General features: G+C 60.2%; 13 protein-coding genes across 13 annotated transcripts in view; all 13 read right to left on the bottom strand.

Moving 5' to 3' along the window:
* Positions 1-37,334: 37,334 nt before the first annotated feature.
* Positions 37,335-43,643, bottom strand: LOC147413264 (uncharacterized). Its single transcript, XM_086480079.1, has 14 exons — positions 43,574-43,643; positions 43,049-43,110; positions 42,738-42,891; positions 42,093-42,349; positions 41,700-41,785; positions 41,133-41,227; positions 40,921-41,026; positions 40,550-40,661; positions 40,261-40,398; positions 39,721-39,896; positions 39,400-39,467; positions 38,958-39,030; positions 37,559-37,691; positions 37,335-37,484 (listed from the first exon to the last, which is right to left on the bottom strand). Exons 1-14 carry the CDS (start codon positions 43,641-43,643, stop codon positions 37,335-37,337), a joined length of 1,680 nt encoding a protein of 559 aa, XP_086336205.1.
* Positions 43,644-44,388: 745 nt separating this feature from the next.
* On the bottom strand, positions 44,389-48,950 carry LOC147413263 (uncharacterized). Its single transcript, XM_086480078.1, has 12 exons — positions 48,881-48,950; positions 48,356-48,417; positions 48,045-48,198; positions 47,400-47,656; positions 47,007-47,092; positions 46,440-46,534; positions 46,228-46,333; positions 45,857-45,968; positions 45,568-45,705; positions 45,028-45,203; positions 44,682-44,778; positions 44,389-44,622 (listed from the first exon to the last, which is right to left on the bottom strand). Exons 1-12 carry the CDS (start codon positions 48,948-48,950, stop codon positions 44,389-44,391), a joined length of 1,587 nt encoding a protein of 528 aa, XP_086336204.1.
* Positions 48,951-49,692: 742 nt separating this feature from the next.
* Positions 49,693-54,254, bottom strand: LOC147413262 (uncharacterized). Its single transcript, XM_086480077.1, has 12 exons — positions 54,185-54,254; positions 53,660-53,721; positions 53,349-53,502; positions 52,704-52,960; positions 52,311-52,396; positions 51,744-51,838; positions 51,532-51,637; positions 51,161-51,272; positions 50,872-51,009; positions 50,332-50,507; positions 49,986-50,082; positions 49,693-49,926 (listed from the first exon to the last, which is right to left on the bottom strand). Exons 1-12 carry the CDS (start codon positions 54,252-54,254, stop codon positions 49,693-49,695), a joined length of 1,587 nt encoding a protein of 528 aa, XP_086336203.1.
* A 742-nt stretch (positions 54,255-54,996) lies between these two features.
* On the bottom strand, positions 54,997-59,558 carry LOC147413261 (uncharacterized). The gene is made up of 12 exons (XM_086480076.1): positions 59,489-59,558; positions 58,964-59,025; positions 58,653-58,806; positions 58,008-58,264; positions 57,615-57,700; positions 57,048-57,142; positions 56,836-56,941; positions 56,465-56,576; positions 56,176-56,313; positions 55,636-55,811; positions 55,290-55,386; positions 54,997-55,230 (listed from the first exon to the last, which is right to left on the bottom strand). Exons 1-12 carry the CDS (start codon positions 59,556-59,558, stop codon positions 54,997-54,999), a joined length of 1,587 nt encoding a protein of 528 aa, XP_086336202.1.
* Positions 59,559-60,300: 742 nt separating this feature from the next.
* Positions 60,301-64,862, bottom strand: LOC147413260 (uncharacterized). The gene is made up of 12 exons (XM_086480075.1): positions 64,793-64,862; positions 64,268-64,329; positions 63,957-64,110; positions 63,312-63,568; positions 62,919-63,004; positions 62,352-62,446; positions 62,140-62,245; positions 61,769-61,880; positions 61,480-61,617; positions 60,940-61,115; positions 60,594-60,690; positions 60,301-60,534 (listed from the first exon to the last, which is right to left on the bottom strand). The coding sequence occupies exons 1-12, from the start codon at positions 64,860-64,862 to the stop codon at positions 60,301-60,303; spliced, it is 1,587 nt and encodes a 528-aa protein (XP_086336201.1).
* A 742-nt stretch (positions 64,863-65,604) lies between these two features.
* LOC147413259 (uncharacterized) lies at positions 65,605-70,166 on the bottom strand. The gene is made up of 12 exons (XM_086480074.1): positions 70,097-70,166; positions 69,572-69,633; positions 69,261-69,414; positions 68,616-68,872; positions 68,223-68,308; positions 67,656-67,750; positions 67,444-67,549; positions 67,073-67,184; positions 66,784-66,921; positions 66,244-66,419; positions 65,898-65,994; positions 65,605-65,838 (listed from the first exon to the last, which is right to left on the bottom strand). Exons 1-12 carry the CDS (start codon positions 70,164-70,166, stop codon positions 65,605-65,607), a joined length of 1,587 nt encoding a protein of 528 aa, XP_086336200.1.
* A 742-nt stretch (positions 70,167-70,908) lies between these two features.
* On the bottom strand, positions 70,909-75,470 carry LOC147413258 (uncharacterized). The gene is made up of 12 exons (XM_086480073.1): positions 75,401-75,470; positions 74,876-74,937; positions 74,565-74,718; positions 73,920-74,176; positions 73,527-73,612; positions 72,960-73,054; positions 72,748-72,853; positions 72,377-72,488; positions 72,088-72,225; positions 71,548-71,723; positions 71,202-71,298; positions 70,909-71,142 (listed from the first exon to the last, which is right to left on the bottom strand). The coding sequence occupies exons 1-12, from the start codon at positions 75,468-75,470 to the stop codon at positions 70,909-70,911; spliced, it is 1,587 nt and encodes a 528-aa protein (XP_086336199.1).
* An 8,284-nt stretch (positions 75,471-83,754) lies between these two features.
* On the bottom strand, positions 83,755-90,066 carry LOC147413257 (uncharacterized). Its single transcript, XM_086480072.1, has 15 exons — positions 89,997-90,066; positions 89,472-89,533; positions 89,161-89,314; positions 88,516-88,772; positions 88,123-88,208; positions 87,556-87,650; positions 87,344-87,449; positions 86,970-87,081; positions 86,681-86,818; positions 86,141-86,316; positions 85,795-85,891; positions 85,585-85,735; positions 85,378-85,450; positions 83,979-84,111; positions 83,755-83,904 (listed from the first exon to the last, which is right to left on the bottom strand). Exons 1-15 carry the CDS (start codon positions 90,064-90,066, stop codon positions 83,755-83,757), a joined length of 1,860 nt encoding a protein of 619 aa, XP_086336198.1.
* Positions 90,067-90,811: 745 nt separating this feature from the next.
* On the bottom strand, positions 90,812-95,373 carry LOC147413256 (uncharacterized). Its single transcript, XM_086480070.1, has 12 exons — positions 95,304-95,373; positions 94,779-94,840; positions 94,468-94,621; positions 93,823-94,079; positions 93,430-93,515; positions 92,863-92,957; positions 92,651-92,756; positions 92,280-92,391; positions 91,991-92,128; positions 91,451-91,626; positions 91,105-91,201; positions 90,812-91,045 (listed from the first exon to the last, which is right to left on the bottom strand). The coding sequence occupies exons 1-12, from the start codon at positions 95,371-95,373 to the stop codon at positions 90,812-90,814; spliced, it is 1,587 nt and encodes a 528-aa protein (XP_086336196.1).
* A 15,967-nt stretch (positions 95,374-111,340) lies between these two features.
* LOC147413255 (uncharacterized) lies at positions 111,341-115,261 on the bottom strand. The gene is made up of 10 exons (XM_086480069.1): positions 115,192-115,261; positions 114,673-114,734; positions 114,365-114,518; positions 113,720-113,976; positions 113,327-113,412; positions 112,760-112,854; positions 112,548-112,653; positions 112,174-112,285; positions 111,885-112,022; positions 111,341-111,520 (listed from the first exon to the last, which is right to left on the bottom strand). Exons 1-10 carry the CDS (start codon positions 115,259-115,261, stop codon positions 111,341-111,343), a joined length of 1,260 nt encoding a protein of 419 aa, XP_086336195.1.
* A 745-nt stretch (positions 115,262-116,006) lies between these two features.
* On the bottom strand, positions 116,007-120,568 carry LOC147413254 (uncharacterized). Its single transcript, XM_086480068.1, has 12 exons — positions 120,499-120,568; positions 119,974-120,035; positions 119,666-119,819; positions 119,021-119,277; positions 118,628-118,713; positions 118,061-118,155; positions 117,849-117,954; positions 117,475-117,586; positions 117,186-117,323; positions 116,646-116,821; positions 116,300-116,396; positions 116,007-116,240 (listed from the first exon to the last, which is right to left on the bottom strand). The coding sequence occupies exons 1-12, from the start codon at positions 120,566-120,568 to the stop codon at positions 116,007-116,009; spliced, it is 1,587 nt and encodes a 528-aa protein (XP_086336194.1).
* A 745-nt stretch (positions 120,569-121,313) lies between these two features.
* Positions 121,314-125,875, bottom strand: LOC147413253 (uncharacterized). Its single transcript, XM_086480067.1, has 12 exons — positions 125,806-125,875; positions 125,281-125,342; positions 124,973-125,126; positions 124,328-124,584; positions 123,935-124,020; positions 123,368-123,462; positions 123,156-123,261; positions 122,782-122,893; positions 122,493-122,630; positions 121,953-122,128; positions 121,607-121,703; positions 121,314-121,547 (listed from the first exon to the last, which is right to left on the bottom strand). Exons 1-12 carry the CDS (start codon positions 125,873-125,875, stop codon positions 121,314-121,316), a joined length of 1,587 nt encoding a protein of 528 aa, XP_086336193.1.
* Positions 125,876-126,620: 745 nt separating this feature from the next.
* LOC147413252 (uncharacterized) overlaps positions 126,621-130,286 on the bottom strand; it is a 4,552-nt gene continuing 886 nt past the window's right edge. Inside the window, exons 3-12 of the mRNA XM_086480066.1 lie at positions 130,280-130,286; positions 129,635-129,891; positions 129,242-129,327; positions 128,675-128,769; positions 128,463-128,568; positions 128,089-128,200; positions 127,800-127,937; positions 127,260-127,435; positions 126,914-127,010; positions 126,621-126,854 (exon numbers count right to left, since the gene is read on the bottom strand). The exon at positions 130,280-130,286 is cut by the window's right edge and continues 147 nt beyond it. Coding sequence (XP_086336192.1) covers positions 126,621-126,854; positions 126,914-127,010; positions 127,260-127,435; positions 127,800-127,937; positions 128,089-128,200; positions 128,463-128,568; positions 128,675-128,769; positions 129,242-129,327; positions 129,635-129,891; positions 130,280-130,286 — 1,308 coding nt within the window. The remainder of the gene's footprint in view (positions 126,855-126,913; positions 127,011-127,259; positions 127,436-127,799; positions 127,938-128,088; positions 128,201-128,462; positions 128,569-128,674; positions 128,770-129,241; positions 129,328-129,634; positions 129,892-130,279) is intronic.

Genomic DNA, 130,286 nt, shown 5'->3' with positions numbered 1-130,286 from the left:
GTTTCAGTTCTACTTTTACCAGTTCTGCTGACTTTGCTCTCCCAGGCTTGTCAGTCGCCCAGACGAAATGAATCACGGCATCCGTAATCTCGGGGGCAGCATCTGCCGGTTCTTCACCACTCTCATTGTCGCCCTCCACCAGCTCCCGGGGGGGAACTCCTGCCCCCCCACCTGGCCACCTCCAGCAGCTCTGCAGAATCCGATGTGGAGGACCAGCATAGCACAGCACATTGGAGGCCGCCCTCCGTGGGGGGTCCCGGCCGCCCTGCATCTGCACCCGTCCATGCAGAGCAGGAGCAGCCCCAGGAGGAGCCGTTGGCAGCAGGTCCCTCTGCCCAGGCCTGCAGCTGCAGCCCCTCCGCTCCCGGCCGGGGCAGACTGCTCTTGCACAGGGCCTCGGCACCCCCCAAAGAGGAGGGCCCGCAGCCCCCACGACTCTCCCCTGTCCTGCAAGAGGCCGTCCCTCTGGTGGCACTAGCGGGGCTCCATCAACTCTTTGTTGGAGAAAAGGAGATAAATTCCGATTTGCCTGACAAAGTCTCTGGGGCTGCTGCTTTCTCCCCCTTCTCCTGGTGCCTTTCCCTGACCCTGCGCCCTGCCGTCGGCCAAGGGACTCCAGAGCCCCAGGGCCATGTTGGCATTGCCTCCTCCTGCAGGAAAGCCTGCAGCAGCCCCGGTAATGGAAAAGGTTCTGAGAAAGCACCAGGGTGATGCTGAGAGAGGAGTAATGAGTGAAGGTTGACCGGGCATTCCTCAAACAAGAAGAGGAGAACTCTGCTAGTGCCTAACGGATGCGTTGGCTCAGATCAGCGGAGCACCTGAAGGGTACCAAGACCAGTGCAAAGTGTGCGTGTGGTGGGGGGAGGGGGAGAGAAGGAGAAGAGCCTCCTCCTTTTTTTTCAGCTGGTAGCTTGGCTCCAGCGTTACTACTCTTCTCCGTAAATGTCATCTCAAACACGCCACTTGCTAGATTTGGTTGTAACGGCAGCATCTGCAACTGTTGGGAAGCAGCAAGGCTGCAGTATCTGTTGTGAAGACAGAATTACCAGCTGTAATGCGATACAGCATACGCTTTGTTGTAGCACCACTTCAAAACAAATGGGGTTTGCAGATTCTTCCTCTGGGGAATTTACTGCCTGTGCTTTTTTGAGTATTCCTCCTATACTGGCTCTTAAAGTGGAGCAAAAAGTAGGTATTTCTACAGAGGGAACCTCCCCAGTTTCCATTGTACCATCCTGCGTCTATAAACAAAGCAGAGGGCAAACCTCAAGCAATAATTTTAACGATGTGTTCCGGTACCATTACTTCTCTGCATATATGGTTAATTAAACTTTCGGCACAGGACCTTCAGAGAACGAAAACAGGGTAGTGGAAGGCGAATGGAGTGCACGAGTGAAGGAGCACAATGCGGTGCTAAGGTGGATTGGGAAGGAGGAAGAAAGGACTATGGCGTGGTGCCTCAGAGCCCAGTGTGAAGGTGTCCAGTTCCTAAACAGTGTTCATATATGCGAAGGGAAATTCCACCTTTGCAGAGGGAAACAACAGCCGTTTGGCTGTGCAGCTGCCTTCCTCTGTACTTCTTCAGGGCAGTGGTAGGGAGACTTGTCGCTGCCAGCAGGAACAGAAAAGATCCAGCACCAAGACCTTTCTAGGACTCGCCAGCCTGAGGGCAGCGCAGGGAGACTGGGCAGTCACACCAAGTGGCCACGATGCAGGCTTTCTGATTCATTAGACTGCTTGCCTGCCAGATGTTTTGTGGGCCAGGCAGTAATTCACCGACTTTGTTACTGCCCGCAGCTCTGAGTTGGACTGAGGCTACCAAAACTGTGTTAACTGCGTGGGTTTGACAAGGGGTGGAAGAAAAGAGTAAAGCCAGTCAGAGGCGGCAATAAAGTTGTAGTACTTTCGCCCTTCTCTAATGCCTCGGCGATCAAGCAAACGTTGTTTCCTAAGACAATAGCTTGTTTCAGAGAAGTAGAGTCAAAAATGAAATTTGCTCTGGGGATGTGCTGCTAATGATGAGGTTAGCTGCCAGTCAAGGCTCGGCTTTTCCAGCAAAGGCCTCTAGTAAGAGGAGGTATGAAGAGGTGCGGAGAATTTCTCCAGTAGAATCAGGGGAAGAAACTGTTGCAGGCATTTGTTTCAAATACAGCCTTTTCAGAAACCAAGGGGTTGCCAGGTGCCCAGAACTCTTAAGAAGCCCTCCACCTTACCTAGGTATATTTTGGTGAAATCAGAGTAAGGAGTTATGCAAATGTAGTGTCAGTTGGCGCTGAGAATGGGCATCCAGTTTATAAGCACAGAACTGCTTTGAGCATTGCTAGGCAGGATTTGGATTTTGTGGAAGGAATATCAACGTGGAAGCTGGACAAAATAAACCAACGGGCCCAAAACCAGCAATGCACTTAAACCGGTACATCACCTGAAGTGAAATGGGAGTAGCTGCAATACCTAAACCCGTCCTTCAAGATAATCCATCTCTACCTGGCAATGTGGTACGGCCTCTGGGTCCCAATTAAAGTGAAAACCATGCAGGTGGCTAGCGCTTTCACGCTTTCTTTCGTCTGTCACCTCAGCCCTGACCCGGTCTAGTTCTAAAGCAGATTATAAAGCAGGGATGACTGAGTCCTCGTTCATCATATTCTTTTCAACTTCTACATAGGTCTCCTCAGTAGCAGGTGAAAAAAGATGACTTGGCTTGCTCTTTAAAGTGCATTTTAACTCCTAAAACTGCAAAGCCACAAACTCAGTTTTCCATTGCTCTTGCATGTCTCTCATTTTGCCTCTCGCAAAGGCAGTCACAAAGAATCTGCAGCTGGCACTTTGCTGCCGAATCCGTGAGCGATGCGTGAGCAAGGCCAGGATCCGGCTCACGTTGCTGTCGGTGCGCTGGCGCTGCGGAGTCGCTTGTGATTTATTTCACTCAGCAAAGACGGCACATACGAAACTGCACGAGCACAGGAATGGATGGCTTGAATCAAAGCGGGGAGCAGCGTGGTCACTCTGGCTGGGCACAGGCACCAGCAGCCTTTATTTGGCGGGTTCCCGTCTGCAGAGGCACTCCTCAGCCCTGCCACCCGCTGCTGACGGCTCTCCCGTTGAGAAGGGCGTCTGCTGTGATGCCTAAGGCCCCTGCCGCTGGGCTCTCCGGGGCTGCTTGCAGCTTCCTCGTGCGGCTGGCGGTCGCTGGGCCTTCCCAGGGCGCTCCAACAGCCTCATCTTCTCCCCCTTGCTAAAGGACACAGAAGAAAGGGCCTCAGCTCCGTGGCCAAGGAGAAGGGCCCACGGCACCCCAAAGCCTGGCTCGGGCCAGTACTTCTCGCAGGTGCTGCTGAGCCCAGGCCGCTGCTCTGGGCCGTGTCTCGTGGGCCGTTGCGCCCCAGCCTGTCTGCAGTGAAGAGTGCAGATCAGCCGGGCGTGAAGCCGGGCCGGGCTGAGCCTCCGACACATCAGGCATCAGAGCTGAGGGCCGGGCACCCGGGAGTCACGGCGTGGGGAGGGCAAGCACCGCCTGCCTGCTTTGGGAAGGCAGAACCCAGCCGGCTGAGCCAGCCTTCCGTCTTCAGCCCAGACACCTCCAGTGGTGGGAGCCGCCCAAGGCTTTGCCCGGCCTCTGCAGGAGCCAGCACACACTTACACTTCCAGTGCGGTCCCCAGGTGGTGCAGCTCTGCCCGCCCCTCTGTGTCTCTCTGCCTTGCAGTGCTTTGGCATGTCTCCTTCTCCTTTAGCCTCTCCCTCAGCTGCTCGGCATAGGCCTTTCTCAGGAGGTGGGGAGGGCGATCGGGGTCCTCAAACAGGTAGCGGCAACGGCTCTGCAAAGGCAGAAGAGCCTCTCCTAAAGCAGTGCCACCAGTGGCTGGGGCTGCTCGCAAGGCTTCAGCCGAGGCGAGCGGCTTGCGCAGGCTTGGCTTAGTCTTCAAGGCAGCGGTGCTGACCCCCCCAAAGAGAGGTCTGGGCACGAAACAGACCGCTCATGCCACCGCCAACTGCACGCTTTGGCCTGGGGCCCTAGGAACAGCTCCTCCTGCAGGGCAATGTGCAGGGCAGCAGGCAGACGGAAGACCCCTGCCTGGCCAGTTGGCCACAGCGCTGCCGGGAGACCTTCCCTGCAGCCCTCCCAGGGGATGGGGAAGGGGAAACACCCTTTTCCAGGGGGCTGTGAAGTGCATGCCGTACCTGGCCTAGCTCCACCTTCTGCCCAGTTCTGCTTGCATGGTACTGGCGCCACACTTCTGCTTCCACCTCTTGGCGCTTGAATGCCATGTGCAGCCGGAGCTGGTTTTCTTCCCTCTCAGTGTGGAGGGAGCTCGTTCTCTGGAGGCCACACACACACCACACGCAGCGTTAGTCTCCTTGGGCTTGGGCAGGGCAGGGGGGCTGGGACGATGGGCAGGTCCTGCTGCCCCTTGTGCCCCGGCCCAGAGCCCAAAATGTGACACGGGGCTGGCAGATCCCTAGGGCGTACCGTTCCTGAGGGCTGCGGAACACACGCAGGGAGCCGCAAGTGCGGCCGAGCTGGAGGTTTGCTGAGCTCTGTCGGCTTCTCCTGGGACTTCTGCTGGATTACTGGCAGGAATCTAAAGAGGCAACACAGGCTGAGCTTGTGGGAGCCCAGTCTGAGCCTGTTGCTCCAGGACGGGCATGCAGCCTTCCCCCCGGCTCCGGCACCACCAGCCGGTTCGGCAGGAGGAGCACATGTCCGGCAGCACAAGGTCTCCGGGGCCTTTTGGCATCAGCACAGACACCCCGGCCAATGGACGCCTCTCGCGCATACTACAACAAGGGCACCGGGTGCCCCTGCGCCCCCCCACCACACTGCTCCGCCAGCAGGCTCACCTGGCTCGGCCAGCTTCCTTGGCTTTAGCCCGCTCGCCTTCCTTTGCCAGCTGTCTGAATGCAGAAACCCTCCTCTGAGCCAGGGACACCGGATCCAGCACACTCACTGCAAGCAGGAGACAAGAGGAGGGCACAACAGTGTCTTTGGGAGCCTGTGGGCCAGAGAGGAGCGCCCACAGCCCCCTGCCAGCACTCCTCAGCTGGGACATTACCTCTGCGGGCACCCCTGCCCCCAGGCGCCAACTCTGTCCTGGGCTTCACAGAAATGCCAGGGCCCGATGCTGAGTTGGGGGTCTCAAGTGCAAACCTGGAAACAAGAAGGCACCAGCTAGGCAAAAGGGCACCGCGCTTCCCTGGCAGGTGATGCTCATAAGCTTCTGGCAGGCATCTTTGGGAGCCACTGCCAAGTTCTTGGAGGACACAGCTCCCTGAGGGACCGGAGGGGCCCCACGGCCTCCCTCAGCTTCTGACGGTGCTTGCCTGGCCTTCCTGCCAGAAAGCTGATGATGGCAGCACACGCCCTCCTTGCTGCCCCTGCAAACCCTCCTGCCTCTCTCACTCTCTCAGGGCCCATCAGGAGCAGACTGGCTGCTTCACCTGCACTCTCCAAGCTGGGCAGGAACGAGCAGCGGGCAGACAGGGAAGCTCTCCGGGGAAGGAGATGCACTTGCCTAAGCCCAGCAGGAGAGGGGCCTCGGCAAGAGGGTACCTCCACAGCAGGGGCTGAGCAGCTGCTGCTGCCTCGACCAGCCAGGGGCTGCAGAAGCCACCCTGCTCACCTTGGCAGCATGATGATCCCGTCTTGACTGATCCGGCTAAAATTGTCTTTACCCGCAAAGGCCACAATACTCATCATCTTGCGGTCCTGCAAGGGGACAGGGACACATCAGCAGATGCCCAGGGCACGTAGAAAGGCAGTAAATCTTGCTGCTCAAAGACGCAAAGGCTGCCTCTCAGAAAGCCGCACGCCGCCTTCTCCCTTGATGTCATTAGCCCCTGCCTCAAAGAGGGTGAGGTGCTACCAAGCCTTGGCCTAGCTCATGGAGCAGGTGTCTAGGCCAGGGGCCGCGGCAGGTGACGACGGCAGGCAAGAGAAAGGGGCTGGGGAGAGCTTTGACAGCATTGCCATGGAGCCAAGAGGAGCAGCCCCGGAGAAATGACAAGCTCACCCCAAGAAGAGCTGCCAGCATGTTCCCTGTCGTATCCAGCTCCAGGAGGCAGTCATCAAAGAAGGTCATGCTGACCACTTTTCTTCGCACAGCAAGGATGCCAATGCCCTTGAAGGAGAATTCCACCTCCTTGTTGTCTCGGAGGGCCCCAGCGAAGAAAAGCAGGGTCTCATGTATGCACTGCTCCACGATTTTTTGTTGGAAGTGGATGTCTGCAGCAATCTCCTCAAAGTCGAGCTGAACAAGTGGTGTCTCGTCTAGGAAACAAGCGCAAAGCAACCAAGTCACTGCCACCGCAGTTCAGCCGACTCCCAGACTAGGTGCCGTCAGTGGCCAGCACTCAGGCAACGCTCTGCCAGAGGCCATTTTGGCTTCAGCCGCGTGTCCAGAAAGGACCTGATGGTCAGGAGGAGGCAAAGAGAAGCTTTGCCTCCTGCTGCCAGCAACCAGCCGGAGCATAGGGTGAGCTGGGGAGATGAGGCTGGCTCCCCAGGGAGGGTCAAGGTGCTGGGTGGACGACCATGTGCCCCCGCTCCCCCGCTCATCGCTCTCCAGGTCGGAAGAGCCTTTGCTCGGCCATGTCACAGAGATGTCGGCACCAAGGCAAATGCAAGGGCTGTGCAGGGGATGCACCTGTCGTCTTACCAGGAATTTCGGTCTTGGTACACTTGAGCTTGTAAAAGTCCTTCAGAAACCTGCACGGCTGGAACACGGGTCTCTCAACAGGCAAAACCTGGTCCTCTCCCACCGTGGCGCAGGCTGGCACAAGGGCAAATGTCCCAATTTCGATGTCCACCGCCTGAAAATGCAAGCAGGAGGAGGGAGCGTTGTCAGGGCTGCGCAGAGGCGGGAAGGCTGCCAGATGACTGGCATGGCCCCGGGGATGGCGCTCTGTGACCCGCTCCGGATGCCTCAGGAGGCAGGATGGAGCACGGGCAGGAGGTGAGGCTCACCCTCTTCTGCAAGAGCTGTCTCCAGATGTACAGAGACGTGGTAGCCCAGACTCTGCAGATTTCTGGAAAGCAAAGGAAAGGCATGCCGTGCTCTGAGTTGGCAATGGCCAGCCGCCCGGCACCCCCCTCCCCTCCCCACAGAGGCGACAGTGGAGTGCACTCAAGCGCCCCCTTGCCCTGAGCAAACACTCGCACCGCCGGGGCTGCCCAGCTGCGTCCTGGACCGCCCCCAGCCTCCACAAAGCCCATCCTGTGCCCAGGACAAGCCTGGGAAGGAAAGGCAGGCATCAGGAGTGTTTTGGGGAAGGGGATCCCGCCCTTTGACACGGGCAGCGGTTAAGAGGCCTGGGCTACCAAAGCCGCCCTCGAGCCCCAGGGCACCATCAGGCAGGGCTCTTCTTGCAGCCGCCAGTCCCCTCCAGAAGACCACCACCACAGCCCCAGCCTCAGGTTTTCCACAGCTCGTCTCCACTTCATCTTGGCTCCGACAGAGCTCCTGCAAGGGCCCTCCCTCCAGGGCCTTACCGCTGGTGGTGAGCTCCTTGAGGGTTGGGAGGTCGTTGGGCCCCAGGGGGTTAAAGAGCAGGTACGTCATCCTCTTCCTCTCCCTGCACTGCAGCCGCTGGGAAAGAAGTGCTTGTCCTAAAACCCCTCTGCTCCTCTCCTCCTCCTCCTTGCCACTTCCGCAAGCGTGCCGGCCTCCAGCGCTCTCCCGCGGCCTCCCCTCGCCTCCTGGCAGCAGGGCAGCTCCTGCGGAGCAGAGCGCTGGCGAGAGCAGCCCCCCGGTGTTGCCCGGGCGTTGCCGGGAGTGTGGCCGGGGGCACGGTGGGGAGAGAGAGTTGTTGCTGTGGTGCGGGTGTCCCACTGTGACGTCACAGGCCACCTCGCGGCCCCACCCACCTTTGTCCCCAGGGGGGAAGAAAGTAATTAGGGCTGTTTAGTTTGGTGGGAGGCTGGAGAAAGTGAAGTGCAAGGAAATGTCCTCACATAGATGTTGAAGGGAAGACATGGCCAAGACTTGGTGACTGGTATGAAACACTGGAAGTTGAAAGTGGTGCTGCGCTAGCCCCAGACGTGTGTGCGGAGGTGTGAGCGCCACGGGGGTGGACAGCCCGTTGTGACATCACACATCACAGGCAGTCACAAAGAATCTGCAGCTGGCACTTTGCTGCCGAATCCGTGAGTGACGCGTGAGCAAGGCCAGGATCCGGCTCACGTTGCTGTCGGTGCGCTGGCGCTGCAGAGTCGCTTGTGATTTATTTCACTCAGCAAAGACGGCACATACGAACCTGCACGTGCACAGGAATGGACGGCTTGAATCAGAGCAGGCCATTTTGTTCAAAGACAATTTTCAACATAAAACTACATTCTGTGAGCTCCTAGGAGGGGAAGAGAAAAATGCTCTAATGCTTCTATTGTTGTATAAATCAAGTGCATGGCTCCAATTTGAATGCGATGGTCTGGCTTTCAAACTTAACCTTGGAAAAAAAGATGAAGGAGACACTGAATTCAGCTGACAGAGAGGCAAATACAAAATTAGCGTCATGGAAACAAGTTTTTAAAAAAGTAGGAAAGACGACGTGACTTAAGTGTTTAGATTCTAATAAGCACCTAGTCTGCAGACCTAGTGTCACTCTCTTTTGCTATAAAATTGCAAAGATCTTCTGCTTCTTCGAAAATGTCTTTTATTCTTTTTTTTATTCCCGTGTGGAGAGAAGGAAATGAGAAATGTTGACAATTTTGATAGCATGAGGAAATCTATGTGCATTTAATTGTTATCTTACGTTTGGTTTTATGAATGACATATCTGAACTATCCATTTTACTATGAAATCCTTGGGGGTTTTTGCTGAGCGCTCCGTATGCCAAAATTTCTCTACTTGTAACACATTGCATACTGCCCTGCGGACCTATTTCTGTTGGCACGGACAGGGGAAACGTGGGTTGCTCAGCACCCAACCAGCACATGAGTGGACATGGATCGGAAATGGCTGCCACGTACAGTCAATGACAGTGAGACTGATTTAAAGTGTGATACAGTCCTTGTCTCCCTTGCGTCCGAGGAGCTGCAGAAAGCACCAACAGACACAATAAAGAGGGTCAAATTGATTAGCTACTGACAAAGGGGAATGCGTATGCAGAATCCCAATTTCTTGACTACTCAAAAATGAATGCAACTGGAACCGTCCCCAGAATTGCCACGAGCCAGGCAGCCAGTCCAGTTGCCTAATTCAGTGTCTTGCCTTAAACAGCAGCCTGTGTTCATCCGTGGATGTAGGATGTCCATTCTATCAGAAGTTACCCTAATACCGTAGCAGCTGGACGTTGCTCTATGCCTGCAAGCGGAAAAATTACATCCCTTCTAAACCGTTTCGGATTTTGTGGTGTAACTTTGGATGTTCTCATTATCTACCCCGTATTAGGTGAAGAAGAGCTAAGTCAGAAGGGATATTAAGTATATAGGCTGAGAAAAAAGGTAGACATTATTTCTGTATTTCAGGAGTAGGAGAGATTCTAGTGCTGCAGTTTTGAAGTTAGCTGTGAAATCTGTAGCTTCTTGCAGACTAATAGCATATTGGTACGTTTATTCGTAAGGAGACTGAAAAGAAAGTCGCCGTTTGTGCTTTTAATCCTACAGCCCTCATAAGATCCTGGATATTTCCTATTGGTTGAAAGCTTGTTGAAATGGTGGGGAATTGGGACGTGTTGTGCTGAAAACTGCATTTCCGCACGCTGAAAACACTGGAGGGGGGGGGGGGGGGGGAGGGCCGGGTGCGCAGGGAAAGAACAAAAACGATGTTTGACTTTATTTCTCAGTGAAAAGCCATTGGACTTCGGGGTAAATAGTTCTGTACTTTGCCTTATCGTTCATAAAGCTCTTTTCTGATGTTCAAAGGGGGTAGTAACAGGGAGAGTTTTCACACTGGGTTTGGGGGACTCGTTTAACTCAGCAATAATCTGTGACACTCTGCTTTTAGAAATTCTTACCTATGCTTTTGTTTGGGATTATTTTGTTTGTTTTGAGGCAATTTTGGAGCAATGGTTCAGGTACCTTTGGAAATAGCAGAAACTAAGTACTAAGGCACCAGAATGTCTTTACGTGGTGATGACAGAGAAAGAGGAGAGGTGAACATGATAATGGTAATTCTGAAAATAATAATGACAATCAGAGTAAAACCCGGTTATTCTGCTTTTTCATTGATACAATAGGAAGAGAGTAATTTTTGATTGGTATGTTTCTCAAGCCCAGTTGGGAACATTGGCTAACTTCCTAATAAAAGCTTCTACCTGATTGAATGGCGCTATGCTCCTGCTTTCTCTTCTGTATCTTACATGGAAAATGCTTTCCAGGGCACCTTGCGTTCTATAAAAGCAAAGTGAGTTAAATTAAGGCATTTTAAGTTTCATGAAGGACACACCTAAAAGAAGGATGGCCTTTTTAAACTCTCTTTTTTTGCCTTCTCTTGAGATTGTGTGAATATTTGATACTGCTGAGCAGCAGGACCATGGTTCAGACAGACACTTGACAACATGCCTCATTTGAAGCTATGGCTTCACCAACTAAAGAGCCAGCGAGGACTTGTGGGACCCTCATTCAGTTTTTAACCTGATGCAGTCATTTAAGGCAAAAGGTCTGTCGATACTAGTAGCACTTCCCAAATGTTTTCCAAATGTTTAGGACATCTCACAAGTTGAGGCAATGTCTGGCAGGGGTGCTGCGTTGCACAGCTTCATGTCTGTGTAGCCTTCCATGCAAGTACCTTTGCCATCTCTGGTACTATGAAACTCTGTCAGCGGAAGTCAGAGCGAGAAGTACAAAAAAATAAAAGCCTGGGAAAAACGGGCTAACCCACTTCTGATTCCCAGTGGTGATTTCAGTTAAGCAAGTACCTGAGTGTTTCCAGGATTGCTCCTATTTACCCCTTTTCTTTTTCGTGTCAGTTATGCTGTGATCAGTATAAGCGTGTAACAGACATGAAATGTGTCTAGACTGTTCCTACATTCAGGAGCATGTCTCCCTCAGCTTGCCTGCATGTGAGGATGTGCTTATTGGGGTTTTCTCTTTCCCTGGTCTCTTTGGTTTCCATTAAGCAAATCGGAAAGATAGAATCATTAGGTTGGAATAGACCTCGCAGATCATCAAGTCCAACCGGTGACCTAACACCACCATGCCCACTAAACCGTGTCCCAAAGTCCTACATCAGCACCTGGTCTGAACACCTCCAGGGATGGCGACTCCACCGCTTCCCTGGGCAGCCTCTTCCAATGTTTGACCACTCTTTCAGTGAAGAAATTGTTCCTACTGTCCAATCTGAACTTCCCCTGGCACAACTTGAGGCCATTCCCTCTTGTCCTGTTGCTTGTTACTTGGGAGAAGAGACTGACCCCCACCTCACTACAACCTCCTTTCAGGTAGTTGTAGAGAGCGATAAGGTCTCCCCTGAGCCGCCTCTTCCCACAACTAAACAACCCCAGTTCCCTCAGCTGCTCCTTGTAAGACCTGTTCTCCAGACCCTTCACCACCTCCATTGCCCTTCTCTGGACACACTCCAGCACCTCAGTGGTCCTTCTTGCAGTGAGGGGCCCAAAACTGCACACAGGATTCGAGGTGCAGCCTCACCAGTGCTAAGTCCAGAGGCACAATCACTTCCCTACTGCTGCTGGCCACACTCTTTCTGATACAGGCCAGGGTGCTCTTGGCCTTCTTGGCCACCTGGGCACACTGCCGGCTCATGTTCCGCCGGCTGTCAACCAGCACCCCCAGGCCCTTCTCCACCGGGCAGCTTTCCAGCCACTCACCCCCAAGCCTGTAGCACTGCGTGGGATTGTTGTGACCCAAGTGCAGGACACAGCACCTGGCCTTGTTGAACCTCATACAACTGACCTCAGCCCATCGATCCAGCCTGTCCAAGTCCCTCTGCAGAGCCTTCCTACCCGCGAGCACTTCGACACTCCCGCTTAATATCGTGTCATCTGCAGACTTACTGACGTTGCGCTCGATCCCCTCATCCAGGTCGTTGATGAAGATAGTAAACGTATTAAACGTGTACCGAACTTGTACCCATTCAAGCAATCAAACAACACCCAGGGCGTTCCCCTCCCTGCTGGTGAGGGGCTATCAGGTGAAAGAGCAACTGTTAAGAGTTTAGCCCCAGGTACAGGCTAAACACAGACACAGCCGCTGAGCTAACCTGGCCCCACCTGGTGTTAGAGCAGGGGTCCAGTCGGGGGAGCGGGGAAACAGCTTTTGGGCAAACACCTCTTTGGGACAGTGCTGTGCCGCCTGGACGTCGCTGGGAGCAAACTGACAGATCAGCTCTTTTCTTTCTTGTCTGAGCCAGGCCGCCAATGAAGATATTAAACAAGACCAGCCCCAAAACTGGGCCCTGGGGAACACCACTTGTGACCAATCGCAACTGGGTTTAACTCCATTTACCAGGACTCGCTGGGCTCGGCCAGTTTCTAAGCCAGTGAAGAGTACACCTGTCTAAGCCGTGAGCCAACACCTTGTCCAATAGGATACTGTGGGAGACCGTGTCAAACACCTTACTGAAGTCCGGGTAGACAACGTCCACAGCTTTTCCCTCATCCACTAGGCACGTACTCCCAAAGCCTGATGTCCTCTCTCACGTCCATACAGCTCAAAAGGTTTTGTCAGTTTGCTAGGCCTAAAGCCGGAGGTCCCATCAGAGCAAATTTTATTTCATCGAATCCTTTACGACATTCTGGAGCCCGTTCCAATCATTCTGCTGGCCCTTTAATAAATTCATAGAAAGCTTTGGCCGTGAGTCCAAAATCAGGTATCCACAGGCGACACCACCCAGCCATTCCTAAGAAGGGTCTAAGCTCTCTCTTGGATGGAGGGGGCGGGGGGAGCAATCTGACAGATTGCCTCTTTCCTTTCTTGTCCGAGCCTCTGTTTTCTTTGAGATATTTCAGATCCCAGAAAGGTGACGCTTCTGTCCACAATTTGTACTTTCTTTCTTGACAGTATCTAGGTAATCGCAGGAGGTTCAATAATCTGACAGTTGCATCTTTACATTCTTCAATTGTACCTGCTCCTGTTAAAATATCATCTACATATTGTATCGGTCTTCTCACTTTCCCATTGTTCCAGTTCTTCTGCAAGTACATTACCAAAGACTGTGGGGCTGTTCTTGAACCCTTGAGGAAGCACTGTCCAACATAACTGCGTCTTTCGTCCTGTCGTGGGGCTCTCCCATTTGAAAGCAAATAACTTCTGGCTTTGCTCATCCAGGGGAGCACAGAAGAAAGCGTCCTTTGAATCCAATACTGTAAAATAAACGTTAGAGTCTATTATCACGGTCAAAAGAGTAGAAGGGTTAGGTACCCCAGGATGGACGTCGATCACTATCTGGTTAACTGCTCTTAAATCCCGCACTGGTTGATATTCTTGAGAGTGTGGCTTTTTAGCAGGCAAAATTGGAGGGTTGTATTCTGACTGACACTCTCGCACCAATCCGTATTTAAGAAAATTCTTTTATAAGGGGTTCCCACTCAACACAAGATTCCAGCTTCATAGGACGCTGGTTTCATTTTACCGATTTAACTCCAGGTTTCAGTTCTACTTTTACCAGTTCTGCTGACTTCGCTCTCCCAGGCTTGTCAGTCACCCAGACGAAATGAATCACGGCATCCGTAATCTCGGGGGCAGCATCTGCCGGTTCTTCACCACTCTCATTGTCGCCCTCCACCAGCTCCCGGGGGGGAACTCCTGCCCCCCCACCTGGCCACCTCCAGCAGCTCTGCAGAATCCGATGTGGAGGACCAGCACAGCACAGCACATTGGAGGCCGCCCTCCGTGGGGGGTCCCGGCCGCCCTGCATCTGCACCCGTCCATGCAGAGCAGGAGCAGCCCCAGGAGGAGCCGTTGGCAGCAGGTCCCTCTGCCCAGGCCTGCAGCTGCAGCCCCTCCGCTCCCGGCCGGGGCAGACTGCTCTTGCACAGGGCCTCGGCACCCCCCAAAGAGGAGGGCCCGCAGCCCCCACGACTCTCCCCTGTCCTGCAAGAGGCCGTCCCTCTGGTGGCACTAGCGGGGCTCCATCAACTCTTTGTTGGAGAAAAGGAGATAAATTCCGATTTGCCTGACAAAGTCTCTGGGGCTGCTGCTTTCTCCCCCTTCTCCTGGTGCCTTTCCCTGACCCTGCGCCCTGCCGTCGGCCAAGGGACTCCAGAGCCCCAGGGCCATGTTGGCATTGCCTCCTCCTGCAGGAAAGCATGCAGCAGCCCCGGTAATGGAAAAGGTTCTGAGAAAGCACCAGGGTGATGCTGAGAGAGGAGTAATGAGTGAAGGTTGACCGGGCATTCCTCAAACAAGAAGAGGAGAACTCTGCTAGTGCCTAACGGATGCGTTGGCTCAGATCAGCGGAGCACCTGAAGGGTACCAAGACCAGTGCAAAGTGTGCGTGTGGTGGGGGGAGGGGGAGAGAAGGAGAAGAGCCTCCTCCTTTTTTTTCAGCTGGTAGCTTGGCTCCAGCGTTACTACTCTTCTCCGTAAATGTCATCTCAAACACGCCACTTGCTAGATTTGGTTGTAATGGCAGCATCTGCAACTGTTGGGAAGCAGCAAGGCTGCAGTATCTGTTGTGAAGACAGAATTACCAGCTGTAATGCGATACAGCATACGCTTTGTTGTAGCACCACTTCAAAACAAATGGGGTTTGCAGATTCTTCCTCTGGGGAATTTACTGCCTGTGCTTTTTTGAGTATTCCTCCTATACTGGCTCTTAAAGTGGAGCAAAAAGTAGGTATTTCTACAGAGGGAACCTCCCCAGTTTCCATTGTACCATCCTGCGTCTATAAACAAAGCAGAGGGCAAACCTCAAGCAATAATTTTAACGATGTGTTCCGGTACCATTACTTCTCTGCATATATGGTTAATTAAACTTTCGGCACAGGACCTTCAGAGAACGAAAACAGGGTAGTGGAAGGCGAATGGAGTGCACGAGTGAAGGAGCACAATGCGGTGCTAAGGTGGATTGGGAAGGAGGAAGAAAGGACTATGGCGTGGTGCCTCAGAGCCCAGTGTGAAGGTGTCCAGTTCCTAAACAGTGTTCATATATGCGAAGGGAAATTCCACCTTTGCAGAGGGAAACAACAGCCGTTTGGCTGTGCAGCTGCCTTCCTCTGTACTTCTTCAGGGCAGTGGTAGGGAGACTTGTCGCTGCCAGCAGGAACAGAAAAGATCCAGCACCAAGACCTTTCTAGGACTCGCCAGCCTGAGGGCAGCGCAGGGAGACTGGGCAGTCACACCAAGTGGCCACGATGCAGGCTTTCTGATTCATTAGACTGCTTGCCTGCCAGATGTTTTGTGGGCCAGGCAGTAATTCACCGACTTTGTTACTGCCCGCAGCTCTGAGTTGGACTGAGGCTACCAAAACTGTGTTAACTGCGTGGGTTTGACAAGGGGTGGAAGAAAAGAGTAAAGCCAGTCAGAGGCGGCAATAAAGTTGTAGTACTTTCCCCCTTCTCTAATGCCTCGGCGATCAAGCAAACGTTGTTTCCTAAGACAATAGCTTGTTTCAGAGAAGTAGAGTCAAAAATGAAATTTGCTCTGGGGATGTGCTGCTAATGATGAGGTTAGCTGCCAGTCAAGGCTCGGCTTTTCCAGCAAAGGCCTCTAGTAAGAGGAGGTATGAAGAGGTGCGGAGAATTTCTCCAGTAGAATCAGGGGAAGAAACTGTTGCAGGCATTTGTTTCAAATACAGCCTTTTCAGAAACCAAGGGGTTGCCAGGTGCCCAGAACTCTTAAGAAGCCCTCCACCTTACCTAGGTATATTTTGGTGAAATCAGAGTAAGGAGTTATGCAAATGTAGTGTCAGTTGGCGCTGAGAATGGGCATCCAGTTTATAAGCACAGAACTGCTTTGAGCATTGCTAGGCAGGATTTGGATTTTGTGGAAGGAATATCAACGTGGAAGTTGGACAAAATAAACCAACGGGCCCAAAACCAGCAATGCACTTAAACCGGTACATCACCTGAAGTGAAATGGGAGTAGCTGCAATACCTAAACCCGTCCTTCAAGATAATCCATCTCTACCTGGCAATGTGGTACGGCCTCTGGGTCCCAATTAAAGTGAAAACCATGCAGGTGGCTAGCGCTTTCACGCTTTCTTTCGTCTGTCACCTCAGCCCTGACCCGGTCTAGTTCTAAAGCAGATTATAAAGCAGGGATGACTGAGTCCTGGTTCATCATATTCTTTTCAACTTCTACATAGGTCTCCTCAGTAGCAGGTGAAAAAAGATGACTTGGCTTGCTCTTTAAAGTGCATTTTAACTCCTAAAACTGCAAAGCCACAAACTCAGTTTTCCATTGCTCTTGCATGTCTCTCATTTTGCCTCTCGCAAAGGCAGTCACAAAGAATCTGCAGCTGGCACTTTGCTGCCGAATCCGTGAGGGACGCGTGAGCAAGGCCAGGATCCGGCTCACGTTGCTGTCGGTGCGCTGGCGCTGCGGAGTCGCTTGTGATATATTTCACTCAGCAAAGACGGCACATACGAACCTGCACGTGCACAGGAATGGATGGCTTGAATCAAAGCGGGGAGCAGCGTGGTCACTCTGGCTGGGCACAGGCACCAGCAGCCTTTATTTGGCGGGTTCCCGTCTGCAGAGGCACTCCTCGGCCCTGCCACCCGCTGCTGACGGCTCTCCCGTTGAGAAGGGCGTCTGCTGTGATGCCTAAGGCCCCTGCCGCTGGGCTCTCCGGGGCTGCTTGCAGCTTCCTCGTGCGGCTGGCGGTCGCTGGGCCTTCCCAGGGCGCTCCAACAGCCTCATCTTCTCCCCCTTGCTAAAGGACACAGAAGAAAGGGCCTCAGCTCCGTAGCCAAGGAGAAGGGCCCATGGCACCCCAAAGCCTGGCTCGGGCCAGTACTTCTCGCAGGTGCTGCTGAGCCCAGGCCGCTGCTCTGGGCCGTGTCTCGTGGGCCGTTGCGCCCCAGCCTGTCTGCAGTGAAGAGTGCAGATCAGCCGGGCGTGAAGCCGGGCCGGGCTGAGCCTCCGACACATCAGGCATCAGAGCTGAGGGCCGGGCACCCGGGAGTCACGGCGTGGGGAGGGCAAGCACCGCCTGCCTGCTTTGCGAAGGCAGAACCCAGCCGGCTGAGCCAGCCTTCCGTCTTCAGCCCAGACACCTCCAGTGGTGGGAGCCGCCCAAGGCTTTGCCCGGCCTCTGCAGGAGCCAGCACACACTTACACTTCCAGTGCGGTCTCCAGGTGGTGCAGCTCTGCCCGCCCCTCTGTGTCTCTCTGCCTTGCAGTGCTTTGGCATGTCTCCTTCTCCTTTAGCCTCTCCCTCAGCTGCTCGGCATAGGCCTTTCTCAGGAGGTGGGGAGGGCGATCGGGGTCCTCAAACAGGTAGCGGCAACGGCTCTGCAAAGGCAGAAGAGCCTCTCCTAAAGCAGTGCCACCAGTGGCTGGGGCTGCTCGCAAGGCTTCAGCCGAGGCGAGCGGCTTGCGCAGGCTTGGCTTAGTCTTCAAGGCAGCGGTGCTGACCCCCCCAGAGAGAGGTCTGGGCACGAAACTGACCGCTCATGCCACCGCCAACTGCACGCTTTGGCCTGGGGCCCTAGGAACAGCTCCTCCTGCAGGGCAATGTGCAGGGCAGCAGGCAGACGGAAGACCCCTGCCTGGCCAGTTGGCCACAGCGCTGCCGGGAGACCTTCCCTGCAGCCCTCCCAGGGGATGGGGAAGGAGAAACACCCTTTTCCAGGGGGCTGTGAAGTGCATGCCGTACCTGGCCTAGCTCCACCTTCTGCCCAGTTCTGCTGGCATGGTACTGGCGCCACACTTCTGCTTCCACCTCTTGGCGCTTGAATGCCATGTGCAGCCGGAGCTGGTTTTCTTCCCTCTCAGTGTGGAGGGAGCTCGTTCTCTGGAGGCCACACACACACCACACGCAGCGTTAGTCTCCTTGGGCTTGGGCAGGGCAGGGGGGCTGGGACGATGGGCAGGTCCTGCTGCCCCTTGTGCCCCGGCCCAGAGCCCAAAATGTGACACGGGGCTGGCAAATCCCTAGGGCGTACCGTTCCTGAGGGCTGCGGAACACTCGCAGGGAGCCGCAAGTGCGGCCGAGCTGGAGGTTTGCTGAGCTCTGTCGGCTTCTCCTGGGACTTCTGCTGGATTACTGGCTTCTTCTTTAAAATGACTAGGTTGAAACTAGTAAGACCAGTCAGGAGAAGGAGAATGAACATGATGGAAGGAGAACAAAAATGAGCCGGCAGTGTGCCCAAGTGGCTAAGAAGTCCAACAGCACCCTGGCCTGTATCAGAAAGAGGGTGGCCAGCAGCAGTAGGGAAGTGATTGTGCCTCTGGACTTAGCGCTGGTGAGGCCACACCCCGAATCCTGTGTGCAGTTTTGGGCCCCTCACTGCAAGAAGGACGTTGAGGGGCTGGAGCGTGTCCAGAGAAGGGCAACGAAGCTGGTGAGGGGCCTGGAGAACAGGTCTTATGAGGAGAGGCTGAGGGAACCGGGGCTGTTTAGCCTGGAGAAGAGGAGGCTGAGGGGAGACCTTATCGCTCTCTCCACTCCTGAAAGGAGGCTGTAGTGAGGTGGGAGCCGTCTTTTCTCCCAAGTAACAAGTGATAGGACAAGAGGAAATGGCCTCAAGTTGTGCCAGGGGAAGTTTAGGTTGGACACCCGGAAAAATTCCTTCCCCGAAAGGGTTGTCAAGCATTGGGACAGGCTGCACAGGGAAGTGGGGGAGTCACCATCCCTGGAAGTCTCTAAAAGACATGCAGGTGTGTCACTCGGGGACAGGGTGTGGCGGTGGACTCGGCAGCCTTAGGTCAACGGTTGGCCTGGGCGCCTTTAAAGGTCTTGTCCACCTGAATGATGGTGTTCTGAGCGCTGTGCGAGCACCGGGCCCTGCGCCTCAGCCCGCGAGCGCCATCTTGTGGGCAGCCGGCCGTTAGCCGCCAGGAGCTGTTCCCGCTTCGCTTCACCGCGAGAGGTGTCCGGCGCGCCGGAGCCAATCAGGACGGCCGACGCGAGCTGCACGCGTGCCCCGCACCGGTCGGAGCAGCGGGCGGTTGCGGGGCCCCTCAGATCGATCGGGCCCGTCAGGCCCCTCAGGCCCCGCAAAGCACTCAGATCCGTCAGGCCCCGTCAGTACTTCTTCAGGGCAGTGGTAGGGAGACTTGTCGCTGCCAGCAGGAACAGAAAAGATCCAGCACCAAGACCTTTCTAGGACTCGCCAGCCTGAGGGCAGCGCAGGGAGACTGGGCAGTCACACCAAGTGGCCACGATGCAGGCTTTCTGATTCATTAGACTGCTTGCCTGCCAGATGTTTTGTGGGCCAGGCAGTAATTCACCGACTTTGTTACTGCCCGCAGCTCTGAGTTGGACTGAGGCTACCAAAACTGTGTTAACTGCGTGGGTTTGACAAGGGGTGGAAGAAAAGAGTAAAGCCAGTCAGAGGCGGCAATAAAGTTGTAGTACTTTCCCCCTTCTCTAATGCCTCGGCGATCAAGCAAACGTTGTTTCCTAAGACAATAGCTTGTTTCAGAGAAGTAGAGTCAAAAATGAAATTTGCTCTGGGGATGTGCTGCTAATGATGAGGTTAGCTGCCAGTCAAGGCTCGGCTTTTCCAGCAAAGGCCTCTAGTAAGAGGAGGTATGAAGAGGTGCGGAGAATTTCTCCAGTAGAATCAGGGGAAGAAACTGTTGCAGGCATTTGTTTCAAATACAGCCTTTTCAGAAACCAAGGGGTTGCCAGGTGCCCAGAACTCTTAAGAAGCCCTCCACCTTACCTAGGTATATTTTGGTGAAATCAGAGTAAGGAGTTATGCAAATGTAGTGTCAGTTGGCGCTGAGAATGGGCATCCAGTTTATAAGCACAGAACTGCTTTGAGCATTGCTAGGCAGGATTTGGATTTTGTGGAAGGAATATCAACGTGGAAGTTGGACAAAATAAACCAACGGGCCCAAAACCAGCAATGCACTTAAACCGGTACATCACCTGAAGTGAAATGGGAGTAGCTGCAATACCTAAACCCGTCCTTCAAGATAATCCATCTCTACCTGGCAATGTGGTACGGCCTCTGGGTCCCAATTAAAGTGAAAACCATGCAGGTGGCTAGCGCTTTCACGCTTTCTTTCGTCTGTCACCTCAGCCCTGACCCGGTCTAGTTCTAAAGCAGATTATAAAGCAGGGATGACTGAGTCCTGGTTCATCATATTCTTTTCAACTTCTACATAGGTCTCCTCAGTAGCAGGTGAAAAAAGATGACTTGGCTTGCTCTTTAAAGTGCATTTTAACTCCTAAAACTGCAAAGCCACAAACTCAGTTTTCCATTGCTCTTGCATGTCTCTCATTTTGCCTCTCGCAAAGGCAGTCACAAAGAATCTGCAGCTGGCACTTTGCTGCCGAATCCGTGAGGGACGCGTGAGCAAGGCCAGGATCCGGCTCACGTTGCTGTCGGTGCGCTGGCGCTGCGGAGTCGCTTGTGATATATTTCACTCAGCAAAGACGGCACATACGAACCTGCACGTGCACAGGAATGGATGGCTTGAATCAAAGCGGGGAGCAGCGTGGTCACTCTGGCTGGGCACAGGCACCAGCAGCCTTTATTTGGCGGGTTCCCGTCTGCAGAGGCACTCCTCGGCCCTGCCACCCGCTGCTGACGGCTCTCCCGTTGAGAAGGGCGTCTGCTGTGATGCCTAAGGCCCCTGCCGCTGGGCTCTCCGGGGCTGCTTGCAGCTTCCTCGTGCGGCTGGCGGTCGCTGGGCCTTCCCAGGGCGCTCCAACAGCCTCATCTTCTCCCCCTTGCTAAAGGACACAGAAGAAAGGGCCTCAGCTCCGTAGCCAAGGAGAAGGGCCCATGGCACCCCAAAGCCTGGCTCGGGCCAGTACTTCTCGCAGGTGCTGCTGAGCCCAGGCCGCTGCTCTGGGCCGTGTCTCGTGGGCCGTTGCGCCCCAGCCTGTCTGCAGTGAAGAGTGCAGATCAGCCGGGCGTGAAGCCGGGCCGGGCTGAGCCTCCGACACATCAGGCATCAGAGCTGAGGGCCGGGCACCCGGGAGTCACGGCGTGGGGAGGGCAAGCACCGCCTGCCTGCTTTGGGAAGGCAGAACCCAGCCGGCTGAGCCAGCCTTCCGTCTTCAGCCCAGACACCTCCAGTGGTGGGAGCCGCCCAAGGCTTTGCCCGGCCTCTGCAGGAGCCAGCACACACTTACACTTCCAGTGCGGTCTCCAGGTGGTGCAGCTCTGCCCGCCCCTCTGTGTCTCTCTGCCTTGCAGTGCTTTGGCATGTCTCCTTCTCCTTTAGCCTCTCCCTCAGCTGCTCGGCATAGGCCTTTCTCAGGAGGTGGGGAGGGCGATCGGGGTCCTCAAACAGGTAGCGGCAACGGCTCTGCAAAGGCAGAAGAGCCTCTCCTAAAGCAGTGCCACCAGTGGCTGGGGCTGCTCGCAAGGCTTCAGCCGAGGCGAGCGGCTTGCGCAGGCTTGGCTTAGTCTTCAAGGCAGCGGTGCTGACCCCCCCAGAGAGAGGTCTGGGCACGAAACAGACCGCTCATGCCACCGCCAACTGCACGCTTTGGCCTGGGGCCCTAGGAACAGCTCCTCCTGCAGGGCAATGTGCAGGGCAGCAAGCAGACGGAAGACCCCTGCCTGGCCAGTTGGCCACAGCGCTGCCGGGAGACCTTCCCTGCAGCCCTCCCAGGGGATGGGGAAGGGGAAACACCCTTTTCCAGGGGGCTGTGAAGTGCATGCCGTACCTGGCCTAGCTCCACCTTCTGCCCAGTTCTGCTGGCATGGTACTGGCGCCACACTTCTGCTTCCACCTCTTGGCGCTTGAATGCCATGTACAGCCGGAGCTGGTTTTCTTCCCTCTCAGTGTGGAGGGAGCTCGTTCTCTGGAGGCCACACACACACCACACGCAGCGTTAGTCTCCTTGGGCTTGGGCAGGGCAGGGGGGCTGGGACGATGGGCAGGTCCTGCTGCCCCTTGTGCCCCGGCCCAGAGCCCAAAATGTGACACGGGGCTGGCAAATCCCTAGGGCGTACCGTTCCTGAGGGCTGCGGAACACACGCAGGGAGCCGCAAGTGCGGCCGAGCTGGAGGTTTGCTGAGCTCCGTCGGCTTCTCCTGGGACTTCTGCTGGATTACTGGCAGGAATCTAAAGAGGCAACACAGGCTGAGCTTGTGGGAGCCCAGTCTGAGCCTGTTGCTCCAGGATGGGCATGCAGCCTTCCCCCCCCCAGCTCCGGCACCACCAGCCGGTTCGGCAGGAGGAGCACATGTCCGGCAGCACAAGGTCTCCGGGGCCTTTCGGCATCAGCACAGACACCTCGGCCAATGGACGCCCCTCGCGCATACTACAACAAGGGCACCGGGTGCCCCTGCGCCCCCCCACCACACTGCTCCGCCAGCAGGCTCACCTGGCTCGGCCAGCTTCCTTGGCTTTAGCCCGCTCGCCTTCCTTTGCCAGCTGTCTGAATGCAGAAACCCTCCTCTGAGCCAGGGACACCGGATCCAGCACACTCACTGCAAGCAGGAGACAAGAGGAGGGCACAACAGTGTCTTTGGGAGCCTGTGGGCCAGAGAGGAGCGCCCACAGCCCCCTGCCAGCACTCCTCAGCTGGGACATTACCTCTGCGGGCACCCCTGCCCCCAGGCGCCAACTCTGTCCTGGGCTTCACAGAAATGCCAGGGCCCGATGCTGAGTTGGGGATCTCAAGTGCAAACCTGGAAACAAGAAGGCACCAGCTAGGCAAAAGGGCACCGCGCCTCCCTGGGAGGTGATGCTCATAAGCTTCTGGCAGGCATCTTTGGGAGCCACTGCCAAGTTCTTGGAGGACACAGCTCTCTGTGGGACCGGAGGGGCCCCACGGCCTCCCTCAGCTTCTGACGGTGCTTGCCTGGCCTTCCTGCCAGAAAGCTGATGAGGGCAGCACACGCCCTCCTTGCTGCCCCTGCAAACCCTCCTGCCTCTCTCACTCTCTCAGGGCCCATCAGGAGCAGACTGGCTGCTTCACCTGCACTCTCCAAGCTGGGCAGGAACAAGCAGCGGGCAGACAGGGAAGCTCTCCGGGGAAGGAGATGCACTTGCCTAAGCCCAGCAGGAGAGGGGCCTCGGCAGGAGGGTACTTCCACAGCAGGGGCTGAGCAGCTGCTGCTGCCTCGACCAGCCAGGGGCTGCAGAAGCCACCCTGCTCACCTTGGCAGCGTGATGACCCCGTCTTGACTGATCCGGCTAAAATTGTCTTTGCCCGCGAAGGCCACAATACTCATCATCTTGCGGTCCTGCAAGGGGACAGGGACACATCAGCAGATGCCCAGGGCACGTAGAAAGGCGGTAAACCCTCTTGCTGCTCAAAGACGCAAAGGCTGCCTCTCAGAAAGCCGCACGCCGCCTTCTCCCTTGATGTCATTAGCCCCTGCCTCAAAGGGGCTGAGGTGCTACCGAGCCTTGGCCTAGCTCATGGAGCAGGTGTCTAGGCCAGGGGCCGCGGCAGGTGACGACGGCAGGCAAGAGAAAGGGACTGGGGAGAGCTTTGACAGCATTGCCATGGAGCCAAGAGGAGCAGCCCCGGAGAAATGACAAGCTCACCCCGAGAAGAGCTGCCAGCATGTTCCCTGTCGTATCCAGCTCCAGGAGGCAGTCATCAAAGAAGGTCATGCTGACCACTTTTCTTCGCACAGCAAGGATGCCAAAGCCATTGAAGGAGAATTCCACCTCCTTGTTGTCTCGGAGGGCCCCAGCGAAGAAAAGCAGGGTCTCATGTATGCACCGCTCCACGATTTTTTGTTGGAAGTGGATGTCTGCAGCAATCTCCTCAAAGTCGAGCTGAACAAGTGGTGTCTCGTCTAGGAAACAAGCACAAAGCAACCAAGTCACTGCCACCGCAGTTCAGCTGACTCCCAGACTAGGTGCCGTCAGTGGCCAGCACTCAGGCAACGCTCTGCCAGAGGCCATTTTGGCTTCAGCCGCGTGTCCAGAAAGGACCTGATGGTCAGGAGGAGGCAAAGAGAAGCTTTGCCTCCTGCTGCCAGCAACCAGCTGGAGCATAGGGTGAGCTGGGGAGATGAGGCTGGCTCCCCAGGGAGGGTCAAGGTGCTGGGTGGACGACCATGTGCCCCCGCTCCCCCGCTCATCGCTCTCCAGGTCACAAGAGCCTTCGCTCGGCCATGTCACAGAGATGTCGGCACCAAGGCAAATGCAAGGCCTGTGCAGGGGATGCACCTGTTGTCTTACCAGGAATTTCGGTCTTGGTACACTTGAGCTTGTAAAAGTTCTTCAGAAACCTGCACGGCTGGAACACGGGTCTCTCAACAGGCAAAACCTGGTCCTCTCCCACCGTGGCGCAGGCTGGCACAAGGGCAAATGTCCCAATTCCGATGTCCACCGCCTGAAAATGCAAGCAGGAGGAGGGAGCGTTGTCAGGGCTGCGCAGAGGCGGGAAGGCTGCCAGATGACTGGCATGGCCCCGGGGATGGCGCTTTGTGACCCGCTCCGGATGCCCCAGGGGGCAGGATGGAGCACGGGCAGGAGGCGAGGCTCACCCTCTTCTGCAAGAGCTGTCTACAGATGTACCTAGACGCGGTAGCCCAGACTCTGCAGATTTCTGGAAAGCAAAGGAAAGGCATGCCGTGCTCTGAGTTGGCAATGGCCAGCCGCCCGGCACCCCCCTCCCCTCCCCACAGAGGCGACAGTGGAGTGCACTCAAGCGCCCCCTTGCCCTGAGCAAACACTCGCACCGCCGGGGCTGCCCAGCTGCGTTCTGGACCGCCCCCAGCCTCCACAAAGCCCATCCTGTGCCCAGGACAAGCCTGGGAAGGAAAGGCAGGCATCAGGAGTGTTTTGGGGAAGGGGATCCCGCCCTTTGACACGGGCAGCGGTTAAGAGGCCTGGGCTACCAAAGCCGCCCTCGAGCCCCAGGGCACCATCAGGCAGGGCTCTTCTTGCAGCCGCCAGTCCCCTCCAGAAGACCACCACCACAGCCCCAGCCTCAGGTTTTCCACAGCTCGTCTCCACTTCATCTTGGCTCCGACAGAGCTCCTGCAAGGGCCCTCCCTCCAGGGCCTTACCGCTGGTGGTGAGCTCCTTGAGGGTTGGGAGGTCGTTGGGCCCCAAGGGGTTAAAGAGCAGGTACTTCATCCTCTTCCTCTCCCTGCACTGCAGCCGCTGGGAAAGAAGTGCTTGTCCTAAAACCCCTCTGCTCCTCTCCTCCTCCTCCTTGCCACTTCCGCAAGCGTGCCGGCCTCCAGCGCTCTCCCGCGGCCTCCCCTCGCCTCCTGGCAGCAGGGCAGCTCCTGCGGAGCAGAGCGCTGGCGAGAGCAGCCCCGTGGCGTTGCCCGGGCGTTGCTGGGAGTGTGGTCGGGGGCACGGTGGGGAGAGAGAGTTGTTGCTGTGGTGCGGGTGTCCCACTGTGACGTCACAGGCCACCTCGCGGCCCCACCCACCTTTGTCCCCAGGGGGGAAGAAAGTAGTTAGGGCTGTTTAGTTTGGTGGGAGGCTGGAGAAAGTGAAGTGCAAGGAAATGTCCTCACATAGATGTTGAAGGGAGGACACGGCCAAGACTTGGTGACTGGTATGAAACACTGGAAGTTGAAAGTGGTGCTGCGCTAGCCCCAGACGTGTGTGCGGAGGTGCGAGCGCCACGGGGGTGGACAGCCCGTTGTGACATCACACATCACAGGCAGTCACAAAGAATCTGCAATTGGCACTTTGCTGCCGAATCCGTGAGTGACGCGTGAGCAAGGCCAGGATCCGGCTCACGTTGCTGTCGGTGCGCTGGAGCTGCCGAGTCGTTTGTGATTTATTTCACTCAGCAAAGACGGCACATACGAACCTGCACGTGCACAGGAATGGATGGCTTGAATCAAAGCGGGGAGCAGCGTGGTCACTCTGGCTGGGTACAGGCACCAGCAGCCTTTATTTGGCGGGTTCCCGTCTGCAGAGGCACTCCTCGGCCCTGCCACCCGCTGCTGACGGCTCTCCCGTTGAGAAGGGCGTCTGCTGTGATGCCTAAGGCCCCTGCCGCTGGGCTCTCCGGGGCTGCTTGCAGCTTCCTCGTGCGGCTGGCGGTCGCTGGGCCTTCCCAGGGCGCTCCAACAGCCTCATCTTCTCCCCCTTGCTAAAGGACACAGAAGAAAGGGCCTCAGCTCCGTGGCCAAGGAGAAGGGCCCACGGCACCCCAAAGCCTGGCTCGGGCCAGTACTTCTCGCAGGTGCTGCTGAGCCCAGGCCGCTGCTCTGGGCCGTGTCTCGTGGGCCGTTGCGCCCCAGCCTGTCTGCAGTGAAGAGTGCAGATCAGCCGGGCGTGAAGCCGGGCCGGGCTGAGCCTCCGACACATCAGGCATCAGAGCTGAGGGCCGGGCACCCGGGAGTCACGGCGTGGGGAGGGCAAGCACCGCCTGCCTGCTTTGGGAAGGCAGAACCCAGCCGGCTGAGCCAGCCTTCCGTCTTCAGCCCAGACACCTCCAGTGGTGGGAGCCGCCCAAGGCTTTGCCCGGCCTCTGCAGGAGCCAGCACACACTTACACTTCCAGTGCGGTCCCCAGGTGGTGCAGCTCTGCCCGCCCCTCTGTGTCTCTCTGCCTTGCAGTGCTTTGGCATGTCTCCTTCTCCTTTAGCCTCTCCCTCAGCTGCTCGGCATAGGCCTTTCTCAGGAGGTGGGGAGGGCGATCGGGGTCCTCAAACAGGTAGCGGCAACGGCTCTGCAAAGGCAGAAGAGCCTCTCCTAAAGCAGTGCCACCAGTGGCTGGGGCTGCTCGCAAGGCTTCAGCCGAGGCGAGCGGCTTGCGCAGGCTTGGCTTAGTCTTCAAGGCAGCGGTGCTGACCCCCCCAGAGAGAGGTCTGGGCACGAAACTGACCGCTCATGCCACCGCCAACTGCACGCTTTGGCCTGGGGCCCTAGGAACAGCTCCTCCTGCAGGGCAATGTGCAGGGCAGCAGGCAGACGGAAGACCCCTGCCTGGCCAGTTGGCCACAGCGCTGCCGGGAGACCTTCCCTGCAGCCCTCCCAGGGGATGGGGAAGGAGAAACACCCTTTTCCAGGGGGCTGTGAAGTGCATGCCGTACCTGGCCTAGCTCCACCTTCTGCCCAGTTCTGCTGGCATGGTACTGGCGCCACACTTCTGCTTCCACCTCTTGGCGCTTGAATGCCATGTACAGCCGGAGCTGGTTTTCTTCCCTCTCAGTGTGGAGGGAGCTCGTTCTCTGGAGGCCACACACACACCACACGCAGCGTTAGTCTCCTTGGGCTTGGGCAGGGCAGGGGGGCTGGGACGATGGGCAGGTCCTGCTGCCCCTTGTGCCCCGGCCCAGAGCCCAAAATGTGACACGGGGCTGGCAAATCCCTAGGGCGTACCGTTCCTGAGGGCTGCGGAACACTCGCAGGGAGCCGCAAGTGCGGCCGAGCTGGAGGTTTGCTGAGCTCTGTCGGCTTCTCCTGGGACTTCTGCTGGATTACTGGCTTCTTCTTTAAAATGACTAGGTTGAAACTAGTAAGACCAGTCAGGAGAAGGAGAATGAACATGATGGAAGGAGAACAAAAATGAGCCGGCAGTGTGCCCAAGTGGCTAAGAAGTCCAACAGCACCCTGGCCTGTATCAGAAAGAGGGTGGCCAGCAGCAGTAGGGAAGTGATTGTGCCTCTGGACTTAGCGCTGGTGAGGCCACACCCCGAATCCTGTGTGCAGTTTTGGGCCCCTCACTGCAAGAAGGACGTTGAGGGGCTGGAGCGTGTCCAGAGAAGGGCAACGAAGCTGGTGAGGGGCCTGGAGAACAGGTCTTATGAGGAGAGGCTGAGGGAACCGGGGCTGTTTAGCCTGGAGAAGAGGAGGCTGAGGGGAGACCTTATCGCTCTCTCCACTCCTGAAAGGAGGCTGTAGTGAGGTGGGAGCCGTCTTTTCTCCCAAGTAACAAGTGATAGGACAAGAGGAAATGGCCTCAAGTTGTGCCAGGGGAAGTTTAGGTTGGACACCCGGAAAAATTCCTTCCCCGAAAGGGTTGTCAAGCATTGGGACAGGCTGCACAGGGAAGTGGGGGAGTCACCATCCCTGGAAGTCTCTAAAAGACATGCAGGTGTGTCACTCGGGGACAGGGTGTGGCGGTGGACTCGGCAGCCTTAGGTCAACGGTTGGCCTGGGCGCCTTTAAAGGTCTTGTCCACCTGAATGATGGTGTTCTGAGCGCTGTGCGAGCACCGGGCCCTGCGCCTCAGCCCGCGAGCGCCATCTTGTGGGCAGCCGGCCGTTAGCCGCCAGGAGCTGTTCCCGCTTCGCTTCACCGCGAGAGGTGTCCGGCGCGCCGGAGCCAATCAGGACGGCCGACGCGAGCTGCACGCGTGCCCCGCACCGGTCGGAGCAGCGGGCGGTTGCGGGGCCCCTCAGATCGATCGGGCCCGTCAGGCCCCTCAGGCCCCGCAAAGCACTCAGATCCGTCAGGCCCCGTCAGTACTTCTTCAGGGCAGTGGTAGGGAGACTTGTCGCTGCCAGCAGGAACAGAAAAGATCCAGCACCAAGACCTTTCTAGGACTCGCCAGCCTGAGGGCAGCGCAGGGAGACTGGGCAGTCACACCAAGTGGCCACGATGCAGGCTTTCTGATTCATTAGACTGCTTGCCTGCCAGATGTTTTGTGGGCCAGGCAGTAATTCACCGACTTTGTTACTGCCCGCAGCTCTGAGTTGGACTGAGGCTACCAAAACTGTGTTAACTGCGTGGGTTTGACAAGGGGTGGAAGAAAAGAGTAAAGCCAGTCAGAGGCGGCAATAAAGTTGTAGTACTTTCCCCCTTCTCTAATGCCTCGGCGATCAAGCAAACGTTGTTTCCTAAGACAATAGCTTGTTTCAGAGAAGTAGAGTCAAAAATGAAATTTGCTCTGGGGATGTGCTGCTAATGATGAGGTTAGCTGCCAGTCAAGGCTCGGCTTTTCCAGCAAAGGCCTCTAGTAAGAGGAGGTATGAAGAGGTGCGGAGAATTTCTCCAGTAGAATCAGGGGAAGAAACTGTTCCAGGCATTTGTTTCAAATACAGCCTTTTCAGAAACCAAGGGGTTGCCAGGTGCCCAGAACTCTTAAGAAGCCCTCCACCTTACCTAGGTATATTTTGGTGAAATCAGAGTAAGGAGTTATGCAAATGTAGTGTCAGTTGGCGCTGAGAATGGGCATCCAGTTTATAAGCACAGAACTGCTTTGAGCATTGCTAGGCAGGATTTGGATTTTGTGGAAGGAATATCAACGTGGAAGCTGGACAAAATAAACCAACGGGCCCAAAACCAGCAATGCACTTAAACCGGTACATCACCTGAAGTGAAATGGGAGTAGCTGCAATACCTAAACCCGTCCTTCAAGATAATCCATCTCTACCTGGCAATGTGGTACGGCCTCTGGGTCCCAATTAAAGTGAAAACCATGCAGGTGGCTAGCGCTTTCACGCTTTCTTTCGTCTGTCACCTCAGCCCTGACCCGGTCTAGTTCTAAAGCAGATTATAAAGCAGGGATGACTGAGTCCTGGTTCATCATATTCTTTTCAACTTCTACATAGGTCTCCTCAGTAGCAGGTGAAAAAAGATGACTTGGCTTGCTCTTTAAAGTGCATTTTAACTCCTAAAACTGCAAAGCCACAAACTCAGTTTTCCATTGCTCTTGCATGTCTCTCATTTTGCCTCTCGCAAAGGCAGTCACAAAGAATCTGCAGCTGGCACTTTGCTGCCGAATCCGTGAGGGACGCGTGAGCAAGGCCAGGATCCGGCTCACGTTGCTGTCGGTGCGCTGGCGCTGCGGAGTCGCTTGTGATATATTTCACTCAGCAAAGACGGCACATACGAACCTGCACGTGCACAGGAATGGATGGCTTGAATCAAAGCGGGGAGCAGCGTGGTCACTCTGGCTGGGCACAGGCACCAGCAGCCTTTATTTGGCGGGTTCCCGTCTGCAGAGGCACTCCTCGGCCCTGCCACCCGCTGCTGACGGCTCTCCCGTTGAGAAGGGCGTCTGCTGTGATGCCTAAGGCCCCTGCCGCTGGGCTCTCCGGGGCTGCTTGCAGCTTCCTCGTGCGGCTGGCGGTCGCTGGGCCTTCCCAGGGCGCTCCAACAGCCTCATCTTCTCCCCCTTGCTAAAGGACACAGAAGAAAGGGCCTCAGCTCCGTAGCCAAGGAGAAGGGCCCATGGCACCCCAAAGCCTGGCTCGGGCCAGTACTTCTCGCAGGTGCTGCTGAGCCCAGGCCGCTGCTCTGGGCCGTGTCTCGTGGGCCGTTGCGCCCCAGCCTGTCTGCAGTGAAGAGTGCAGATCAGCCGGGCGTGAAGCCGGGCCGGGCTGAGCCTCCGACACATCAGGCATCAGAGCTGAGGGCCGGGCACCCGGGAGTCACGGCGTGGGGAGGGCAAGCACCGCCTGCCTGCTTTGCGAAGGCAGAACCCAGCCGGCTGAGCCAGCCTTCCGTCTTCAGCCCAGACACCTCCAGTGGTGGGAGCCGCCCAAGGCTTTGCCCGGCCTCTGCAGGAGCCAGCACACACTTACACTTCCAGTGCGGTCTCCAGGTGGTGCAGCTCTGCCCGCCCCTCTGTGTCTCTCTGCCTTGCAGTGCTTTGGCATGTCTCCTTCTCCTTTAGCCTCTCCCTCAGCTGCTCGGCATAGGCCTTTCTCAGGAGGTGGGGAGGGCGATCGGGGTCCTCAAACAGGTAGCGGCAACGGCTCTGCAAAGGCAGAAGAGCCTCTCCTAAAGCAGTGCCACCAGTGGCTGGGGCTGCTCGCAAGGCTTCAGCCGAGGCGAGCGGCTTGCGCAGGCTTGGCTTAGTCTTCAAGGCAGCGGTGCTGACCCCCCCAGAGAGAGGTCTGGGCACGAAACTGACCGCTCATGCCACCGCCAACTGCACGCTTTGGCCTGGGGCCCTAGGAACAGCTCCTCCTGCAGGGCAATGTGCAGGGCAGCAGGCAGACGGAAGACCCCTGCCTGGCCAGTTGGCCACAGCGCTGCCGGGAGACCTTCCCTGCAGCCCTCCCAGGGGATGGGGAAGGGGAAACACCCTTTTCCAGGGGGCTGTGAAGTGCATGCCGTACCTGGCCTAGCTCCACCTTCTGCCCAGTTCTGCTGGCCTGGTACTGGCGCCACACTTCTGCTTCCACCTCTTGGCGCTTGAATGCCATGTACAGCCGGAGCTGGTTTTCTTCCCTCTCAGTGTGGAGGGAGCTCGTCCTCTAGAGGCCACACACACACCACACGCAGCGTTAGTCTCCTTGGGCTTGGGCAAGGCAGGGGGGCTGGGACGGTGGGCAGGTCCTGCTGCCCCTTGTGCCCCGGCCCAGAGCCCAAAATGTGACACGGGGCTGGCAAATCCCTAGGGCGTACCGTTCCTGAGGGCTGCGGAACACACGCAGGGAGCCGCAAGTGCGGCCGAGCTGGAGGTTTGCTGAGCTCCGTCGGCTTCTCCTGGGACTTCTGCTGGATTACTGGCAGGAATCTAAAGAGGCAACACAGGCTGAGCTTGTGGGAGCCCAGTCTGAGCCTGTTGCTCCAGGATGGGCATGCAGCCTTCCCCCCCCCAGCTCCGGCACCACCAGCCGGTTCGGCAGGAGGAGCACATGTCCGGCAGCACAAGGTCTCCGGGGCCTTTCGGCATCAGCACAGACACCTCGGCCAATGGACGCCCCTCGCGCATACTACAACAAGGGCACCGGGTGCCCCTGCGCGCCCCCACCACACTGCTCCGCCAGCAGGCTCACCTGGCTCGGCCAGCTTCCTTGGCTTTAGCCCGCTCGCCTTCCTTTGCCAGCTGTCTGAATGCAGAAACCCTCCTCTGAGCCAGGGACACCGGATCCAGCACACTCACTGCAAGCAGGAGACAAGAGGAGGGCACAACAGTGTCTTTGGGAGCCTGTGGGCCAGAGAGGAGCGCCCACAGCCCCCTGCCAGCACTCCTCAGCTGGGACATTACCTCTGCGGGCACCCCTGCCCCCAGGCGCCAACTCTGTCCTGGGCTTCACAGAAATGCCAGGGCCCGATGCTGAGTTGGGGATCTCAAGTGCAAACCTGGAAACAAGAAGGCACCAGCTAGGCAAAAGGGCACCGCGCCTCCCTGGGAGGTGATGCTCATAAGCTTCTGGCAGGCATCTTTGGGAGCCACTGCCAAGTTCTTGGAGGACACAGCTCTCTGTGGGACCGGAGGGGCCCCACGGCCTCCCTCAGCTTCTGACGGTGCTTGCCTGGCCTTCCTGCCAGAAAGCTGATGAGGGCAGCACACGCCCTCCTTGCTGCCCCTGCAAACCCTCCTGCCTCTCTCACTCTCTCAGGGCCCATCAGGAGCAGACTGGCTGCTTCACCTGCACTCTCCAAGCTGGGCAGGAACAAGCAGCGGGCAGACAGGGAAGCTCTCCGGGGAAGGAGATGCACTTGCCTAAGCCCAGCAGGAGAGGGGCCTCGGCAGGAGGGTACTTCCACAGCAGGGGCTGAGCAGCTGCTGCTGCCTCGACCAGCCAGGGGCTGCAGAAGCCACCCTGCTCACCTTGGCAGCGTGATGACCCCGTCTTGACTGATCCGGCTAAAATTGTCTTTGCCCGCGAAGGCCACAATACTCATCATCTTGCAGTCCTGCAAGGGGACAGGGACACATCAGCAGATGCCCAGGGCACGTAGAAAGGCGGTAAACCCTCTTGCTGCTCAAAGACGCAAAGGCTGCCTCTCAGAAAGCCGCACGCCGCCTTCTCCCTTGATGTCATTAGCCCCTGCCTCAAAGGGGCTGAGGTGCTACCGAGCCTTGGCCTAGCTCATGGAGCAGGTGTCTAGGCCAGGGGCCGCGGCAGGTGACGACGGCAGGCAAGAGAAAGGGACTGGGGAGAGCTTTGACAGCATTGCCATGGAGCCAAGAGGAGCAGCCCCGGAGAAATGACAAGCTCACCCCGAGAAGAGCTGCCAGCATGTTCCCTGTCGTATCCAGCTCCAGGAGGCAGTCATCAAAGAAGGTCATGCTGACCACTTTTCTTCGCACAGCAAGGATGCCAAAGCCATTGAAGGAGAATTCCACCTCCTTGTTGTCTCGGAGGGCCCCAGCGAAGAAAAGCAGGGTCTCATGTATGCACCGCTCCACGATTTTTTGTTGGAAGTGGATGTCTGCAGCAATCTCCTCAAAGTCGAGCTGAACAAGTGGTGTCTCGTCTAGGAAACAAGCACAAAGCAACCAAGTCACTGCCACCGCAGTTCAGCTGACTCCCAGACTAGGTGCCGTCAGTGGCCAGCACTCAGGCAACGCTCTGCCAGAGGCCATTTTGGCTTCAGCCGCGTGTCCAGAAAGGACCTGATGGTCAGGAGGAGGCAAAGAGAAGCTTTGCCTCCTGCTGCCAGCAACCAGCTGGAGCATAGGGTGAGCTGGGGAGATGAGGCTGGCTCCCCAGGGAGGGTCAAGGTGCTGGGTGGACGACCATGTGCCCCCGCTCCCCCGCTCATCGCTCTCCAGGTCACAAGAGCCTTCGCTCGGCCATGTCACAGAGATGTCGGCACCAAGGCAAATGCAAGGCCTGTGCAGGGGATGCACCTGTTGTCTTACCAGGAATTTCGGTCTTGGTACACTTGAGCTTGTAAAAGTTCTTCAGAAACCTGCACGGCTGGAACACGGGTCTCTCAACAGGCAAAACCTGGTCCTCTCCCACCGTGGCGCAGGCTGGCACAAGGGCAAATGTCCCAATTCCGATGTCCACCGCCTGAAAATGCAAGCAGGAGGAGGGAGCGTTGTCAGGGCTGCGCAGAGGCGGGAAGGCTGCCAGATGACTGGCATGGCCCCGGGGATGGCGCTTTGTGACCCGCTCCGGATGCCCCAGGGGGCAGGATGGAGCACGGGCAGGAGGCGAGGCTCACCCTCTTCTGCAAGAGCTGTCTACAGATGTACCTAGACGCGGTAGCCCAGACTCTGCAGATTTCTGGAAAGCAAAGGAAAGGCATGCCGTGCTCTGAGTTGGCAATGGCCAGCCGCCCGGCACCCCCCTCCCCTCCCCACAGAGGCGACAGTGGAGTGCACTCAAGCGCCCCCTTGCCCTGAGCAAACACTCGCACCGCCGGGGCTGCCCAGCTGCGTTCTGGACCGCCCCCAGCCTCCACAAAGCCCATCCTGTGCCCAGGACAAGCCTGGGAAGGAAAGGCAGGCATCAGGAGTGTTTTGGGGAAGGGGATCCCGCCCTTTGACACGGGCAGCGGTTAAGAGGCCTGGGCTACCAAAGCCGCCCTCGAGCCCCAGGGCACCATCAGGCAGGGCTCTTCTTGCAGCCGCCAGTCCCCTCCAGAAGACCACCACCACAGCCCCAGCCTCAGGTTTTCCACAGCTTGTCTCCACTTCATCTTGGCTCCGACAGAGCTCCTGCAAGGGCCCTCCCTCCAGGGCCTTACCGCTGGTGGTGAGCTCCTTGAGGGTTGGGAGGTCGTTGGGCCCCAAGGGGTTAAAGAGCAGGTACTTCATCCTCTTCCTCTCCCTGCACTGCAGCCGCTGGGAAAGAAGTGCTTGTCCTAAAACCCCTCTGCTCCTCTCCTCCTCCTCCTTGCCACTTCCGCAAGCGTGCCGGCCTCCAGCGCTCTCCCGCGGCCTCCCCTCGCCTCCTGGCAGCAGGGCAGCTCCTGCGGAGCAGAGCGATGGTGAGAGCAGCCCCGTGGCGTTGCCCGGGCCTCGCTGGGAGTGTGGTCGGGGGCACGGTGGGGAGAGAGAGTTGTTGCTGTGGTGCGGGTGTCCCACTGTGACGTCACAGGCCACCTCGCGGCCCCACCCACCTTTGTCCCCAGGGGGGAAGAAAGTAGTTAGGGCTGTTTAGTTTGGTGGGAGGCTGGAGAAAGTGAAGTGCAAGGAAATGTCCTCACATAGATGTTGAAGGGAGGACACGGCCAAGACTTGGTGACTGGTATGAAACACTGGAAGTTGAAAGTGGTGCTGCGCTAGCCCCAGACGTGTGTGCGGAGGTGCGAGCGCCACGGGGGTGGACAGCCCGTTGTGACATCACACATCACAGGCAGTCACAAAGAATCTGCAGCTGGCACTTTGCTGCCGAATCCGTGAGTGACGCGTGAGCAAGGCCAGGATCCGGCTCACGTTGCTGTCGGTGCGCTGGCGCTGCGGAGTCGCTTGTGATTTATTTCACTCAGCAAAGACGGCACATACGAACCTGCACGTGCACAGGAATGGATGGCTTGAATCAAAGCGGGGAGCAGCGTGGTCACTCTGGCTGGGCACAGGCACCAGCAGCCTTTATTTGGCAGGTTCCCGTCTGCAGAGGCACTCCTCGGCCCTGCCACCCGCTGCTGACGGCTCTCCCGTTGAGAAGGGCGTCTGCTGTGATACCTAAGGCCCCTGCCGCTGGGCTCTCCGGGGCTGCTTGCAGCTTCCTCGTGCGGCTGGCGGTCGCTGGGCCTTCCCAGGGCGCTCCAACAGCCTCATCTTCTCCCCCTTGCTAAAGGACACAGAAGAAAGGGCCTCGGCGCCGTGGCCAAGGAGAAGGGCCCACGGCACCCCAAAGCCTGGCTCGGGCCAGTACTTCTCGCAGGTGCTGCTGAGCCCAGGCCGCTGCTCTGGGCCGTGTCTCGTGGGCCGTTGCGCCCCAGCCTGTCTGCAGTGAAGAGTGCAGATCAGCCGGGCGTGAAGCCGGGCCGGGCTGAGCCTCCGACACATCAGGCATCAGAGCTGAGGGCCGGGCACCCGGGAGTCACGGCGTGGGGAGGGCAAGCACCACCTGCCTGCTTTGCGAAGGCAGAACCCAGCTGGCTGAGCCAGCCTTCCGTCTTCAGCCCAGACACCTCCAGTGGTGGGAGCCGCCCAAGGCTTTGCCCGGCCTCTGCAGGAGCCAGCACACACTTACATTTCCAGTGCGGTCTCCAGGTGGTGCAGCTCTGCCCGCCCCTCTGTGTCTCTCTGCCTTGCAGTGCTTTGGCATGTCTCCTTCTCCTTTAGCCTCTCCCTCAGCTGCTCGGCATAGGCCTTTCTCAGGAGGTGGGGAGGGCGATCGGGGTCCTCAAACAGGTAGCAGCAACGGCTCTGCAAAGGCAGAAGAGCCTCTCCTAAAGCAGTGCCACCAGTGGCTGGGGCTGCTCGCAAGGCTTCAGCCGAGGCGAGAGGCTTGCGCAGGCTTGGCTTAGTCTTCAAGGCAGCGGTGCTGACCCCCCCAGAGAGAGGTCTGGGCACGAAACTGACCACTCATGCCACCGCCAACTGCACGCTTTGGCCTGGGGCCCTAGGAACAGCTCCTCCTGCAGGGCAATCTGCAAGGCAGCAGGCAGACGGAAGACCCCTGCCTGGCCAGTTGGCCACAGCGCTGCCGGGAGACCTTCCCTGCAGCCCTCCCAGGGGATGGGGAAGGAGAAACACCCTTTTCCAGGGGGCTGTGAAGTGCATGCTGTACCTGGCCTAGCTCCACCTTCTGCCCAGTTCTGCTGGCCTGGTACTGGCGCCACACTTCTGCTTCCACCTCTTGGCGCTTGAATGCCATGTGCAGCCGGAGCTGGTTTTCTTCCCTCTCAGTGTGGAGGGAGCTCGTTCTCTGGAGGCCACACACACACCACACGCAGCGTTAGTCTCCTTGGGCTTGGGCAGGGCAGGGGGGCTGGGACGATGGGCAGGTCCTGCTGCCCCTTGTGCCCCGGCCCAGAGCCCAAAATGTGACACGGGGCTGGCAAATCCCTAGGGCGTACCGTTCCTGAGGGCTGCGGAACACTCGCAGGGAGCCGCAAGTGCGGCCGAGCTGGAGGTTTGCTGAGCTCTGTCGGCTTCTCCTGGGACTTCTGCTGGATTACTGGCTTCTTCTTTAAAATGACTAGGTTGAAACTAGTAAGACTAGTCAGGAGAAAGAGAATGAACATGATGGAAGGAGAACAAAAATGAGCCGGCAGTGTGCCCAAGTGGCTAAGAAGTCCAACAGCACCCTGGCCTGTATCAGAAAGAGGGTGGCCAGCAGCAGTAGGGAAGTGATTGTGCCTCTGGACTTAGCGCTGGTGAGGCCACACCCCGAATCCTGTGTGCAGTTTTGGGCCCCTCACTGCAAGAAGGACGTTGAGGGGCTGGAGCGTGTCCAGAGAAGGGCAACGAAGCTGGTGAGGGGCCTGGAGAACAGGTCTTATGAGGAGAGGCTGAGGGAACCGAGGCTGTTTAGCCTGGAGAAGAGGAGGCTGAGGGGAGACCTTATCGCTCTCTCCACTCCTGAAAGGAGGCTGTAGTGAGGTGGGAGCCGTCTTTTCTCCCAAGTAACAAGTGATAGGACAAGAGGAAATGGCCTCAAGTTGTGCCAGGGGAAGTTTAGGTTGGACACCCGGAAAAATTCCTTCCCCGAAAGGGTTGTCAAGCATTGGGACAGGCTGCACAGGGAAGTGGGGGAGTCACCATCCCTGGAAGTCTCTAAAAGACATGCAGGTGTGTCTCTCGGGGACAGGGTGTGGCGGTGGACTCGGCAGCCTTAGGTCAACGGTTGGCCTGGGCGCCTTTAAAGGTCTTGTCCACCTGAATGATGGTGTTCTGAGCGCTGTGCGAGCACCGGGCCCTGCGCCTCAGCCCGCGAGCGCCATCTTGTGGGCAGCCGGCCGTTAGCCGCCAGGAGCTGTTCCCGCTTCGCTTCACCGCGAGAGGTGTCCGGCGCGCCGGAGCCAATCAGGACGGCCGACGCGAGCTGCACGCGTGCCCCGCACCGGTCGGAGCAGCGGGCGGTTGCGGGGCCCCTCAGATCGATCGGGCCCGTCAGGCCCCTCAGGCCCCGCAAAGCACTCAGATCCGTCAGGCCCCGTCAGTACTTCTTCAGGGCAGTGGTAGGGAGACTTGTCGCTGCCAGCAGGAACAGAAAAGATCCAGCACCAAGACCTTTCTAGGACTCGCCAGCCTGAGGGCAGCGCAGGGAGACTGGGCAGTCACACCAAGTGGCCACGATGCAGGCTTTCTGATTCATTAGACTGCTTGCCTGCCAGATGTTTTGTGGGCCAGGCAGTAATTCACCGACTTTGTTACTGCCCGCAGCTCTGAGTTGGACTGAGGCTACCAAAACTGTGTTAACTGCGTGGGTTTGACAAGGGGTGGAAGAAAAGAGTAAAGCCAGTCAGAGGCGGCAATAAAGTTGTAGTACTTTCCCCCTTCTCTAATGCCTCGGCGATCAAGCAAACGTTGTTTCCTAAGACAATAGCTTGTTTCAGAGAAGTAGAGTCAAAAATGAAATTTGCTCTGGGGATGTGCTGCTAATGATGAGGTTAGCTGCCAGTCAAGGCTCGGCTTTTCCAGCAAAGGCCTCTAGTAAGAGGAGGTATGAAGAGGTGCGGAGAATTTCTCCAGTAGAATCAGGGGAAGAAACTGTTCCAGGCATTTGTTTCAAATACAGCCTTTTCAGAAACCAAGGGGTTGCCAGGTGCCCAGAACTCTTAAGAAGCCCTCCACCTTACCTAGGTATATTTTGGTGAAATCAGAGTAAGGAGTTATGCAAATGTAGTGTCAGTTGGCGCTGAGAATGGGCATCCAGTTTATAAGCACAGAACTGCTTTGAGCATTGCTAGGCAGGATTTGGATTTTGTGGAAGGAATATCAACGTGGAAGCTGGACAAAATAAACCAACGGGCCCAAAACCAGCAATGCACTTAAACCGGTACATCACCTGAAGTGAAATGGGAGTAGCTGCAATACCTAAACCCGTCCTTCAAGATAATCCATCTCTACCTGGCAATGTGGTACGGCCTCTGGGTCCCAATTAAAGTGAAAACCATGCAGGTGGCTAGCGCTTTCACGCTTTCTTTCGTCTGTCACCTCAGCCCTGACCCGGTCTAGTTCTAAAGCAGATTATAAAGCAGGGATGACTGAGTCCTGGTTCATCATATTCTTTTCAACTTCTACATAGGTCTCCTCAGTAGCAGGTGAAAAAAGATGACTTGGCTTGCTCTTTAAAGTGCATTTTAACTCCTAAAACTGCAAAGCCACAAACTCAGTTTTCCATTGCTCTTGCATGTCTCTCATTTTGCCTCTCGCAAAGGCAGTCACAAAGAATCTGCAGCTGGCACTTTGCTGCCGAATCCGTGAGGGACGCGTGAGCAAGGCCAGGATCCGGCTCACGTTGCTGTCGGTGCGCTGGCGCTGCGGAGTCGCTTGTGATATATTTCACTCAGCAAAGACGGCACATACGAACCTGCACGTGCACAGGAATGGATGGCTTGAATCAAAGCGGGGAGCAGCGTGGTCACTCTGGCTGGGCACAGGCACCAGCAGCCTTTATTTGGCGGGTTCCCGTCTGCAGAGGCACTCCTCGGCCCTGCCACCCGCTGCTGACGGCTCTCCCGTTGAGAAGGGCGTCTGCTGTGATGCCTAAGGCCCCTGCCGCTGGGCTCTCCGGGGCTGCTTGCAGCTTCCTCGTGCGGCTGGCGGTCGCTGGGCCTTCCCAGGGCGCTCCAACAGCCTCATCTTCTCCCCCTTGCTAAAGGACACAGAAGAAAGGGCCTCAGCTCCGTGGCCAAGGAGAAGGGCCCACGGCACCCCAAAGCCTGGCTCGGGCCAGTACTTCTCGCAGGTGCTGCTGAGCCCAGGCCGCTGCTCTGGGCCGTGTCTCGTGGGCCGTTGCGCCCCAGCCTGTCTGCAGTGAAGAGTGCAGATCAGCCGGGCGTGAAGCCGGGCCGGGCTGAGCCTCCGACACATCAGGCATCAGAGCTGAGGGCCGGGCACCCGGGAGTCACGGCGTGGGGAGGGCAAGCACCGCCTGCCTGCTTTGCGAAGGCAGAACCCAGCCGGCTGAGCCAGCCTTCCGTCTTCAGCCCAGACACCTCCAGTGGTGGGAGCCGCCCAAGGCTTTGCCCGGCCTCTGCAGGAGCCAGCACACACTTACACTTCCAGTGCGGTCTCCAGGTGGTGCAGCTCTGCCCGCCCCTCTGTGTCTCTCTGCCTTGCAGTGCTTTGGCATGTCTCCTTCTCCTTTAGCCTCTCCCTCAGCTGCTCGGCATAGGCCTTTCTCAGGAGGTGGGGAGGGCGATCGGGGTCCTCAAACAGGTAGCGGCAACGGCTCTGCAAAGGCAGAAGAGCCTCTCCTAAAGCAGTGCCACCAGTGGCTGGGGCTGCTCGCAAGGCTTCAGCCGAGGCGAGCGGCTTGCGCAGGCTTGGCTTAGTCTTCAAGGCAGCGGTGCTGACCCCCCCAAAGAGAGGTCTGGGCACGAAACAGACCGCTCATGCCACCGCCAACTGCACGCTTTGGCCTGGGGCCCTAGGAACAGCTCCTCCTGCAGGGCAGTGTGCAGGGCAGCAGGCAGACGGAAGACCCCTGCCTGGCCAGTTGGCCACAGCGCTGCCGGGAGACCTTCCCTGCAGCCCTCCCAGGGGATGGGGAAGGAGAAACACCCTTTTCCAGGGGGCTGTGAAGTGCATGCCGTACCTGGCCTAGCTCCACCTTCTGCCCAGTTCTGCTGGCCTGGTACTGGCGCCACACTTCTGCTTCCACCTCTTGGCGCTTGAATGCCATGTGCAGCCGGAGCTGGTTTTCTTCCCTCTCAGTGTGGAGGGAGCTCGTTCTCTGGAGGCCACACACACACCACACGCAGCGTTAGTCTCCTTGGGCTTGGGCAGGGCAGGGGGGCTGGGACGATGGGCAGGTCCTGCTGCCCCTTGTGCCCCGGCCCAGAGCCCAAAATGTGACACGGGGCTGGCAAATCCCTAGGGCGTACCGTTCCTGAGGGCTGCGGAACAGACGCAGGGAGCCGCAAGTGCGGCCGAGCTGGAGGTTTGCTGAGCTCTGTCGGCTTCTCCTGGGACTTCTGCTGGATTACTGGCAGGAATCTAAAGAGGCAACACAGGCTGAGCTTGTGGGAGCCCAGTCTGAGCCTGTTGCTCCAGGACGGGCATGCAGCCTTCCCCCCGGCTCCGGCACCACCAGCCGGTTCGGCAGGAGGAGCACATGTCCGGCAGCACAAGGTCTCCGGGGCCTTTCGGCATCAGCACAGAAACCCCGGCCAATGGACACCGCTCGCGCATACTACAACAAGGGCACCGGGTGCCCCTGCGCCCCCCCACCACACTGCTCCGCCAGCAGGCTCACCTGGCTCGGCCAGCTTCCTTGGCTTTAGCCCGCTCGCCTTCCTTTGCCAGCTGTCTGAATGCAGAAACCCTCCTCTGAGCCAGGGACACCGGATCCAGCACACTCACTGCGAGCAGGAGACAAGAGGAGGGCACAACAGTGTCTTTGGGAGCCTGTGGGCCAGAGAGGAGCGCCCACAGCCCCCTGCCAGCACTCCTCAGCTGGGACATTACCTCTGTGGGCACCCCTGCCCCCAGGCGCCAACTCTGTCCTGGGCTTCACAGAAATGCCAGGGCCCGATGCTGAGTTGGGGGTCTCAAGTGCAAACCTGGAAACAAGAAGGCACCAGCTAGGCAAAAGGGCACCGCGCTTCCCTGGCAGGTGATGCTCATAAGCTTCTGGCAGGCATCTTTGGGAGCCACTGCCAAGTTCTTGGAGGACACAGCTCTCTGTGGGACCGGAGGGGCCCCACGGCCTCCCTCAGCTTCTGACGGTGCTTGCCTGGCCTTCCTGCCAGAAAGCTGATGACGGCAGCACACGCCCTCCTTGCTGCCCCTGCAAACCCTCCTGCCTCTCTCACTCTCTCAGGGCCCATCAGGAGCAGACTGGCTGCTTCACCTGCACTCTCCAAGCTGGGCAGGAACGAGCAGCAGGCAGACAGGGAAGCTCTCCGGGGAAGGAGATGCACTTGCCTAAGCCCAGCAGGAGAGGGGCCTTGGCAAGAGGGTACCTCCACAGCAGGGGCTGAGCAGCTGCTGCTGCCTCGACCAGCCAGGGGCTGCAGAAGCCACCCTGCTCACCTTGGCAGCGTGATGACCCCGTCTTGACTGATCCGGCTAAAATTGTCTTTGCCCGCGAAGGCCACAATACTCATCATCTTGCGGTCCTGCAAGGGGACAGGGACACATCAGCAGATGCCCAGGGCACGTAGAAAGGCGGTAAACCCTCTTGCTGCTCAAAGACGCAAAGGCTGCCTCTCAGAAAGCCGCACGCCGCCTTCTCCCTTGACGTCATTAGCCCCTGCCTCAAAGGGGCTGAGGTGCTACCGAGCCTTGGCCTAGCTCATGGAGCAGGTGTCTAGGCCAGGGGCCGCGGCAGGTGACGACGGCAGGCAAGAGAAAGGGGCTGGGGAGAGCTTTGACAGCATTGCCATGGAGCCAAGAGGAGCAGCCCCGGAGAAATGACAAGCTCACCCCGAGAAGAGCTGCCAGCATGTTCCCTGTCGTATCCAGCTCCAGGAGGCAGTCATCAAAGAAGGTCATGCTGACCACTTTTCTTCGCACAGCAAGGATGCCAATGCCCTTGAAGGAAAATTCCACCTCCTTGTTGTCTCGGAGGGCCCCAGCGAAGAAAAGCAGGGTCTCATGTATGCACCGCTCCACGATTTTTTGTTGGAAGTGGATGTCTGCAGCAATCTCCTCAAAGTCGAGCTGAACAAGTGGTGTCACGTCTAGGAAACAAGCGCAAAGCAACCAAGTCACTGCCACCGCAGTTCAGCCGACTCCCAGACTAGGTGCCGTCAGTGGCCAGCACTCAGGCAGCGCTCTGCCAGAGGCCATTTTGGCTTCAGCCGCGTGTCCAGAAAGGACCTGATGGTCAGGAGGAGGCAAAGAGAAGCTTTGCCTCCTGCTGCCAGCAACCAGCTGGAGCATAGGGTGAGCTGGGGAGATGAGGCTGGCTCCCCAGGGAGGGTCAAGGTGCTGGGTGGACGACCATGTGCCCCCGCTCCCCCGCTCATCGCTCTCCAGGTCGCAAGAGCCTTTGCTCGGCCATGTCACAGAGATGTCGGCACCAAGGCAAATGCAAGGGCTGTGCAGGGGATGCACCTGTCGTCTTACCAGGAATTTCGGTCTTGGTACACTTGAGCTTGTAAAAGTTCTTCAGAAACCTGCACGGCTGGAACACGGGTCTCTCAACAGGCAAAACCTGGTCCTCTCCCACCGTGGCGCAGGCTGGCACAAGGGCAAATGTCCCAATTCCGATGTCCACCGCCTGAAAATGCAAGCAGGAGGAGGGAGCGTTGTCAGGGCTGCGCAGAGGCGGGAAGGCTGCCAGATGACTGGCATGGCCCCGGGGATGGCGCTTTGTGACCCGCTCCGGATGCCCCAGGGGGCAGGATGGAGCACGGGCAGGAGGTTCGTTTGCTCACCCTCTTCTGCAAGAGCTGTCTCCAGATGTACAGAGACGTGGTAGCCCAGACTCTGCAGATTTCTGGAAAGCAAAGGAAAGGCATGCCGTGCTCTGAGTCGGCAATGGCCAGCCGCCCGGCACCCCCCTCCCCTCCCCACAGAGGCGACAGTGGAGTGCACTCAAGCGCCCCCTTGCCCTGAGCAAACACTCGCACCGCCGGGGCTGCCCAGCTGCGTTCTGGACCGCCCCCAGCCTCCACAAAGCCCATCCTGTGCCCAGGACAAGCCTGGGAAGGAAAGGCAGGCATCAGGAGTGTTTTGGGGAAGGGGATCCCGCCCTTTGACACGGGCAGCGGTTAAGAGGCCTGGGCTACCAAAGCCGCCCTCGAGCCCCAGGGCACCATCAGGCAGGGCTCTTCTTGCAGCCGCCAGTCCCCTCCAGAAGACCACCACCACAGCCCCAGCCTCAGGTTTTCCACAGCTCATCTCCACTTCATCTTGGCTCCGACAGAGCTCCTGCAAGGGCCCTCCCTCCAGGGCCTTACCACTGGTGGTGAGCTCCTTGAGGGTTGGGAGGTCGTTGGGCCCCAGGGGGTTAAAGAGCAGGTACGTCATCCTCTTCCTCTCCCTGCACTGCAGCCGCTGGGAAAGAAGTGCTTGTCCTAAAACCCCTCTGCTCCTCTCCTCCTCCTCCTTGCCACTTCCGCAAGCGTGCCGGCCTCCAGCGCTCTCCCGCGGCCTCCCCTCGCCTCCTGGCAGCAGGGCAGCTCCTGCGGAGCAGAGCGCTGGCGAGAGCAGCCCCCCGGTGTTGCCCGGGCGTTGCCGGGAGTGTGGCCGGGGGCACGGTGGGGAGAGAGAGTTGTTGCTGTGGTGCGGGTGTCCCACTGTGACGTCACAGGCCACCTCGCGGCCCCACCCACCTTTGTCCCCAGGGGGGAAGAAAGTAATTAGGGCTGTTTAGTTTGGTGGGAGGCTGGAGAAAGTGAAGTGCAAGGAAATGTCCTCACATAGATGTTGAAGGGAGGACACGGCCAAGACTTGGTGACTGGTATGAAACACTGGAAGTTGAAAGTGGTGCTGCGCTAGCCCCAGACGTGTGTGCGGAGGTGTGAGCGCCACGGGGGTGGACAGCCCGTTGTGACATCACACATCACAGGCAGTCACAAAGAATCTGCAATTGGCACTTTGCTGCCGAATCCGTGAGTGACGCGTGAGCAAGGCCAGGATCCGGCTCACGTTGCTGTCGGTGCGCTGGAGCTGCCGAGTCGTTTGTGATTTATTTCACTCAGCAAAGACGGCACATACAAACCTGCACGTGCACAGGAATGGATGGCTTGAATCAAAGCGGGGAGCAGCGTGGTCACTCTGGCTGGGCACAGGCACCAGCAGCCTTTATTTGGCGGGTTCCCGTCTGCAGAGGCACTCCTCGGCCCTGCCACCCGCTGCTGACGGCTCTCCCGTTGAGAAGGGCATCTGCTGTGATGCCTAAGGCCCCTGCCGCTGGGCTCTCCGGGGCTGCTTGCAGCTTCCTCGTGCGGCTGGCGGTCGCTGGGCCTTCCCAGGGCGCTCCAACAGCCTCATCTTCTCCCCCTTGCTAAAGGACACAGAAGAAAGGGCCTCAGCTCCGTGGCCAAGGAGAAGGGCCCACGGCACCCCAAAGCCTGGCTCGGGCCAGTACTTCTCGCAGGTGCTGCTGAGCCCAGGCCGCTGCTCTGGGCCGTGTCTCGTGGGCCGTTGCGCCCCAGCCTGTCTGCAGTGAAGAGTGCAGATCAGCCGGGCGTGAAGCCGGGCCGGGCTGAGCCTCCGACACATCAGGCATCAGAGCTGAGGGCCGGGCACCCGGGAGTCACGGCGTGGGGAGGGCAAGCACCGCCTGCCTGCTTTGGGAAGGCAGAACCCAGCCGGCTGAGCCAGCCTTCCGTCTTCAGCCCAGACACCTCCAGTGGTGGGAGCCGCCCAAGGCTTTGCCCGGCCTCTGCAGGAGCCAGCACACACTTACACTTCCAGTGCGGTCTCCAGGTGGTGCAGCTCTGCCCGCCCCTCTGTGTCTCTCTGCCTTGCAGTGCTTTGGCATGTCTCCTTCTCCTTTAGCCTCTCCCTCAGCTGCTCGGCATAGGCCTTTCTCAGGAGGTGGGGAGGGCGATCGGGGTCCTCAAACAGGTAGCGGCAACGGCTCTGCAAAGGCAGAAGAGCCTCTCCTAAAGCAGTGCCACCAGTGGCTGGGGCTGCTCGCAAGGCTTCAGCCGAGGCGAGCGGCTTGCGCAGGCTTGGCTTAGTCTTCAAGGCAGCGGTGCTGACCCCCCCAAAGAGAGGTCTGGGCACGAAACAGACCGCTCATGCCACCGCCAACTGCACGCTTTGGCCTGGGGCCCTAGGAACAGCTCCTCCTGCAGGGCAATGTGCAGGGCAGCAGGCAGACGGAAGACCCCTGCCTGGCCAGTTGGCCACAGCGCTGCCGGGAGACCTTCCCTGCAGCCCTCCCAGGGGATGGGGAAGGAGAAACACCCTTTTCCAGGGGGCTGTGAAGTGCATGCCGTACCTGGCCTAGCTCCACCTTCTGCCCAGTTCTGCTGGCCTGGTACTGGCGCCACACTTCTGCTTCCACCTCTTGGCGCTTGAATGCCATGTGCAGCCGGAGCTGGTTTTCTTCCCTCTCAGTGTGGAGGGAGCTCGTTCTCTGGAGGCCACACACACACCACACGCAGCGTTAGTCTCCTTGGGCTTGGGCAGGGCAGGGGGGCTGGGACGATGGGCAGGTCCTGCTGCCCCTTGTGCCCCGGCCCAGAGCCCAAAATGTGACACGGGGCTGGCAAATCCCTAGGGCGTACCGTTCCTGAGGGCTGCAGAACAGACGCAGGGAGCCGCAAGTGCGGCCGAGCTGGAGGTTTGCTGAGCTCTGTCGGCTTCTCCTGGGACTTCTGCTGGATTACTGGCAGGAATCTAAAGAGGCAACACAGGCTGAGCTTGTGGGAGCCCAGTCTGAGCCTGTTGCTCCAGGACGGGCATGCAGCCTTCCCCCCGGCTCCGGCACCACCAGCCGGTTCGGCAGGAGGAGCACATGTCCGGCAGCACAAGGTCTCCGGGGCCTTTCGGCATCAGCACAGAAACCCCGGCCAATGGACGCCGCTCGCGCATACTACAACAAGGGCACCGGGTGCCCCTGCGCCCCCCCACCACACTGCTCCGCCAGCAGGCTCACCTGGCTCGGCCAGCTTCCTTGGCTTTAGCCCGCTCGCCTTCCTTTGCCAGCTGTCTGAATGCAGAAACCCTCCTCTGAGCCAGGGACACCGGATCCAGCACACTCACTGCAAGCAGGAGACAAGAGGAGGGCACAACAGTGTCTTTGGGAGCCTGTGGGCCAGAGAGGAGCGCCCACAGCCCCCTGCCAGCACTCCTCAGCTGGGACATTACCTCTGTGGGCACCCCTGCCCCCAGGCGCCAACTCTGTCCTGGGCTTCACAGAAATGCCAGGGCCCGATGCTGAGTTGGGGGTCTCAAGTGCAAACCTGGAAACAAGAAGGCACCAGCTAGGCAAAAGGGCACCGCGCTTCCCTGGCAGGTGATGCTCATAAGCTTCTGGCAGGCATCTTTGGGAGCCACTGCCAAGTTCTTGGAGGACACAGCTCTCTGTGGGACCGGAGGGGCCCCACGGCCTCCCTCAGCTTCTGACGGTGCTTGCCTGGCCTTCCTGCCAGAAAGCTGATGACGGCAGCACACGCCCTCCTTGCTGCCCCTGCAAACCCTCCTGCCTCTCTCACTCTCTCAGGGCCCATCAGGAGCAGACTGGCTGCTTCACCTGCACTCTCCAAGCTGGGCAGGAACGAGCAGCGGGCAGACAGGGAAGCTCTCCGGGGAAGGAGATGCGCTTGCCTAAGCCCAGCAGGAGAGGGGCCTTGGCAAGAGGGTACCTCCACAGCAGGGGCTGAGCAGCTGCTGCTGCCTCGACCAGCCAGGGGCTGCAGAAGCCACCCTGCTCACCTTGGCAGCATGATGACCCCGTCTTGACTGATCCGGCTAAAATTGTCTTTGCCCGCGAAGGCCACAATACTCATCATCTTGCGGTCCTGCAAGGGGACAGGGACACATCAGCAGATGCCCAGGGCACGTAGAAAGGCGGTAAACCCTCTTGCTGCTCAAAGACGCAAAGGCTGCCTCTCAGAAAGCCGCACGCCGCCTTCTCCCTTGACGTCATTAGCCCCTGCCTCAAAGGGGCTGAGGTGCTACCGAGCCTTGGCCTAGCTCATGGAGCAGGTGTCTAGGCCAGGGGCCGCGGCAGGTGACGACGGCAGGCAAGAGAAAGGGGCTGGGGAGAGCTTTGACAGCATTGCCATGGAGCCAAGAGGAGCAGCCCCGGAGAAATGACAAGCTCACCCCGAGAAGAGCTGCCAGCATGTTCCCTGTCGTATCCAGCTCCAGGAGGCAGTCATCAAAGAAGGTCATGCTGACCACTTTTCTTCGCACAGCAAGGATGCCAATGCCCTTGAAGGAAAATTCCACCTCCTTGTTGTCTCGGAGGGCCCCAGCGAAGAAAAGCAGGGTCTCATGTATGCACCGCTCCACGATTTTTTGTTGGAAGTGGATGTCTGCAGCAATCTCCTCAAAGTCGAGCTGAACAAGTGGTGTCACGTCTAGGAAACAAGCGCAAAGCAACCAAGTCACTGCCACCGCAGTTCAGCCGACTCCCAGACTAGGTGCCGTCAGTGGCCAGCACTCAGGCAGCGCTCTGCCAGAGGCCATTTTGGCTTCAGCCGCGTGTCCAGAAAGGACCTGATGGTCAGGAGGAGGCAAAGAGAAGCTTTGCCTCCTGCTGCCAGCAACCAGCTGGAGCATAGGGTGAGCTGGGGAGATGAGGCTGGCTCCCCAGGGAGGGTCAAGGTGCTGGGTGGACGACCATGTGCCCCCGCTCCCCCGCTCATCGCTCTCCAGGTCGCAAGAGCCTTTGCTCGGCCATGTCACAGAGATGTCGGCACCAAGGCAAATGCAAGGGCTGTGCAGGGGATGCACCTGTCGTCTTACCAGGAATTTCGGTCTTGGTACACTTGAGCTTGTAAAAGTTCTTCAGAAACCTGCACGGCTGGAACACGGGTCTCTCAACAGGCAAAACCTGGTCCTCTCCCACCGTGGCGCAGGCTGGCACAAGGGCAAATGTCCCAATTCCGATGTCCACCGCCTGAAAATGCAAGCAGGAGGAGGGAGCGTTGTCAGGGCTGCGCAGAGGCGGGAAGGCTGCCAGATGACTGGCATGGCCCCGGGGATGGCGCTTTGTGACCCGCTCCGGATGCCCCAGGGGGCAGGATGGAGCACGGGCAGGAGGTTCGTTTGCTCACCCTCTTCTGCAAGAGCTGTCTCCAGATGTACAGAGACGTGGTAGCCCAGACTCTGCAGATTTCTGGAAAGCAAAGGAAAGGCATGCCGTGCTCTGAGTCGGCAATGGCCAGCCGCCCGGCACCCCCCTCCCCTCCCCACAGAGGCGACAGTGGAGTGCACTCAAGCGCCCCCTTGCCCTGAGCAAACACTCGCACCGCCGGGGCTGCCCAGCTGCGTTCTGGACCGCCCCCAGCCTCCACAAAGCCCATCCTGTGCCCAGGACAAGCCTGGGAAGGAAAGGCAGGCATCAGGAGTGTTTTGGGGAAGGGGATCCCGCCCTTTGACACGGGCAGCGGTTAAGAGGCCTGGGCTACCAAAGCCGCCCTCGAGCCCCAGGGCACCATCAGGCAGGGCTCTTCTTGCAGCCGCCAGTCCCCTCCAGAAGACCACCACCACAGCCCCAGCCTCAGGTTTTCCACAGCTCGTCTCCACTTCATCTTGGCTCTGACAGAGCTCCTGCAAGGGCCCTCCCTCCAGGGCCTTACCGCTGGTGGTGAGCTCCTTGAGGGTTGGGAGGTCGTTGGGCCCCAGGGGGTTAAAGAGCAGGTACGTCATCCTCTTCCTCTCCCTGCACTGCAGCCGCTGGGAAAGAAGTGCTTGTCCTAAAACCCCTCTGCTCCTCTCCTCCTCCTCCTTGCCACTTCCGCAAGCGTGCCGGCCTCCAGCGCTCTCCCGCGGCCTCCCCTCGCCTCCTGGCAGCAGGGCAGCTCCTGCGGAGCAGAGCGCTGGCGAGAGCAGCCCCCCGGTGTTGCCCGGGCGTTGCCGGGAGTGTGGCCGGGGGCACGGTGGGGAGAGAGAGTTGTTGCTGTGGTGCGGGTGTCCCACTGTGACGTCACAGGCCACCTCGCGGCCCCACCCACCTTTGTCCCCAGGGGGGAAGAAAGTAATTAGGGCTGTTTAGTTTGGTGGGAGGCTGGAGAAAGTGAAGTGCAAGGAAATGTCCTCACATAGATGTTGAAGGGAAGACACGGCCAAGACTTGGTGACTGGTAAACACTGGAAGTTGAAAGTGGTGCTGCGCTAGCCCCAGACGTGTGTGCGGAGGTGTGAGCGCCACGGGGGTGGACAGCCCGTTGTGACATCACACATCACAGGCAGTCACAAAGAATCTGCAATTGGCACTTTGCTGCCGAATCCGTGAGTGACGCGTGAGCAAGGCCAGGATCCGGCTCACGTTGCTGTCGGTGCGCTGGAGCTGCCGAGTCGTTTGTGATTTATTTCACTCAGCAAAGACGGCACATACAAACCTGCACGTGCACAGGAATGGATGGCTTGAATCAAAGCGGGGAGCAGCGTGGTCACTCTGGCTGGGCACAGGCACCAGCAGCCTTTATTTGGCGGGTTCCCGTCTGCAGAGGCACTCCTCGGCCCTGCCACCCGCTGCTGACGGCTCTCCCGTTGAGAAGGGCGTCTGCTGTGATGCCTAAGGCCCCTGCCGCTGGGCTCTCCGGGGCTGCTTGCAGCTTCCTCGTGCGGCTGGCGGTCGCTGGGCCTTCCCAGGGCGCTCCAACAGCCTCATCTTCTCCCCCTTGCTAAAGGACACAGAAGAAAGGGCCTCAGCTCCGTGGCCAAGGAGAAGGGCCCACGGCACCCCAAAGCCTGGCTCGGGCCAGTACTTCTCGCAGGTGCTGCTGAGCCCAGGCCGCTGCTCTGGGCCGTGTCTCGTGGGCCGTTGCGCCCCAGCCTGTCTGCAGTGAAGAGTGCAGATCAGCCGGGCGTGAAGCCGGGCCGGGCTGAGCCTCCGACACATCAGGCATCAGAGCTGAGGGCCGGGCACCCGGGAGTCACGGCGTGGGGAGGGCAAGCACCGCCTGCCTGCTTTGGGAAGGCAGAACCCAGCCGGCTGAGCCAGCCTTCCGTCTTCAGCCCAGACACCTCCAGTGGTGGGAGCCGCCCAAGGCTTTGCCCGGCCTCTGCAGGAGCCAGCACACACTTACACTTCCAGTGCGGTCTCCAGGTGGTGCAGCTCTGCCCGCCCCTCTGTGTCTCTCTGCCTTGCAGTGCTTTGGCATGTCTCCTTCTCCTTTAGCCTCTCCCTCAGCTGCTCGGCATAGGCCTTTCTCAGGAGGTGGGGAGGGCGATCGGGGTCCTCAAACAGGTAGCGGCAACGGCTCTGCAAAGGCAGAAGAGCCTCTCCTAAAGCAGTGCCACCAGTGGCTGGGGCTGCTCGCAAGGCTTCAGCCGAGGCGAGCGGCTTGCGCAGGCTTGGCTTAGTCTTCAAGGCAGCGGTGCTGACCCCCCCAAAGAGAGGTCTGGGCACGAAACAGACCGCTCATGCCACCGCCAACTGCACGCTTTGGCCTGGGGCCCTAGGAACAGCTCCTCCTGCAGGGCAATGTGCAGGGCAGCAGGCAGACGGAAGACCCCTGCCTGGCCAGTTGGCCACAGCGCTGCCGGGAGACCTTCCCTGCAGCCCTCCCAGGGGATGGGGAAGGAGAAACACCCTTTTCCAGGGGGCTGTGAAGTGCATGCCGTACCTGGCCTAGCTCCACCTTCTGCCCAGTTCTGCTGGCCTGGTACTGGCGCCACACTTCTGCTTCCACCTCTTGGCGCTTGAATGCCATGTGCAGCCGGAGCTGGTTTTCTTCCCTCTCAGTGTGGAGGGAGCTCGTTCTCTGGAGGCCACACACACACCACACGCAGCGTTAGTCTCCTTGGGCTTGGGCAGGGCAGGGGGGCTGGGACGATGGGCAGGTCCTGCTGCCCCTTGTGCCCCGGCCCAGAGCCCAAAATGTGACACGGGGCTGGCAAATCCCTAGGGCGTACCGTTCCTGAGGGCTGCAGAACAGACGCAGGGAGCCGCAAGTGCGGCCGAGCTGGAGGTTTGCTGAGCTCTGTCGGCTTCTCCTGGGACTTCTGCTGGATTACTGGCAGGAATCTAAAGAGGCAACACAGGCTGAGCTTGTGGGAGCCCAGTCTGAGCCTGTTGCTCCAGGACGGGCATGCAGCCTTCCCCCCGGCTCCGGCACCACCAGCCGGTTCGGCAGGAGGAGCACATGTCCGGCAGCACAAGGTCTCCGGGGCCTTTCGGCATCAGCACAGAAACCCCGGCCAATGGACGCCGCTCGCGCATACTACAACAAGGGCACCGGGTGCCCCTGCGCCCCCCCACCACACTGCTCCGCCAGCAGGCTCACCTGGCTCGGCCAGCTTCCTTGGCTTTAGCCCGCTCGCCTTCCTTTGCCAGCTGTCTGAATGCAGAAACCCTCCTCTGAGCCAGGGACACCGGATCCAGCACACTCACTGCAAGCAGGAGACAAGAGGAGGGCACAACAGTGTCTTTGGGAGCCTGTGGGCCAGAGAGGAGCGCCCACAGCCCCCTGCCAGCACTCCTCAGCTGGGACATTACCTCTGTGGGCACCCCTGCCCCCAGGCGCCAACTCTGTCCTGGGCTTCACAGAAATGCCAGGGCCCGATGCTGAGTTGGGGGTCTCAAGTGCAAACCTGGAAACAAGAAGGCACCAGCTAGGCAAAAGGGCACCGCGCTTCCCTGGCAGGTGATGCTCATAAGCTTCTGGCAGGCATCTTTGGGAGCCACTGCCAAGTTCTTGGAGGACACAGCTCTCTGTGGGACCGGAGGGGCCCCACGGCCTCCCTCAGCTTCTGACGGTGCTTGCCTGGCCTTCCTGCCAGAAAGCTGATGATGGCAGCACACGCCCTCCTTGCTGCCCCTGCAAACCCTCCTGCCTCTCTCACTCTCTCAGGGCCCATCAGGAGCAGACTGGCTGCTTCACCTGCACTCTCCAAGCTGGGCAGGAACGAGCAGCGGGCAGACAGGGAAGCTCTCCGGGGAAGGAGATGCGCTTGCCTAAGCCCAGCAGGAGAGGGGCCTTGGCAAGAGGGTACCTCCACAGCAGGGGCTGAGCAGCTGCTGCTGCCTCGACCAGCCAGGGGCTGCAGAAGCCACCCTGCTCACCTTGGCAGCGTGATGACCCCGTCTTGACTGATCCGGCTAAAATTGTCTTTGCCCGCGAAGGCCACAATACTCATCATCTTGCGGTCCTGCAAGGGGACAGGGACACATCAGCAGATGCCCAGGGCACGTAGAAAGGCGGTAAACCCTCTTGCTGCTCAAAGACGCAAAGGCTGCCTCTCAGAAAGCCGCACGCCGCCTTCTCCCTTGACGTCATTAGCCCCTGCCTCAAAGGGGCTGAGGTGCTACCGAGCCTTGGCCTAGCTCATGGAGCAGGTGTCTAGGCCAGGGGCCGCGGCAGGTGACGACGGCAGGCAAGAGAAAGGGGCTGGGGAGAGCTTTGACAGCATTGCCATGGAGCCAAGAGGAGCAGCCCCGGAGAAATGACAAGCTCACCCCGAGAAGAGCTGCCAGCATGTTCCCTGTCGTATCCAGCTCCAGGAGGCAGTCATCAAAGAAGGTCATGCTGACCACTTTTCTTCGCACAGCAAGGATGCCAATGCCCTTGAAGGAAAATTCCACCTCCTTGTTGTCTCGGAGGGCCCCAGCGAAGAAAAGCAGGGTCTCATGTATGCACCGCTCCACGATTTTTTGTTGGAAGTGGATGTCTGCAGCAATCTCCTCAAAGTCGAGCTGAACAAGTGGTGTCACGTCTAGGAAACAAGCGCAAAGCAACCAAGTCACTGCCACCGCAGTTCAGCCGACTCCCAGACTAGGTGCCGTCAGTGGCCAGCACTCAGGCAGCGCTCTGCCAGAGGCCATTTTGGCTTCAGCCGCGTGTCCAGAAAGGACCTGATGGTCAGGAGGAGGCAAAGAGAAGCTTTGCCTCCTGCTGCCAGCAACCAGCTGGAGCATAGGGTGAGCTGGGGAGATGAGGCTGGCTCCCCAGGGAGGGTCAAGGTGCTGGGTGGACGACCATGTGCCCCCGCTCCCCCGCTCATCGCTCTCCAGGTCGCAAGAGCCTTTGCTCGGCCATGTCACAGAGATGTCGGCACCAAGGCAAATGCAAGGGCTGTGCAGGGGATGCACCTGTCGTCTTACCAGGAATTTCGGTCTTGGTACACTTGAGCTTGTAAAAGTTCTTCAGAAACCTGCACGGCTGGAACACGGGTCTCTCAACAGGCAAAACCTGGTCCTCTCCCACCGTGGCGCAGGCTGGCACAAGGGCAAATGTCCCAATTCCGATGTCCACCGCCTGAAAATGCAAGCAGGAGGAGGGAGCGTTGTCAGGGCTGCGCAGAGGCGGGAAGGCTGCCAGATGACTGGCATGGCCCCGGGGATGGCGCTTTGTGACCCGCTCCGGATGCCCCAGGGGGCAGGATGGAGCACGGGCAGGAGGTTCGTTTGCTCACCCTCTTCTGCAAGAGCTGTCTCCAGATGTACAGAGACGTGGTAGCCCAGACTCTGCAGATTTCTGGAAAGCAAAGGAAAGGCATGCCGTGCTCTGAGTCGGCAATGGCCAGCCGCCCGGCACCCCCCTCCCCTCCCCACAGAGGCGACAGTGGAGTGCACTCAAGCGCCCCCTTGCCCTGAGCAAACACTCGCACCGCCGGGGCTGCCCAGCTGCGTTCTGGACCGCCCCCAGCCTCCACAAAGCCCATCCTGTGCCCAGGACAAGCCTGGGAAGGAAAGGCAGGCATCAGGAGTGTTTTGGGGAAGGGGATCCCGCCCTTTGACACGGGCAGCGGTTAAGAGGCCTGGGCTACCAAAGCCGCCCTCGAGCCCCAGGGCACCATCAGGCAGGGCTCTTCTTGCAGCCGCCAGTCCCCTCCAGAAGACCACCACCACAGCCCCAGCCTCAGGTTTTCCACAGCTCGTCTCCACTTCATCTTGGCTCTGACAGAGCTCCTGCAAGGGCCCTCCCTCCAGGGCCTTACCGCTGGTGGTGAGCTCCTTGAGGGTTGGGAGGTCGTTGGGCCCCAGGGGGTTAAAGAGCAGGTACGTCATCCTCTTCCTCTCCCTGCACTGCAGCCGCTGGGAAAGAAGTGCTTGTCCTAAAACCCCTCTGCTCCTCTCCTCCTCCTCCTTGCCACTTCCGCAAGCGTGCCGGCCTCCAGCGCTCTCCCGCGGCCTCCCCTCGCCTCCTGGCAGCAGGGCAGCTCCTGCGGAGCAGAGCGCTGGCGAGAGCAGCCCCCCGGTGTTGCCCGGGCGTTGCCGGGAGTGTGGCCGGGGGCACGGTGGGGAGAGAGAGTTGTTGCTGTGGTGCGGGTGTCCCACTGTGACGTCACAGGCCACCTCGCGGCCCCACCCACCTTTGTCCCCAGGGGGGAAGAAAGTAATTAGGGCTGTTTAGTTTGGTGGGAGGCTGGAGAAAGTGAAGTGCAAGGAAATGTCCTCACATAGATGTTGAAGGGAAGACACGGCCAAGACTTGGTGACTGGTAAACACTGGAAGTTGAAAGTGGTGCTGCGCTAGCCCCAGACGTGTGTGCGGAGGTGTGAGCGCCACGGGGGTGGACAGCCCGTTGTGACATCACACATCACAGGCAGTCACAAAGAATCTGCAATTGGCACTTTGCTGCCGAATCCGTGAGTGACGCGTGAGCAAGGCCAGGATCCGGCTCACGTTGCTGTCGGTGCGCTGGAGCTGCCGAGTCGTTTGTGATTTATTTCACTCAGCAAAGACGGCACATACAAACCTGCACGTGCACAGGAATGGATGGCTTGAATCAAAGCGGGGAGCAGCGTGGTCACTCTGGCTGGGCACAGGCACCAGCAGCCTTTATTTGGCGGGTTCCCGTCTGCAGAGGCACTCCTCGGCCCTGCCACCCGCTGCTGACGGCTCTCCCGTTGAGAAGGGCGTCTGCTGTGATGCCTAAGGCCCCTGCCGCTGGGCTCTCCGGGGCTGCTTGCAGCTTCCTCGTGCGGCTGGCGGTCGCTGGGCCTTCCCAGGGCGCTCCAACAGCCTCATCTTCTCCCCCTTGCTAAAGGACACAGAAGAAAGGGCCTCAGCTCCGTGGCCAAGGAGAAGGGCCCACGGCACCCCAAAGCCTGGCTCGGGCCAGTACTTCTCGCAGGTGCTGCTGAGCCCAGGCCGCTGCTCTGGGCCGTGTCTCGTGGGCCGTTGCGCCCCAGCCTGTCTGCAGTGAAGAGTGCAGATCAGCCGGGCGTGAAGCCGGGCCGGGCTGAGCCTCCGACACATCAGGCATCAGAGCTGAGGGCCGGGCACCCGGGAGTCACGGCGTGGGGAGGGCAAGCACCGCCTGCCTGCTTTGGGAAGGCAGAACCCAGCCGGCTGAGCCAGCCTTCCGTCTTCAGCCCAGACACCTCCAGTGGTGGGAGCCGCCCAAGGCTTTGCCCGGCCTCTGCAGGAGCCAGCACACACTTACACTTCCAGTGCGGTCTCCAGGTGGTGCAGCTCTGCCCGCCCCTCTGTGTCTCTCTGCCTTGCAGTGCTTTGGCATGTCTCCTTCTCCTTTAGCCTCTCCCTCAGCTGCTCGGCATAGGCCTTTCTCAGGAGGTGGGGAGGGCGATCGGGGTCCTCAAACAGGTAGCGGCAACGGCTCTGCAAAGGCAGAAGAGCCTCTCCTAAAGCAGTGCCACCAGTGGCTGGGGCTGCTCGCAAGGCTTCAGCCGAGGCGAGCGGCTTGCGCAGGCTTGGCTTAGTCTTCAAGGCAGCGGTGCTGACCCCCCCAGAGAGAGGTCTGGGCACGAAACAGACCGCTCATGCCACCGCCAACTGCACGCTTTGGCCTGGGGCCCTAGGAACAGCTCCTCCTGCAGGGCAATGTGCAGGGCAGCAGGCAGACGGAAGACCCCTGCCTGGCCAGTTGGCCACAGCGCTGCCGGGAGACCTTCCCTGCAGCCCTCCCAGGGGATGGGGAAGGAGAAACACCCTTTTCCAGGGGGCTGTGAAGTGCATGCCGTACCTGGCCTAGCTCCACCTTCTGCCCAGTTCTGCTGGCCTGGTACTGGCGCCACACTTCTGCTTCCACCTCTTGGCGCTTGAATGCCATGTGCAGCCGGAGCTGGTTTTCTTCCCTCTCAGTGTGGAGGGAGCTCGTTCTCTGGAGGCCACACACACACCACACGCAGCGTTAGTCTCCTTGGGCTTGGGCAGGGCAGGGGGGCTGGGACGATGGGCAGGTCCTGCTGCCCCTTGTGCCCCGGCCCAGAGCCCAAAATGTGACACGGGGCTGGCAAATCCCTAGGGCGTACCGTTCCTGAGGGCTGCAGAACAGACGCAGGGAGCCGCAAGTGCGGCCGAGCTGGAGGTTTGCTGAGCTCTGTCGGCTTCTCCTGGGACTTCTGCTGGATTACTGGCAGGAATCTAAAGAGGCAACACAGGCTGAGCTTGTGGGAGCCCAGTCTGAGCCTGTTGCTCCAGGACGGGCATGCAGCCTTCCCCCCGGCTCCGGCACCACCAGCCGGTTTGGCAGGAGGAGCACATGTCCGGCAGCACAAGGTCTCCGGGGCCTTTCGGCATCAGCACAGAAACCCCGGCCAATGGACGCCGCTCGCGCATACTACAACAAGGGCACCGGGTGCCCCTGCGCCCCCCCACCACACTGCTCCGCCAGCAGGCTCACCTGGCTCGGCCAGCTTCCTTGGCTTTAGCCCGCTCGCCTTCCTTTGCCAGCTGTCTGAATGCAGAAACCCTCCTCTGAGCCAGGGACACCGGATCCAGCACACTCACTGCAAGCAGGAGACAAGAGGAGGGCACAACAGTGTCTTTGGGAGCCTGTGGGCCAGAGAGGAGCGCCCACAGCCCCCTGCCAGCACTCCTCAGCTGGGACATTACCTCTGTGGGCACCCCTGCCCCCAGGCGCCAACTCTGTCCTGGGCTTCACAGAAATGCCAGGGCCCGATGCTGAGTTGGGGGTCTCAAGTGCAAACCTGGAAACAAGAAGGCACCAGCTAGGCAAAAGGGCACCGCGCTTCCCTGGCAGGTGATGCTCATAAGCTTCTGGCAGGCATCTTTGGGAGCCACTGCCAAGTTCTTGGAGGACACAGCTCTCTGTGGGACCGGAGGGGCCCCACGGCCTCCCTCAGCTTCTGACGGTGCTTGCCTGGCCTTCCTGCCAGAAAGCTGATGACGGCAGCACACGCCCTCCTTGCTGCCCCTGCAAACCCTCCTGCCTCTCTCACTCTCTCAGGGCCCATCAGGAGCAGACTGGCTGCTTCACCTGCACTCTCCAAGCTGGGCAGGAACGAGCAGCGGGCAGACAGGGAAGCTCTCCGGGGAAGGAGATGCGCTTGCCTAAGCCCAGCAGGAGAGGGGCCTTGGCAAGAGGGTACCTCCACAGCAGGGGCTGAGCAGCTGCTGCTGCCTCGACCAGCCAGGGGCTGCAGAAGCCACCCTGCTCACCTTGGCAGCGTGATGACCCCGTCTTGACTGATCCGGCTAAAATTGTCTTTGCCCGCGAAGGCCACAATACTCATCATCTTGCGGTCCTGCAAGGGGACAGGGACACATCAGCAGATGCCCAGGGCACGTAGAAAGGCGGTAAACCCTCTTGCTGCTCAAAGACGCAAAGGCTGCCTCTCAGAAAGCCGCACGCCGCCTTCTCCCTTGACGTCATTAGCCCCTGCCTCAAAGGGGCTGAGGTGCTACCGAGCCTTGGCCTAGCTCATGGAGCAGGTGTCTAGGCCAGGGGCCGCGGCAGGTGACGACGGCAGGCAAGAGAAAGGGGCTGGGGAGAGCTTTGACAGCATTGCCATGGAGCCAAGAGGAGCAGCCCCGGAGAAATGACAAGCTCACCCCGAGAAGAGCTGCCAGCATGTTCCCTGTCGTATCCAGCTCCAGGAGGCAGTCATCAAAGAAGGTCATGCTGACCACTTTTCTTCGCACAGCAAGGATGCCAATGCCCTTGAAGGAAAATTCCACCTCCTTGTTGTCTCGGAGGGCCCCAGCGAAGAAAAGCAGGGTCTCATGTATGCACCGCTCCACGATTTTTTGTTGGAAGTGGATGTCTGCAGCAATCTCCTCAAAGTCGAGCTGAACAAGTGGTGTCACGTCTAGGAAACAAGCGCAAAGCAACCAAGTCACTGCCACCGCAGTTCAGCCGACTCCCAGACTAGGTGCCGTCAGTGGCCAGCACTCAGGCAGCGCTCTGCCAGAGGCCATTTTGGCTTCAGCCGCGTGTCCAGAAAGGACCTGATGGTCAGGAGGAGGCAAAGAGAAGCTTTGCCTCCTGCTGCCAGCAACCAGCTGGAGCATAGGGTGAGCTGGGGAGATGAGGCTGGCTCCCCAGGGAGGGTCAAGGTGCTGGGTGGACGACCATGTGCCCCCGCTCCCCCGCTCATCGCTCTCCAGGTCGCAAGAGCCTTTGCTCGGCCATGTCACAGAGATGTCGGCACCAAGGCAAATGCAAGGGCTGTGCAGGGGATGCACCTGTCGTCTTACCAGGAATTTCGGTCTTGGTACACTTGAGCTTGTAAAAGTTCTTCAGAAACCTGCACGGCTGGAACACGGGTCTCTCAACAGGCAAAACCTGGTCCTCTCCCACCGTGGCGCAGGCTGGCACAAGGGCAAATGTCCCAATTCCGATGTCCACCGCCTGAAAATGCAAGCAGGAGGAGGGAGCGTTGTCAGGGCTGCGCAGAGGCGGGAAGGCTGCCAGATGACTGGCATGGCCCCGGGGATGGCGCTTTGTGACCCGCTCCGGATGCCCCAGGGGGCAGGATGGAGCACGGGCAGGAGGTTCGTTTGCTCACCCTCTTCTGCAAGAGCTGTCTCCAGATGTACAGAGACGTGGTAGCCCAGACTCTGCAGATTTCTGGAAAGCAAAGGAAAGGCATGCCGTGCTCTGAGTCGGCAATGGCCAGCCGCCCGGCACCCCCCTCCCCTCCCCACAGAGGCGACAGTGGAGTGCACTCAAGCGCCCCCTTGCCCTGAGCAAACACTCGCACCGCCGGGGCTGCCCAGCTGCGTTCTGGACCGCCCCCAGCCTCCACAAAGCCCATCCTGTGCCCAGGACAAGCCTGGGAAGGAAAGGCAGGCATCAGGAGTGTTTTGGGGAAGGGGATCCCGCCCTTTGACACGGGCAGCGGTTAAGAGGCCTGGGCTACCAAAGCCGCCCTCGAGCCCCAGGGCACCATCAGGCAGGGCTCTTCTTGCAGCCGCCAGTCCCCTCCAGAAGACCACCACCACAGCCCCAGCCTCAGGTTTTCCACAGCTCGTCTCCACTTCATCTTGGCTCTGACAGAGCTCCTGCAAGGGCCCTCCCTCCAGGGCCTTACCGCTGGTGGTGAGCTCCTTGAGGGTTGGGAGGTCGTTGGGCCCCAGGGGGTTAAAGAGCAGGTACGTCATCCTCTTCCTCTCCCTGCACTGCAGCCGCTGGGAAAGAAGTGCTTGTCCTAAAACCCCTCTGCTCCTCTCCTCCTCCTCCTTGCCACTTCCGCAAGCGTGCCGGCCTCCAGCGCTCTCCCGCGGCCTCCCCTCGCCTCCTGGCAGCAGGGCAGCTCCTGCGGAGCAGAGCGCTGGCGAGAGCAGCCCCCCGGTGTTGCCCGGGCGTTGCCGGGAGTGTGGCCGGGGGCACGGTGGGGAGAGAGAGTTGTTGCTGTGGTGCGGGTGTCCCACTGTGACGTCACAGGCCACCTCGCGGCCCCACCCACCTTTGTCCCCAGGGGGGAAGAAAGTAATTAGGGCTGTTTAGTTTGGTGGGAGGCTGGAGAAAGTGAAGTGCAAGGAAATGTCCTCACATAGATGTTGAAGGGAAGACACGGCCAAGACTTGGTGACTGGTAAACACTGGAAGTTGAAAGTGGTGCTGCGCTAGCCCCAGACGTGTGTGCGGAGGTGTGAGCGCCACGGGGGTGGACAGCCCGTTGTGACATCACACATCACAGGCAGTCACAAAGAATCTGCAATTGGCACTTTGCTGCCGAATCCGTGAGTGACGCGTGAGCAAGGCCAGGATCCGGCTCACGTTGCTGTCGGTGCGCTGGAGCTGCCGAGTCGTTTGTGATTTATTTCACTCAGCAAAGACGGCACATACAAACCTGCACGTGCACAGGAATGGATGGCTTGAATCAAAGCGGGGAGCAGCGTGGTCACTCTGGCTGGGCACAGGCACCAGCAGCCTTTATTTGGCGGGTTCCCGTCTGCAGAGGCACTCCTCGGCCCTGCCACCCGCTGCTGACGGCTCTCCCGTTGAGAAGGGCGTCTGCTGTGATGCCTAAGGCCCCTGCCGCTGGGCTCTCCGGGGCTGCTTGCAGCTTCCTCGTGCGGCTGGCGGTCGCTGGGCCTTCCCAGGGCGCTCCAACAGCCTCATCTTCTCCCCCTTGCTAAAGGACACAGAAGAAAGGGCCTCAGCTCCGTGGCCAAGGAGAAGGGCCCACGGCACCCCAAAGCCTGGCTCGGGCCAGTACTTCTCGCAGGTGCTGCTGAGCCCAGGCCGCTGCTCTGGGCCGTGTCTCGTGGGCCGTTGCGCCCCAGCCTGTCTGCAGTGAAGAGTGCAGATCAGCCGGGCGTGAAGCCGGGCCGGGCTGAGCCTCCGACACATCAGGCATCAGAGCTGAGGGCCGGGCACCCGGGAGTCACGGCGTGGGGAGGGCAAGCACCGCCTGCCTGCTTTGGGAAGGCAGAACCCAGCCGGCTGAGCCAGCCTTCCGTCTTCAGCCCAGACACCTCCAGTGGTGGGAGCCGCCCAAGGCTTTGCCCGGCCTCTGCAGGAGCCAGCACACACTTACACTTCCAGTGCGGTCTCCAGGTGGTGCAGCTCTGCCCGCCCCTCTGTGTCTCTCTGCCTTGCAGTGCTTTGGCATGTCTCCTTCTCCTTTAGCCTCTCCCTCAGCTGCTCGGCATAGGCCTTTCTCAGGAGGTGGGGAGGGCGATCGGGGTCCTCAAACAGGTAGCGGCAACGGCTCTGCAAAGGCAGAAGAGCCTCTCCTAAAGCAGTGCCACCAGTGGCTGGGGCTGCTCGCAAGGCTTCAGCCGAGGCGAGCGGCTTGCGCAGGCTTGGCTTAGTCTTCAAGGCAGCGGTGCTGACCCCCCCAAAGAGAGGTCTGGGCACGAAACAGACCGCTCATGCCACCGCCAACTGCACGCTTTGGCCTGGGGCCCTAGGAACAGCTCCTCCTGCAGGGCAATGTGCAGGGCAGCAGGCAGACGGAAGACCCCTGCCTGGCCAGTTGGCCACAGCGCTGCCGGGAGACCTTCCCTGCAGCCCTCCCAGGGGATGGGGAAGGAGAAACACCCTTTTCCAGGGGGCTGTGAAGTGCATGCCGTACCTGGCCTAGCTCCACCTTCTGCCCAGTTCTGCTGGCCTGGTACTGGCGCCACACTTCTGCTTCCACCTCTTGGCGCTTGAATGCCATGTGCAGCCGGAGCTGGTTTTCTTCCCTCTCAGTGTGGAGGGAGCTCGTTCTCTGGAGGCCACACACACACCACACGCAGCGTTAGTCTCCTTGGGCTTGGGCAGGGCAGGGGGGCTGGGACGATGGGCAGGTCCTGCTGCCCCTTGTGCCCCGGCCCAGAGCCCAAAATGTGACACGGGGCTGGCAAATCCCTAGGGCGTACCGTTCCTGAGGGCTGCAGAACAGACGCAGGGAGCCGCAAGTGCGGCCGAGCTGGAGGTTTGCTGAGCTCTGTCGGCTTCTCCTGGGACTTCTGCTGGATTACTGGCAGGAATCTAAAGAGGCAACACAGGCTGAGCTTGTGGGAGCCCAGTCTGAGCCTGTTGCTCCAGGACGGGCATGCAGCCTTCCCCCCGGCTCCGGCACCACCAGCCGGTTCGGCAGGAGGAGCACATGTCCGGCAGCACAAGGTCTCCGGGGCCTTTCGGCATCAGCACAGAAACCCCGGCCAATGGACGCCGCTCGCGCATACTACAACAAGGGCACCGGGTGCCCCTGCGCCCCCCCACCACACTGCTCCGCCAGCAGGCTCACCTGGCTCGGCCAGCTTCCTTGGCTTTAGCCCGCTCGCCTTCCTTTGCCAGCTGTCTGAATGCAGAAACCCTCCTCTGAGCCAGGGACACCGGATCCAGCACACTCACTGCAAGCAGGAGACAAGAGGAGGGCACAACAGTGTCTTTGGGAGCCTGTGGGCCAGAGAGGAGCGCCCACAGCCCCCTGCCAGCACTCCTCAGCTGGGACATTACCTCTGTGGGCACCCCTGCCCCCAGGCGCCAACTCTGTCCTGGGCTTCACAGAAATGCCAGGGCCCGATGCTGAGTTGGGGGTCTCAAGTGCAAACCTGGAAACAAGAAGGCACCAGCTAGGCAAAAGGGCACCGCGCTTCCCTGGCAGGTGATGCTCATAAGCTTCTGGCAGGCATCTTTGGGAGCCACTGCCAAGTTCTTGGAGGACACAGCTCTCTGTGGGACCGGAGGGGCCCCACGGCCTCCCTCAGCTTCTGACGGTGCTTGCCTGGCCTTCCTGCCAGAAAGCTGATGATGGCAGCACACGCCCTCCTTGCTGCCCCTGCAAACCCTCCTGCCTCTCTCACTCTCTCAGGGCCCATCAGGAGCAGACTGGCTGCTTCACCTGCACTCTCCAAGCTGGGCAGGAACGAGCAGCGGGCAGACAGGGAAGCTCTCCGGGGAAGGAGATGCGCTTGCCTAAGCCCAGCAGGAGAGGGGCCTTGGCAAGAGGGTACCTCCACAGCAGGGGCTGAGCAGCTGCTGCTGCCTCGACCAGCCAGGGGCTGCAGAAGCCACCCTGCTCACCTTGGCAGCGTGATGACCCCGTCTTGACTGATCCGGCTAAAATTGTCTTTGCCCGCGAAGGCCACAATACTCATCATCTTGCGGTCCTGCAAGGGGACAGGGACACATCAGCAGATGCCCAGGGCACGTAGAAAGGCGGTAAACCCTCTTGCTGCTCAAAGACGCAAAGGCTGCCTCTCAGAAAGCCGCACGCCGCCTTCTCCCTTGACGTCATTAGCCCCTGCCTCAAAGGGGCTGAGGTGCTACCGAGCCTTGGCCTAGCTCATGGAGCAGGTGTCTAGGCCAGGGGCCGCGGCAGGTGACGACGGCAGGCAAGAGAAAGGGGCTGGGGAGAGCTTTGACAGCATTGCCATGGAGCCAAGAGGAGCAGCCCCGGAGAAATGACAAGCTCACCCCGAGAAGAGCTGCCAGCATGTTCCCTGTCGTATCCAGCTCCAGGAGGCAGTCATCAAAGAAGGTCATGCTGACCACTTTTCTTCGCACAGCAAGGATGCCAATGCCCTTGAAGGAAAATTCCACCTCCTTGTTGTCTCGGAGGGCCCCAGCGAAGAAAAGCAGGGTCTCATGTATGCACCGCTCCACGATTTTTTGTTGGAAGTGGATGTCTGCAGCAATCTCCTCAAAGTCGAGCTGAACAAGTGGTGTCACGTCTAGGAAACAAGCGCAAAGCAACCAAGTCACTGCCACCGCAGTTCAGCCGACTCCCAGACTAGGTGCCGTCAGTGGCCAGCACTCAGGCAGCGCTCTGCCAGAGGCCATTTTGGCTTCAGCCGCGTGTCCAGAAAGGACCTGATGGTCAGGAGGAGGCAAAGAGAAGCTTTGCCTCCTGCTGCCAGCAACCAGCTGGAGCATAGGGTGAGCTGGGGAGATGAGGCTGGCTCCCCAGGGAGGGTCAAGGTGCTGGGTGGACGACCATGTGCCCCCGCTCCCCCGCTCATCGCTCTCCAGGTCGCAAGAGCCTTTGCTCGGCCATGTCACAGAGATGTCGGCACCAAGGCAAATGCAAGGGCTGTGCAGGGGATGCACCTGTCGTCTTACCAGGAATTTCGGTCTTGGTACACTTGAGCTTGTAAAAGTTCTTCAGAAACCTGCACGGCTGGAACACGGGTCTCTCAACAGGCAAAACCTGGTCCTCTCCCACCGTGGCGCAGGCTGGCACAAGGGCAAATGTCCCAATTCCGATGTCCACCGCCTGAAAATGCAAGCAGGAGGAGGGAGCGTTGTCAGGGCTGCGCAGAGGCGGGAAGGCTGCCAGATGACTGGCATGGCCCCGGGGATGGCGCTTTGTGACCCGCTCCGGATGCCCCAGGGGGCAGGATGGAGCACGGGCAGGAGGTTCGTTTGCTCACCCTCTTCTGCAAGAGCTGTCTCCAGATGTACAGAGACGTGGTAGCCCAGACTCTGCAGATTTCTGGAAAGCAAAGGAAAGGCATGCCGTGCTCTGAGTCGGCAATGGCCAGCCGCCCGGCACCCCCCTCCCCTCCCCACAGAGGCGACAGTGGAGTGCACTCAAGCGCCCCCTTGCCCTGAGCAAACACTCGCACCGCCGGGGCTGCCCAGCTGCGTTCTGGACCGCCCCCAGCCTCCACAAAGCCCATCCTGTGCCCAGGACAAGCCTGGGAAGGAAAGGCAGGCATCAGGAGTGTTTTGGGGAAGGGGATCCCGCCCTTTGACACGGGCAGCGGTTAAGAGGCCTGGGCTACCAAAGCCGCCCTCGAGCCCCAGGGCACCATCAGGCAGGGCTCTTCTTGCAGCCGCCAGTCCCCTCCAGAAGACCACCACCACAGCCCCAGCCTCAGGTTTTCCACAGCTCGTCTCCACTTCATCTTGGCTCTGACAGAGCTCCTGCAAGGGCCCTCCCTCCAGGGCCTTACCGCTGGTGGTGAGCTCCTTGAGGGTTGGGAGGTCGTTGGGCCCCAGGGGGTTAAAGAGCAGGTACGTCATCCTCTTCCTCTCCCTGCACTGCAGCCGCTGGGAAAGAAGTGCTTGTCCTAAAACCCCTCTGCTCCTCTCCTCCTCCTCCTTGCCACTTCCGCAAGCGTGCCGGCCTCCAGCGCTCTCCCGCGGCCTCCCCTCGCCTCCTGGCAGCAGGGCAGCTCCTGCGGAGCAGAGCGCTGGCGAGAGCAGCCCCCCGGTGTTGCCCGGGCGTTGCCGGGAGTGTGGCCGGGGGCACGGTGGGGAGAGAGAGTTGTTGCTGTGGTGCGGGTGTCCCACTGTGACGTCACAGGCCACCTCGCGGCCCCACCCACCTTTGTCCCCAGGGGGGAAGAAAGTAATTAGGGCTGTTTAGTTTGGTGGGAGGCTGGAGAAAGTGAAGTGCAAGGAAATGTCCTCACATAGATGTTGAAGGGAAGACACGGCCAAGACTTGGTGACTGGTAAACACTGGAAGTTGAAAGTGGTGCTGCGCTAGCCCCAGACGTGTGTGCGGAGGTGTGAGCGCCACGGGGGTGGACAGCCCGTTGTGACATCACACATCACAGGCAGTCACAAAGAATCTGCAATTGGCACTTTGCTGCCGAATCCGTGAGTGACGCGTGAGCAAGGCCAGGATCCGGCTCACGTTGCTGTCGGTGCGCTGGAGCTGCCGAGTCGTTTGTGATTTATTTCACTCAGCAAAGACGGCACATACAAACCTGCACGTGCACAGGAATGGATGGCTTGAATCAAAGCGGGGAGCAGCGTGGTCACTCTGGCTGGGCACAGGCACCAGCAGCCTTTATTTGGCGGGTTCCCGTCTGCAGAGGCACTCCTCGGCCCTGCCACCCGCTGCTGACGGCTCTCCCGTTGAGAAGGGCGTCTGCTGTGATGCCTAAGGCCCCTGCCGCTGGGCTCTCCGGGGCTGCTTGCAGCTTCCTCGTGCGGCTGGCGGTCGCTGGGCCTTCCCAGGGCGCTCCAACAGCCTCATCTTCTCCCCCTTGCTAAAGGACACAGAAGAAAGGGCCTCAGCTCCGTGGCCAAGGAGAAGGGCCCACGGCACCCCAAAGCCTGGCTCGGGCCAGTACTTCTCGCAGGTGCTGCTGAGCCCAGGCCGCTGCTCTGGGCCGTGTCTCGTGGGCCGTTGCGCCCCAGCCTGTCTGCAGTGAAGAGTGCAGATCAGCCGGGCGTGAAGCCGGGCCGGGCTGAGCCTCCGACACATCAGGCATCAGAGCTGAGGGCCGGGCACCCGGGAGTCACGGCGTGGGGAGGGCAAGCACCGCCTGCCTGCTTTGGGAAGGCAGAACCCAGCCGGCTGAGCCAGCCTTCCGTCTTCAGCCCAGACACCTCCAGTGGTGGGAGCCGCCCAAGGCTTTGCCCGGCCTCTGCAGGAGCCAGCACACACTTACACTTCCAGTGCGGTCTCCAGGTGGTGCAGCTCTGCCCGCCCCTCTGTGTCTCTCTGCCTTGCAGTGCTTTGGCATGTCTCCTTCTCCTTTAGCCTCTCCCTCAGCTGCTCGGCATAGGCCTTTCTCAGGAGGTGGGGAGGGCGATCGGGGTCCTCAAACAGGTAGCGGCAACGGCTCTGCAAAGGCAGAAGAGCCTCTCCTAAAGCAGTGCCACCAGTGGCTGGGGCTGCTCGCAAGGCTTCAGCCGAGGCGAGCGGCTTGCGCAGGCTTGGCTTAGTCTTCAAGGCAGCGGTGCTGACCCCCCCAGAGAGAGGTCTGGGCACGAAACAGACCGCTCATGCCACCGCCAACTGCACGCTTTGGCCTGGGGCCCTAGGAACAGCTCCTCCTGCAGGGCAATGTGCAGGGCAGCAGGCAGACGGAAGACCCCTGCCTGGCCAGTTGGCCACAGCGCTGCCGGGAGACCTTCCCTGCAGCCCTCCCAGGGGATGGGGAAGGAGAAACACCCTTTTCCAGGGGGCTGTGAAGTGCATGCCGTACCTGGCCTAGCTCCACCTTCTGCCCAGTTCTGCTGGCCTGGTACTGGCGCCACACTTCTGCTTCCACCTCTTGGCGCTTGAATGCCATGTGCAGCCGGAGCTGGTTTTCTTCCCTCTCAGTGTGGAGGGAGCTCGTTCTCTGGAGGCCACACACACACCACACGCAGCGTTAGTCTCCTTGGGCTTGGGCAGGGCAGGGGGGCTGGGACGATGGGCAGGTCCTGCTGCCCCTTGTGCCCCGGCCCAGAGCCCAAAATGTGACACGGGGCTGGCAAATCCCTAGGGCGTACCGTTCCTGAGGGCTGCAGAACAGACGCAGGGAGCCGCAAGTGCGGCCGAGCTGGAGGTTTGCTGAGCTCTGTCGGCTTCTCCTGGGACTTCTGCTGGATTACTGGCAGGAATCTAAAGAGGCAACACAGGCTGAGCTTGTGGGAGCCCAGTCTGAGCCTGTTGCTCCAGGACGGGCATGCAGCCTTCCCCCCGGCTCCGGCACCACCAGCCGGTTCGGCAGGAGGAGCACATGTCCGGCAGCACAAGGTCTCCGGGGCCTTTCGGCATCAGCACAGAAACCCCGGCCAATGGACGCCGCTCGCGCATACTACAACAAGGGCACCGGGTGCCCCTGCGCCCCCCCACCACACTGCTCCGCCAGCAGGCTCACCTGGCTCGGCCAGCTTCCTTGGCTTTAGCCCGCTCGCCTTCCTTTGCCAGCTGTCTGAATGCAGAAACCCTCCTCTGAGCCAGGGACACCGGATCCAGCACACTCACTGCAAGCAGGAGACAAGAGGAGGGCACAACAGTGTCTTTGGGAGCCTGTGGGCCAGAGAGGAGCGCCCACAGCCCCCTGCCAGCACTCCTCAGCTGGGACATTACCTCTGTGGGCACCCCTGCCCCCAGGCGCCAACTCTGTCCTGGGCTTCACAGAAATGCCAGGGCCCGATGCTGAGTTGGGGGTCTCAAGTGCAAACCTGGAAACAAGAAGGCACCAGCTAGGCAAAAGGGCACCGCGCTTCCCTGGCAGGTGATGCTCATAAGCTTCTGGCAGGCATCTTTGGGAGCCACTGCCAAGTTCTTGGAGGACACAGCTCTCTGTGGGACCGGAGGGGCCCCACGGCCTCCCTCAGCTTCTGACGGTGCTTGCCTGGCCTTCCTGCCAGAAAGCTGATGATGGCAGCACACGCCCTCCTTGCTGCCCCTGCAAACCCTCCTGCCTCTCTCACTCTCTCAGGGCCCATCAGGAGCAGACTGGCTGCTTCACCTGCACTCTCCAAGCTGGGCAGGAACGAGCAGCGGGCAGACAGGGAAGCTCTCCGGGGAAGGAGATGCGCTTGCCTAAGCCCAGCAGGAGAGGGGCCTTGGCAAGAGGGTACCTCCACAGCAGGGGCTGAGCAGCTGCTGCTGCCTCGACCAGCCAGGGGCTGCAGAAGCCACCCTGCTCACCTTGGCAGCGTGATGACCCCGTCTTGACTGATCCGGCTAAAATTGTCTTTGCCCGCGAAGGCCACAATACTCATCATCTTGCGGTCCTGCAAGGGGACAGGGACACATCAGCAGATGCCCAGGGCACGTAGAAAGGCGGTAAACCCTCTTGCTGCTCAAAGACGCAAAGGCTGCCTCTCAGAAAGCCGCACGCCGCCTTCTCCCTTGACGTCATTAGCCCCTGCCTCAAAGGGGCTGAGGTGCTACCGAGCCTTGGCCTAGCTCATGGAGCAGGTGTCTAGGCCAGGGGCCGCGGCAGGTGACGACGGCAGGCAAGAGAAAGGGGCTGGGGAGAGCTTTGACAGCATTGCCATGGAGCCAAGAGGAGCAGCCCCGGAGAAATGACAAGCTCACCCCGAGAAGAGCTGCCAGCATGTTCCCTGTCGTATCCAGCTCCAGGAGGCAGTCATCAAAGAAGGTCATGCTGACCACTTTTCTTCGCACAGCAAGGATGCCAATGCCCTTGAAGGAAAATTCCACCTCCTTGTTGTCTCGGAGGGCCCCAGCGAAGAAAAGCAGGGTCTCATGTATGCACCGCTCCACGATTTTTTGTTGGAAGTGGATGTCTGCAGCAATCTCCTCAAAGTCGAGCTGAACAAGTGGTGTCACGTCTAGGAAACAAGCGCAAAGCAACCAAGTCACTGCCACCGCAGTTCAGCCGACTCCCAGACTAGGTGCCGTCAGTGGCCAGCACTCAGGCAGCGCTCTGCCAGAGGCCATTTTGGCTTCAGCCGCGTGTCCAGAAAGGACCTGATGGTCAGGAGGAGGCAAAGAGAAGCTTTGCCTCCTGCTGCCAGCAACCAGCTGGAGCATAGGGTGAGCTGGGGAGATGAGGCTGGCTCCCCAGGGAGGGTCAAGGTGCTGGGTGGACGACCATGTGCCCCCGCTCCCCCGCTCATCGCTCTCCAGGTCGCAAGAGCCTTTGCTCGGCCATGTCACAGAGATGTCGGCACCAAGGCAAATGCAAGGGCTGTGCAGGGGATGCACCTGTCGTCTTACCAGGAATTTCGGTCTTGGTACACTTGAGCTTGTAAAAGTTCTTCAGAAACCTGCACGGCTGGAACACGGGTCTCTCAACAGGCAAAACCTGGTCCTCTCCCACCGTGGCGCAGGCTGGCACAAGGGCAAATGTCCCAATTCCGATGTCCACCGCCTGAAAATGCAAGCAGGAGGAGGGAGCGTTGTCAGGGCTGCGCAGAGGCGGGAAGGCTGCCAGATGACTGGCATGGCCCCGGGGATGGCGCTTTGTGACCCGCTCCGGATGCCCCAGGGGGCAGGATGGAGCACGGGCAGGAGGTTCGTTTGCTCACCCTCTTCTGCAAGAGCTGTCTCCAGATGTACAGAGACGTGGTAGCCCAGACTCTGCAGATTTCTGGAAAGCAAAGGAAAGGCATGCCGTGCTCTGAGTCGGCAATGGCCAGCCGCCCGGCACCCCCCTCCCCTCCCCACAGAGGCGACAGTGGAGTGCACTCAAGCGCCCCCTTGCCCTGAGCAAACACTCGCACCGCCGGGGCTGCCCAGCTGCGTTCTGGACCGCCCCCAGCCTCCACAAAGCCCATCCTGTGCCCAGGACAAGCCTGGGAAGGAAAGGCAGGCATCAGGAGTGTTTTGGGGAAGGGGATCCCGCCCTTTGACACGGGCAGCGGTTAAGAGGCCTGGGCTACCAAAGCCGCCCTCGAGCCCCAGGGCACCATCAGGCAGGGCTCTTCTTGCAGCCGCCAGTCCCCTCCAGAAGACCACCACCACAGCCCCAGCCTCAGGTTTTCCACAGCTCGTCTCCACTTCATCTTGGCTCTGACAGAGCTCCTGCAAGGGCCCTCCCTCCAGGGCCTTACCGCTGGTGGTGAGCTCCTTGAGGGTTGGGAGGTCGTTGGGCCCCAGGGGGTTAAAGAGCAGGTACGTCATCCTCTTCCTCTCCCTGCACTGCAGCCGCTGGGAAAGAAGTGCTTGTCCTAAAACCCCTCTGCTCCTCTCCTCCTCCTCCTTGCCACTTCCGCAAGCGTGCCGGCCTCCAGCGCTCTCCCGCGGCCTCCCCTCGCCTCCTGGCAGCAGGGCAGCTCCTGCGGAGCAGAGCGCTGGCGAGAGCAGCCCCCCGGTGTTGCCCGGGCGTTGCCGGGAGTGTGGCCGGGGGCACGGTGGGGAGAGAGAGTTGTTGCTGTGGTGCGGGTGTCCCACTGTGACGTCACAGGCCACCTCGCGGCCCCACCCACCTTTGTCCCCAGGGGGGAAGAAAGTAATTAGGGCTGTTTAGTTTGGTGGGAGGCTGGAGAAAGTGAAGTGCAAGGAAATGTCCTCACATAGATGTTGAAGGGAAGACACGGCCAAGACTTGGTGACTGGTAAACACTGGAAGTTGAAAGTGGTGCTGCGCTAGCCCCAGACGTGTGTGCGGAGGTGTGAGCGCCACGGGGGTGGACAGCCCGTTGTGACATCACACATCACAGGCAGTCACAAAGAATCTGCAATTGGCACTTTGCTGCCGAATCCGTGAGTGACGCGTGAGCAAGGCCAGGATCCGGCTCACGTTGCTGTCGGTGCGCTGGAGCTGCCGAGTCGTTTGTGATTTATTTCACTCAGCAAAGACGGCACATACAAACCTGCACGTGCACAGGAATGGATGGCTTGAATCAAAGCGGGGAGCAGCGTGGTCACTCTGGCTGGGCACAGGCACCAGCAGCCTTTATTTGGCGGGTTCCCGTCTGCAGAGGCACTCCTCGGCCCTGCCACCCGCTGCTGACGGCTCTCCCGTTGAGAAGGGCGTCTGCTGTGATGCCTAAGGCCCCTGCCGCTGGGCTCTCCGGGGCTGCTTGCAGCTTCCTCGTGCGGCTGGCGGTCGCTGGGCCTTCCCAGGGCGCTCCAACAGCCTCATCTTCTCCCCCTTGCTAAAGGACACAGAAGAAAGGGCCTCAGCTCCGTGGCCAAGGAGAAGGGCCCACGGCACCCCAAAGCCTGGCTCGGGCCAGTACTTCTCGCAGGTGCTGCTGAGCCCAGGCCGCTGCTCTGGGCCGTGTCTCGTGGGCCGTTGCGCCCCAGCCTGTCTGCAGTGAAGAGTGCAGATCAGCCGGGCGTGAAGCCGGGCCGGGCTGAGCCTCCGACACATCAGGCATCAGAGCTGAGGGCCGGGCACCCGGGAGTCACGGCGTGGGGAGGGCAAGCACCGCCTGCCTGCTTTGGGAAGGCAGAACCCAGCCGGCTGAGCCAGCCTTCCGTCTTCAGCCCAGACACCTCCAGTGGTGGGAGCCGCCCAAGGCTTTGCCCGGCCTCTGCAGGAGCCAGCACACACTTACACTTCCAGTGCGGTCTCCAGGTGGTGCAGCTCTGCCCGCCCCTCTGTGTCTCTCTGCCTTGCAGTGCTTTGGCATGTCTCCTTCTCCTTTAGCCTCTCCCTCAGCTGCTCGGCATAGGCCTTTCTCAGGAGGTGGGGAGGGCGATCGGGGTCCTCAAACAGGTAGCGGCAACGGCTCTGCAAAGGCAGAAGAGCCTCTCCTAAAGCAGTGCCACCAGTGGCTGGGGCTGCTCGCAAGGCTTCAGCCGAGGCGAGCGGCTTGCGCAGGCTTGGCTTAGTCTTCAAGGCAGCGGTGCTGACCCCCCCAGAGAGAGGTCTGGGCACGAAACAGACCGCTCATGCCACCGCCAACTGCACGCTTTGGCCTGGGGCCCTAGGAACAGCTCCTCCTGCAGGGCAATGTGCAGGGCAGCAGGCAGACGGAAGACCCCTGCCTGGCCAGTTGGCCACAGCGCTGCCGGGAGACCTTCCCTGCAGCCCTCCCAGGGGATGGGGAAGGAGAAACACCCTTTTCCAGGGGGCTGTGAAGTGCATGCCGTACCTGGCCTAGCTCCACCTTCTGCCCAGTTCTGCTGGCCTGGTACTGGCGCCACACTTCTGCTTCCACCTCTTGGCGCTTGAATGCCATGTGCAGCCGGAGCTGGTTTTCTTCCCTCTCAGTGTGGAGGGAGCTCGTTCTCTGGAGGCCACACACACACCACACGCAGCGTTAGTCTCCTTGGGCTTGGGCAGGGCAGGGGGGCTGGGACGATGGGCAGGTCCTGCTGCCCCTTGTGCCCCGGCCCAGAGCCCAAAATGTGACACGGGGCTGGCAAATCCCTAGGGCGTACCGTTCCTGAGGGCTGCAGAACAGACGCAGGGAGCCGCAAGTGCGGCCGAGCTGGAGGTTTGCTGAGCTCTGTCGGCTTCTCCTGGGACTTCTGCTGGATTACTGGCAGGAATCTAAAGAGGCAACACAGGCTGAGCTTGTGGGAGCCCAGTCTGAGCCTGTTGCTCCAGGACGGGCATGCAGCCTTCCCCCCGGCTCCGGCACCACCAGCCGGTTCGGCAGGAGGAGCACATGTCCGGCAGCACAAGGTCTCCGGGGCCTTTCGGCATCAGCACAGAAACCCCGGCCAATGGACGCCGCTCGCGCATACTACAACAAGGGCACCGGGTGCCCCTGCGCCCCCCCACCACACTGCTCCGCCAGCAGGCTCACCTGGCTCGGCCAGCTTCCTTGGCTTTAGCCCGCTCGCCTTCCTTTGCCAGCTGTCTGAATGCAGAAACCCTCCTCTGAGCCAGGGACACCGGATCCAGCACACTCACTGCAAGCAGGAGACAAGAGGAGGGCACAACAGTGTCTTTGGGAGCCTGTGGGCCAGAGAGGAGCGCCCACAGCCCCCTGCCAGCACTCCTCAGCTGGGACATTACCTCTGTGGGCACCCCTGCCCCCAGGCGCCAACTCTGTCCTGGGCTTCACAGAAATGCCAGGGCCCGATGCTGAGTTGGGGGTCTCAAGTGCAAACCTGGAAACAAGAAGGCACCAGCTAGGCAAAAGGGCACCGCGCTTCCCTGGCAGGTGATGCTCATAAGCTTCTGGCAGGCATCTTTGGGAGCCACTGCCAAGTTCTTGGAGGACACAGCTCTCTGTGGGACCGGAGGGGCCCCACGGCCTCCCTCAGCTTCTGACGGTGCTTGCCTGGCCTTCCTGCCAGAAAGCTGATGATGGCAGCACACGCCCTCCTTGCTGCCCCTGCAAACCCTCCTGCCTCTCTCACTCTCTCAGGGCCCATCAGGAGCAGACTGGCTGCTTCACCTGCACTCTCCAAGCTGGGCAGGAACGAGCAGCGGGCAGACAGGGAAGCTCTCCGGGGAAGGAGATGCGCTTGCCTAAGCCCAGCAGGAGAGGGGCCTTGGCAAGAGGGTACCTCCACAGCAGGGGCTGAGCAGCTGCTGCTGCCTCGACCAGCCAGGGGCTGCAGAAGCCACCCTGCTCACCTTGGCAGCGTGATGACCCCGTCTTGACTGATCCGGCTAAAATTGTCTTTGCCCGCGAAGGCCACAATACTCATCATCTTGCGGTCCTGCAAGGGGACAGGGACACATCAGCAGATGCCCAGGGCACATAGAAAGGCAGTAAACCCTCTTGCTGCTCAAAGACGCAAAGGCTGCCTCTCAGAAAGCCGCACGCCGCCTTCTCCCTTGACGTCATTAGCCCCTGCCTCAAAGGGGCTGAGGTGCTACCGAGCCTTGGCCTAGCTCATGGAGCAGGTGTCTAGGCCAGGGGCCGCGGCAGGTGACGACGGCAGGCAAGAGAAAGGGGCTGGGGAGAGCTTTGACAGCATTGCCATGGAGCCAAGAGGAGCAGCCCCGGAGAAATGACAAGCTCACCCCGAGAAGAGCTGCCAGCATGTTCCCTGTCGTATCCAGCTCCAGGAGGCAGTCATCAAAGAAGGTCATGCTGACCACTTTTCTTCGCACAGCAAGGATGCCAATGCCCTTGAAGGAAAATTCCACCTCCTTGTTGTCTCGGAGGGCCCCAGCGAAGAAAAGCAGGGTCTCATGTATGCACCGCTCCACGATTTTTTGTTGGAAGTGGATGTCTGCAGCAATCTCCTCAAAGTCGAGCTGAACAAGTGGTGTCACGTCTAGGAAACAAGCGCAAAGCAACCAAGTCACTGCCACCACAGTTCAGCCGACTCCCAGACTAGGTGCCGTCAGTGGCCAGCACTCAGGCAGCGCTCTGCCAGAGGCCATTTTGGCTTCAGCCGCGTGTCCAGAAAGGACCTGATGGTCAGGAGGAGGCAAAGAGAAGCTTTGCCTCCTGCTGCCAGCAACCAGCTGGAGCATAGGGTGAGCTGGGGAGATGAGGCTGGCTCCCCAGGGAGGGTCAAGGTGCTGGGTGGACGACCATGTGCCCCCGCTCCCCCGCTCATCGCTCTCCAGGTCACAAGAGCCTTCGCTCGGCCATGTCACAGAGATGTCGGCACCAAGGCAAATGCAAGGGCTGTGCAGGGGATGCACCTGTTGTCTTACCAGGAATTTCGGTCTTGGTACACTTGAGCTTGTAAAAGTTCTTCAGAAACCTGCACGGCTGGAACACGGGTCTCTCAACAGGCAAAACCTGGTCCTCTCCCACCGTGGCGCAGGCTGGCACAAGGGCAAATGTCCCAATTCCGATGTCCACCGCCTGAAAATGCAAGCAGGAGGAGGGAGCGTTGTCAGGGCTGCGCAGAGGCGGGAAGGCTGCCAGATGACTGGCATGGCCCCGGGGATGGCGCTTTGTGACCCGCTCCGGATGCCCCAGGGGGCAGGATGGAGCACGGGCAGGAGGTTCGTTTGCTCACCCTCTTCTGCAAGAGCTGTCTCCAGATGTACAGAGACGTGGTAGCCCAGACTCTGCAGATTTCTGGAAAGCAAAGGAAAGGCATGCCGTGCTCTGAGTCGGCAATGGCCAGCCGCCCGGCACCCCCCTCCCCTCCCCACAGAGGCGACAGTGGAGTGCACTCAAGCGCCCCCTTGCCCTGAGCAAACACTCGCACCGCCGGGGCTGCCCAGCTGCGTTCTGGACCGCCCCCAGCCTCCACAAAGCCCATCCTGTGCCCAGGACAAGCCTGGGAAGGAAAGGCAGGCATCAGGAGTGTTTTGGGGAAGGGGATCCCGCCCTTTGACACGGGCAGCGGTTAAGAGGCCTGGGCTACCAAAGCTGCCCTCGAGCCCCAGGGCACCATCAGGCAGGGCTCTTCTTGCAGCCGCCAGTCCCCTCCAGAAGACCACCACCACAGCCCCAGCCTCAGGTTTTCCACAGCTCGTCTCCACTTCATCTTGGCTCCGACAGAGCTCCTGCAAGGGCCCTCCCTCCAGGGCCTTACCGCTGGTGGTGAGCTCCTTGAGGGTTGGGAGGTCGTTGGGCCCCAGGGGGTTAAAGAGCAGGTACGTCATCCTCTTCCTCTCCCTGCACTGCAGCCGCTGGGAAAGAAGTGCTTGTCCTAAAACCCCTCTGCTCCTCTCCTCCTCCTCCTTGCCACTTCCGCAAGCGTGCCGGCCTCCAGCGCTCTCCCGCGGCCTCCCCTCGCCTCCTGGCAGCAGGGCAGCTCCTGCGGAGCAGAGCGCTGGCGAGAGCAGCCCCCCGGTGTTGCCCGGGCGTTGCCGGGAGTGTGGCCGGGGGCACGGTGGGGAGAGAGAGTTGTTGCTGTGGTGCGGGTGTCCCACTGTGACGTCACAGGCCACCTCGCGGCCCCACCCACCTTTGTCCCCAGGGGGGGAAGAAAGTAATTAGGGCTGTTTAGTTTGGTGGGAGGCTGGAGAAAGTGAAGTGCAAGGAAATGTCCTCACATAGATGTTGAAGGGAGGACACGGCCAAGACTTGGTGACTGGTATGAAACACTGGAAGTTGAAAGTGGTGCTGCGCTAGCCCCAGACGTGTGTGCGGAGGTGCGAGCGCCACGGGGGTGGACAGCCCGTTGTGACATCACACATCACAGGCAGTCACAAAGAATCTGCAATTGGCACTTTGCTGCCGAATCCGTGAGTGACGCGTGAGCAAGGCCAGGATCCGGCTCACGTTGCTGTCGGTGCGCTGGCGCTGCGGAGTCGCTTGTGATATATTTCACTCAGCAAAGACGGCACATACGAACCTGCACGTGCACAGGAATGGATGGCTTGAATCAAAGCGGGGAGCAGCGTGGTCACTCTGGCTGGGCACAGGCACCAGCAGCCTTTATTTGGCGGGTTCCCGTCTGCAGAGGCACTCCTCGGCCCTGCCACCCGCTGCTGACGGCTCTCCCGTTGAGAAGGGCGTCTGCTGTGATGCCTAAGGCCCCTGCCGCTGGGCTCTCCGGGGCTGCTTGCAGCTTCCTCGTGCGGCTGGCGGTCGCTGGGCCTTCCCAGGGCGCTCCAACAGCCTCATCTTCTCCCCCTTGCTAAAGGACACAGAAGAAAGGGCCTCAGCTCCGTAGCCAAGGAGAAGGGCCCACGGCACCCCAAAGCCTGGCTCGGGCCAGTACTTCTCGCAGGTGCTGCTGAGCCCAGGCCGCTGCTCTGGGCCGTGTCTCGTGGGCCGTTGCGCCCCAGCCTGTCTGCAGTGAAGAGTGCAGATCAGCCGGGCGTGAAGCCGGGCCGGGCTGAGCCTCCGACACATCAGGCATCAGAGCTGAGGGCCGGGCACCCGGGAGTCACGGCGTGGGGAGGGCAAGCACCGCCTGCCTGCTTTGCGAAGGCAGAACCCAGCCGGCTGAGCCAGCCTTCCGTCTTCAGCCCAGACACCTCCAGTGGTGGGAGCCGCCCAAGGCTTTGCCCGGCCTCTGCAGGAGCCAGCACACACTTACACTTCCAGTGCGGTCTCCAGGTGGTGCAGCTCTGCCCGCCCCTCTGTGTCTCTCTGCCTTGCAGTGCTTTGGCATGTCTCCTTCTCCTTTAGCCTCTCCCTCAGCTGCTCGGCATAGGCCTTTCTCAGGAGGTGGGGAGGGCGATCGGGGTCCTCAAACAGGTAGCGGCAACGGCTCTGCAAAGGCAGAAGAGCCTCTCCTAAAGCAGTGCCACCAGTGGCTGGGGCTGCTCGCAAGGCTTCAGCCGAGGCGAGCGGCTTGCGCAGGCTTGGCTTAGTCTTCAAGGCAGCGGTGCTGACCCCCCCAAAGAGAGGTCTGGGCACGAAACAGACCGCTCATGCCACCGCCAACTGCACGCTTTGGCCTGGGGCCCTAGGAACAGCTCCTCCTGCAGGGCAATGTGCAGGGCAGCAGGCAGACGGAAGACCCCTGCCTGGCCAGTTGGCCACAGCGCTGCCGGGAGACCTTCCCTGCAGCCCTCCCAGGGGATGGGGAAGGGGAAACACCCTTTTCCAGGGGGCTGTGAAGTGCATGCCGTACCTGGCCTAGCTCCACCTTCTGCCCAGTTCTGCTGGCCTGGTACTGGCGCCACACTTCTGCTTCCACCTCTTGGCGCTTGAATGCCATGTACAGCCGGAGCTGGTTTTCTTCCCTCTCAGTGTGGAGGGAGCTCGTCCTCTAGAGGCCACACACACACCACACGCAGCGTTAGTCTCCTTGGGCTTGGGCAAGGCAGGGGGGCTGGGACGGTGGGCAGGTCCTGCTGCCCCTTGTGCCCCGGCCCAGAGCCCAAAATGTGACACGGGGCTGGCAAATCCCTAGGGCGTACCGTTCCTGAGGGCTGCGGAACACACGCAGGGAGCCGCAAGTGCGGCCGAGCTGGAGGTTTGCTGAGCTCCGTCGGCTTCTCCTGGGACTTCTGCTGGATTACTGGCAGGAATCTAAAGAGGCAACACAGGCTGAGCTTGTGGGAGCCCAGTCTGAGCCTGTTGCTCCAGGATGGGCATGCAGCCTTCCCCCCCCCAGCTCCGGCACCACCAGCCGGTTCGGCAGGAGGAGCACATGTCCGGCAGCACAAGGTCTCCGGGGCCTTTCGGCATCAGCACAGACACCTCGGCCAATGGACGCCCCTCGCGCATACTACAACAAGGGCACCGGGTGCCCCTGCGCGCCCCCACCACACTGCTCCGCCAGCAGGCTCACCTGGCTCGGCCAGCTTCCTTGGCTTTAGCCCGCTCGCCTTCCTTTGCCAGCTGTCTGAATGCAGAAACCCTCCTCTGAGCCAGGGACACCGGATCCAGCACACTCACTGCAAGCAGGAGACAAGAGGAGGGCACAACAGTGTCTTTGGGAGCCTGTGGGCCAGAGAGGAGCGCCCACAGCCCCCTGCCAGCACTCCTCAGCTGGGACATTACCTCTGCGGGCACCCCTGCCCCCAGGCGCCAACTCTGTCCTGGGCTTCACAGAAATGCCAGGGCCCGATGCTGAGTTGGGGATCTCAAGTGCAAACCTGGAAACAAGAAGGCACCAGCTAGGCAAAAGGGCACCGCGCCTCCCTGGGAGGTGATGCTCATAAGCTTCTGGCAGGCATCTTTGGGAGCCACTGCCAAGTTCTTGGAGGACACAGCTCTCTGTGGGACCGGAGGGGCCCCACGGCCTCCCTCAGCTTCTGACGGTGCTTGCCTGGCCTTCCTGCCAGAAAGCTGATGAGGGCAGCACACGCCCTCCTTGCTGCCCCTGCAAACCCTCCTGCCTCTCTCACTCTCTCAGGGCCCATCAGGAGCAGACTGGCTGCTTCACCTGCACTCTCCAAGCTGGGCAGGAACAAGCAGCGGGCAGACAGGGAAGCTCTCCGGGGAAGGAGATGCACTTGCCTAAGCCCAGCAGGAGAGGGGCCTCGGCAGGAGGGTACTTCCACAGCAGGGGCTGAGCAGCTGCTGCTGCCTCGACCAGCCAGGGGCTGCAGAAGCCACCCTGCTCACCTTGGCAGCGTGATGACCCCGTCTTGACTGATCCGGCTAAAATTGTCTTTGCCCGCGAAGGCCACAATACTCATCATCTTGCAGTCCTGCAAGGGGACAGGGACACATCAGCAGATGCCCAGGGCACGTAGAAAGGCGGTAAACCCTCTTGCTGCTCAAAGACGCAAAGGCTGCCTCTCAGAAAGCCGCACGCCGCCTTCTCCCTTGATGTCATTAGCCCCTGCCTCAAAGGGGCTGAGGTGCTACCGAGCCTTGGCCTAGCTCATGGAGCAGGTGTCTAGGCCAGGGGCCGCGGCAGGTGACGACGGCAGGCAAGAGAAAGGGACTGGGGAGAGCTTTGACAGCATTGCCATGGAGCCAAGAGGAGCAGCCCCGGAGAAATGACAAGCTCACCCCGAGAAGAGCTGCCAGCATGTTCCCTGTCGTATCCAGCTCCAGGAGGCAGTCATCAAAGAAGGTCATGCTGACCACTTTTCTTCGCACAGCAAGGATGCCAAAGCCATTGAAGGAGAATTCCACCTCCTTGTTGTCTCGGAGGGCCCCAGCGAAGAAAAGCAGGGTCTCATGTATGCACCGCTCCACGATTTTTTGTTGGAAGTGGATGTCTGCAGCAATCTCCTCAAAGTCGAGCTGAACAAGTGGTGTCTCGTCTAGGAAACAAGCACAAAGCAACCAAGTCACTGCCACCGCAGTTCAGCTGACTCCCAGACTAGGTGCCGTCAGTGGCCAGCACTCAGGCAACGCTCTGCCAGAGGCCATTTTGGCTTCAGTCGCGTGTCCAGAAAGGACCTGATGGTCAGGAGGAGGCAAAGAGAAGCTTTGCCTCCTGCTGCCAGCAACCAGCTGGAGCATAGGGTGAGCTGGGGAGATGAGGCTGGCTCCCCAGGGAGGGTCAAGGTGCTGGGTGGACGACCATGTGCCCCCGCTCCCCCGCTCATCGCTCTCCAGGTCACAAGAGCCTTCGCTCGGCCATGTCACAGAGATGTCGGCACCAAGGCAAATGCAAGGCCTGTGCAGGGGATGCACCTGTTGTCTTACCAGGAATTTCGGTCTTGGTACACTTGAGCTTGTAAAAGTTCTTCAGAAACCTGCACGGCTGGAACACGGGTCTCTCAACAGGCAAAACCTGGTCCTCTCCCACCGTGGCGCAGGCTGGCACAAGGGCAAATGTCCCAATTCCGATGTCCACCGCCTGAAAATGCAAGCAGGAGGAGGGAGCGTTGTCAGGGCTGCGCAGAGGCGGGAAGGCTGCCAGATGACTGGCATGGCCCCGGGGATGGCGCTTTGTGACCCGCTCCGGATGCCCCAGGGGGCAGGATGGAGCACGGGCAGGAGGCGAGGCTCACCCTCTTCTGCAAGAGCTGTCTACAGATGTACCTAGATGCGGTAGCCCAGACTCTGCAGATTTCTGGAAAGCAAAGGAAAGGCATGCCGTGCTCTGAGTTGGCAATGGCCAGCCGCCCGGCACCCCCCTCCCCTCCCCACAGAGGCGACAGTGGAGTGCACTCAAGCGCCCCCTTGCCCTGAGCAAACACTCGCACCGCCGGGGCTGCCCAGCTGCGTTCTGGACCGCCCCCAGCCTCCACAAAGCCCATCCTGTGCCCAGGACAAGCCTGGGAAGGAAAGGCAGGCATCAGGAGTGTTTTGGGGAAGGGGATCCCGCCCTTTGACACGGGCAGCGGTTAAGAGGCCTGGGCTACCAAAGCCGCCCTCGAGCCCCAGGGCACCATCAGGCAGGGCTCTTCTTGCAGCCGCCAGTCCCCTCCAGAAGACCACCACCACAGCCCCAGCCTCAGGTTTTCCACAGCTTGTCTCCACTTCATCTTGGCTCCGACAGAGCTCCTGCAAGGGCCCTCCCTCCAGGGCCTTACCGCTGGTGGTGAGCTCCTTGAGGGTTGGGAGGTCGTTGGGCCCCAAGGGGTTAAAGAGCAGGTACTTCATCCTCTTCCTCTCCCTGCACTGCAGCCGCTGGGAAAGAAGTGCTTGTCCTAAAACCCCTCTGCTCCTCTCCTCCTCCTCCTTGCCACTTCCGCAAGCGTGCCGGCCTCCAGCGCTCTCCCGCGGCCTCCCCTCGCCTCCTGGCAGCAGGGCAGCTCCTGCGGAGCAGAGCGATGGTGAGAGCAGCCCCGTGGCGTTGCCCGGGCCTCGCTGGGAGTGTGGTCGGGGGCACGGTGGGGAGAGAGAGTTGTTGCTGTGGTGCGGGTGTCCCACTGTGACGTCACAGGCCACCTCGCGGCCCCACCCACCTTTGTCCCCAGGGGGGAAGAAAGTAGTTAGGGCTGTTTAGTTTGGTGGGAGGCTGGAGAAAGTGAAGTGCAAGGAAATGTCCTCACATAGATGTTGAAGGGAGGACACGGCCAAGACTTGGTGACTGGTATGAAACACTGGAAGTTGAAAGTGGTGCTGCGCTAGCCCCAGACGTGTGTGCGGAGGTGCGAGCGCCACGGGGGTGGACAGCCCGTTGTGACATCACACATCACAGGCAGTCACAAAGAATCTGCAGCTGGCACTTTGCTGCCGAATCCGTGAGTGACGCGTGAGCAAGGCCAGGATCCGGCTCACGTTGCTGTCGGTGCGCTGGCGCTGCGGAGTCGCTTGTGATTTATTTCACTCAGCAAAGACGGCACATACGAACCTGCACGTGCACAGGAATGGATGGCTTGAATCAAAGCGGGGAGCAGCGTGGTCACTCTGGCTGGGCACAGGCACCAGCAGCCTTTATTTGGCAGGTTCCCGTCTGCAGAGGCACTCCTCGGCCCTGCCACCCGCTGCTGACGGCTCTCCCGTTGAGAAGGGCGTCTGCTGTGATACCTAAGGCCCCTGCCGCTGGGCTCTCCGGGGCTGCTTGCAGCTTCCTCGTGCGGCTGGCGGTCGCTGGGCCTTCCCAGGGCGCTCCAACAGCCTCATCTTCTCCCCCTTGCTAAAGGACACAGAAGAAAGGGCCTCGGCGCCGTGGCCAAGGTGAAGGGCCCACGGCACCCCAAAGCCTGGCTCGGGCCAGTACTTCTCGCAGGTGCTGCTGAGCCCAGGCCGCTGCTCTGGGCCGTGTCTCGTGGGCCGTTGCGCCCCAGCCTGTCTGCAGTGAAGAGTGCAGATCAGCCGGGCGTGAAGCCGGGCCGGGCTGAGCCTCCGACACATCAGGCATCAGAGCTGAGGGCCGGGCACCCGGGAGTCACGGCGTGGGGAGGGCAAGCACCGCCTGCCTGCTTTGCGAAGGCAGAACCCAGCCGGCTGAGCCAGCCTTCCGTCTTCAGCCCAGACACCTCCAGTGGTGGGAGCCGCCCAAGGCTTTGCCCGGCCTCTGCAGGAGCCAGCACACACTTACATTTCCAGTGCGGTCTCCAGGTGGTGCAGCTCTGCCCGCCCCTCTGTGTCTCTCTGCCTTGCAGTGCTTTGGCATGTCTCCTTCTCCTTTAGCCTCTCCCTCAGCTGCTCGGCATAGGCCTTTCTCAGGAGGTGGGGAGGGCGATCGGGGTCCTCAAACAGGTAGCAGCAACGGCTCTGCAAAGGCAGAAGAGCCTCTCCTAAAGCAGTGCCACCAGTGGCTGGGGCTGCTCGCAAGGCTTCAGCCGAGGCGAGAGGCTTGCGCAGGCTTGGCTTAGTCTTCAAGGCAGCGGTGCTGACCCCCCCAGAGAGAGGTCTGGGCACGAAACTGACCACTCATGCCACCGCCAACTGCACGCTTTGGCCTGGGGCCCTAGGAACAGCTCCTCCTGCAGGGCAATCTGCAAGGCAGCAGGCAGACGGAAGACCCCTGCCTGGCCAGTTGGCCACAGCGCTGCCGGGAGACCTTCCCTGCAGCCCTCCCAGGGGATGGGGAAGGAGAAACACCCTTTTCCAGGGGGCTGTGAAGTGCATGCTGTACCTGGCCTAGCTCCACCTTCTGCCCAGTTCTGCTGGCCTGGTACTGGCGCCACACTTCTGCTTCCACCTCTTGGCGCTTGAATGCCATGTGCAGCCGGAGCTGGTTTTCTTCCCTCTCAGTGTGGAGGGAGCTCGTTCTCTGGAGGCCACACACACACCACACGCAGCGTTAGTCTCCTTGGGCTTGGGCAGGGCAGGGGGGCTGGGACGATGGGCAGGTCCTGCTGCCCCTTGTGCCCCGGCCCAGAGCCCAAAATGTGACACGGGGCTGGCAAATCCCTAGGGCGTACCGTTCCTGAGGGCTGCGGAACACTCGCAGGGAGCCGCAAGTGCGGCCGAGCTGGAGGTTTGCTGAGCTCTGTCGGCTTCTCCTGGGACTTCTGCTGGATTACTGGCTTCTTCTTTAAAATGACTAGGTTGAAACTAGTAAGACCAGTCAGGAGAAAGAGAATGAACATGATGGAAGGAGAACAAAAATGAGCCGGCAGTGTGCCCAAGTGGCTAAGAAGTCCAACAGCACCCTGGCCTGTATCAGAAAGAGGGTGGCCAGCAGCAGTAGGGAAGTGATTGTGCCTCTGGACTTAGCGCTGGTGAGGCCACACCCCGAATCCTGTGTGCAGTTTTGGGCCCCTCACTGCAAGAAGGACGTTGAGGGGCTGGAGCGTGTCCAGAGAAGGGCAACGAAGCTGGTGAGGGGCCTGGAGAACAGGTCTTATGAGGAGAGGCTGAGGGAACCGGGGCTGTTTAGCCTGGAGAAGAGGAGGCTGAGGGGAGACCTTATCGCTCTCTCCACTCCTGAAAGGAGGCTGTAGTGAGGTGGGAGCCGTCTTTTCTCCCAAGTAACAAGTGATAGAACAAGAGGAAATGGCCTCAAGTTGTGCCAGGGGAAGTTTAGGTTGGACACCCGGAAAAATTCCTTCCCCGAAAGGGTTGTCAAGCATTGGGACAGGCTGCACAGGGAAGTGGGGGAGTCACCATCCCTGGAAGTCTCTAAAAGACATGCAGGTGTGTCACTCGGGGACAGGGTGTGGCGGTGGACTCGGCAGCCTTAGGTCAACGGTTGGCCTGGGCGCCTTTAAAGGTCTTGTCCACCTGAATGATGGTGTTCTGAGCGCTGTGCGAGCACCGGGCCCTGCGCCTCAGCCCGCGAGCGCCATCTTGTGGGCAGCCGGCCGTTAGCCGCCAGGAGCTGTTCCCGCTTCGCTTCACCGCGAGAGGTGTCCGGCGCGCCGGAGCCAATCAGGACGGCCGACGCGAGCTGCACGCGTGCCCCGCACCGGTCGGAGCAGCGGGCGGTTGCGGGGCCCCTCAGATCGATCGGGCCCGTCAGGCCCCTCAGGCCCCGCAAAGCACTCAGATCCGTCAGGCCCCGTCAGTACTTCTTCAGGGCAGTGGTAGGGAGACTTGTCGCTGCCAGCAGGAACAGAAAAGATCCAGCACCAAGACCTTTCTAGGACTCGCCAGCCTGAGGGCAGCGCAGGGAGACTGGGCAGTCACACCAAGTGGCCACGATGCAGGCTTTCTGATTCATTAGACTGCTTGCCTGCCAGATGTTTTGTGGGCCAGGCAGTAATTCACCGACTTTGTTACTGCCCGCAGCTCTGAGTTGGACTGAGGCTACCAAAACTGTGTTAACTGCGTGGGTTTGACAAGGGGTGGAAGAAAAGAGTAAAGCCAGTCAGAGGCGGCAATAAAGTTGTAGTACTTTCCCCCTTCTCTAATGCCTCGGCGATCAAGCAAACGTTGTTTCCTAAGACAATAGCTTGTTTCAGAGAAGTAGAGTCAAAAATGAAATTTGCTCTGGGGATGTGCTGCTAATGATGAGGTTAGCTGCCAGTCAAGGCTCGGCTTTTCCAGCAAAGGCCTCTAGTAAGAGGAGGTATGAAGAGGTGCGGAGAATTTCTCCAGTAGAATCAGGGGAAGAAACTGTTCCAGGCATTTGTTTCAAATACAGCCTTTTCAGAAACCAAGGGGTTGCCAGGTGCCCAGAACTCTTAAGAAGCCCTCCACCTTACCTAGGTATATTTTGGTGAAATCAGAGTAAGGAGTTATGCAAATGTAGTGTCAGTTGGCGCTGAGAATGGGCATCCAGTTTATAAGCACAGAACTGCTTTGAGCATTGCTAGGCAGGATTTGGATTTTGTGGAAGGAATATCAACGTGGAAGCTGGACAAAATAAACCAACGGGCCCAAAACCAGCAATGCACTTAAACCGGTACATCACCTGAAGTGAAATGGGAGTAGCTGCAATACCTAAACCCGTCCTTCAAGATAATCCATCTCTACCTGGCAATGTGGTACGGCCTCTGGGTCCCAATTAAAGTGAAAACCATGCAGGTGGCTAGCGCTTTCACGCTTTCTTTCGTCTGTCACCTCAGCCCTGACCCGGTCTAGTTCTAAAGCAGATTATAAAGCAGGGATGACTGAGTCCTGGTTCATCATATTCTTTTCAACTTCTACATAGGTCTCCTCAGTAGCAGGTGAAAAAAGATGACTTGGCTTGCTCTTTAAAGTGCATTTTAACTCCTAAAACTGCAAAGCCACAAACTCAGTTTTCCATTGCTCTTGCATGTCTCTCATTTTGCCTCTCGCAAAGGCAGTCACAAAGAATCTGCAGCTGGCACTTTGCTGCCGAATCCGTGAGGGACGCGTGAGCAAGGCCAGGATCCGGCTCACGTTGCTGTCGGTGCGCTGGCGCTGCGGAGTCGCTTGTGATATATTTCACTCAGCAAAGACGGCACATACGAACCTGCACGTGCACAGGAATGGATGGCTTGAATCAAAGCGGGGAGCAGCGTGGTCACTCTGGCTGGGCACAGGCACCAGCAGCCTTTATTTGGCGGGTTCCCGTCTGCAGAGGCACTCCTCGGCCCTGCCACCCGCTGCTGACGGCTCTCCCGTTGAGAAGGGCGTCTGCTGTGATGCCTAAGGCCCCTGCCGCTGGGCTCTCCGGGGCTGCTTGCAGCTTCCTCGTGCGGCTGGCGGTCGCTGGGCCTTCCCAGGGCGCTCCAACAGCCTCATCTTCTCCCCCTTGCTAAAGGACACAGAAGAAAGGGCCTCAGCTCCGTAGCCAAGGAGAAGGGCCCATGGCACCCCAAAGCCTGGCTCGGGCCAGTACTTCTCGCAGGTGCTGCTGAGCCCAGGCCGCTGCTCTGGGCCGTGTCTCGTGGGCCGTTGCGCCCCAGCCTGTCTGCAGTGAAGAGTGCAGATCAGCCGGGCGTGAAGCCGGGCCGGGCTGAGCCTCCGACACATCAGGCATCAGAGCTGAGGGCCGGGCACCCGGGAGTCACGGCGTGGGGAGGGCAAGCACCGCCTGCCTGCTTTGCGAAGGCAGAACCCAGCCGGCTGAGCCAGCCTTCCGTCTTCAGCCCAGACACCTCCAGTGGTGGGAGCCGCCCAAGGCTTTGCCCGGCCTCTGCAGGAGCCAGCACACACTTACACTTCCAGTGCGGTCTCCAGGTGGTGCAGCTCTGCCCGCCCCTCTGTGTCTCTCTGCCTTGCAGTGCTTTGGCATGTCTCCTTCTCCTTTAGCCTCTCCCTCAGCTGCTCGGCATAGGCCTTTCTCAGGAGGTGGGGAGGGCGATCGGGGTCCTCAAACAGGTAGCGGCAACGGCTCTGCAAAGGCAGAAGAGCCTCTCCTAAAGCAGTGCCACCAGTGGCTGGGGCTGCTCGCAAGGCTTCAGCCGAGGCGAGCGGCTTGCGCAGGCTTGGCTTAGTCTTCAAGGCAGCGGTGCTGACCCCCCCAGAGAGAGGTCTGGGCACGAAACTGACCGCTCATGCCACCGCCAACTGCACGCTTTGGCCTGGGGCCCTAGGAACAGCTCCTCCTGCAGGGCAATGTGCAGGGCAGCAGGCAGACGGAAGACCCCTGCCTGGCCAGTTGGCCACAGCGCTGCCGGGAGACCTTCCCTGCAGCCCTCCCAGGGGATGGGGAAGGGGAAACACCCTTTTCCAGGGGGCTGTGAAGTGCATGCCGTACCTGGCCTAGCTCCACCTTCTGCCCAGTTCTGCTGGCCTGGTACTGGCGCCACACTTCTGCTTCCACCTCTTGGCGCTTGAATGCCATGTACAGCCGGAGCTGGTTTTCTTCCCTCTCAGTGTGGAGGGAGCTCGTCCTCTAGAGGCCACACACACACCACACGCAGCGTTAGTCTCCTTGGGCTTGGGCAAGGCAGGGGGGCTGGGACGGTGGGCAGGTCCTGCTGCCCCTTGTGCCCCGGCCCAGAGCCCAAAATGTGACACGGGGCTGGCAAATCCCTAGGGCGTACCGTTCCTGAGGGCTGCGGAACACACGCAGGGAGCCGCAAGTGCGGCCGAGCTGGAGGTTTGCTGAGCTCCGTCGGCTTCTCCTGGGACTTCTGCTGGATTACTGGCAGGAATCTAAAGAGGCAACACAGGCTGAGCTTGTGGGAGCCCAGTCTGAGCCTGTTGCTCCAGGATGGGCATGCAGCCTTCCCCCCCCCAGCTCCGGCACCACCAGCCGGTTCGGCAGGAGGAGCACATGTCCGGCAGCACAAGGTCTCCGGGGCCTTTCGGCATCAGCACAGAAACCCCGGCCAATGGACGCCGCTCACGCATACTACAACAAGGGCACCGGGTGCCCCTGCGCCCCCCCACCACACTGCTCCGCCAGCAGGCTCACCTGGCTCGGCCAGCTTCCTTGGCTTTAGCCCGCTCGCCTTCCTTTGCCAGCTGTCTGAATGCAGAAACCCTCCTCTGAGCCAGGGACACCGGATCCAGCACACTCACTGCAAGCAGGAGACAAGAGGAGGGCACAACAGTGTCTTTGGGAGCCTGTGGGCCAGAGAGGAGCGCCCACAGCCCCCTGCCAGCACTCCTCAGCTGGGACATTACCTCTGTGGGCACCCCTGCCCCCAGGCGCCAACTCTGTCCTGGGCTTCACAGAAATGCCAGGGCCCGATGCTGAGTTGGGGGTCTCAAGTGCAAACCTGGAAACAAGAAGGCACCAGCTAGGCAAAAGGGCACCGCGCTTCCCTGGCAGGTGATGCTCATAAGCTTCTGGCAGGCATCTTTGGGAGCCACTGCCAAGTTCTTGGAGGACACAGCTCTCTGTGGGACCGGAGGGGCCCCACGGCCTCCCTCAGCTTCTGACGGTGCTTGCCTGGCCTTCCTGCCAGAAAGCTGATGAGGGCAGCACACGCCCTCCTTGCTGCCCCTGCAAACCCTCCTGCCTCTCTCACTCTCTCAGGGCCCATCAGGAGCAGACTGGCTGCTTCACCTGCACTCTCCAAGCTGGGCAGGAACGAGCAGCAGGCAGACAGGGAAGCTCTCCGGGGAAGGAGATGCACTTGCCTAAGCCCAGCAGGAGAGGGGCCTTGGCAAGAGGGTACCTCCACAGCAGGGGCTGAGCAGCTGCTGCTGCCTCGACCAGCCAGGGGCTGCAGAAGCCACCCTGCTCACCTTGGCAGCGTGATGACCCCGTCTTGACTGATCCGGCTAAAATTGTCTTTGCCCGCGAAGGCCACAATACTCATCATCTTGCGGTCCTGCAAGGGGACAGGGACACATCAGCAGATGCCCAGGGCACGTAGAAAGGCGGTAAACCCTCTTGCTGCTCAAAGACGCAAAGGCTGCCTCTCAGAAAGCCGCACGCCGCCTTCTCCCTTGACGTCATTAGCCCCTGCCTCAAAGGGGCTGAGGTGCTACCGAGCCTTGGCCTAGCTCATGGAGCAGGTGTCTAGGCCAGGGGCCGCGGCAGGTGACGACGGCAGGCAAGAGAAAGGGGCTGGGGAGAGCTTTGACAGCATTGCCATGGAGCCAAGAGGAGCAGCCCCGGAGAAATGACAAGCTCACCCCGAGAAGAGCTGCCAGCATGTTCCCTGTCGTATCCAGCTCCAGGAGGCAGTCATCAAAGAAGGTCATGCTGACCACTTTTCTTCGCACAGCAAGGATGCCAATGCCCTTGAAGGAAAATTCCACCTCCTTGTTGTCTCGGAGGGCCCCAGCGAAGAAAAGCAGGGTCTCATGTATGCACCGCTCCACGATTTTTTGTTGGAAGTGGATGTCTGCAGCAATCTCCTCAAAGTCGAGCTGAACAAGTGGTGTCACGTCTAGGAAACAAGCGCAAAGCAACCAAGTCACTGCCACCGCAGTTCAGCCGACTCCCAGACTAGGTGCCGTCAGTGGCCAGCACTCAGGCAGCGCTCTGCCAGAGGCCATTTTGGCTTCAGCCGCGTGTCCAGAAAGGACCTGATGGTCAGGAGGAGGCAAAGAGAAGCTTTGCCTCCTGCTGCCAGCAACCAGCTGGAGCATAGGGTGAGCTGGGGAGATGAGGCTGGCTCCCCAGGGAGGGTCAAGGTGCTGGGTGGACGACCATGTGCCCCCGCTCCCCCGCTCATCGCTCTCCAGGTCGCAAGAGCCTTTGCTCGGCCATGTCACAGAGATGTCGGCACCAAGGCAAATGCAAGGGCTGTGCAGGGGATGCACCTGTCGTCTTACCAGGAATTTCGGTCTTGGTACACTTGAGCTTGTAAAAGTTCTTCAGAAACCTGCACGGCTGGAACACGGGTCTCTCAACAGGCAAAACCTGGTCCTCTCCCACCGTGGCGCAGGCTGGCACAAGGGCAAATGTCCCAATTCCGATGTCCACCGCCTGAAAATGCAAGCAGGAGGAGGGAGCGTTGTCAGGGCTGCGCAGAGGCGGGAAGGCTGCCAGATGACTGGCATGGCCCCGGGGATGGCGCTTTGTGACCCGCTCCGGATGCCCCAGGGGGCAGGATGGAGCACGGGCAGGAGGTTCGTTTGCTCACCCTCTTCTGCAAGAGCTGTCTCCAGATGTACAGAGACGTGGTAGCCCAGACTCTGCAGATTTCTGGAAAGCAAAGGAAAGGCATGCCGTGCTCTGAGTCGGCAATGGCCAGCCGCCCGGCACCCCCCTCCCCTCCCCACAGAGGCGACAGTGGAGTGCACTCAAGCGCCCCCTTGCCCTGAGCAAACACTCGCACCGCCGGGGCTGCCCAGCTGCGTTCTGGACCGCCCCCAGCCTCCACAAAGCCCATCCTGTGCCCAGGACAAGCCTGGGAAGGAAAGGCAGGCATCAGGAGTGTTTTGGGGAAGGGGATCCCGCCCTTTGACACGGGCAGCGGTTAAGAGGCCTGGGCTACCAAAGCCGCCCTCGAGCCCCAGGGCACCATCAGGCAGGGCTCTTCTTGCAGCCGCCAGTCCCCTCCAGAAGACCACCACCACAGCCCCAGCCTCAGGTTTTCCACAGCTCATCTCCACTTCATCTTGGCTCTGACAGAGCTCCTGCAAGGGCCCTCCCTCCAGGGCCTTACCACTGGTGGTGAGCTCCTTGAGGGTTGGGAGGTCGTTGGGCCCCAGGGGGTTAAAGAGCAGGTACGTCATCCTCTTCCTCTCCCTGCACTGCAGCCGCTGGGAAAGAAGTGCTTGTCCTAAAACCCCTCTGCTCCTCTCCTCCTCCTCCTTGCCACTTCCGCAAGCGTGCCGGCCTCCAGCGCTCTCCCGCGGCCTCCCCTCGCCTCCTGGCAGCAGGGCAGCTCCTGCGGAGCAGAGCGCTGGCGAGAGCAGCCCCCCGGTGTTGCCCGGGCGTTGCCGGGAGTGTGGCCGGGGGCACGGTGGGGAGAGAGAGTTGTTGCTGTGGTGCGGGTGTCCCACTGTGACGTCACAGGCCACCTCGCGGCCCCACCCACCTTTGTCCCCAGGGGGGAAGAAAGTAATTAGGGCTGTTTAGTTTGGTGGGAGGCTGGAGAAAGTGAAGTGCAAGGAAATGTCCTCACATAGATGTTGAAGGGAGGACACGGCCAAGACTTGGTGACTGGTATGAAACACTGGAAGTTGAAAGTGGTGCTGCGCTAGCCCCAGACGTGTGTGCGGAGGTGTGAGCGCCACGGGGGTGGACAGCCCGTTGTGACATCACACATCACAGGCAGTCACAAAGAATCTGCAATTGGCACTTTGCTGCCGAATCCGTGAGTGACGCGTGAGCAAGGCCAGGATCCGGCTCACGTTGCTGTCGGTGCGCTGGAGCTGCCGAGTCGTTTGTGATTTATTTCACTCAGCAAAGACGGCACATACAAACCTGCACGTGCACAGGAATGGATGGCTTGAATCAAAGCGGGGAGCAGCGTGGTCACTCTGGCTGGGCACAGGCACCAGCAGCCTTTATTTGGCGGGTTCCCGTCTGCAGAGGCACTCCTCGGCCCTGCCACCCGCTGCTGACGGCTCTCCCGTTGAGAAGGGCATCTGCTGTGATGCCTAAGGCCCCTGCCGCTGGGCTCTCCGGGGCTGCTTGCAGCTTCCTCGTGCGGCTGGCGGTCGCTGGGCCTTCCCAGGGCGCTCCAACAGCCTCATCTTCTCCCCCTTGCTAAAGGACACAGAAGAAAGGGCCTCAGCTCCGTGGCCAAGGAGAAGGGCCCACGGCACCCCAAAGCCTGGCTCGGGCCAGTACTTCTCGCAGGTGCTGCTGAGCCCAGGCCGCTGCTCTGGGCCGTGTCTCGTGGGCCGTTGCGCCCCAGCCTGTCTGCAGTGAAGAGTGCAGATCAGCCGGGCGTGAAGCCGGGCCGGGCTGAGCCTCCGACACATCAGGCATCAGAGCTGAGGGCCGGGCACCCGGGAGTCACGGCGTGGGGAGGGCAAGCACCGCCTGCCTGCTTTGGGAAGGCAGAACCCAGCCGGCTGAGCCAGCCTTCCGTCTTCAGCCCAGACACCTCCAGTGGTGGGAGCCGCCCAAGGCTTTGCCCGGCCTCTGCAGGAGCCAGCACACACTTACACTTCCAGTGCGGTCTCCAGGTGGTGCAGCTCTGCCCGCCCCTCTGTGTCTCTCTGCCTTGCAGTGCTTTGGCATGTCTCCTTCTCCTTTAGCCTCTCCCTCAGCTGCTCGGCATAGGCCTTTCTCAGGAGGTGGGGAGGGCGATCGGGGTCCTCAAACAGGTAGCGGCAACGGCTCTGCAAAGGCAGAAGAGCCTCTCCTAAAGCAGTGCCACCAGTGGCTGGGGCTGCTCGCAAGGCTTCAGCCGAGGCGAGCGGCTTGCGCAGGCTTGGCTTAGTCTTCAAGGCAGCGGTGCTGACCCCCCCAAAGAGAGGTCTGGGCACGAAACAGACCGCTCATGCCACCGCCAACTGCACGCTTTGGCCTGGGGCCCTAGGAACAGCTCCTCCTGCAGGGCAATGTGCAGGGCAGCAGGCAGACGGAAGACCCCTGCCTGGCCAGTTGGCCACAGCGCTGCCGGGAGACCTTCCCTGCAGCCCTCCCAGGGGATGGGGAAGGAGAAACACCCTTTTCCAGGGGGCTGTGAAGTGCATGCCGTACCTGGCCTAGCTCCACCTTCTGCCCAGTTCTGCTGGCCTGGTACTGGCGCCACACTTCTGCTTCCACCTCTTGGCGCTTGAATGCCATGTGCAGCCGGAGCTGGTTTTCTTCCCTCTCAGTGTGGAGGGAGCTCGTTCTCTGGAGGCCACACACACACCACACGCAGCGTTAGTCTCCTTGGGCTTGGGCAGGGCAGGGGGGCTGGGACGATGGGCAGGTCCTGCTGCCCCTTGTGCCCCGGCCCAGAGCCCAAAATGTGACACGGGGCTGGCAAATCCCTAGGGCGTACCGTTCCTGAGGGCTGCAGAACAGACGCAGGGAGCCGCAAGTGCGGCCGAGCTGGAGGTTTGCTGAGCTCTGTCGGCTTCTCCTGGGACTTCTGCTGGATTACTGGCAGGAATCTAAAGAGGCAACACAGGCTGAGCTTGTGGGAGCCCAGTCTGAGCCTGTTGCTCCAGGACGGGCATGCAGCCTTCCCCCCGGCTCCGGCACCACCAGCCGGTTCGGCAGGAGGAGCACATGTCCGGCAGCACAAGGTCTCCGGGGCCTTTCGGCATCAGCACAGAAACCCCGGCCAATGGACGCCGCTCGCGCATACTACAACAAGGGCACCGGGTGCCCCTGCGCCCCCCCACCACACTGCTCCGCCAGCAGGCTCACCTGGCTCGGCCAGCTTCCTTGGCTTTAGCCCGCTCGCCTTCCTTTGCCAGCTGTCTGAATGCAGAAACCCTCCTCTGAGCCAGGGACACCGGATCCAGCACACTCACTGCAAGCAGGAGACAAGAGGAGGGCACAACAGTGTCTTTGGGAGCCTGTGGGCCAGAGAGGAGCGCCCACAGCCCCCTGCCAGCACTCCTCAGCTGGGACATTACCTCTGCGGGCACCCCTGCCCCCAGGCGCCAACTCTGTCCTGGGCTTCACAGAAATGCCAGGGCCCGATGCTGAGTTGGGGGTCTCAAGTGCAAACCTGGAAACAAGAAGGCACCAGCTAGGCAAAAGGGCACCGCGCTTCCCTGGGAGGTGATGCTCATAAGCTTCTGGCAGGCATCTTTGGGAGCCACTGCCAAGTTCTTGGAGGACACAGCTCTCTGTGGGACCGGAGGGGCCCCACGGCCTCCCTCAGCTTCTGACGGTGCTTGCCTGGCCTTCCTGCCAGAAAGCTGATGAGGGCAGCACACGCCCTCCTTGCTGCCCCTGCAAACCCTCCTGCCTCTCTCACTCTCTCAGGGCCCATCAGGAGCAGACTGGCTGCTTCACCTGCACTCTCCAAGCTGGGCAGGAACGAGCAGCGGGCAGACAGGGAAGCTCTCCGGGGAAGGAGATGCGCTTGCCTAAGCCCAGCAGGAGAGGGGCCTTGGCAAGAGGGTACCTCCACAGCAGGGGCTGAGCAGCTGCTGCTGCCTCGACCAGCCAGGGGCTGCAGAAGCCACCCTGCTCACCTTGGCAGCGTGATGACCCCGTCTTGACTGATCCGGCTAAAATTGTCTTTGCCCGCGAAGGCCACAATACTCATCATCTTGCGGTCCTGCAAGGGGACAGGGACACATCAGCAGATGCCCAGGGCACGTAGAAAGGCGGTAAACCCTCTTGCTGCTCAAAGACGCAAAGGCTGCCTCTCAGAAAGCCGCACGCCGCCTTCTCCCTTGACGTCATTAGCCCCTGCCTCAAAGGGGCTGAGGTGCTACCGAGCCTTGGCCTAGCTCATGGAGCAGGTGTCTAGGCCAGGGGCCGCGGCAGGTGACGACGGCAGGCAAGAGAAAGGGGCTGGGGAGAGCTTTGACAGCATTGCCATGGAGCCAAGAGGAGCAGCCCCGGAGAAATGACAAGCTCACCCCGAGAAGAGCTGCCAGCATGTTCCCTGTCGTATCCAGCTCCAGGAGGCAGTCATCAAAGAAGGTCATGCTGACCACTTTTCTTCGCACAGCAAGGATGCCAATGCCCTTGAAGGAAAATTCCACCTCCTTGTTGTCTCGGAGGGCCCCAGCGAAGAAAAGCAGGGTCTCATGTATGCACCGCTCCACGATTTTTTGTTGGAAGTGGATGTCTGCAGCAATCTCCTCAAAGTCGAGCTGAACAAGTGGTGTCACGTCTAGGAAACAAGCGCAAAGCAACCAAGTCACTGCCACCGCAGTTCAGCCGACTCCCAGACTAGGTGCCGTCAGTGGCCAGCACTCAGGCAGCGCTCTGCCAGAGGCCATTTTGGCTTCAGCCGCGTGTCCAGAAAGGACCTGATGGTCAGGAGGAGGCAAAGAGAAGCTTTGCCTCCTGCTGCCAGCAACCAGCTGGAGCATAGGGTGAGCTGGGGAGATGAGGCTGGCTCCCCAGGGAGGGTCAAGGTGCTGGGTGGACGACCATGTGCCCCCGCTCCCCCGCTCATCGCTCTCCAGGTCGCAAGAGCCTTTGCTCGGCCATGTCACAGAGATGTCGGCACCAAGGCAAATGCAAGGGCTGTGCAGGGGATGCACCTGTCGTCTTACCAGGAATTTCGGTCTTGGTACACTTGAGCTTGTAAAAGTTCTTCAGAAACCTGCACGGCTGGAACACGGGTCTCTCAACAGGCAAAACCTGGTCCTCTCCCACCGTGGCGCAGGCTGGCACAAGGGCAAATGTCCCAATTCCGATGTCCACCGCCTGAAAATGCAAGCAGGAGGAGGGAGCGTTGTCAGGGCTGCGCAGAGGCGGGAAGGCTGCCAGATGACTGGCATGGCCCCGGGGATGGCGCTTTGTGACCCGCTCCGGATGCCCCAGGGGGCAGGATGGAGCACGGGCAGGAGGTTCGTTTGCTCACCCTCTTCTGCAAGAGCTGTCTCCAGATGTACAGAGACGTGGTAGCCCAGACTCTGCAGATTTCTGGAAAGCAAAGGAAAGGCATGCCGTGCTCTGAGTCGGCAATGGCCAGCCGCCCGGCACCCCCCTCCCCTCCCCACAGAGGCGACAGTGGAGTGCACTCAAGCGCCCCCTTGCCCTGAGCAAACACTCGCACCGCCGGGGCTGCCCAGCTGCGTTCTGGACCGCCCCCAGCCTCCACAAAGCCCATCCTGTGCCCAGGACAAGCCTGGGAAGGAAAGGCAGGCATCAGGAGTGTTTTGGGGAAGGGGATCCCGCCCTTTGACACGGGCAGCGGTTAAGAGGCCTGGGCTACCAAAGCCGCCCTCGAGCCCCAGGGCACCATCAGGCAGGGCTCTTCTTGCAGCCGCCAGTCCCCTCCAGAAGACCACCACCACAGCCCCAGCCTCAGGTTTTCCACAGCTCGTCTCCACTTCATCTTGGCTCTGACAGAGCTCCTGCAAGGGCCCTCCCTCCAGGGCCTTACCGCTGGTGGTGAGCTCCTTGAGGGTTAGGAGGTCGTTGGGCCCCAGGGGGTTAAAGAGCAGGTACGTCATCCTCTTCCTCTCCCTGCACTGCAGCCGCTGGGAAAGAAGTGCTTGTCCTAAAACCCCTCTGCTCCTCTCCTCCTCCTCCTTGCCACTTCCGCAAGCGTGCCGGCCTCCAGCGCTCTCCCGCGGCCTCCCCTCGCCTCCTGGCAGCAGGGCAGCTCCTGCGGAGCAGAGCGCTGGCGAGAGCAGCCCCCCGGTGTTGCCCGGGCGTTGCCGGGAGTGTGGCCGGGGGCACGGTGGGGAGAGAGAGTTGTTGCTGTGGTGCGGGTGTCCCACTGTGACGTCACAGGCCACCTCGCGGCCCCACCCACCTTTGTCCCCAGGGGGGAAGAAAGTAATTAGGGCTGTTTAGTTTGGTGGGAGGCTGGAGAAAGTGAAGTGCAAGGAAATGTCCTCACATAGATGTTGAAGGGAAGACACGGCCAAGACTTGGTGACTGGTAAACACTGGAAGTTGAAAGTGGTGCTGCGCTAGCCCCAGACGTGTGTGCGGAGGTGTGAGCGCCACGGGGGTGGACAGCCCGTTGTGACATCACACATCACAGGCAGTCACAAAGAATCTGCAATTGGCACTTTGCTGCCGAATCCGTGAGTGACGCGTGAGCAAGGCCAGGATCCGGCTCACGTTGCTGTCGGTGCGCTGGAGCTGCCGAGTCGTTTGTGATTTATTTCACTCAGCAAAGACGGCACATACAAACCTGCACGTGCACAGGAATGGATGGCTTGAATCAAAGCGGGGAGCAGCGTGGTCACTCTGGCTGGGCACAGGCACCAGCAGCCTTTATTTGGCGGGTTCCCGTCTGCAGAGGCACTCCTCGGCCCTGCCACCCGCTGCTGACGGCTCTCCCGTTGAGAAGGGCGTCTGCTGTGATGCCTAAGGCCCCTGCCGCTGGGCTCTCCGGGGCTGCTTGCAGCTTCCTCGTGCGGCTGGCGGTCGCTGGGCCTTCCCAGGGCGCTCCAACAGCCTCATCTTCTCCCCCTTGCTAAAGGACACAGAAGAAAGGGCCTCAGCTCCGTGGCCAAGGAGAAGGGCCCACGGCACCCCAAAGCCTGGCTCGGGCCAGTACTTCTCGCAGGTGCTGCTGAGCCCAGGCCGCTGCTCTGGGCCGTGTCTCGTGGGCCGTTGCGCCCCAGCCTGTCTGCAGTGAAGAGTGCAGATCAGCCGGGCGTGAAGCCGGGCCGGGCTGAGCCTCCGACACATCAGGCATCAGAGCTGAGGGCCGGGCACCCGGGAGTCACGGCGTGGGGAGGGCAAGCACCGCCTGCCTGCTTTGGGAAGGCAGAACCCAGCCGGCTGAGCCAGCCTTCCGTCTTCAGCCCAGACACCTCCAGTGGTGGGAGCCGCCCAAGGCTTTGCCCGGCCTCTGCAGGAGCCAGCACACACTTACACTTCCAGTGCGGTCTCCAGGTGGTGCAGCTCTGCCCGCCCCTCTGTGTCTCTCTGCCTTGCAGTGCTTTGGCATGTCTCCTTCTCCTTTAGTCTCTCCCTCAGCTGCTCGGCATAGGCCTTTCTCAGGAGGTGGGGAGGGCGATCGGGGTCCTCAAACAGGTAGCGGCAACGGCTCTGCAAAGGCAGAAGAGCCTCTCCTAAAGCAGTGCCACCAGTGGCTGGGGCTGCTCGCAAGGCTTCAGCCGAGGCGAGCGGCTTGCGCAGGCTTGGCTTAGTCTTCAAGGCAGCGGTGCTGACCCCCCCAAAGAGAGGTCTGGGCACGAAACAGACCGCTCATGCCACCGCCAACTGCACGCTTTGGCCTGGGGCCCTAGGAACAGCTCCTCCTGCAGGGCAATGTGCAGGGCAGCAGGCAGACGGAAGACCCCTGCCTGGCCAGTTGGCCACAGCGCTGCCGGGAGACCTTCCCTGCAGCCCTCCCAGGGGATGGGGAAGGAGAAACACCCTTTTCCAGGGGGCTGTGAAGTGCATGCCGTACCTGGCCTAGCTCCACCTTCTGCCCAGTTCTGCTGGCATGGTACTGGCGCCACACTTCTGCTTCCACCTCTTGGCGCTTGAATGCCATGTGCAGCCGGAGCTGGTTTTCTTCCCTCTCAGTGTGGAGGGAGCTCGTTCTCTGGAGGCCACACACACACCACACGCAGCGTTAGTCTCCTTGGGCTTGGGCAGGGCAGGGGGGCTGGGACGATGGGCAGGTCCTGCTGCCCCTTGTGCCCCGGCCCAGAGCCCAAAATGTGACACGGGGCTGGCAAATCCCTAGGGCGTACCGTTCCTGAGGGCTGCAGAACAGACGCAGGGAGCCGCAAGTGCGGCCGAGCTGGAGGTTTGCTGAGCTCTGTCGGCTTCTCCTGGGACTTCTGCTGGATTACTGGCAGGAATCTAAAGAGGCAACACAGGCTGAGCTTGTGGGAGCCCAGTCTGAGCCTGTTGCTCCAGGACGGGCATGCAGCCTTCCCCCCGGCTCCGGCACCACCAGCCGGTTCGGCAGGAGGAGCACATGTCCGGCAGCACAAGGTCTCCGGGGCCTTTCGGCATCAGCACAGAAACCCCGGCCAATGGACGCCGCTCGCGCATACTACAACAAGGGCACCGGGTGCCCCTGCGCCCCCCCACCACACTGCTCCGCCAGCAGGCTCACCTGGCTCGGCCAGCTTCCTTGGCTTTAGCCCGCTCGCCTTCCTTTGCCAGCTGTCTGAATGCAGAAACCCTCCTCTGAGCCAGGGACACCGGATCCAGCACACTCACTGCAAGCAGGAGACAAGAGGAGGGCACAACAGTGTCTTTGGGAGCCTGTGGGCCAGAGAGGAGCGCCCACAGCCCCCTGCCAGCACTCCTCAGCTGGGACATTACCTCTGTGGGCACCCCTGCCCCCAGGCGCCAACTCTGTCCTGGGCTTCACAGAAATGCCAGGGCCCGATGCTGAGTTGGGGGTCTCAAGTGCAAACCTGGAAACAAGAAGGCACCAGCTAGGCAAAAGGGCACCGCGCTTCCCTGGCAGGTGATGCTCATAAGCTTCTGGCAGGCATCTTTGGGAGCCACTGCCAAGTTCTTGGAGGACACAGCTCTCTGTGGGACCGGAGGGGCCCCACGGCCTCCCTCAGCTTCTGACGGTGCTTGCCTGGCCTTCCTGCCAGAAAGCTGATGATGGCAGCACACGCCCTCCTTGCTGCCCCTGCAAACCCTCCTGCCTCTCTCACTCTCTCAGGGCCCATCAGGAGCAGACTGGCTGCTTCACCTGCACTCTCCAAGCTGGGCAGGAACGAGCAGCGGGCAGACAGGGAAGCTCTCCGGGGAAGGAGATGCGCTTGCCTAAGCCCAGCAGGAGAGGGGCCTTGGCAAGAGGGTACCTCCACAGCAGGGGCTGAGCAGCTGCTGCTGCCTCGACCAGCCAGGGGCTGCAGAAGCCACCCTGCTCACCTTGGCAGCGTGATGACCCCGTCTTGACTGATCCGGCTAAAATTGTCTTTGCCCGCGAAGGCCACAATACTCATCATCTTGCGGTCCTGCAAGGGGACAGGGACACATCAGCAGATGCCCAGGGCACGTAGAAAGGCGGTAAACCCTCTTGCTGCTCAAAGACGCAAAGGCTGCCTCTCAGAAAGCCGCACGCCGCCTTCTCCCTTGACGTCATTAGCCCCTGCCTCAAAGGGGCTGAGGTGCTACCGAGCCTTGGCCTAGCTCATGGAGCAGGTGTCTAGGCCAGGGGCCGCGGCAGGTGACGACGGCAGGCAAGAGAAAGGGGCTGGGGAGAGCTTTGACAGCATTGCCATGGAGCCAAGAGGAGCAGCCCCGGAGAAATGACAAGCTCACCCCGAGAAGAGCTGCCAGCATGTTCCCTGTCGTATCCAGCTCCAGGAGGCAGTCATCAAAGAAGGTCATGCTGACCACTTTTCTTCGCACAGCAAGGATGCCAATGCCCTTGAAGGAAAATTCCACCTCCTTGTTGTCTCGGAGGGCCCCAGCGAAGAAAAGCAGGGTCTCATGTATGCACCGCTCCACGATTTTTTGTTGGAAGTGGATGTCTGCAGCAATCTCCTCAAAGTCGAGCTGAACAAGTGGTGTCACGTCTAGGAAACAAGCGCAAAGCAACCAAGTCACTGCCACCGCAGTTCAGCCGACTCCCAGACTAGGTGCCGTCAGTGGCCAGCACTCAGGCAGCGCTCTGCCAGAGGCCATTTTGGCTTCAGCCGCGTGTCCAGAAAGGACCTGATGGTCAGGAGGAGGCAAAGAGAAGCTTTGCCTCCTGCTGCCAGCAACCAGCTGGAGCATAGGGTGAGCTGGGGAGATGAGGCTGGCTCCCCAGGGAGGGTCAAGGTGCTGGGTGGACGACCATGTGCCCCCGCTCCCCCGCTCATCGCTCTCCAGGTCGCAAGAGCCTTTGCTCGGCCATGTCACAGAGATGTCGGCACCAAGGCAAATGCAAGGGCTGTGCAGGGGATGCACCTGTCGTCTTACCAGGAATTTCGGTCTTGGTACACTTGAGCTTGTAAAAGTTCTTCAGAAACCTGCACGGCTGGAACACGGGTCTCTCAACAGGCAAAACCTGGTCCTCTCCCACCGTGGCGCAGGCTGGCACAAGGGCAAATGTCCCAATTCCGATGTCCACCGCCTGAAAATGCAAGCAGGAGGAGGGAGCGTTGTCAGGGCTGCGCAGAGGCGGGAAGGCTGCCAGATGACTGGCATGGCCCCGGGGATGGCGCTTTGTGACCCGCTCCGGATGCCCCAGGGGGCAGGATGGAGCACGGGCAGGAGGTTCGTTTGCTCACCCTCTTCTGCAAGAGCTGTCTCCAGATGTACAGAGACGTGGTAGCCCAGACTCTGCAGATTTCTGGAAAGCAAAGGAAAGGCATGCTGTGCTCTGAGTCGGCAATGGCCAGCCGCCCGGCACCCCCCTCCCCTCCCCACAGAGGCGACAGTGGAGTGCACTCAAGCGCCCCCTTGCCCTGAGCAAACACTCGCACCGCCGGGGCTGCCCAGCTGCGTTCTGGACCGCCCCCAGCCTCCACAAAGCCCATCCTGTGCCCAGGACAAGCCTGGGAAGGAAAGGCAGGCATCAGGAGTGTTTTGGGGAAGGGGATCCCGCCCTTTGACACGGGCAGCGGTTAAGAGGCCTGGGCTACCAAAGCCGCCCTCGAGCCCCAGGGCACCATCAGGCAGGGCTCTTCTTGCAGCCGCCAGTCCCCTCCAGAAGACCACCACCACAGCCCCAGCCTCAGGTTTTCCACAGCTCGTCTCCACTTCATCTTGGCTCTGACAGAGCTCCTGCAAGGGCCCTCCCTCCAGGGCCTTACCGCTGGTGGTGAGCTCCTTGAGGGTTGGGAGGTCGTTGGGCCCCAGGGGGTTAAAGAGCAGGTACGTCATCCTCTTCCTCTCCCTGCACTGCAGCCGCTGGGAAAGAAGTGCTTGTCCTAAAACCCCTCTGCTCCTCTCCTCCTCCTCCTTGCCACTTCCGCAAGCGTGCCGGCCTCCAGCGCTCTCCCGCGGCCTCCCCTCGCCTCCTGGCAGCAGGGCAGCTCCTGCGGAGCAGAGCGCTGGCGAGAGCAGCCCCCCGGTGTTGCCCGGGCGTTGCCGGGAGTGTGGCCGGGGGCACGGTGGGGAGAGAGAGTTGTTGCTGTGGTGCGGGTGTCCCACTGTGACGTCACAGGCCACCTCGCGGCCCCACCCACCTTTGTCCCCAGGGGGGAAGAAAGTAATTAGGGCTGTTTAGTTTGGTGGGAGGCTGGAGAAAGTGAAGTGCAAGGAAATGTCCTCACATAGATGTTGAAGGGAAGACACGGCCAAGACTTGGTGACTGGTAAACACTGGAAGTTGAAAGTGGTGCTGCGCTAGCCCCAGACGTGTGTGCGGAGGTGTGAGCGCCACGGGGGTGGACAGCCCGTTGTGACATCACACATCACAGGCAGTCACAAAGAATCTGCAATTGGCACTTTGCTGCCGAATCCGTGAGTGACGCGTGAGCAAGGCCAGGATCCGGCTCACGTTGCTGTCGGTGCGCTGGAGCTGCCGAGTCGTTTGTGATTTATTTCACTCAGCAAAGACGGCACATACAAACCTGCACGTGCACAGGAATGGATGGCTTGAATCAAAGCGGGGAGCAGCGTGGTCACTCTGGCTGGGCACAGGCACCAGCAGCCTTTATTTGGCGGGTTCCCGTCTGCAGAGGCACTCCTCGGCCCTGCCACCCGCTGCTGACGGCTCTCCCGTTGAGAAGGGCGTCTGCTGTGATGCCTAAGGCCCCTGCCGCTGGGCTCTCCGGGGCTGCTTGCAGCTTCCTCGTGCGGCTGGCGGTCGCTGGGCCTTCCCAGGGCGCTCCAACAGCCTCATCTTCTCCCCCTTGCTAAAGGACACAGAAGAAAGGGCCTCAGCTCCGTGGCCAAGGAGAAGGGCCCACGGCACCCCAAAGCCTGGCTCGGGCCAGTACTTCTCGCAGGTGCTGCTGAGCCCAGGCCGCTGCTCTGGGCCGTGTCTCGTGGGCCGTTGCGCCCCAGCCTGTCTGCAGTGAAGAGTGCAGATCAGCCGGGCGTGAAGCCGGGCCGGGCTGAGCCTCCGACACATCAGGCATCAGAGCTGAGGGCCGGGCACCCGGGAGTCACGGCGTGGGGAGGGCAAGCACCACCTGCCTGCTTTGGGAAGGCAGAACCCAGCCGGCTGAGCCAGCCTTCCGTCTTCAGCCCAGACACCTCCAGTGATGGGAGCCGCCCAAGGCTTTGCCCGGCCTCTGCAGGAGCCAGCACACACTTACACTTCCAGTGCGGTCTCCAGGTGGTGCAGCTCTGCCCGCCCCTCTGTGTCTCTCTGCCTTGCAGTGCTTTGGCATGTCTCCTTCTCCTTTAGCCTCTCCCTCAGCTGCTCGGCATAGGCCTTTCTCAGGAGGTGGGGAGGGCGATCGGGGTCCTCAAACAGGTAGCGGCAACGGCTCTGCAAAGGCAGAAGAGCCTCTCCTAAAGCAGTGCCACCAGTGGCTGGGGCTGCTCGCAAGGCTTCAGCCGAGGCGAGAGGCTTGCGCAGGCTTGGCTTATTCTTCAAGGCAGCGGTGCTGACCCCCCTTAGAGAGAGGTCTGGGCACGAAACTGACCGCTCATGCCACCGCCAACTGCACGCTTTGGCCTGGGGCCCTAGGAACAGCTCCTCCTGCAGGGCAATCTGCAAGGCAGCAGGCAGACGGAAGACCCCTGCCTGGCCAGTTGGCCGCAGCGCTGCCGGGAGACCTTCCCTGCAGCCCTCCCAGGGGATGGGGAAGGAGAAACACCCTTTTCCAGGGGGCTGTGAAGTGCATGCTGTACCTGGCCTAGCTCCACCTTCTGCCCAGTTCTGCTGGCCTGGTACTGGCGCCACACTTCTGCTTCCACCTCTTGGCGCTTGAATGCCATGTGCAGCCGGAGCTGGTTTTCTTCCCTCTCAGTGTGGAGGGAGCTCGTTCTCTGGAGGCCACACACACACCACACGCAGCGTTAGTCTCCTTGGGCTTGGGCAGGGCAGGGGGGCTGGGACGATGGGCAGGTCCTGCTGCCCCTTGTGCCCCGGCCCAGAGCCCAAAATGTGACACGGGGCTGGCAAATCCCTAGGGCGTACCGTTCCTGAGGGCTGCGGAACACTCGCAGGGAGCCGCAAGTGCGGCCGAGCTGGAGGTTTGCTGAGCTCTGTCGGCTTCTCCTGGGACTTCTGCTGGATTACTGGCTTCTTCTTTAAAATGACTAGGTTGAAACTAGTAAGACTAGTCAGGAGAAAGAGAATGAACATGATGGAAGGAGAACAAAAATGAGCCGGCAGTGTGCCCAAGTGGCTAAGAAGTCCAACAGCACCCTGGCCTGTATCAGAAAGAGGGTGGCCAGCAGCAGTAGGGAAGTGATTGTGCCTCTGGACTTAGCGCTGGTGAGGCCACACCCCGAATCCTGTGTGCAGTTTTGGGCCCCTCACTGCAAGAAGGACGTTGAGGGGCTGGAGCGTGTCCAGAGAAGGGCAACGAAGCTGGTGAGGGGCCTGGAGAACAGGTCTTATGAGGAGAGGCTGAGGGAACCGAGGCTGTTTAGCCTGGAGAAGAGGAGGCTGAGGGGAGACCTTATCGCTCTCTCCACTCCTGAAAGGAGGCTGTAGTGAGGTGGGAGCCGTCTTTTCTCCCAAGTAACAAGTGATAGGACAAGAGGAAATGGCCTCAAGTTGTGCCAGGGGAAGTTTAGGTTGGACACCCGGAAAAATTCCTTCCCCGAAAGGGTTGTCAAGCATTGGGACAGGCTGCACAGGGAAGTGGGGGAGTCACCATCCCTGGAAGTCTCTAAAAGACATGCAGGTGTGTCTCTCGGGGACAGGGTGTGGCGGTGGACTCGGCAGCCTTAGGTCAACGGTTGGCCTGGGCGCCTTTAAAGGTCTTGTCCACCTGAATGATGGTGTTCTGAGCGCTGTGCGAGCACCGGGCCCTGCGCCTCAGCCCGCGAGCGCCATCTTGTGGGCAGCCGGCCGTTAGCCGCCAGGAGCTGTTCCCGCTTCGCTTCACCGCGAGAGGTGTCCGGCGCGCCGGAGCCAATCAGGACGGCCGACGCGAGCTGCACGCGTGCCCCGCACCGGTCGGAGCAGCGGGCGGTTGCGGGGCCCCTCAGATCGATCGGGCCCGTCAGGCCCCTCAGGCCCCGCAAAGCACTCAGATCCGTCAGGCCCCGTCAGTACTTCTTCAGGGCAGTGGTAGGGAGACTTGTCGCTGCCAGCAGGAACAGAAAAGATCCAGCACCAAGACCTTTCTAGGACTCGCCAGCCTGAGGGCAGCGCAGGGAGACTGGGCAGTCACACCAAGTGGCCACGATGCAGGCTTTCTGATTCATTAGACTGCTTGCCTGCCAGATGTTTTGTGGGCCAGGCAGTAATTCACCGACTTTGTTACTGCCCGCAGCTCTGAGTTGGACTGAGGCTACCAAAACTGTGTTAACTGCGTGGGTTTGACAAGGGGTGGAAGAAAAGAGTAAAGCCAGTCAGAGGCGGCAATAAAGTTGTAGTACTTTCCCCCTTCTCTAATGCCTCGGCGATCAAGCAAACGTTGTTTCCTAAGACAATAGCTTGTTTCAGAGAAGTAGAGTCAAAAATGAAATTTGCTCTGGGGATGTGCTGCTAATGATGAGGTTAGCTGCCAGTCAAGGCTCGGCTTTTCCAGCAAAGGCCTCTAGTAAGAGGAGGTATGAAGAGGTGCGGAGAATTTCTCCAGTAGAATCAGGGGAAGAAACTGTTGCAGGCATTTGTTTCAAATACAGCCTTTTCAGAAACCAAGGGGTTGCCAGGTGCCCAGAACTCTTAAGAAGCCCTACACCTTACCTAGGTATATTTTGGTGAAATCAGAGTAAGGAGTTATGCAAATGTAGTGTCAGTTGGCGCTGAGAATGGGCATCCAGTTTATAAGCACAGAACTGCTTTGAGCATTGCTAGGCAGGATTTGGATTTTGTGGAAGGAATATCAACGTGGAAGCTGGACAAAATAAACCAACGGGCCCAAAACCAGCAATGCACTTAAACCAGTACATCACCTGAAGTGAAATGGGAGTAGCTGCAATACCTAAACCCGTCCTTCAAGATAATCCATCTCTACCTGGCAATGTGGTACGGCCTCTGGGTCCCAATTAAAGTGAAAACCATGCAGGTGGCTAGCGCTTTCACGCTTTCTTTCGTCTGTCACCTCAGCCCTGACCCGGTCTAGTTCTAAAGCAGATTATAAAGCAGGGATGACTGAGTCCTGGTTCATCATATTCTTTTCAACTTCTACATAGGTCTCCTCAGTAGCAGATGAAAAAAGATGACTTGGCTTGCTCTTTAAAGTGCATTTTAACTCCTAAAACTGCAAAGCCACAAACTCAGTTTTCCATTGCTCTTGCATGTCTCTCATTTTGCCTCTCGCAAAGGCAGTCACAAAGAATCTGCAGCTGGCACTTTGCTGCCGAATCCGTGAGGGACGCGTGAGCAAGGCCAGGATCCGGCTCACGTTGCTGTCGGTGCGCTGGCGCTGCGGAGTCGCTTGTGATATATTTCACTCAGCAAAGACGGCACATACGAACCTGCACGTGCACAGGAATGGATGGCTTGAATCAAAGCGGGGAGCAGCGTGGTCACTCTGGCTGGGCACAGGCACCAGCAGCCTTTATTTGGCGGGTTCCCGTCTGCAGAGGCACTCCTCGGCCCTGCCACCCGCTGCTGATGGCTCTCCCGTTGAGAAGGGCGTCTGCTGTGATGCCTAAGGCCCCTGCCGCTGGGCTCTCCGGGGCTGCTTGCAGCTTCCTCGTGCGGCTGGCGGTCGCTGGGCCTTCCCAGGGCGCTCCAACAGCCTCATCTTCTCCCCCTTGCTAAAGGACACAGAAGAAAGGGCCTCAGCTCCGTAGCCAAGGAGAAGGGCCCATGGCACCCCAAAGCCTGGCTCGGGCCAGTACTTCTCGCAGGTGCTGCTGAGCCCAGGCCGCTGCTCTGGGCCGTGTCTCGTGGGCCGTTGCGCCCCAGCCTGTCTGCAGTGAAGAGTGCAGATCAGCCGGGCGTGAAGCCGGGCCGGGCTGAGCCTCCGACACATCAGGCATCAGAGCTGAGGGCCGGGCACCCGGGAGTCACGGCGTGGGGAGGGCAAGCACCGCCTGCCTGCTTTGCGAAGGCAGAACCCAGCCGGCTGAGCCAGCCTTCCGTCTTCAGCCCAGACACCTCCAGTGGTGGGAGCCGCCCAAGGCTTTGCCCGGCCTCTGCAGGAGCCAGCACACACTTACACTTCCAGTGCGGTCTCCAGGTGGTGCAGCTCTGCCCGCCCCTCTGTGTCTCTCTGCCTTGTAGTGCTTTGGCATGTCTCCTTCTCCTTTAGCCTCTCCCTCAGCTGCTCGGCATAGGCCTTTCTCAGGAGGTGGGGAGGGCGATCGGGGTCCTCAAACAGGTAGCGGCAACGGCTCTGCAAAGGCAGAAGAGCCTCTCCTAAAGCAGTGCCACCAGTGGCTGGGGCTGCTCGCAAGGCTTCAGCCGAGGCGAGCGGCTTGCGCAGGCTTGGCTTAGTCTTCAAGGCAGCGGTGCTGACCCCCCCAGAGAGAGGTCTGGGCACGAAACTGACCGCTCATGCCACCGCCAACTGCACGCTTTGGCCTGGGGCCCTAGGAACAGCTCCTCCTGCAGGGCAATGTGCAGGGCAGCAAGCAGACGGAAGACCCCTGCCTGGCCAGTTGGCCACAGCGCTGCCGGGAGACCTTCCCTGCAGCCCTCCCAGGGGATGGGGAAGGGGAAACACCCTTTTCCAGGGGGCTGTGAAGTGCATGCCGTACCTGGCCTAGCTCCACCTTCTGCCCAGTTCTGCTGGCATGGTACTGGCGCCACACTTCTGCTTCCACCTCTTGGCGCTTGAATGCCATGTACAGCCGGAGCTGGTTTTCTTCCCTCTCAGTGTGGAGGGAGCTCGTCCTCTGGAGGCCACACACACACCACACGCAGCGTTAGTCTCCTTGGGCTTGGGCAGGGCAGGGGGGCTGGGACGGTGGGCAGGTCCTGCTGCCCCTTGTGCCCCGGCCCAGAGCCCAAAATGTGACACGGGGCTGGCAAATCCCTAGGGCGTACCGTTCCTGAGGGCTGCGGAACACACGCAGGGAGCCGCAAGTGCGGCCGAGCTGGAGGTTTGCTGAGCTCCGTCGGCTTCTCCTGGGACTTCTGCTGGATTACTGGCAGGAATCTAAAGAGGCAACACAGGCTGAGCTTGTGGGAGCCCAGTCTGAGCCTGTTGCTCCAGGATGGGCATGCAGCCTTCCCCCCCCCAGCTCCGGCACCACCAGCCGGTTCGGCAGGAGGAGCACATGTCCGGCAGCACAAGGTCTCCGGGGCCTTTCGGCATCAGCACAGAAACCCCGGCCAATGGACGCCGCTCGCGCATACTACAACAAGGGCACCGGGTGCCCCTGCGCCCCCCCACCACACTGCTCCGCCAGCAGGCTCACCTGGCTCGGCCAGCTTCCTTGGCTTTAGCCCGCTCGCCTTCCTTTGCCAGCTGTCTGAATGCAGAAACCCTCCTCTGAGCCAGGGACACCGGATCCAGCACACTCACTGCAAGCAGGAGACAAGAGGAGGGCACAACAGTGTCTTTGGGAGCCTGTGGGCCAGAGAGGAGCGCCCACAGCCCCCTGCCAGCACTCCTCAGCTGGGACATTACCTCTGCGGGCACCCCTGCCCCCAGGCGCCAACTCTGTCCTGGGCTTCACAGAAATGCCAGGGCCCGATGCTGAGTTGGGGATCTCAAGTGCAAACCTGGAAACAAGAAGGCACCAGCTAGGCAAAAGGGCACCGCGCCTCCCTGGGAGGTGATGCTCATAAGCTTCTGGCAGGCATCTTTGGGAGCCACTGCCAAGTTCTTGGAGGACACAGCTCTCTGTGGGACCGGAGGGGCCCCACGGCCTCCCTCAGCTTCTGACGGTGCTTGCCTGGCCTTCCTGCCAGAAAGCTGATGACGGCAGCACACGCCCTCCTTGCTGCCCCTGCAAACCCTCCTGCCTCTCTCACTCTCTCAGGGCCCATCAGGAGCAGACTGGCTGCTTCACCTGCACTCTCCAAGCTGGGCAGGAACAAGCAGCGGGCAGACAGGGAAGCTCTCCGGGGAAGGAGATGCACTTGCCAAAGCCCAGCAGGAGAGGGGCCTCGGCAGGAGGGTACTTCCACAGCAGGGGCTGAGCAGCTGCTGCTGCCTCGACCAGCCAGGGGCTGCAGAAGCCACCCTGCTCACCTTGGCAGCGTGATGACCCCGTCTTGACTGATCCGGCTAAAATTGTCTTTGCCCGCGAAGGCCACAATACTCATCATCTTGCGGTCCTGCAAGGGGACAGGGACACATCAGCAGATGCCCAGGGCACGTAGAAAGGCGGTAAACCCTCTTGCTGCTCAAAGACGCAAAGGCTGCCTCTCAGAAAGCCGCACGCCGCCTTCTCCCTTGATGTCATTAGCCCCTGCCTCAAAGGGGCTGAGGTGCTACTGAGCCTTGGCCTAGCTCATGGAGCAGGTGTCTAGGCCAGGGGCCGCGGCAGGTGACGACGGCAGGCAAGAGAAAGGGACTGGGGAGAGCTTTGACAGCATTGCCATGGAGCCAAGAGGAGCAGCCCCGGAGAAATGACAAGCTCACCCCGAGAAGAGCTGCCAGCATGTTCCCTGTCGTATCCAGCTCCAGGAGGCAGTCATCAAAGAAGGTCATGCTGACCACTTTTCTTCGCACAGCAAGGATGCCAAAGCCATTGAAGGAGAATTCCACCTCCTTGTTGTCTCGGAGGGCCCCAGCGAAGAAAAGCAGGGTCTCATGTATGCACCGCTCCACGATTTTTTGTTGGAAGTGGATGTCTGCAGCAATCTCCTCAAAGTCGAGCTGAACAAGTGGTGTCTCGTCTAGGAAACAAGCACAAAGCAACCAAGTCACTGCCACCACAGTTCAGCTGACTCCCAGACTAGGTGCCGTCAGTGGCCAGCACTCAGGCAACGCTCTGCCAGAGGCCATTTTGGCTTCAGCCGCGTGTCCAGAAAGGACCTGATGGTCAGGAGGAGGCAAAGAGAAGCTTTGCCTCCTGCTGCCAGCAACCAGCTGGAGCATAGGGTGAGCTGGGGAGATGAGGCTGGCTCCCCAGGGAGGGTCAAGGTGCTGGGTGGACGACCATGTGCCCCCGCTCCCCCGCTCATCGCTCTCCAGGTCACAAGAGCCTTCGCTCGGCCATGTCACAGAGATGTCGGCACCAAGGCAAATGCAAGGGCTGTGCAGGGGATGCACCTGTTGTCTTACCAGGAATTTCGGTCTTGGTACACTTGAGCTTGTAAAAGTTCTTCAGAAACCTGCACGGCTGGAACACGGGTCTCTCAACAGGCAAAACCTGGTCCTCTCCCACCGTGGCGCAGGCTGGCACAAGGGCAAATGTCCCAATTCCGATGTCCACCGCCTGAAAATGCAAGCAGGAGGAGGGAGCGTTGTCAGGGCTGCGCAGAGGCGGGAAGGCTGCCAGATGACTGGCATGGCCCCGGGGATGGCGCTTTGTGACCCGCTCCGGATGCCCCAGGGGGCAGGATGGAGCACGGGCAGGAGGCGAGGCTCACCCTCTTCTGCAAGAGCTGTCTACAGATGTACCTAGACGCGGTAGCCCAGACTCTGCAGATTTCTGGAAAGCAAAGGAAAGGCATGCCGTGCTCTGAGTTGGCAATGGCCAGCCGCCCGGCACCCCCCTCCCCTCCCCACAGAGGCGACAGTGGAGTGCACTCAAGCGCCCCCTTGCCCTGAGCAAACACTCGCACCGCCGGGGCTGCCCAGCTGCGTTCTGGACCGCCCCCAGCCTCCACAAAGCCCATCCTGTGCCCAGGACAAGCCTGGGAAGGAAAGGCAGGCATCAGGAGTGTTTTGGGGAAGGGGATCCCGCCCTTTGACACGGGCAGCGGTTAAGAGGCCTGGGCTACCAAAGCCGCCCTCGAGCCCCAGGGCACCATCAGGCAGGGCTCTTCTTGCAGCCGCCAGTCCCCTCCAGAAGACCACCACCACAGCCCCAGCCTCAGGTTTTCCACAGCTCGTCTCCACTTCATCTTGGCTCCGACAGAGCTCCTGCAAGGGCCCTCCCTCCAGGGCCTTACCGCTGGTGGTGAGCTCCTTGAGGGTTGGGAGGTCGTTGGGCCCCAAGGGGTTAAAGAGCAGGTACTTCATCCTCTTCCTCTCCCTGCACTGCAGCCGCTGGGAAAGAAGTGCTTGTCCTAAAACCCCTCTGCTCCTCTCCTCCTCCTCCTTGCCACTTCCGCAAGCGTGCCGGCCTCCAGCGCTCTCCCGCGGCCTCCCCTCGCCTCCTGGCAGCAGGGCAGCTCCTGCGGAGCAGAGCGATGGTGAGAGCAGCCCCGTGGCGTTGCCCGGGCCTCGCTGGGAGTGTGGTCGGGGGCACGGTGGGGAGAGAGAGTTGTTGCTGTGGTGCGGGTGTCCCACTGTGACGTCACAGGCCACCTCGCGGCCCCACCCACCTTTGTCCCCAGGGGGGAAGAAAGTAGTTAGGGCTGTTTAGTTTGGTGGGAGGCTGGAGAAAGTGAAGTGCAAGGAAATGTCCTCACATAGATGTTGAAGGGAGGACACGGCCAAGACTTGGTGACTGGTATGAAACACTGGAAGTTGAAAGTGGTGCTGCGCTAGCCCCAGACGTGTGTGCGGAGGTGCGAGCGCCACAGGGGTGGACAGCCCGTTGTGACATCACACATCACAGGCAGTCACAAAGAATCTGCAGCTGGCACTTTGCTGCCGAATCCGTGAGTGACGCGTGAGCAAGGCCAGGATCCGGCTCACGTTGCTGTCGGTGCGCTGGCGCTGTGGAGTCGCTTGTGATTTATTTCACTCAGCAAAGACGGCACATACGAACCTGCACGTGCACAGGAATGGATGGCTTGAATCAAAGCGGGGAGCAGCGTGGTCACTCTGGCTGGGAACAGGCACCAGCAGCCTTTATTTGGCAGGTTCCCGTCTGCAGAGGCACTCCTCGGCCCTGCCACCCGCTGCTGACGGCTCTCCCGTTGAGAAGGGCGTCTGCTGTGATGCCTAAGGCCCCTGCCGCTGGGCTCTCCGGGGCTGCTTGCAGCTTCCTCGTGCGGCTGGCGGTCGCTGGGCCTTCCCAGGGCGCTCCAACAGCCTCATCTTCTCCCTCTTGCTAAAGGACACAGAAGAAAGGGCCTCAGCTCCGTAGCCAAGGAGAAGGGCCCATGGCACCCCAAAGCCTGGCTCGGGCCAGTACTTCTCGCAGGTGCTGCTGAGCCCAGGCCGCTGCTCTGGGCCGTGTCTCGTGGGCCGTTGCGCCCCAGCCTGTCTGCAGTGAAGAGTGCAGATCAGCCGGGCGTGAAGCCGGGCCGGGCTGAGCCTCCGACACATCAGGCATCAGAGCTGAGGGCCGGGCACCCGGGAGTCACGGCGTGGGGAGGGCAAACACCGCCTGCCTGCTTTGCGAAGGCAGAACCCAGCCGGCTGAGCCAGCCTTCCGTCTTCAGCCCAGACACCTCCAGTGGTGGGAGCCGCCCAAGGCTTTGCCCGGCCTCTGCAGGAGCCAGCACACACTTACACTTCCAGTGCGGTCTCCAGGTGGTGCAGCTCTGCCCGCCCCTCTGTGTCTCTCTGCCTTGCAGTGCTTTGGCATGTCTCCTTCTCCTTTAGCCTCTCCCTCAGCTGCTCGGCATAGGCCTTTCTCAGGAGGTGGGGAGGGCGATCGGGGTCCTCAAACAGGTAGCGGCAACGGCTCTGCAAAGGCAGAAGAGCCTCTCCTAAAGCAGTGCCACCAGTGGCTGGGGCTGCTCGCAAGGCTTCAGCCGAGGCGAGCGGCTTGCGCAGGCTTGGCTTAGTCTTCAAGGCAGCGGTGCTGACCCCCCCAGAGAGAGGTCTGGGCACGAAACAGACCGCTCATGCCACCGCCAACTGCACGCTTTGGCCTGGGGCCCTAGGAACAGCTCCTCCTGCAGGGCAATGTGCAGGGCAGCAGGCAGACGGAAGACCCCTGCCTGGCCAGTTGGCCACAGCGCTGCCGGGAGACCTTCCCTGCAGCCCTCCCAGGGGATGGGGAAGGGGAAACACCCTTTTCCAGGGGGCTGTGAAGTGCATGCCGTACCTGGCCTAGCTCCACCTTCTGCCCAGTTCTGCTGGCCTGGTACTGGCGCCACACTTCTGCTTCCACCTCTTGGCGCTTGAATGCCATGTACAGCCGGAGCTGGTTTTCTTCCCTCTCAGTGTGGAGGGAGCTCGTCCTCTAGAGGCCACACACACACCACACGCAGCGTTAGTCTCCTTGGGCTTGGGCAAGGCAGGGGGGCTGGGACGGTGGGCAGGTCCTGCTGCCCCTTGTGCCCCGGCCCAGAGCCCAAAATGTGACACGGGGCTGGCAAATCCCTAGGGCGTACCGTTCCTGAGGGCTGCGGAACACACGCAGGGAGCCGCAAGTGCGACCGAGCTGGAGGTTTGCTGAGCTCCGTCGGCTTCTCCTGGGACTTCTGCTGGATTACTGGCAGGAATCTAAAGAGGCAACACAGGCTGAGCTTGTGGGAGCCCAGTCTGAGCCTGTTGCTCCAGGATGGGCATGCAGCCTTCCCCCCCCCAGCTCCGGCACCACCAGCCGGTTCGGCAGGAGGAGCACATGTCCGGCAGCACAAGGTCTCCGGGGCCTTTCGGCATCAGCACAGACACCCCGGCCAATGGACGCCCCTCGCGCATACTACAACAAGGGCACCGGGTGCCCCTGCGCCCCCCCACCACACTGCTCCGCCAGCAGGCTCACCTGGCTCGGCCAGCTTCCTTGGCTTTAGCCCGCTCGCCTTCCTTTGCCAGCTGTCTGAATGCAGAAACCCTCCTCTGAGCCAGGGACACCGGATCCAGCACACTCACTGCAAGCAGGAGACAAGAGGAGGGCACAACAGTGTCTTTGGGAGCCTGTGGGCCAGAGAGGAGCGCCCACAGCCCCCTGCCAGCACTCCTCAGCTGGGACATTACCTCTGCGGGCACCCCTGCCCCCAGGCGCCAACTCTGTCCTGGGCTTCACAGAAATGCCAGGGCCCGATGCTGAGTTGGGGATCTCAAGTGCAAACCTGGAAACAAGAAGGCACCAGCTAGGCAAAAGGGCACCGCGCCTCCCTGGGAGGTGATGCTCATAAGCTTCTGGCAGGCATCTTTGGGAGCCACTGCCAAGTTCTTGGAGGACACAGCTCTCTGTGGGACCGGAGGGGCCCCACGGCCTCCCTCAGCTTCTGACGGTGCTTGCCTGGCCTTCCTGCCAGAAAGCTGATGAGGGCAGCACACGCCCTCCTTGCTGCCCCTGCAAACCCTCCTGCCTCTCTCACTCTCTCAGGGCCCATCAGGAGCAGACTGGCTGCTTCACCTGCACTCTCCAAGCTGGGCAGGAACAAGCAGCGGGCAGACAGGGAAGCTCTCCGGGGAAGGAGATGCACTTGCCTAAGCCCAGCAGGAGAGGGGCCTCGGCAGGAGGGTACTTCCACAGCAGGGGCTGAGCAGCTGCTGCTGTCTCGACCAGCCAGGGGCTGCAGAAGCCACCCTGCTCACCTTGGCAGCGTGATGACCCCGTCTTGACTGATCCGGCTAAAATTGTCTTTGCCCGCGAAGGCCACAATACTCATCATCTTGCGGTCCTGCAAGGGGACAGGGACACATCAGCAGATGCCCAGGGCACGTAGAAAGGCGGTAAACCCTCTTGCTGCTCAAAGACGCAAAGGCTGCCTCTCAGAAAGCCGCACGCCGCCTTCTCCCTTGATGTCATTAGCCCCTGCCTCAAAGGGGCTGAGGTGCTACCGAGCCTTGGCCTAGCTCATGGAGCAGGTGTCTAGGCCAGGGGCCGCGGCAGGTGACGACGGCAGGCAAGAGAAAGGGACTGGGGAGAGCTTTGACAGCATTGCCATGGAGCCAAGAGGAGCAGCCCCGGAGAAATGACAAGCTCACCCCGAGAAGAGCTGCCAGCATGTTCCCTGTCGTATCCAGCTCCAGGAGGCAGTCATCAAAGAAGGTCATGCTGACCACTTTTCTTCGCACAGCAAGGATGCCAAAGCCATTGAAGGAGAATTCCACCTCCTTGTTGTCTCGGAGGGCCCCAGCGAAGAAAAGCAGGGTCTCATGTATGCACCGCTCCACGATTTTTTGTTGGAAGTGGATGTCTGCAGCAATCTCCTCAAAGTCGAGCTGAACAAGTGGTGTCTCGTCTAGGAAACAAGCACAAAGCAACCAAGTCACTGCCACCGCAGTTCAGCTGACTCCCAGACTAGGTGCCGTCAGTGGCCAGCACTCAGGCAACGCTCTGCCAGAGGCCATTTTGGCTTCAGCCGCGTGTCCAGAAAGGACCTGATGGTCAGGAGGAGGCAAAGAGAAGCTTTGCCTCCTGCTGCCAGCAACCAGCTGGAGCATAGGGTGAGCTGGGGAGATGAGGCTGGCTCCCCAGGGAGGGTCAAGGTGCTGGGTGGACGACCATGTGCCCCCGCTCCCCCGCTCATCGCTCTCCAGGTCACAAGAGCCTTCGCTCGGCCATGTCACAGAGATGTCGGCACCAAGGCAAATGCAAGGCCTGTGCAGGGGATGCACCTGTTGTCTTACCAGGAATTTCGGTCTTGGTACACTTGAGCTTGTAAAAGTTCTTCAGAAACCTGCACGGCTGGAACACGGGTCTCTCAACAGGCAAAACCTGGTCCTCTCCCACCGTGGCGCAGGCTGGCACAAGGGCAAATGTCCCAATTCCGATGTCCACCGCCTGAAAATGCAAGCAGGAGGAGCGAACGTTGTCAGGGCTGCGCAGAGGCGGGAAGGCTGCCAGATGACTGGCATGGCCCCGGGGATGGCGCTTTGTGACCCGCTCCGGATGCCCCAGGGGGCAGGATGGAGCACGGGCAGGAGGCGAGGCTCGCCCTCTTCTGCAAGAGCTGTCTACAGATGTACCTAGACGCGGTAGCCCAGACTCTGCAGATTTCTGGAAAGCAAAGGAAAGGCATGCCGTGCTCTGAGTTGGCAATGGCCAGCCGCCCGGCACCCCCCTCCCCTCCCCACAGAGGCGACAGTGGAGTGCACTCAAGCGCCCCCTTGCCCTGAGCAAACACTCGCACCGCCGGGGCTGCCCAGCTGCGTTCTGGACCGCCCCCAGCCTCCACAAAGCCCATCCTGTGCCCAGGACAAGCCTGGGAAGGAAAGGCAGGCATCAGGAGTGTTTTGGGGAAGGGGATCCCGCCCTTTGACACGGGCAGCGGTTAAGAGGCCTGGGCTACCAAAGCCGCCCTCGAGCCCCAGGGCACCATCAGGCAGGGCTCTTCTTGCAGCCGCCAGTCCCCTCCAGAAGACCACAGCCCCAGCCTCAGGTTTTCCACAGCTCGTCTCCACTTCATCTTGGCTCCGACAGAGCTCCTGCAAGGGCCCTCCCTCCAGGGCCTTACCGCTGGTGGTGAGCTCCTTGAGGGTTGGGAGGTCGTTGGGCCCCAAGGGGTTAAAGAGCAGGTACTTCATCCTCTTCCTCTCCCTGCACTGCAGCCGCTGGGAAAGAAGTGCTTGTCCTAAAACCCCTCTGCTCCTCTCCTCCTCCTCCTTGCCACTTCCGCAAGCGTGCCGGCCTCCAGCGCTCTCCCGCGGCCTCCCCTCGCCTCCTGGCAGCAGGGCAGCTCCTGCGGAGCAGAGCGATGGTGAGAGCAGCCCCGTGGCGTTGCCCGGGCCTCGCTGGGAGTGTGGTCGGGGGCACGGTGGGGAGAGAGAGTTGTTGCTGTGGTGCGGGTGTCCCACTGTGACGTCACAGGCCACCTCGCGGCCCCACCCACCTTTGTCCCCAGGGGGGAAGAAAGTAGTTAGGGCTGTTTAGTTTGGTGGGAGGCTGGAGAAAGTGAAGTGCAAGGAAATGTCCTCACATAGATGTTGAAGGGAGGACACGGCCAAGACTTGGTGACTGGTATGAAACACTGGAAGTTGAAAGTGGTGCTGCGCTAGCCCCAGACGTGTGTGCGGAGGTGCGAGCGCCACGGGGGTGGACAGCCCGTTGTGACATCACACATCACAGGCAGTCACAAAGAATCTGCAGCTGGCACTTTGCTGCCGAATCCGTGAGTGACGCGTGAGCAAGGCCAGGATCCGGCTCACGTTGCTGTCGGTGCGCTGGCGCTGTGGAGTCGCTTGTGATTTATTTCACTCAGCAAAGACGGCACATACGAACCTGCACGTGCACAGGAATGGATGGCTTGAATCAAAGCGGGGAGCAGCGTGGTCACTCTGGCTGGGCACAGGCACCAGCAGCCTTTATTTGGCAGGTTCCCGTCTGCAGAGGCACTCCTCGGCCCTGCCACCCGCTGCTGACGGCTCTCCCGTTGAGAAGGGCGTCTGCTGTGATGCCTAAGGCCCCTGCCGCTGGGCTCTCCGGGGCTGCTTGCAGCTTCCTCGTGCGGCTGGCGGTCGCTGGGCCTTCCCAGGGCGCTCCAACAGCCTCATCTTCTCCCCCTTGCTAAAGGACACAGAAGAAAGGGCCTCAGCTCCGTAGCCAAGGAGAAGGGCCCACGGCACCCCAAAGCCTGGCTCGGGCCAGTACTTCTCGCAGGTGCTGCTGAGCCCAGGCCGCTGCTCTGGGCCGTGTCTCGTGGGCCGTTGCGCCCCAGCCTGTCTGCAGTGAAGAGTGCAGATCAGCCGGGCGTGAAGCCGGGCCGGGCTGAGCCTCCGACACATCAGGCATCAGAGCTGAGGGCCGGGCACCCGGGAGTCACGGCGTGGGGAGGGCAAACACCGCCTGCCTGCTTTGCGAAGGCAGAACCCAGCCGGCTGAGCCAGCCTTCCGTCTTCAGCCCAGACACCTCCAGTGGTGGGAGCCGCCCAAGGCTTTGCCCGGCCTCTGCAGGAGCCAGCACACACTTACACTTCCAGTGCGGTCTCCAGGTGGTGCAGCTCTGCCCGCCCCTCTGTGTCTCTCTGCCTTGCAGTGCTTTGGCATGTCTCCTTCTCCTTTAGCCTCTCCCTCAGCTGCTCGGCATAGGCCTTTCTCAGGAGGTGGGGAGGGCGATCGGGGTCCTCAAACAGGTAGCGGCAACGGCTCTGCAAAGGCAGAAGAGCCTCTCCTAAAGCAGTGCCACCAGTGGCTGGGGCTGCTCGCAAGGCTTCAGCCGAGGCGAGCGGCTTGCGCAGGCTTGGCTTAGTCTTCAAGGCAGCGGTGCTGACCCCCCCAGAGAGAGGTCTGGGCACGAAACAGACCGCTCATGCCACCGCCAACTGCACGCTTTGGCCTGGGGCCCTAGGAACAGCTCCTCCTGCAGGGCAATGTGCAGGGCAGCAGGCAGACGGAAGACCCCTGCCTGGCCAGTTGGCCACAGCGCTGCCGGGAGACCTTCCCTGCAGCCCTCCCAGGGGATGGGGAAGGGGAAACACCCTTTTCCAGGGGGTTGTGAAGTGCATGCCGTACCTGGCCTAGCTCCACCTTCTGCCCAGTTCTCCTGGCATGGTACTGGCGCCACACTTCTGCTTCCACCTCTTGGCGCTTGAATGCCATGTACAGCCGGAGCTGGTTTTCTTCCCTCTCAGTGTGGAGGGAGCTCGTCCTCTAGAGGCCACACACACACCACACGCAGCGTTAGTCTCCTTGGGCTTGGGCAGGGCAGGGGGGCTGGGACGGTGGGCAGGTCCTGCTGCCCCTTGTGCCCCGGCCCAGAGCCCAAAATGTGACACGGGGCTGGCAAATCCCTAGGGCGTACCGTTCCTGAGGGCTGCGGAACACACGCAGGGAGCCGCAAGTGCGACCGAGCTGGAGGTTTGCTGAGCTCCGTCGGCTTCTCCTGGGACTTCTGCTGGATTACTGGCAGGAATCTAAAGAGGCAACACAGGCTGAGCTTGTGGGAGCCCAGTCTGAGCCTGTTGCTCCAGGATGGGCATGCAGCCTTCCCCCCCCCAGCTCCGGCACCACCAGCCGGTTCGGCAGGAGGAGCACATGTCCGGCAGCACAAGGTCTCCGGGGCCTTTCGGCATCAGCACAGACACCCCGGCCAATGGACGCCCCTCGCGCATACTACAACAAGGGCACCGGGTGCCCCTGCGCCCCCCCACCACACTGCTCCGCCAGCAGGCTCACCTGGCTCGGCCAGCTTCCTTGGCTTTAGCCCGCTCGCCTTCCTTTGCCAGCTGTCTGAATGCAGAAACCCTCCTCTGAGCCAGGGACACCGGATCCAGCACACTCACTGCAAGCAGGAGACAAGAGGAGGGCACAACAGTGTCTTTGGGAGCCTGTGGGCCAGAGAGGAGCGCCCACAGCCCCCTGCCAGCACTCCTCAGCTGGGACATTACCTCTGCGGGCACCCCTGCCCCCAGGCGCCAACTCTGTCCTGGGCTTCACAGAAATGCCAGGGCCCGATGCTGAGTTGGGGATCTCAAGTGCAAACCTGGAAACAAGAAGGCACCAGCTAGGCAAAAGGGCACCGCGCCTCCCTGGGAGGTGATGCTCATAAGCTTCTGGCAGGCATCTTTGGGAGCCACTGCCAAGTTCTTGGAGGACACAGCTCTCTGTGGGACCAGAGGGGCCCCACGGCCTCCCTCAGCTTCTGACGGTGCTTGCCTGGCCTTCCTGCCAGAAAGCTGATGACGGCAGCACACGCCCTCCTTGCTGCCCCTGCAAACCCTCCTGCCTCTCTCACTCTCTCAGGGCCCATCAGGAGCAGACTGGCTGCTTCACCTGCACTCTCCAAGCTGGGCAGCAACAAGCAGCGGGCAGACAGGGAAGCTCTCCGGGGAAGGAGATGCACTTGCCTAAGCCCAGCAGGAGAGGGGCCTCGGCAAGAGGGTACCTCCACAGCAGGGGCTGAGCAGCTGCTGCTGCCTCGACCAGCCAGGGGCTGCAGAAGCCACCCTGCTCACCTTGGCAGCGTGATGACCCCGTCTTGACTGATCCGGCTAAAATTGTCTTTGCCCGCGAAGGCCACAATACTCATCATCTTGCGGTCCTGCAAGGGGACAGGGACACATCAGCAGATGCCCAGGGCACATAGAAAGGCGGTAAACCCTCTTGCTGCTCAAAGACGCAAAGGCTGCCTCTCAGAAAGCCGCACGCCGCCTTCTCCCTTGATGTCATTAGCCCCTGCCTCAAAGGGGCTGAGGTGCTACCGAGCCTTGGCCTAGCTCATGGAGCAGGTGTCTAGGCCAGGGGCCGCGGCAGGTGACGACGGCAGGCAAGAGAAAGGGACCGGGGAGAGCTTTGACAGCATTGCCATGGAGCCAAGAGGAGCAGCCCCGGAGAAATGACAAGCTCACCCCGAGAAGAGCTGCCAGCATGTTCCCTGTCGTATCCAGCTCCAGGAGGCAGTCATCAAAGAAGGTCATGCTGACCACTTTTCTTCGCACAGCAAGGATGCCAAAGCCATTGAAGGAGAATTCCACCTCCTTGTTGTCTCGGAGGGCCCCAGCGAAGAAAAGCAGGGTCTCATGTATGCACCGCTCCACGATTTTTTGTTGGAAGTGGATGTCTGCAGCAATCTCCTCAAAGTCGAGCTGAACAAGTGGTGTCTCGTCTAGGAAACAAGCACAAAGCAACCAAGTCACTGCCACCGCAGTTCAGCTGACTCCCAGACTAGGTGCCGTCAGTGGCCAGCACTCAGGCAACGCTCTGCCAGAGGCCATTTTGGCTTCAGCCGCGTGTCCAGAAAGGACCTGATGGTCAGGAGGAGGCAAAGAGAAGCTTTGCCTCCTGCTGCCAGCAACCAGCTGGAGCATAGGGTGAGCTGGGGAGATGAGGCTGGCTCCCCAGGGAGGGTCAAGGTGCTGGGTGGACGACCATGTGCCCCCGCTCCCCCGCTCATCGCTCTCCAGGTCACAAGAGCCTTCGCTCGGCCATGTCACAGAGATGTCGGCACCAAGGCAAATGCAAGGCCTGTGCAGGGGATGCACCTGTTGTCTTACCAGGAATTTCGGTCTTGGTACACTTGAGCTTGTAAAAGTTCTTCAGAAACCTGCACGGCTGGAACACGGGTCTCTCAACAGGCAAAACCTGGTCCTCTCCCACCGTGGCGCAGGCTGGCACAAGGGCAAATGTCCCAATTCCGATGTCCACCGCCTGAAAATGCAAGCAGGAGGAGGGAGCGTTGTCAGGGCTGCGCAGAGGCGGGAAGGCTGCCAGATGACTGGCATGGCCCCGGGGATGGCGCTTTGTGACCCGCTCCGGATGCCCCAGGGGGCAGGATGGAGCACGGGCAGGAGGCGAGGCTCACCCTCTTCTGCAAGAGCTGTCTACAGATGTACCTAGACGCGGTAGCCCAGACTCTGCAGATTTCTGGAAAGCAAAGGAAAGGCATGCCGTGCTCTGAGTTGGCAATGGCCAGCCGCCCGGCACCCCCCTCCCCTCCCCACAGAGGCGACAGTGGAGTGCACTCAAGCGCCCCCTTGCCCTGAGCAAACACTCGCACCGCCGGGGCTGCCCAGCTGCGTTCTGGACCGCCCCCAGCCTCCACAAAGCCCATCCTGTGCCCAGGACAAGCCTGGGAAGGAAAGGCAGGCATCAGGAGTGTTTTGGGGAAGGGGATCCCGCCCTTTGACACGGGCAGCGGTTAAGAGGCCTGGGCTACCAAAGCCGCCCTCGAGCCCCAGGGCACCATCAGGCAGGGCTCTTCTTGCAGCCGCCAGTCCCCTCCAGAAGACCACCACCACAGCCCCAGCCTCAGGTTTTCCACAGCTCGTCTCCACTTCATCTTGGCTCCGACAGAGCTCCTGCAAGGGCCCTCCCTCCAGGGCCTTACCGCTGGTGGTGAGCTCCTTGAGGGTTGGGAGGTCGTTGGGCCCCAAGGGGTTAAAGAGCAGGTACTTCATCCTCTTCCTCTCCCTGCACTGCAGCCGCTGGGAAAGAAGTGCTTGTCCTAAAACCCCTCTGCTCCTCTCCTCCTCCTCCTTGCCACTTCCGCAAGCGTGCCGGCCTCCAGCGCTCTCCCGCGGCCTCCCCTCGCCTCCTGGCAGCAGGGCAGCTCCTGCGGAGCAGAGCGATGGTGAGAGCAGCCCCGTGGCGTTGCCCGGGCCTCGCTGGGAGTGTGGTCGGGGGCACGGTGGGGAGAGAGAGTTGTTGCTGTGGTGCGGGTGTCCCACTGTGACGTCACAGGCCACCTCGCGGCCCCACCCACCTTTGTCCCCAGGGGGGAAGAAAGTAGTTAGGGCTGTTTAGTTTGGTGGGAGGCTGGAGAAAGTGAAGTGCAAGGAAATGTCCTCACATAGATGTTGAAGGGAGGACACGGCCAAGACTTGGTGACTGGTATGAAACACTGGAAGTTGAAAGTGGTGCTGCGCTAGCCCCAGACGTGTGTGCGGAGGTGCGAGCGCCACGGGGGTGGACAGCCCGTTGTGACATCACACATCACAGGCAGTCACAAAGAATCTGCAGCTGGCACTTTGCTGCCGAATCCGTGAGTGACGCGTGAGCAAGGCCAGGATCCGGCTCACGTTGCTGTCGGTGCGCTGGCGCTGTGGAGTCGCTTGTGATTTATTTCACTCAGCAAAGACGGCACATACGAACCTGCACGTGCACAGGAATGGATGGCTTGAATCAAAGCGGGGAGCAGCGTGGTCACTCTGGCTGGGCACAGGCACCAGCAGCCTTTATTTGGCAGGTTCCCGTCTGCAGAGGCACTCCTCGGCCCTGCCACCCGCTGCTGACGGCTCTCCCGTTGAGAAGGGCGTCTGCTGTGATGCCTAAGGCCCCTGCCGCTGGGCTCTCCGGGGCTGCTTGCAGCTTCCTCGTGCGGCTGGCGGTCGCTGGGCCTTCCCAGGGCGCTCCAACAGCCTCATCTTCTCCCCCTTGCTAAAGGACACAGAAGAAAGGGCCTCAGCTCCGTAGCCAAGGAGAAGGGCCCACGGCACCCCAAAGCCTGGCTCGGGCCAGTACTTCTCGCAGGTGCTGCTGAGCCCAGGCCGCTGCTCTGGGCCGTGTCTCGTGGGCCGTTGCGCCCCAGCCTGTCTGCAGTGAAGAGTGCAGATCAGCCGGGCGTGAAGCCGGGCCGGGCTGAGCCTCCGACACATCAGGCATCAGAGCTGAGGGCCGGGCACCCGGGAGTCACGGCGTGGGGAGGGCAAGCACCGCCTGCCTGCTTTGGGAAGGCAGAACCCAGCCGGCTGAGCCAGCCTTCCGTCTTCAGCCCAGACACCTCCAGTGGTGGGAGCCGCCCAAGGCTTTGCCCGGCCTCTGCAGGAGCCAGCACACACTTACACTTCCAGTGCGGTCTCCAGGTGGTGCAGCTCTGCCCGCCCCTCTGTGTCTCTCTGCCTTGCAGTGCTTTGGCATGTCTCCTTCTCCTTTAGCCTCTCCCTCAGCTGCTCGGCATAGGCCTTTCTCAGGAGGTGGGGAGGGCGATCGGGGTCCTCAAACAGGTAGCGGCAACGGCTCTGCAAAGGCAGAAGAGCCTCTCCTAAAGCAGTGCCACCAGTGGCTGGGGCTGCTCGCAAGGCTTCAGCCGAGGCGAGCGGCTTGCGCAGGCTTGGCTTAGTCTTCAAGGCAGCGGTGCTGACCCCCCCAGAGAGAGGTCTGGGCACGAAACAGACCGCTCATGCCACCGCCAACTGCACGCTTTGGCCTGGGGCCCTAGGAACAGCTCCTCCTGCAGGGCAATGTGCAGGGCAGCAGGCAGACGGAAGACCCCTGCCTGGCCAGTTGGCCACAGCGCTGCCGGGAGACCTTCCCTGCAGCCCTCCCAGGGGATGGGGAAGGGGAAACACCCTTTTCCAGGGGGTTGTGAAGTGCATGCCGTACCTGGCCTAGCTCCACCTTCTGCCCAGTTCTCCTGGCATGGTACTGGCGCCACACTTCTGCTTCCACCTCTTGGCGCTTGAATGCCATGTACAGCCGGAGCTGGTTTTCTTCCCTCTCAGTGTGGAGGGAGCTCGTCCTCTAGAGGCCACACACACACCACACGCAGCGTTAGTCTCCTTGGGCTTGGGCAGGGCAGGGGGGCTGGGACGGTGGGCAGGTCCTGCTGCCCCTTGTGCCCCGGCCCAGAGCCCAAAATGTGACACGGGGCTGGCAAATCCCTAGGGCGTACCGTTCCTGAGGGCTGCGGAACACACGCAGGGAGCCGCAAGTGCGACCGAGCTGGAGGTTTGCTGAGCTCCGTCGGCTTCTCCTGGGACTTCTGCTGGATTACTGGCAGGAATCTAAAGAGGCAACACAGGCTGAGCTTGTGGGAGCCCAGTCTGAGCCTGTTGCTCCAGGATGGGCATGCAGCCTTCCCCCCCCCAGCTCCGGCACCACCAGCCGGTTCGGCAGGAGGAGCACATGTCCGGCAGCACAAGGTCTCCGGGGCCTTTCGGCATCAGCACAGACACCCCGGCCAATGGACGCCCCTCGCGCATACTACAACAAGGGCACCGGGTGCCCCTGCGCCCCCCCACCACACTGCTCCGCCAGCAGGCTCACCTGGCTCGGCCAGCTTCCTTGGCTTTAGCCCGCTCGCCTTCCTTTGCCAGCTGTCTGAATGCAGAAACCCTCCTCTGAGCCAGGGACACCGGATCCAGCACACTCACTGCAAGCAGGAGACAAGAGGAGGGCACAACAGTGTCTTTGGGAGCCTGTGGGCCAGAGAGGAGCGCCCACAGCCCCCTGCCAGCACTCCTCAGCTGGGACATTACCTCTGCGGGCACCCCTGCCCCCAGGCGCCAACTCTGTCCTGGGCTTCACAGAAATGCCAGGGCCCGATGCTGAGTTGGGGGTCTCAAGTGCAAACCTGGAAACAAGAAGGCACCAGCTAGGCAAAAGGGCACCGCGCCTCCCTGGGAGGTGATGCTCATAAGCTTCTGGCAGGCATCTTTGGGAGCCACTGCCAAGTTCTTGGAGGACACAGCTCTCTGTGGGACCGGAGGGGCCCCACGGCCTCCCTCAGCTTCTGACGGTGCTTGCCTGGCCTTCCTGCCAGAAAGCTGATGACGGCAGCACACGCCCTCCTTGCTGCCCCTGCAAACCCTCCTGCCTCTCTCACTCTCTCAGGGCCCATCAGGAGCAGACTGGCTGCTTCACCTGCACTCTCCAAGCTGGGCAGCAACAAGCAGCGGGCAGACAGGGAAGCTCTCCGGGGAAGGAGATGCACTTGCCTAAGCCCAGCAGGAGAGGGGCCTCGGCAAGAGGGTACCTCCACAGCAGGGGCTGAGCAGCTGCTGCTGCCTCGACCAGCCAGGGGCTGCAGAAGCCACCCTGCTCACCTTGGCAGCGTGATGACCCCGTCTTGACTGATCCGGCTAAAATTGTCTTTGCCCGCGAAGGCCACAATACTCATCATCTTGCGGTCCTGCAAGGGGACAGGGACACATCAGCAGATGCCCAGGGCACGTAGAAAGGCGGTAAACCCTCTTGCTGCTCAAAGACGCAAAGGCTGCCTCTCAGAAAGCCGCACGCCGCCTTCTCCCTTGATGTCATTAGCCCCTGCCTCAAAGGGGCTGAGGTGCTACCGAGCCTTGGCCTAGCTCATGGAGCAGGTGTCTAGGCCAGGGGCCACGGCAGGTGACGACGGCAGGCAAGAGAAAGGGACCGGGGAGAGCTTTGACAGCATTGCCATGGAGCCAAGAGGAGCAGCCCCGGAGAAATGACAAGCTCACCCCGAGAAGAGCTGCCAGCATGTTCCCTGTCGTATCCAGCTCCAGGAGGCAGTCATCAAAGAAGGTCATGCTGACCACTTTTCTTCGCACAGCAAGGATGCCAAAGCCATTGAAGGAGAATTCCACCTCCTTGTTGTCTCGGAGGGCCCCAGCGAAGAAAAGCAGGGTCTCATGTATGCACCGCTCCACGATTTTTTGTTGGAAGTGGATGTCTGCAGCAATCTCCTCAAAGTCGAGCTGAACAAGTGGTGTCTCGTCTAGGAAACAAGCACAAAGCAACCAAGTCACTGCCACCGCAGTTCAGCTGACTCCCAGACTAGGTGCCGTCAGTGGCCAGCACTCAGGCAACGCTCTGCCAGAGGCCATTTTGGCTTCAGCCGCGTGTCCAGAAAGGACCTGATGGTCAGGAGGAGGCAAAGAGAAGCTTTGCCTCCTGCTGCCAGCAACCAGCTGGAGCATAGGGTGAGCTGGGGAGATGAGGCTGGCTCCCCAGGGAGGGTCAAGGTGCTGGGTGGACGACCATGTGCCCCCGCTCCCCCGCTCATCGCTCTCCAGGTCACAAGAGCCTTCGCTCGGCCATGTCACAGAGATGTCGGCACCAAGGCAAATGCAAGGCCTGTGCAGGGGATGCACCTGTTGTCTTACCAGGAATTTCGGTCTTGGTACACTTGAGCTTGTAAAAGTTCTTCAGAAACCTGCACGGCTGGAACACGGGTCTCTCAACAGGCAAAACCTGGTCCTCTCCCACCGTGGCGCAGGCTGGCACAAGGGCAAATGTCCCAATTCCGATGTCCACCGCCTGAAAATGCAAGCAGGAGGAGGGAGCGTTGTCAGGGCTGCGCAGAGGCGGGAAGGCTGCCAGATGACTGGCATGGCCCCGGGGATGGCGCTTTGTGACCCGCTCCGGATGCCCCAGGGGGCAGGATGGAGCACGGGCAGGAGGCGAGGCTCACCCTCTTCTGCAAGAGCTGTCTACAGATGTACCTAGACGCGGTAGCCCAGACTCTGCAGATTTCTGGAAAGCAAAGGAAAGGCATGCCGTGCTCTGAGTTGGCAATGGCCAGCCGCCCGGCACCCCCCTCCCCTCCCCACAGAGGCGACAGTGGAGTGCACTCAAGCGCCCCCTTGCCCTGAGCAAACACTCGCACCGCCGGGGCTGCCCAGCTGCGTTCTGGACCGCCCCCAGCCTCCACAAAGCCCATCCTGTGCCCAGGACAAGCCTGGGAAGGAAAGGCAGGCATCAGGAGTGTTTTGGGGAAGGGGATCCCGCCCTTTGACACGGGCAGCGGTTAAGAGGCCTGGGCTACCAAAGCCGCCCTCGAGCCCCAGGGCACCATCAGGCAGGGCTCTTCTTGCAGCCGCCAGTCCCCTCCAGAAGACCACCACCACAGCCCCAGCCTCAGGTTTTCCACAGCTCGTCTCCACTTCATCTTGGCTCCGACAGAGCTCCTGCAAGGGCCCTCCCTCCAGGGCCTTACCGCTGGTGGTGAGCTCCTTGAGGGTTGGGAGGTCGTTGGGCCCCAAGGGGTTAAAGAGCAGGTACTTCATCCTCTTCCTCTCCCTGCACTGCAGCCGCTGGGAAAGAAGTGCTTGTCCTAAAACCCCTCTGCTCCTCTCCTCCTCCTCCTTGCCACTTCCGCAAGCGTGCCGGCCTCCAGCGCTCTCCCGCGGCCTCCCCTCGCCTCCTGGCAGCAGGGCAGCTCCTGCGGAGCAGAGCGATGGTGAGAGCAGCCCCGTGGCGTTGCCCGGGCCTCGCTGGGAGTGTGGTCGGGGGCACGGTGGGGAGAGAGAGTTGTTGCTGTGGTGCGGGTGTCCCACTGTGACGTCACAGGCCACCTCGCGGCCCCACCCACCTTTGTCCCCAGGGGGGAAGAAAGTAGTTAGGGCTGTTTAGTTTGGTGGGAGGCTGGAGAAAGTGAAGTGCAAGGAAATGTCCTCACATAGATGTTGAAGGGAGGACACGGCCAAGACTTGGTGACTGGTATGAAACACTGGAAGTTGAAAGTGGTGCTGCGCTAGCCCCAGACGTGTGTGCGGAGGTGCGAGCGCCACGGGGGTGGACAGCCCGTTGTGACATCACACATCACAGGCAGTCACAAAGAATCTGCAGCTGGCACTTTGCTGCCGAATCCGTGAGTGACGCGTGAGCAAGGCCAGGATCCGGCTCACGTTGCTGTCGGTGCGCTGGCGCTGTGGAGTCGCTTGTGATTTATTTCACTCAGCAAAGACGGCACATACGAACCTGCACGTGCACAGGAATGGATGGCTTGAATCAAAGCGGGGAGCAGCGTGGTCACTCTGGCTGGGCACAGGCACCAGCAGCCTTTATTTGGCAGGTTCCCGTCTGCAGAGGCACTCCTCGGCCCTGCCACCCGCTGCTGACGGCTCTCCCGTTGAGAAGGGCGTCTGCTGTGATGCCTAAGGCCCCTGCCGCTGGGCTCTCCGGGGCTGCTTGCAGCTTCCTCGTGCGGCTGGCGGTCGCTGGGCCTTCCCAGGGCGCTCCAACAGCCTCATCTTCTCCCCCTTGCTAAAGGACACAGAAGAAAGGGCCTCAGCTCCGTAGCCAAGGAGAAGGGCCCACGGCACCCCAAAGCCTGGCTCGGGCCAGTACTTCTCGCAGGTGCTGCTGAGCCCAGGCCGCTGCTCTGGGCCGTGTCTCGTGGGCCGTTGCGCCCCAGCCTGTCTGCAGTGAAGAGTGCAGATCAGCCGGGCGTGAAGCCGGGCCGGGCTGAGCCTCCGACACATCAGGCATCAGAGCTGAGGGCCGGGCACCCGGGAGTCACGGCGTGGGGAGGGCAAGCACCGCCTGCCTGCTTTGGGAAGGCAGAACCCAGCCGGCTGAGCCAGCCTTCCGTCTTCAGCCCAGACACCTCCAGTGGTGGGAGCCGCCCAAGGCTTTGCCCGGCCTCTGCAGGAGCCAGCACACACTTACACTTCCAGTGCGGTCTCCAGGTGGTGCAGCTCTGCCCGCCCCTCTGTGTCTCTCTGCCTTGCAGTGCTTTGGCATGTCTCCTTCTCCTTTAGCCTCTCCCTCAGCTGCTCGGCATAGGCCTTTCTCAGGAGGTGGGGAGGGCGATCGGGGTCCTCAAACAGGTAGCGGCAACGGCTCTGCAAAGGCAGAAGAGCCTCTCCTAAAGCAGTGCCACCAGTGGCTGGGGCTGCTCGCAAGGCTTCAGCCGAGGCGAGCGGCTTGCGCAGGCTTGGCTTAGTCTTCAAGGCAGCGGTGCTGACCCCCCCAGAGAGAGGTCTGGGCACGAAACAGACCGCTCATGCCACCGCCAACTGCACGCTTTGGCCTGGGGCCCTAGGAACAGCTCCTCCTGCAGGGCAATGTGCAGGGCAGCAGGCAGACGGAAGACCCCTGCCTGGCCAGTTGGCCACAGCGCTGCCGGGAGACCTTCCCTGCAGCCCTCCCAGGGGATGGGGAAGGGGAAACACCCTTTTCCAGGGGGTTGTGAAGTGCATGCCGTACCTGGCCTAGCTCCACCTTCTGCCCAGTTCTCCTGGCATGGTACTGGCGCCACACTTCTGCTTCCACCTCTTGGCGCTTGAATGCCATGTACAGCCGGAGCTGGTTTTCTTCCCTCTCAGTGTGGAGGGAGCTCGTCCTCTAGAGGCCACACACACACCACACGCAGCGTTAGTCTCCTTGGGCTTGGGCAGGGCAGGGGGGCTGGGACGGTGGGCAGGTCCTGCTGCCCCTTGTGCCCCGGCCCAGAGCCCAAAATGTGACACGGGGCTGGCAAATCCCTAGGGCGTACCGTTCCTGAGGGCTGCGGAACACACGCAGGGAGCCGCAAGTGCGACCGAGCTGGAGGTTTGCTGAGCTCCGTCGGCTTCTCCTGGGACTTCTGCTGGATTACTGGCAGGAATCTAAAGAGGCAACACAGGCTGAGCTTGTGGGAGCCCAGTCTGAGCCTGTTGCTCCAGGATGGGCATGCAGCCTTCCCCCCCCCAGCTCCGGCACCACCAGCCGGTTCGGCAGGAGGAGCACATGTCCGGCAGCACAAGGTCTCCGGGGCCTTTCGGCATCAGCACAGACACCCCGGCCAATGGACGCCCCTCGCGCATACTACAACAAGGGCACCGGGTGCCCCTGCGCCCCCCCACCACACTGCTCCGCCAGCAGGCTCACCTGGCTCGGCCAGCTTCCTTGGCTTTAGCCCGCTCGCCTTCCTTTGCCAGCTGTCTGAATGCAGAAACCCTCCTCTGAGCCAGGGACACCGGATCCAGCACACTCACTGCAAGCAGGAGACAAGAGGAGGGCACAACAGTGTCTTTGGGAGCCTGTGGGCCAGAGAGGAGCGCCCACAGCCCCCTGCCAGCACTCCTCAGCTGGGACATTACCTCTGCGGGCACCCCTGCCCCCAGGCGCCAACTCTGTCCTGGGCTTCACAGAAATGCCAGGGCCCGATGCTGAGTTGGGGGTCTCAAGTGCAAACCTGGAAACAAGAAGGCACCAGCTAGGCAAAAGGGCACCGCGCCTCCCTGGGAGGTGATGCTCATAAGCTTCTGGCAGGCATCTTTGGGAGCCACTGCCAAGTTCTTGGAGGACACAGCTCTCTGTGGGACCGGAGGGGCCCCACGGCCTCCCTCAGCTTCTGACGGTGCTTGCCTGGCCTTCCTGCCAGAAAGCTGATGACGGCAGCACACGCCCTCCTTGCTGCCCCTGCAAACCCTCCTGCCTCTCTCACTCTCTCAGGGCCCATCAGGAGCAGACTGGCTGCTTCACCTGCACTCTCCAAGCTGGGCAGCAACAAGCAGCGGGCAGACAGGGAAGCTCTCCGGGGAAGGAGATGCACTTGCCTAAGCCCAGCAGGAGAGGGGCCTCGGCAAGAGGGTACCTCCACAGCAGGGGCTGAGCAGCTGCTGCTGCCTCGACCAGCCAGGGGCTGCAGAAGCCACCCTGCTCACCTTGGCAGCGTGATGACCCCGTCTTGACTGATCCGGCTAAAATTGTCTTTGCCCGCGAAGGCCACAATACTCATCATCTTGCGGTCCTGCAAGGGGACAGGGACACATCAGCAGATGCCCAGGGCACGTAGAAAGGCGGTAAACCCTCTTGCTGCTCAAAGACGCAAAGGCTGCCTCTCAGAAAGCCGCACGCCGCCTTCTCCCTTGATGTCATTAGCCCCTGCCTCAAAGGGGCTGAGGTGCTACCGAGCCTTGGCCTAGCTCATGGAGCAGGTGTCTAGGCCAGGGGCCACGGCAGGTGACGACGGCAGGCAAGAGAAAGGGACCGGGGAGAGCTTTGACAGCATTGCCATGGAGCCAAGAGGAGCAGCCCCGGAGAAATGACAAGCTCACCCCGAGAAGAGCTGCCAGCATGTTCCCTGTCGTATCCAGCTCCAGGAGGCAGTCATCAAAGAAGGTCATGCTGACCACTTTTCTTCGCACAGCAAGGATGCCAAAGCCATTGAAGGAGAATTCCACCTCCTTGTTGTCTCGGAGGGCCCCAGCGAAGAAAAGCAGGGTCTCATGTATGCACCGCTCCACGATTTTTTGTTGGAAGTGGATGTCTGCAGCAATCTCCTCAAAGTCGAGCTGAACAAGTGGTGTCTCGTCTAGGAAACAAGCACAAAGCAACCAAGTCACTGCCACCGCAGTTCAGCTGACTCCCAGACTAGGTGCCGTCAGTGGCCAGCACTCAGGCAACGCTCTGCCAGAGGCCATTTTGGCTTCAGCCGCGTGTCCAGAAAGGACCTGATGGTCAGGAGGAGGCAAAGAGAAGCTTTGCCTCCTGCTGCCAGCAACCAGCTGGAGCATAGGGTGAGCTGGGGAGATGAGGCTGGCTCCCCAGGGAGGGTCAAGGTGCTGGGTGGACGACCATGTGCCCCCGCTCCCCCGCTCATCGCTCTCCAGGTCACAAGAGCCTTCGCTCGGCCATGTCACAGAGATGTCGGCACCAAGGCAAATGCAAGGCCTGTGCAGGGGATGCACCTGTTGTCTTACCAGGAAT

Source organism: Leptosomus discolor, chromosome Z (assembly GCF_034619465.1).
Source record: "Leptosomus discolor isolate bLepDis1 chromosome Z, bLepDis1.hap2, whole genome shotgun sequence".
Taxonomy (NCBI): Eukaryota; Metazoa; Chordata; class Aves; order Leptosomiformes; family Leptosomidae; genus Leptosomus; species Leptosomus discolor.
Note: the sequence above shows the minus strand (reverse complement) of the source record. Positions and strands in the feature narration are given on the sequence as shown.

Coding starts and splice junctions, on each gene's coding strand:
- LOC147413264 (XM_086480079.1), bottom strand. CDS start 43,643: ATGACGTACCTGCTCTTTAACCCCCTGGGGCCCAACGACCTCCCAACC. Junction 40,662..40,920: donor AAGGAAGCTGGCCGAGCCAG/GTGAGCCTGCTG, acceptor TTGCCTCTTTAG/ATTCCTGCCAGTAATCCAGC. Junction 37,485..37,558: donor ACCGCCCGCTGCTCCGACCG/GTGCGGGGCACG, acceptor CTCGCGGTGAAG/CGAAGCGGGAACAGCTCCTG.
- LOC147413263 (XM_086480078.1), bottom strand. CDS start 48,950: ATGACGTACCTGCTCTTTAACCCCCTGGGGCCCAACGACCTCCCAACC. Junction 47,657..48,044: donor TACCAAGACCGAAATTCCTG/GTAAGACGACAG, acceptor CTTGTTTCCTAG/ACGTGACACCACTTGTTCAG. Junction 46,535..47,006: donor GGGGTCATCATGCTGCCAAG/GTGAGCAGGGTG, acceptor TCTTGTTTCCAG/GTTTGCACTTGAGACCCCCA.
- LOC147413262 (XM_086480077.1), bottom strand. CDS start 54,254: ATGACGTACCTGCTCTTTAACCCCCTGGGGCCCAACGACCTCCCAACC. Junction 53,722..54,184: donor CAAGGAGCTCACCACCAGCG/GTAAGGCCCTGG, acceptor TTTGCTTTCCAG/AAATCTGCAGAGTCTGGGCT. Junction 50,508..50,871: donor AGAAGGTGGAGCTAGGCCAG/GTACGGCATGCA, acceptor CTGCCTTTGCAG/AGCCGTTGCCGCTACCTGTT.
- LOC147413261 (XM_086480076.1), bottom strand. CDS start 59,558: ATGACGTACCTGCTCTTTAACCCCCTGGGGCCCAACGACCTCCCAACC. Junction 57,701..58,007: donor TGCTGGCAGCTCTTCTCGGG/GTGAGCTTGTCA, acceptor GTCCCCTTGCAG/GACCGCAAGATGATGAGTAT. Junction 55,231..55,289: donor GGCCCGAGCCAGGCTTTGGG/GTGCCGTGGGCC, acceptor TGTGTCCTTTAG/CAAGGGGGAGAAGATGAGGC.
- LOC147413260 (XM_086480075.1), bottom strand. CDS start 64,862: ATGACGTACCTGCTCTTTAACCCCCTGGGGCCCAACGACCTCCCAACC. Junction 63,569..63,956: donor TACCAAGACCGAAATTCCTG/GTAAGACGACAG, acceptor CTTGTTTCCTAG/ACGTGACACCACTTGTTCAG. Junction 61,116..61,479: donor AGAAGGTGGAGCTAGGCCAG/GTACGGCATGCA, acceptor CTGCCTTTGCAG/AGCCGTTGCCGCTACCTGTT.
- LOC147413259 (XM_086480074.1), bottom strand. CDS start 70,166: ATGACGTACCTGCTCTTTAACCCCCTGGGGCCCAACGACCTCCCAACC. Junction 67,751..68,222: donor GGGGTCATCACGCTGCCAAG/GTGAGCAGGGTG, acceptor TCTTGTTTCCAG/GTTTGCACTTGAGACCCCCA. Junction 66,922..67,072: donor TTCTGCAGCCCTCAGGAACG/GTACGCCCTAGG, acceptor TGTGGCCTCCAG/AGAACGAGCTCCCTCCACAC.
- LOC147413258 (XM_086480073.1), bottom strand. CDS start 75,470: ATGACGTACCTGCTCTTTAACCCCCTGGGGCCCAACGACCTCCCAACC. Junction 72,489..72,747: donor AAGGAAGCTGGCCGAGCCAG/GTGAGCCTGCTG, acceptor TTGCCTCTTTAG/ATTCCTGCCAGTAATCCAGC. Junction 71,143..71,201: donor GGCCCGAGCCAGGCTTTGGG/GTGCCGTGGGCC, acceptor TGTGTCCTTTAG/CAAGGGGGAGAAGATGAGGC.
- LOC147413257 (XM_086480072.1), bottom strand. CDS start 90,066: ATGACGTACCTGCTCTTTAACCCCCTGGGGCCCAACGACCTCCCAACC. Junction 86,317..86,680: donor AGAAGGTGGAGCTAGGCCAG/GTACGGCATGCA, acceptor CTGCCTTTGCAG/AGCCGTTGCCGCTACCTGTT. Junction 85,892..86,140: donor CTGGAGACCGCACTGGAAGT/GTAAGTGTGTGC, acceptor TCTTCACTGCAG/ACAGGCTGGGGCGCAACGGC.
- LOC147413256 (XM_086480070.1), bottom strand. CDS start 95,373: ATGACGTACCTGCTCTTTAACCCCCTGGGGCCCAACGACCTCCTAACC. Junction 92,757..92,862: donor GGGCAGGGGTGCCCGCAGAG/GTAATGTCCCAG, acceptor TCCTGCTTGCAG/TGAGTGTGCTGGATCCGGTG. Junction 91,627..91,990: donor AGAAGGTGGAGCTAGGCCAG/GTACGGCATGCA, acceptor CTGCCTTTGCAG/AGCCGTTGCCGCTACCTGTT.
- LOC147413255 (XM_086480069.1), bottom strand. CDS start 115,261: ATGAAGTACCTGCTCTTTAACCCCTTGGGGCCCAACGACCTCCCAACC. Junction 112,855..113,326: donor GGGGTCATCACGCTGCCAAG/GTGAGCAGGGTG, acceptor TCTTGTTTCCAG/GTTTGCACTTGAGATCCCCA. Junction 111,521..111,884: donor AGAAGGTGGAGCTAGGCCAG/GTACGGCATGCA, acceptor CTGCCTTTGCAG/AGCCGTTGCCGCTACCTGTT.
- LOC147413254 (XM_086480068.1), bottom strand. CDS start 120,568: ATGAAGTACCTGCTCTTTAACCCCTTGGGGCCCAACGACCTCCCAACC. Junction 119,820..119,973: donor GACAGCTCTTGCAGAAGAGG/GTGAGCCTCGCC, acceptor TTGCATTTTCAG/GCGGTGGACATCGGAATTGG. Junction 118,156..118,627: donor GGGGTCATCACGCTGCCAAG/GTGAGCAGGGTG, acceptor TCTTGTTTCCAG/GTTTGCACTTGAGATCCCCA.
- LOC147413253 (XM_086480067.1), bottom strand. CDS start 125,875: ATGAAGTACCTGCTCTTTAACCCCTTGGGGCCCAACGACCTCCCAACC. Junction 123,463..123,934: donor GGGGTCATCACGCTGCCAAG/GTGAGCAGGGTG, acceptor TCTTGTTTCCAG/GTTTGCACTTGAGACCCCCA. Junction 121,704..121,952: donor CTGGAGACCGCACTGGAAGT/GTAAGTGTGTGC, acceptor TCTTCACTGCAG/ACAGGCTGGGGCGCAACGGC.